The sequence below is a fragment of the Athene noctua genome, chromosome 1 (genome assembly GCF_965140245.1).
Source record: "Athene noctua chromosome 1, bAthNoc1.hap1.1, whole genome shotgun sequence".
Lineage (NCBI taxonomy): Eukaryota > Metazoa > Chordata > Aves > Strigiformes > Strigidae > Athene > Athene noctua.
Genome location: NC_134037.1, coordinates 177,480,770 through 177,608,277, shown reverse-complemented (window position 1 = coordinate 177,608,277; position 127,508 = coordinate 177,480,770). Strand labels below are relative to the sequence as shown.

General features: G+C 39.6%; 1 protein-coding gene across 1 annotated transcript; it reads left to right on the top strand.

Annotated features, from left to right (window-relative positions):
• The first annotated feature begins 10,069 nt into the window (after nt 1-10,069).
• On the top strand, nt 10,070-117,508 carry PHEX (phosphate regulating endopeptidase X-linked). Its single transcript, XM_074929758.1, has 22 exons — nt 10,070-10,181; nt 14,290-14,358; nt 16,813-16,974; nt 33,343-33,429; nt 34,503-34,729; nt 37,673-37,741; nt 41,158-41,274; nt 46,981-47,064; nt 47,369-47,514; nt 53,880-53,973; nt 58,216-58,344; nt 61,880-61,981; nt 81,410-81,487; nt 83,097-83,200; nt 89,042-89,100; nt 102,116-102,170; nt 105,352-105,419; nt 107,231-107,361; nt 110,371-110,436; nt 110,553-110,657; nt 112,413-112,489; nt 116,095-117,508. The coding sequence occupies exons 1-22, from the start codon at nt 10,070-10,072 to the stop codon at nt 116,195-116,197; spliced, it is 2,244 nt and encodes a 747-aa protein (XP_074785859.1). The 3' UTR covers nt 116,198-117,508.
• The last annotated feature ends 10,000 nt before the right edge of the window (nt 117,509-127,508 follow it).

Genomic DNA, 127,508 nt, shown 5'->3' with positions numbered 1-127,508 from the left:
CTCTGGTTTCTGAGGTTAGATTGAAAATTATTATAATGTCATTCAAGTTTTAAATGCGTTTTCTCACAAGGGGTTTGTTTTAAAGAATGTATGGATAGCACCCATTTCATGCAATGTGAACATCCTGGCTGTTGATCTACTTTGCTATGTTCTTTAAAAAGAAAGAAATATAAGACAAGGTGATTTCTTTCTTGTAGAAGTGCTTCTCGATACTGAACATGTATTACTCAGGGGAGCAAAAGAACATGGGCTAGGTCTGGATCATGCTTGTTCCTGGCTTCTCAGGATCTTAGCTGCCTCGTGGCAGCAGGTGAATAATTTTTTTTCTGTGAGGGCAGAAATTTGACCTTTCTTGAGCATTCAGTTGTGAACAAATGATACTCAAATACATCTCAACTTCAGACATGCTAAAATATGTTTTGTCCTGCCAATCAAAATACATTTTAATAGCTTTAAACGTTTTACAGTCCTTCCAGGTTCATGCAACAGGGGATGTGTTTCATTCAGTATTTTATGTAACTTAAAACAGTGCTTTATAGTTGCTTTCATCCCCATATATAGTGAAGAAAAATAGATGGTTAAAATAAAACTAGGAAGCCATAAATGACTTTATGAAATTAAGTTGAACACGCATGATTCCTCTTAAGAGCATGTTTTGCAAAGGCTGCACTGCCCTAAGAAAATGCAGTCGTGGCATCATAGTATGAAAGCTTAGACCAGACCTGTGTGTTTATCTGACCCAGAATGAAATGAGCTGTGTTTGCATCGTTCATGATAACCTGTTCTGATGCTCTAAAAGGTGTGAGTAGTGACTGTAAAGGGAATGAATTAACTCTAGCAAAGGTCAGCAGCTTGGTGGAAAGCTGGAACATGGCACTACATTTTCTCAGACTACTCTTCCAGAGTAAGATTTGGTAGCAGATAGAGTTAAGGAGGTACCAGTGTAAGACGAGCAGGTCTCAGGCTCTGGAAGATGTAAGAAGGACCTGTGGGGAAATGGCGGTCTTTTACTTAAATTAGTTGGTAGCCTGGACTACATAACCACATCCTGGCTGGCTACACCACAGCATGGGATCCTGATCATTTTGTTGCACCTAACACACTGCTATCCTCATCAAGGTCATATATCAGTGTTCTGTCCCTGGCCGCCCTGAACATGGATGCAGGTTGTACCCAGGTACATTTTGCATCCACATGCAGAGTCAAGCCATGTTTAGGAAGCCAGTTGGAAATTCTCCTGTGTGTTTTAGTCCAGATATAGCCTGGGTGCAAGTGCTTTCTCTCCAGGTTGGGAAGATGGAATATGCTCATACAGGTTCTTATTTTCTCTCATTAATTGCTGCTTCAAAGGCCGTAATACTCCTACTTCATTTTTGACAACTTACTGCCTGGCTGTGGAGTTTTGCTTAGGTAAAACAAATGCTATGAGTATGTTCTGGACAATCTTATTTCTGTTCATAGTCCTAATTGCAAGATACTTGCCATGACTAACACTTTTTATTAAAAGCACAGTCTTCATGGAAGTTTGACTTGAGTATCGTAAAATTGGATAATGAATCTCCCATTTCAGTCAACCAATTCAGCCAAGGAAGAGGCTGATCATATTTGCACTCATTTCAAAGAACTATGAGCAGAAATAGCATCAAATTGTTAAAGATCTGTGAATTCATCTGTGTCTTTTAGTGGACTAAGATTCTGTCATTTGCTTGAGAAGTGCATATTGAAGAAGCTAAGGAAACTTTTTCAGAAGAGTGTGATCCTTTCTGCAAGCTTTATAAATAAAGTATTTAGCGTTGATTAAAAAGATTTTCCTTCCCTGTAAGCATGCTTGATTATGACTATTTTTGTCATTTTTACTAGCTTTGCTAACAGTACTGCTAAGTTCTTAGCACAATTACTTCAGTATCTAAGAGTAGCTAGAGCCATACTGAGGCACTTTCATCAGAGAGTACCTAGTCCAGCTGCTTGTTCTCAGACTCTGCTGAAAATTTATCATAAGCAATACCACATAATGATTGAGCTTTTGGTATCTAAGAAGTAGTTTGGGTGCATTTGACACAAAGCTCAGTACTGAAGTTCTCATTCTGATGCTTGTTTTGCCTTTCATGTTTTCCTCAGGCGTAAATAAAGACAGCGGCAGTGTTATTGCCATTGACTTTTTCATTCTGCAGCCTCTCAGCAGCTGCAGACTCGCACCTTTCTTTGTCAGAGCTTCCCTTCAAATTTTCATTATTCTATTTAATCTTCTTTTGGCCTGTGATGGCTAAGAAGTCAAAGTCTCATGGATGTCTTCAGTAATGTACCATCCCTGAGTCTTTGGATCCCCTTATGAGCTGCAACCACCTTTTCTGATGCTATCTTAACTTTACTGCGAAGTTTCTATTCCATTTTTGCCTTTTACAGAGGTATGAGTGTTTTTCTTAGTCTGCTCAGAGCAGAAACAATGTTTGACTTTTTTGTTTAAGCCCCTTTCAGGTGTGTGCTCTCCTCATGTAAATTTTTTGCGATACTAGAAATTAAAACCACGTAATCCAGAACACCTACGTTCCTGCTTCAATGTATACAGATAAGTCACAAAAGAAGAAAATCGCTACAAGTTTTCCTTTGGTCCTAGATAAATCCTCTACCCAAGCTTTGAAATAAGCTGGAAGCTAGTATGCTCTTCATTTCAAATTTAGTGAAAATCTGAAGCACTGGCTTTGAGAAATATATATGAGTACAGTAAATAGTCCATGTGAGTGTCCACAGGTTTTACTTAAAGTTTTGGGTTGTTTTTAATCAGGTTTGGTTATAAATCTAAAAATGTAAGGCAGTGACAACTCTCTGTATGGTTTACAGACTTAGGTCAATAGAGGAACAACAAAGCTTTATTTTAAATCGAGATATTGGAAATATCATGGAAAGGGTGTCAGAGACATAGCCATTTGCTTTGTAAAGATAATTGTATCTAGTGCCTGTTTGGTCCTTGAGGATTTCTGTGACTTCAGGAAAACAAATGTTTGGTCTTGATGATCCTGTCTCATGGGGCCTCATGCTGTGTTTTCAACCTGATCTGACTCTGGCCTCCCCTTTCCCGGGACCTTGATAACCTAATGCATTTAAACCCTCCTGGGAGGCTGCTGTACATTATTACTAGACATGGGCATGATCACTGGGGTAGTGTCGACGGATAAAGCCCGGGTATCAAGAATAACACCAGTATGGTTTGCCAGCTTGATCCCATTTTATTAAGTACAGAGCATCTTATATGCTATTAAGGCGTGATCGCATACAGCTAAACAAGCTGTGATTGGTTCTAAGCGACTGTCCACACAATATAACTCATATTTCATTTGTACAACGCGAGAAGCACACACAAGAAGCACAAGCCTATGGACCTCCTACTCAATGTTTCAACTTCACTCCATATCTCTAGTTAAGGAATTTGCTAAACAATAGCTCTCTATGCAGTGGCAAGCCAGAGGGGAACATTGAACAGTAAGTTCTTTACACAGGGGCAGCTAGCAGAGAGTTACTCATGTCGGTATCAAGGACCAGGTGGCCGTTATCTACAAAAAACTTCTCCACAACTCCCCCTTTTTCTTTTTGAACAATCAGGACTTGGCTTGTCACCTTAGTGATGAATCGCTTGATACATGAAATGCTAATACCTATTATAAACATTGCAATCATAATATAAAAGCAAAATCGAATCAATTCCTGCAACAAGCTACCTAACCAAAGGGGAAGAGGGTAGCACCTAGACTGGGGCAAGAACAGACGGTGACTAGAAATACCTCCACTGAATGAGAAACACAAAATCTCATCATGGGCCATTTTATTTAGGACATCCTATTTAATATGGGATTTTTCTGGTTTTTATCTGTGTGCAAAGTTAATTATAATCTCATTTTGACATGAGGGAGAAGAAAAAGAATCTACTTGGGTAAAATACATTAAAATAAAGCTTCAGAAACACCCTCAGCTTGTTGTAGCGATACCCTGGTTGGGGTTTGGTTTTTTGTTTATTTTGGCCAGCCTGCTTTCCTCTGAAAACGGAAGTTATGCAGTTGTGCTTTCCCTTGCTTTGTACCCCCTCCCTCCTGCCCAGCCTTGCTCAGTAACCCTGGACCTTGTCAGCCAACTTCAACCAAATTTGACAGAGGGGCTTTGGGCTCAAAGATACTAAATGCTGACAGCTTTTTGTCCAGGTGAAAAGGTCTGTTATTTCTGATACAAAGGCTTCAGTGTGAGTATAGCACAGGAGAATTCGTTGTGCAGAGGAATGTGACCTAACAGCCCTCATGCAGGAAGAGCTTTCACCAGAGCTGGTACCTTATGGGACTGCTGAGCTCTACTGCCTTGGGTAGTGAAGCACTTGGAGGAATTTTTGCTCTGCTTTTTCATTTTTTTCACAGAAGTTAGCACAAGCAAGTGAGCAGATACGCTCTTGCAGTGCCAGGGTGCCCCCAGTTACCTTTCAGTGGCACCTTTGTGGAGCAATTGCTCTGCTCCTGGCTTCAGCTGTCTCTGAACTCTGTTGCTTCTGAAGATAGATTTGTGCTGCTGGAGACCCAACTGTGAGAGTAGGCGGGAGCTATTGCATTTGCAGACAGTTGTGCTTCTCTGAGAGATGGGAGGGCACAGTAGGGGGATCTCCTTGGTAGATGCTGAAAGCAGCCACATGCAGGTCTGGTGGCTTTCCTCTTTTGATTTCAGATGTTGGTGAATATATGTCTCGTTATATAAACACCTGAAAATTCATCCATGAGACGCAAACTCACTAGAAACCAAGCTTCCTTTCTTTCACTATTCATGTAAATAGTCTTTGACAGCTGTGAGCAAACATCTGCACAGAGTAAATTAAATGGGTAAAGCTCTGATACCCCTGGTGCAATATTTTGAAGAAAGATGTGTTCTGTCTATACCTCTGCAGCTACTGCTGTGGCCATTGGAAACGTCACATTTCCCAGTAATGTCTTTTTTTAGTTCCCAGTTCATATTCAAAAAGCAAAAAAATTGCTCCGAGTTACTCCATAGTATTTTATATATTTCTTAATCCCAAACTAACATGCCTTTCTACAATCCATGTCATCGTGTACACTGGACATGGACTTCAGGTTTAATCTATACAGTGGGATGATAGATGAGGAGTATGCACATGTGACAGCTGTATGTAAACATACTCTTGTTATAGTGTGAATGTGGAGTTTAGGAGAAGTAGTGTTTTGTTAACAATGATTTAATCTGCTTCTTGAAGAAAAATTGCCAGAAGACCTAAAGCAGTTCTTTCTGCTTGACAACATATGCATTGTTTCATTAAAGTGCATTTGCAAAAGGAGCTCTAAAAAAGCTTGCGAACTTGAGTGGTTTAACTTCAATCATCCCAGATGTTGGCTTTCACAGTGAGTTGCTATTTGAGTTAGATACAAGCACCTTTTGGTCAGAGAATGTTCCCTACAGCACGGACAAGTTTTTCTCGGAGTAGTGAGAATAGCTTAGCCTATGTGGAATTAAAAAAGAAAAAAAATTGATTTTGGGCATTAAGTGTTGGAGGACAAAGTTTTATGCTTTGCAGGGTGTTCTTTCCGCAGTTGCATTTATAGTTAGTGGAAAAGCTTGCCACCAACAGTGTTCAGAGCCCTGCAAGGCCTGTTGGCTCTGCATTGGCTCTTAATTAATGAGCCACATTCTCACAGCTGCACTGAGACCTTCCGTGATGTGGCTGTACCAGTGGAAAACAATGGAGTTATTTATTTCCAGCTGTATCTGTCACATGAATAAAGGACATGAATTTGTGCCAGAGTGTGGTTGCTGTTGGCTGCAGCACGGAAATTTGGGGGTGGGGTGGGGGGGTGTTGTAGCCAAGAGAGTATCGTTTATAAGATTCGGAGATCTGAAGACAAATGGTCAAGCTGTCTTCAAATGCAATGTGTTGTGTTTTTCTCAAGCACATTGTGTGTACGTAAAGCCCAGTTGGCCAATTCTGGCTGCAACAGCTGCATAGTTTGAAAAAACAGTTCAAGGCCCCATAGTGGAACACTTGAAATGAAATGGAATATGGCCTTTACTCTGACCTGCGCTAATTAATCTCTTTCAACAAAGCCACCATATACATCTGCTTTTCTACTGAATCCACAATGGTGGCTCTGCCTCCTACAATGTGGCAGTGGCTATATTCTTCCTTTTACTATGAGCTAAAAATGCTCAACAGGACATCATCAAGGCTGTGATGCTTTGATTGTGAACTGCTTCTGTCAAGCTTATCTCATTCCTCTAAGGTAACCTGTCAGTTGCCTCTCAGATAGGGCAAGTCTGTAATGTGCACGATGAGGACAGCATCTTCTCAGGAAATGTCTTCTGTAACTAATGTGTTAGTGTAACCTAATGTGTTTTACATGCATTATTTTGTTTTTTACACTTAAAACTGAATTGTTTATTCTGTCTGCATTAAAAGTATCAGTAATTGTTTTAATACATTTTGAAGATACCTAAATGGAAGAAAGACAAAATACTTTACAGTGCTCAGACTCATTGCAAGCAGGTCTTTCAGCAAGCTTAGGCTGAACGTGTGCTGACCTCAGGCTGTTTTGTTGTTCTGGACATTCAGTGACACCTATGGAACTGGTTTTGGCTGTTGCCAGTGAAAACTAGGCAAAATGTGGGGGCTTGTGTGTTTATTGAATAATCAAACCTCAAGAAATGGAAACTTCCTTGAACCAAACCATGTGGGGAGAAGCTGACAGTACTATTGATTTTAGCTCTGATCAAGCACTCTTGCCTGGCTCAGGCATAATGGATAAAAGTGAGAATTGTGTCTGCTTGCAAAAGAACAAGCTAATACGCATGTGCTTATATTCGCGAGAGTATGTTCATGTGCACGCACATACACTTAGATATGTAGACAGACTTTTTCTAGAAGCTTGTACACACTTGCTGTGGTTCAGCCCGGAGCATGTTCCAGAGGGTTTGCCAGCTCTTGTACATGGATTTGGGTGGAAATGTTTGTGCGTTGTCCTGGCATTGTTATAAGTGCCAGAATGATCCCATTGTTTGAGTGGAATCTTGGTCAGAGGCAATCCTGAATGATTGAAGAATGTTTTAAAGTGTGTTGCATTTAATTATTACTTTTTTCCCCCCTACGTCTGTTCAGTGTTTTATGAATGTTTAACAGAGTCTTTGCACAGCCTCATTAAGTGCCTTCTTGGGCTTTAGTAGCCAAGAGTGCTGTTAGCAGTTCCAGCAGTAAGCATGGCCATGTGTCGTGTACCTGCCAAAATGCTGCTGGACTTATGATGAGCAAGGCGACCAGCTCCTAGCACACTCATCAGAAATACGTATTAAATTCCACAAACGTCTGTTACTGATCAGCAGTATCAGAAGCTGATTCACATGTGCTCCATGCACCTTTTCAAATACTGCCAGAAATGGACTTTTGCAGCTGTTGCCTGCAGCTGTTTGTGTTTTAGCCCTAATTTCATAGTTCTGTACATGCTGGAGAAACCAAGATGAGTTACTGATTACAACCAGGCTCTACAGCCAGAGGGAAGGACACTTATACTATGCCACAATGTAAATAATCACACAATCCCAAACTTAGAGAAGTCATTCTGTTGCTGGCAGCAACAGATTTTCTTGCCAGAAGGATCTTGTGCTGCTTGGGGCTGAGTCCACAGGAGTCGGTCCTATAGTTGGAGCTTGCTGGTTCTTGTTGGGATATCTCCACATTCCCACTTGCCTTCTGTTTGGGAGAGGAGACTCTTGTCTAGCCTCTCCCTTTTATCTGCTTCCCTCTCTCCCTTTTCCCTCTTTCCCCCACAGTTTTCCTAAGGGAAATAACTGGTTGCTGCTTTGCACTGTTGAAATATGTTCTTGGTTTCTGGCCTGATGTTGTCCTTGAAAGTGATCATACCTTGAAAGCAAAATGCCGTTAGTGTAACACTTATAGAATGTGATATTGAGTACATGCTAGTACTTCTGTAGGGAACATAACTTTAAAATTACAAAGTATGGGGGAATTTGAGTAAGAATGTGATCATTTAATGTTGGTTGGGGCGATATGAAACTGATGAACAGTATGCATAGATCTAATAACTATTCAGCATTTGTACTGTCAGTGATTCAATACTGACATAGAGGGAAAACCATCAGGCAACCAATAACAAATACTTGTCAAAGAGTCTTTTTGAGATTTACTCAGCGTTCATACCATGGGCAAAGGTGATCACAGCATGTCCATGCATTTTTTATGTCAATACCCTGCCCTTATTGGCAATCGCTTTGAGACTCCTAGTGATTTCTAATACGAAGACTCAATAGCACCACCGTTGCTTAGAAATCTTCTCAAATCTGTATTGGTAACAGACTTCTGCTGGGGATTGTTTATAACCAGGAATCTGCTCACACTCAAGGAGTCATTTGTGCATAAATGGGAACTCTTGTACTGGGAGGTACATGGTCCTCCTGGTTTCATGGCATCATTTCCTTCTTCTTCCTCATCTGATGGATGTCAAAAATCATGGGTTAAATGTGGGACAGATAGGCATGTGAAAAGAAACAAATGTTATTTTCCTCTTTTGTACCAAGCAGAGATGAGAATGTCCTCCTGGAGCTTTCTGGCTAAGAGGGACAGGAATAAGAAATGAGGACATTTTGCTTGCAGGTCCCCAGCCAGGCTGTAGGAGGGGATTGAGGAGAGAGGGTTTCGGGACTTTCAAACTCTTAAGACCTCTGGATGGAGTGGGTTTTCCCTTTATACCCATCTGGCATCCAGGACAACTTGTGTGCAGGTGCTCACAGGGGAAAACCATTTAGTCTTCAGACTGCTAACTTTGTCATCACACACACTTTGTGACATATGCCTTTCTTCTCTCCAGTTACACTTTTTTTTTTTTTCAGGATGTGTGGGGGCCCAGATAAGAACTCATAAATCTGCATAGAGGTAACTCAGACACATAAACTGCTGTTGGGAGCATGAGCATGGAGCTGCCTCTTCCTGCATCCTTATATTTTTTGCATTAAAGTCCAGCTCTGGAGGAAGTGAGAGCTCCTCAGAGGACTGAATGTCACAGTCAGCTCAGAGAATTCACCCTGATATGATCAACTTTGTTACTTGATGAATGGGAAAACCTTGCCACCTGGTGAGAGGATTATCACGTCTAAGACAGAAACTGAGAAATCCATATAAATAAGGCTTTTTTAAAAAAAATTTTTTTTAGTCCCCACCAACTTGAAGTGCCAAATAGATACTTTCCACTAAGCTCATAGTAGTACTTGACTTGGAAGAATAGGATCATCTCCCAAGATTCACTGCGTATCAGCAAGAACTGAAATATCTTGCCTGAAAAAAATAATCTGCTTTCAAAGCAGCACTGTTCTGTAGGTTGTGCTGATTGTTGCTTTGAGCTGCATGACTGTGATTTTTGGCACACAGTGTCACATACCAAATTCCCAAAATAAAATGCTACATGATATTCTAAGAGCTCTTAGGAAGCTTTAAAAAGGGATTTGTCCGCTGAGTGGGTATCTCTTCTGGTGAAGCCAAATGATGCAGCAGGAATGGTTTAAGAGGAGGAAACTTAGTCAGCAGATAATTAGTCTTTTTAAATAAGCACAAGGAGAAAAAAGAAAACCTTCCATTAGTCTCGTATTTGTAAAAGTTGTCAGCAATCCTGCTTTGATTGTAAAGGGTTTACAGCTATATGTTTGAATAGCTAAAACATCTGTTCAGCAATGTTGTGAAATCCTTGTGTTCGGAGCGCCTGATAAGGGGGACTGCTGAGCGATTGGCTCATAAAGGCTCTACAGGCAGCAAGGGCTGTACATACAGTGGTCACCGCTTGCCTTTCCTCCTCCTGGTCAGAGGAAAACGTAGGAGACAGCTACTATTTTACGTGTGATTTTCCTTTGAGAGGGAGAGAGCAGGAAGTGCCTAGGAAATGGTTCATGACAGAAACCTGGAGTTGTAAATAGGAGAGAGGAGGAGGAGGAGAGCTCATGGGTGCAGTTTGTGAACAGTTGAAGTACTGATACCACAGCAGCAGAGGAAAACCAGACTTCTGCAAGAGTGAGCACATCCCAAGCCATCCCAATGGAAGGAGAGACAGTACCCGAAGCCAGGAGAGCACCCAGCAAAGCCACACGGATTGCCCTCGGCATCTTTGTGAGTGGCACTGTTGTGCTTGGCACTGCACTTTTCTTGGGTAAGTGAAAAGGTTGAGGTTAACCTGAATGCAACCCTCCCCAGCCTGTCTGCTTGGTGCCGGTGTTTGTGCTCCACAATGTCTTTTAGTGAAAATCTTCATCTCTTCTTCTTTTTCCCCTATTTTATATTCATCCTGAAATGGAAATGTGTCAGGAAAGGGATTTGTTGTGGGAGCACTAGACCTGGAAAATGCAACATGAGCTCATGCAACTTTTTGAATACTGAATTTAAATTTGGATACTCAGGTGAATGTGTTCTAACCAGAATTGCATTCTTATACAGAACGGGGAGAAATGGGTGAGATTATGCATATTAGTAATGCTGATTATGAACTCACAGATTGTGACTGATGTGGACTGATATTCTCTGCTTCCTGAAAATGAATCCGTAGTGCGCACATTTTATGGAATCTTTTGGGTTTTCCTTCATTTGGTTTTCATTTAGGGCTTGACATTCCTGTAGAAGGCTTCAGTAGTGCATATGCTTGCACATTTTTTAGATCTTTCTGTTCTTCTACGATGAATTACAAACTCATCTTTGCAAAAATCATAAAGTGCATCCAGGATGAAATAAAAATGTTTTGATCAGATTTATAAACTCTAACTAGACACAATAGAGCAGGAATTATTTTTTTCCCTCTCCAGAATTTGGTATAATCTGTAGATTGGTTTTGTTGGAATGTCACATGGAAGCATATGCCTACACCTATAAAATGATGCAAAGAAGTATAAATGTACCCAGAACCACCGAGGAGAGAAAACAGTGTTGTATCCTGTAAGAACTTGCAGACAGATCCTCTTTTGGAATAATTCAGCCCAACTTTTCAGTTCTTTAGACTAACACAGATTTTCCTGAACTGGAAGGAATTTAGCCTCTAAGCATATCTTGTGCTTCCCTCCAAACCTTAATGATCTTGTGATTTTGTCTGAAAGATCTGCTTCATTTCTAATCATAATAGAGAAAATTACACCACGTTTTCTATAGAATATTTAAAGCACCAGGCTCACACTCAGTGTTTTTCTGCTCTAGAGAAAATTCTAAAAACACTTGCAGGCAATAACTTTTGTGTATGTGAGTAATCCCACTCAATTCACCAAAACTCTTTATAAACATGAGAAGGAATGAATCTTCAACTTGTTAGTGCAAAATATTGTTTCTAGATGGAAAATAATGTTTTTCACTTAAATAATACAATATTAAACATCAGAGAGTAATGGACAGACTTTATTTATTTTTCTTTTTTTCTTTAGCACTAAATTGTTTGTTTATTGCTTTTAAAGCGCAATAGATGCTAACCACCGTAGTTGTCAGAGATAGAAGTGCCTAATCCGTAGACCAGCTGTGAAAATTCAAGCAAATATATTAATTCTTAGAGGTAGTTTTCTAAGTGTTCTGAGGCCTATTCTGTAGCCAGGGATACAGTGTCAAAATTTTCATTGGCATAACTGCTAAGAAAATAAAAATGCCGGCCTCGGGTCAACCAAAATGTTTTTAGGATTTTTTTGGAAAATGTCTGAGGTTTTCAACAAAAAAAATAAAGGAAAAAGTTAAATTGTTTTGCTCTAACACTTTGTCAATTCAATGTTTTTATGTTGTATTGTGACATTGTATTTTGTTTATAAGTTCAAGTTTAACTCTTTTTTAGTTTCGTTAAACTGAGAAAGGGAGACCATTATTTCTGATCCTGTGAAACATTTCAGGGATCTCAAGATGAGCTTTTCCCTTCAGTTTTTATTTAATTTGTGAAAGCTGCTGTTTCTGGTAGACGTGAAACAATTTCCCTTCAGTTTTCCAGCCTGAGGAATCTAGGAGAATCATGTATTTTTATTTACTGTTACTTGCTCATATCAGCTGTAGCCATACCGTGGCTTTCTGCAGGGAGCTACCAGGGGAGTCAATCACTTGGCATCATGTGTGGTCCTGCCTGTGGTTCTCTGGATGGTGGTGTGGGCTGTGGCAGGACAAGAGTCACCTCCTCCTTGGGAGCTGGGACCAAAGCAAAAGGTAGCAGATTGTTGTCCAGTTCCCTTGGGCATGCAGTCAGGCAGCTTTGAAAGTCAATTTGGTAGACTCTCCTCCTGACTTGGTAGCCCTTTGGCCTTCTTGAATTATAGGAACATCCACATCATTTGCATCTTCATATTCATATGTCTTTTTCCCTTTCAGATTTTTGGGGAGATTTTAATTACAGTTTATATTTGATTAAGAATCTGGAAACAGGCTTATGAGGGAAGAAGCTGGCACACTGAGTGTTACAAGCACAACTGTAGGTAATGATGTACTGGTTAGTTCTCTTAACAACAACAAAAAGGCAAGAGAACAAAACCAGGCAAAGTTTTTCAGTCAAAATTAGCTGTTAATTAAAAGGGAAATGTTACTGCCAAATAATTTTTTTTTCATTTGCTCTAATGATGAAGTTTTAAATGGAACAAAACCGGTTGAAATGGTATTTTGCTTTTGTTTGTACGTATCAAACCCACAAGTGCTACTTCAGATTCTTTACTGATTCTTTTTCATTCTCCCTCATTTTCCATCAAGTGCAAAAGAACTAAATGGTGTCTGGGATTTTCCCTCCTTTCTCTGCTTTGTTAAGACAAAAAAAAATGTAGCAAACTTTCAAGAGCGGGATGGGTTCTAAAAGGCAGGGAAAAGGTGAGACGGAGGGAGTGCAATGCTTAATTGATAGGCACATTATCCATTATTTTTATTTCATGTGACTCAAAATCATATTCTAGAGACCGCCACTTCTCTTTTTTCTACTGTTCTTCAATATTCCAATTACAATCTCCATATGTCTCAGAATCTTGTGTATTTCTTGGCTAATTTACAAACGTTACTCAAGTGTTGTGTTTCACCGAGTCCATGCAAGCTTTGGTAAAGTTGTACAGAAACAGTTTTACATTCTCAGTTTCTAAGAAAGTTTGAAATGCAGCCATTTCTGTTATTAATCCTCATTAAAGCTATGAGGTTGGAAGAGATGAAGCAGCTTTATTTTCAATTCTAGCTTTAGATTTTTTTATAGTAAAATTTTCCTGTGCTGAAATCCGTTTCACATTTTCCTATCCATTTTGAACAATATATAACTACAGGAGAAATTGCTTTATAACTATCAGCACTGGTAAAGCTATGATACCTTATTATATTCCACGGTTGGGTTTTTTGTTTGGTTGGTTTTATTTTTTATTTTTGCCATGGACTGAGTTATTAAGATAATGAATATAATGAGACGTTTCTTTATGTCTGCTGAGCACACCTACTGAGTCTTATTTCATCCACCTCTTGGGACTCTGCCATCCTCATCCCATGTATCAATTATCTGCATATTTGCTTCATGACAGCAGTGTTTGAAATTAGCAATTTCTATGCTTAAGTTTCAGTGGCAGCCGTAATACACATAAAAAGATGAGCAAAATTAACTGACAATTTCATAGTTCTTGTCAGCAAGGTTTTTGGAAGCAAATGCAATTACAATACTTTTGGGAGCCACTTTAGGCTGAAACTGCGTTGTGCCTTATAAACCACAGCTATCCCTGCACTGTTGCTCTCTGGCTTATTCCAGGATGGAATAACGGGACCCTGAGAGGGTCCCATCAGGGCTGGGTCATGCTGGTGGGTGCAAGGAGCTCAGTGCTGCAGCAGGAGGAGATCCAGCAGGGCAGCGCAAGCCCCACAGCTTGGGAGGAGCTGTGGAAACCTGGAAGAAGGTGTCTAGAGAGCCCCCTCTTGCATTGCCAGCTGTGAAAGGTGCATCTCTGGAGGGTGATACCAACAATGCTTAATTGTATGTATTGTGCTGTGCTCACTGTCAGTAAGACTGAAGACTTGTTACTCCAGGCACTGTGCAAATGTACACTGAGACAGCCCTTGCTCCGTGCTGCCTACGAGCAAAGACAGGGGAAAGAGAAAGCAGGCACAGGAGGGGAAAATTATTTCTTATGAGCTGCAGTATTTACTTAATATACTTTCTAACCGTTTTAAATCAATGTAGTCAGAGATGCATTAGGGCCAGAGCTTGCACTGACATTTGAATGATCGAGTACACAACATTTGGCGGCAATGGTCAAAATTCATTACAAATGATCTCACTATGGTTTTCCATTTTGCAGTTAGCCAAGGTCTTATAAAGTTTCATCCGAAACAACAGTACTGTTTGACCTCAGAATGCATTGAAGCGGGTAAGCAACAGTTTTATTCTCTCTATTATGTCATGATTATAGTATATTAAGGGGATATTTGTACTGTTTATTTTTTTTCCATTATAAATTTTACTCAGAAAGCTTCATTAATAATGGGGGAAAAGAAAACACCTAAACTTTTTTAGAAGTCACTGTTTAAATTTCTACAGATCTGTTTATTTTCTACAATTAAAATTCATGTTTTAAATTGTTTTAACCCTGTTTCACCCAGGTTAATTCAAAGTTTCCCATAGGGTTTATTTATTTTTTTAATAGGAAAGAAAATGTTGGGTGAGTTGACCTTGAGGTGTATTTTGTTATATCCTTCCCAGTAGTAAGTAAATGAACAAGTGATTTGTTAAGCAGAGAGATGCTTTAGGGCCAGACTTGCACAGACTTGCACAACTGTGGTGATTACAACTCAAAATCTGCAACTACTTCTGTATTGGCAGGCTCTTTTCCCCACGCAGATACATGTGGTAACCCTTACAGAGCTGGGACATCTATTAGTATTTAAAGCATGTAAAGGGACTGGACTTTGTAGGACCCGAGAGCTACACATTTTGCACTGCTCAGTTTTAACAGTTTTGCTCGCACTACATCAGTGAGTTTTATCACTGAGGGTAATGAGAGCAAAGATCAAACAATAGTTACCACATCTGGAAATCTGCCTCTAGAGCATTTTTATTTGAAACAAAATGGATATTGTGTGAACTTGTAAGATTATTTATTTCCATTCTGAACCATATTAAGCTGATACTGTGAGGTGTTTGACTTGTGTTTGAAATCCTGACAAATTCTGTGGGGCTCCTTAAATTGAAAAATTTGCTGATCTCAACATTACCAGGACATTTCTTGCCATTCTGCTTCTGCTCTGTGCTGCACTGACAGTGCTCATGGCCCCTTGGGGCACCACCCTTTGGAGCTGATTCTTGAACGTGTAAGGTGGGATAACTAATCAAAACACCAGCCCCACAAAACCACCACAACAACAAAAGTGTGGGGGCTTCAGCTTCAGAACAAAAAAAAGTCACTTAAGTTTGAATCTGAATTGGCTTTCTTCTCAAGTGCACAAAAAATAACACAGATTTTTTGGCAAACTCAGCAGAAGCTGGGATTTTGCAACTAGGCAAATTTGGACACCTGCATGACCTGACTTTTTATCTTGGAGTGCTCTGTGTAGTGACTACATAGGGTCTTGAGACCTGAACTCTGCCTTGCTGAACAGCTTTTCAGGAGTGATAGAAAATTGCCAAGGACCAAAATGTCTTCAATGTAGTCATTTTGTCATTATTCAGTTTCTAATGTGAAAGAGAGAATTACAGCTGAGACATCGGAGGAGTTACTCTTAAGTGGATGAAGAAGAGTTACTGGATGCTAGACGCAGTACCATAAATTCTGTAAAAGTTAGCAGATTTCCTGTTAGGATTTTTAATCAGTTATTTGGATAAGCCTCAAAGCATGTGGTCATTTAGCCACAAAATGTCCAGTATCCACATATTCCGTGTTACTCGACCCTTGTAGATTTATGCCATAATCACTATAATGCATGAAAAGCATAATGGTTTTAAACTAAAGGAGTGTAGATTTAGACTAGACATAAAGAAGAAATTTTTTACAATAAGGGTGGTAAAGCACTCAAACAGATTGCCTAGAGAGATGATAGATGCCCCCTCCCTGGAAACATTCAAGGCCAAGCTGAATGGGACTCTGAGCAACCTGATCTAGTTGAAGATGTTCCTTCTTGTTGCAGAGGGGTTGGATTAGATGACCTTTAAAGGTCCCTTCCTACCCAAACCATTATATGATTCTGTGATTAGATACTTAAAAGTTATTAAGTCTCTGGCTTGTCAGACTGATCTCTCTCTTACCAGTCTAACCTGCAATAGTAACTGGTGGGGATACAGTCGCAAAATGTGCTGATAATATTACAATTATCTTTTCCGATGAATGGTAGATCAGAACTTGATGTGTTTTCTTGTGCAGCTATTCAGATAAAGGTAAATAGTGCATAGTATTTGGGATGCTAATTACAATCTGCTTGATATATATTGCTACTGAATTCCTCGGGAAATTAATTCTATCATGGTGACAATGGAGAGTCTGTCATCAGGTGTCTTGTCTCCAGCAGTTCCTGTAGTGCTAGGTTCAGTGGTCATTGCTGTATGGCACTCAAGAACATTCATTGCAGATATTTTGTCTTTTTTTTTTGCTTCTCATGTAAGTACTGTTAAACACTAGAGAAACTGGGTGGTATTCTTGCTGTTCTTTAAAAAATGACAGAGATGAGGGCACACATCAGTCTTAGAACAGTAAGGCCTAACTTGCAAGTGAGGTCAGTATCACATTCCAGAGACTGGTAAATGATAATCATAATTTCTGGACTGTGGCCTCGTGTAATTCTCTGTTTAGGAAAAAGTGTTCCACAAAATCTATGTGCTGTCTTTTTTACAGCTGCTGGCATCCTAAGCAAGATAAATCAATCCGTAGATCCATGTGAGAACTTTTATCGATTTGCATGTGATGGCTGGATATATAATCACCCTATTCCTGAAGACATGTCAAACTATGGTGTTTATCCTTGGCTGCGACACAACGTGGACCTCAAACTAAAGGGTGAGTCATTTCTGAAAGTGTTTGGTTGGCTTGTCATGGTAGCTTGTTAATTGGATGTTTTTAAAATGAATAAAGACTCCAGTACTTCCTTCTGATCTTTGGATAATATCCAGCAACCTAACTTGATGTTCTCTTTTAAGTATATCTTTGTTTTTTTTAATTGAAAATAACATTGAGACATAGTGCATTATAACAGAAACAGAACCCGTGAGGAAGAATACCACTGCTGGAAACTCTACCAGTTAAGAATGGAGGGTCAAAAAGAAACTCCTTATACTAAAGGAAAAGGTGAGGGTATTTGAACACTTTTCCCCTTGCAGTAGATGGATAGACCAGAGTGCAGGAGCATAGCACGCACATTTAAGAATGCCCTGGATCCAGCCAAACATCAGTTTAACACAGCACTCTGTCTCTAACAGTGGCCAATAGCAGGAAAAGAATATAATAAGGCAAAACCAGAGTGATATTTTCCAGTATACTTACCTAGCTCTTGGCAGGAGGCATTTTACAGACTTCCGGAAATGGAGGTTGTTTGAGTATTGTGTTTCCTTCACGTTGCCTGTTCAGTTGCAATTGAAGTACCTGAGCTATCATCAGTGAAACAGAAGACTTCTTAAGAAAGTGTGTCTGGAGGAAAAAATAGCCCCGGGGTGGAAATGTGTAGGAAGGGAGGTATTTTAATCTGTGTGTGACTTTGCACTATACTCTGCAGCAAGGCCACCTCATCAGGAAGCTGTGCAGACCAAGTGGGGAGAAAGGGTGGTGATTATTGTTAGGTAGGAAAACCCTGCCAGATTAGAAGAATCTTCACTAAAAGCAAGTCATGAAAAGAAGGGAGATGTACAAGATTTATTATTGTTGGGGGTGTGCTTGAGCATTGCACACCTTGAGCATGTTATTGACCTATTAGTTGACATAAGAGCCTGCTTTGAACTCACCACAGAACAGAGGTCAGTTTTAGGATGTTGGGCTTAAATATCACATTTATTTTTCTCTTAGATTTTGTACATATGTGCATGTGTAGGCATCAAAGCCCTTCTCCACTTGCTTTCTTCAGTCATATTGTATTCAATTTTCGCATTGTCAAGTATTTTAAAAGCTGCATTTGGTTTCAGAATATGAATTTGGAATTTCAGCATAGGATACGATCTGATGACTGCTGTTTTAAGTATGCTGAAGATGTCACAACCAAAGGAAAAGAATATTGCCAGAGCCTGTTTTAAGTTATGCTTTGCATTCTAATTGTTCTGTTGCCAGAATTGGGCTGTATTAGATAACTGCACATCCTGCATGAACCACAGCCACAAAGAAGCCAGTCCTAATTGAATATAGAGTAGCAAGCTGTGACTCTCATCCTTAATTTCCTCTTTTTACACACCCTAATCAAGGACATGATGCTAAGCCACATTTTTATATGGTTTTCTTACTGCAGTCCCTTTAGAAGTTGGTAATCCACAGCTAGGAAAATGCAAGACAAAGAAAAAACCATCTAAGTGAGAAGTATTTGCTTAATGGAAACTCCATATCAAAAAAGGGTGTAATGAAGTGCCTGATAACTACTTCAATAGGAGGCCTAAACTGCTCCTTGGCATGGTACAGAGACAAAGATTTGAAATGTTGAGTGGTGTAGAGGAGTTGATTTAATATAACATTTGTCATCTCCTCATTAAATTTTTACTTAATAAACTTTCCAGAAGATATTATTGGCTATTAAAAAAAAGAAAGGAAAAAAAAAAAGAAGTGTTGAATGTCAGTGTTAGTAGCTGAAATAACAAGGTGTAACTTCAGCCTCTGTGTATTTTAACTTGAGTTACTGCAATAAATTAACTTGACACTGTGTTATTCATTTGTGGATGACCACAACCTTGCTATCAAAAGTTTTAGCAAGATGAAGAGCTCTTGCTTAGAGAAACATATCTATGACTGCCCAGACCTTGAAAGACAATATAATCTCTCCTTCCTAAAGAACTCTTATTGGAACTTTGTACTTCATTGTAAATGTCCCTGTTTGACACTCAGTCGATTAAAAAAGCCCCAGTCTTTTAAGAGCTGATTATTATGCAAGTTCTATGTTCTGAAATATTTGTCATATTAAAGAAAACTATTAATCTTAAAGTGATAACATGGCTTGCCAGAAAGTCACATTTTTCATATTTGATATTCTTTGATGGTGTGATACAGGCGGAAGACTTTATTCAGGCAATATATTAAAAAATTATGTTACTTAAAATAAATTATTTGAACATCTAATCTGTTTTCTGATCCCTGAATGTTCCTGAGCCTTAGGCAGAAAGGGAGTTTGGGTATGGCCTTGGTTACACAAGGGTATCTTCAATCTTCTGGAAGCTTCATTTTTTGTTCAGGGGAAATTTCTACAGCAGGAGATCTTCCAACTGATAATGGGTAGCCAGTATAAGAATTAGTTTTGCCTTACCAGAAAGTGGTAGTATAAAATGTCTAATGTAGTGAACCTTTTTTTTTTTTTTTTCTTTTTCTTTTTTGTTGAGATTGCAGACACACAAGAGCATACGGCTTTGCAGGTGTCAGCTTCAAGAAAGAGTAGAACATTTTCTGTATCAGTGAAGGTTTTTGGTGCTTTAATGGGGAATTCCAAAGACATGAATGCAATCGTTCAATGGAAAATAGCTGAGGACTACTGGGTGGTAGCTTTTTGGCCTGCATATCTGGTTGATTGAATGAACAGGACAAGAAACATTTATTTCAGGCTACTTCTAGATTTTCAAAACAATGTTATAGTTAAAAATCCTCATTTTTGTAAGATTTGGGTTTATAATGCTGTAGAAATAAATATGTGTGTGTGTGTGTTCATGTATAATGCTCCCATGGCTTTCTCTAGCTGCCTTAGGATGGATTCAAACTAAAATTATATCATTTCCCCTTTAATTTCTTTTCCATCCTTTGTTTGAGGGTCACTTGGGTTTCTTTATTTGCTCTCAGAGGAATCCACAAACCACATGTGTAACTCACTTTGATCTTCTAGCTATACAAAATGGGTAAAATCCTAGCCTGCTGAAAGCAGTGGTAGGTCTTTCCTTGGACATCAGCAACAGCAGGATTTCATGCACTGTGGAAGAATGTACAGAAGACAATTGTAGATAGCCAAAGATATGTCAAAAGCAGAGACTTGTGGTTTTGATTATGACCCCAATCCATGTAATGGACATCTAATATTTAGGTTAAAATTTCTGGGTTCCTTATAGAACTCTTCTGGGGAGGACTAAGGTGCTCCATCTTCCAGTTAACCATTCCTGGCTGGACAGACAGTCCCTGACTTTAAGCCAGCCTTTCTTTTGCAGATACACTGCAGACATGTTAAAAAGTGCCTTTTGCTGGTTAAGAACAAACACTTTTAGTGCCAATGGGCCTCTGAGGAAGCTCTTGGAGTCCTTCAAAATGGAAAAAATTGTTTGACTGTGGGACCTGCTGTATGTAAAAAAAGCTATGTCAAACTGCAACTGTTTCAGCCTTACGTCAGGTCAAGATTGCAATGTCTCTGTGAGTTAATAAATGTTTTTCACTTACCATAAATTTCCTACAAAGCTATTTGTGTTCCTGCTGAATTTTTCTATTTTGATTGGTGACCTTAATTAAGAGTTTAGGAGCACTATTGTCCTGCCATTGCAATGCAAGTGGCTTTTTGGGCATAATTCAGAACTGGAAGTCTGAGGCAAGTAAATCAGTGCCTATTACCTGTGGTGAATGTTGATCACGAACCAAGTGGTTTCTTTTCCTTTCGCTGAAGTCTGCAGAACAATGATATACAGCTGGGGTGTTGTGCTTTTTTTTTTTTTTTTTTTTTCCCAAGTTACCGTGCAGGAAGCAATAAATCAAAAAAACCCCAAACTACACAAACTTTCTTAAATCTCAGCACTGCAAAGGAGCTGATTTAAATTACATGAATAATTTGTGAACATGTCTTCCAGGCCTTTTAAATTTAATTTATGTCTGTGGAAACCAGTTTACAGATTAGGTCTATACTGATCCTGGCCCAGTGAGACACCTACTTCAAACTAATTTGCTGCACTAAGCTTTCTAGTGTGGCTATTTTCTGAATGTCAGTCAATTCAAAGTGAGGAATTTCCAATGTGGCAAAGAGAAAGAGATGGAGGCTTTTTAAGAGTATGTGGTGTGTGAGTTTTTAAAAAACACAAGACAGACAGCAAACAAAATGATTTGGCAGCATAGGCAACTTTTCCCAAGACAATCTGCAATAGTTTTCTTTACAAAATAAACTCTTTTTAAAGAAAAACCAGTAAGGTAAAAATATCTCAGTATGGAAATTTATACTATTTGACCATACAATAGTCCTTTCAGACAAATCCTAGAAGCTGGTGTTGAGCGGCTGCTATTGTGCACAGAGGACCCTTAGCCACAGATCTCTTTGGGGCTGGTTTCTCTACTCCCACACTTCAATATGTGTTCAGTTGGGACTCCTGGGATGACTTGAATGTGGTGATGAAATCTGTAATGTAGCTGCTGACACTCATCTCTAGGTTTCTGTATTAGCTGATCAGCCTTTTGTGATTTCTTCCTTCAGAGGTAGCTGCTTAAGAGCTGTCCTAAGTAAGAGGGAAAATACCAGTAGCAATTAGAAAAAAACACCTCAGAGGGTATTTCTGTTATTGCCTCCAGTATCTTGTTGGATAACTGCTCTTGGATAATAAGATAGCAGCAAATAACAACAGTGCTTAATGCTGTTTTGCTTGATCCTTTCTACTACAAATAGATCTCTTTTCAATGGTACAGACACTTTATTTCAGTGGTCCAGATCTTTCCTATAATGGCTTATTCATCTAAATGTAAGAAAAACCATAAGTGGCATGTCAGGTAAATCACTCGGCAACTAGTTAATAGTTAATAATAGTTAATTTTTGGTAATATGAAGTACCTGAGTCAAAGGTGGAAAAGTGAGGACTTTTTCCAGGCCTTCTGGCTTCTTGAAATGAAAGTTGTATTTGTAATGGGTGATTTTGGGAAACCATGAGTACAGAAAGGAGATAATTTTGGTTCCTAAATGAGGTTTTAAGGCAGCAGAGTTACTGAGCCACAGGATTCCCATGGCATCTCCTTGGTTGGGAGACCAGAGCGGCACCCTCCTGCGAGTCCTGTGCTGGCATGGGAGTGGGGCTTACCACATGCTGCCGTTCCACGTGCGGCACAGTATTGCCCTTGGATTTACAGCGAACCAGTGCTTTGGCTGTTGCCTCCAGAAGGATAATATGTTCATATCTGCAGATATTGAATTTCAAAATTACTATATGACTGTACTTTGGACTGGTAATTTTGCAGAAAGAGGATTTATACCTTGGAAGGCGTAGAATCCATGACATCTGATTTCCGATTTTCTGACTAACAAAAAAAAATCGAGAAGTACACACTGAAAGTATTAATATAATGGAATAAAGCTTAATGCTGTCATTTAGTATGGAGCTCCACCTGTATTATAACAATTGGGGACCTTGGAATCTTCTGGCTTAGATGCAGTTTAAACTCTTGTGCCTAATATAATGACATGTGTTATCCCCTATGGCATAATAGTGGGAGGCTAGAGGGTCTGGGTATGGAAGGGGAGAATATTGCTCAAAAGGTTAAGATTTATTATTGCAGTTAGATTTATGAACAGAGGATCTCACATCCCCATCAGATTAATTTTGGTTTTGTTACATTTAGTGTACAGTTATGTTAGTTGACTTTTGGAGGAACTTGTATGATGTGCTTATCTGTTCATATACAAAGTCAGCGAATTTACAAAGTGCTGAAACTGGAAACAAACAGCACTGTCATTTAGGAAATGTGTTGTGTATTAGGACACTGAGCAGCACTGGGAAGCATTTATGTAAGCACAGCTGTTTGAATGCCATTTCCGTAAGAACTTCCATATTGCCAAAATGGATATTCAAGAAAAGGATTGGGGTATTTCTTCTCAAGGGGTGAGGGGGAACCCTAAAACATCAGTATATTAGTTGGGTTTATTTGTGTAAATACAGCGTCCATTCATGAAATTGGTGTTTGGGAACATTTGTTTGATTTACTTGATTTCTCTTCCTTGCAAATTAGAACCTATATGAATTGATTAATTACTAAATCTTCATGAATTCCTGCAGACATGCATATTAATTACATCCTCATTAATGCAAAATTAATTAATAATGATTAAATGTTCTATTAGAATGTCAGAGGAATTAATAATGATGGACTGGTTACTTTCAAGAGTCACTTGTCTATCCATGGTGAGATGGACACTGCTGTCAAGGAACAGGCTGATGGACATTAATTGTATCAAATATGGAGCACGTTTGCCTGACTTGATTAATGGTGTGTTGATCATCATTAAATGCCTTGAAAAAAACCCAACAAAGCAAACAAGCCAACCAACCTCTCCCCTCAAACCCACAGAATAAAACAAGGGGTGGGGGAGACACAGTTTATCAAAACAAGGCAAGCTTAGATTAAGGCATCAGCTCCACAAAGACAATTCTGAGAAATGAGCTCCTGGAGCTGCAGAACAGTATTTCTTAAAAAAACCCCACGTAGTTAATGGTTTGAAAATATTGAAACTATTATATTTAAGGTATATCTGAGGCTGTGTAAGCCAATACAAGGTCTTCCAAAAGGTTCCAGTAGCCCCATTCATTGGTAACCTGGATGCTTCTGCTTCCAAAGAGGTGGGAATATACAATAGGGCAGGTGGTAGGACAATCTGAGTTGTGTCTAGTACTCTTCATTATTTCATATTCTTTTGTGAACAAGGAGTTTGCCCTTATGAAAGTTGCTTGGAGCGCTTATTTTGAGTCCTTATGTACTCCAGTAAGATGATTCTGGTGACCTGATTATTTACAATGGGGAATTGAGAGAAAAAAGGTAAGAAAGTAGTAGAAGGCTCATTAAGGAGGGAACACAAAATATGTGAAAGTGTAAATAATATATGCCTTGGTAAAATTTAAAAACTACATTATAAGCAACAGAAAAGTTTATTGACTTGCTATTCTATTTTATTTTAGACTCAAAGAGAAAAGCTTTATTTAGGCAAGAATAGTTTTAAGCATATGGAGAAAGATTTTTGCAAACCTTTGATGCTAGTTTGTTTTTCCATATATATATTTAGCAAACAGTAGAGAAATCTGGACCATAATGCATTAGAAATTTAAAATAGGTGTTTATAAAATACATTTAAATCATTTTTGTAGTGCATTAGGCTCTGACTTCTTCTCTTTGAGTCCTCTGAAACTGAGAAATGTTTACAGCCACCAAGAAAGTAGAGGAAGAGCCTTAATGTCAGTAAGGTGTTGTTATTTAAAAAAAATATTTAAATATAGTGGAGAGACAATTTTTCATTGTTTGTCTTTTTAGTTGTGAGGGAGTGAGAATTACATCTTTACACAGTTTATTTTCTTATTTTGGAATCCTGGAAATAAATTTTATTTAAAACCCAATCATCTGCAGCTCACTTCTTGTAAAGAGTCTGGTGGGGGATGAGGTCTCTAGACTGCTCATGTCAGACTGTGCACCAGACACCTGAACTAACAAGAAGCACTGCAGAAAAATTAGCAGAACTGATAGTTTACATAAATAGATAAATTTAGGTTAGTTCATATTTTAGGGAAGCCTCCAAAAAATTTTTTTTCTATCAATAGTTAATAGAAGAAATGGGTTGTACTGTACACTGAAGTTGCATAGCTGGAGAAATTATCGGAAGAACTTCTATTTTAAAGGAAGAAGGAATTTAATCAGGGCTTGAAATTATGTATTTGAAGTTGGCTTACACTGGTGACAGAAGAGAGCTGTAAGTAGGCTTCTGCGCTGTCCACTCTGGAGTTTATGGTGTTTTCCAGGCTGGCGAGAACTTGCTCTTCTCTTCTCCGGAGGCTTCCAGATGCAAAGCATCTCTGAAATGGAAGCTGGGCAGATGCATTACTGTGGGAGTTTGACCTGTGCTAATAAATCTGCTAAGAGAGATAAAGCTGTACTGAAACATTATATGTTGAGTCCTACAGCAGGAGATGTCTATATCTTTTTCAGAAGAGTGCTTTGAGAGTACAGATTTAACTCTAAGAATAATCTTGGCTTGACTATACATGTCTTGTTCCCAAGAGATATGTACAGCTTTGAAATATGTCAGTTAAGTCTGTCACTTCCTTTTAGAACACATATATATATATATATATATATATATATATACTCTTCACCCTCCCCTCTTTACTCCTCTCCAGCTATAGGGGTCAGTTTTCCAAACTGTCGAGAATATATATATATATATATATATATATATATATATGAGATTTTCTTATTTGATTTTGTAACCTGAGCTGTTTGTGTTGCAGTCTTGTAGCAAGACAGAGAAGTTACCATTGGTCAAGTGATCACAACAGTCTTGTGTATAATTTTAGATGCTGTGGCCAGTGCTTTTATTTTGAGGTAGAACATTGTGCCCCTCACAGACCTTCATCCATAAAACTTACCACCACCAGGTCTCCTTTGCCTAACTTGGGTCTCTGAAAAAACAGAATTGGAAACTGGATACTCTAAATGAACATCAGCTGACCCCAAACCGTTCTGAAGTAATCACTCCTGGAACATGTAAGCTTACATTACTGTAATTAAGACTACATTTGTCTAGCTGTGATTTCCGTAACAGCAGCATGGTTCTGAAGGTTTTTGGTGTGCCCTTTGGCATCCTGACCAAATCAGTGCTCCATGAACTGTATTGAACTTGACTTTTTAAATCCTCCCAAGTGCACTGGGAGTTTGAAGAAAAGACAGTGCCTTCATGACATGGTTAGAATACTTAGATACCCTTAGTGGCACAAGTGTACTTGGGTACTTGGGTTATGGTTGCTTTTCAGGAACTCTTTTGCCATAGCTCTTTAGTGTGAAGAAAATATGGGATTTAAGGGTTAGACATTCTTAACGAGGACTGGATTAGTCATAATTATCTTATGGCTCAGGAACTCAGGGAATTACGTTATCCACACAAGTGTTATGTGTTTTGTTTGCCAAACTCAAACCCAGGTTTGATTAGGTTTTTCTCTGCTTTTAAGCTGAAATTCCTCACAGGACATCCTTAAAACATCCTGCTGTTGGCATTAGATGATCTCCTGCAAATTTCCAAAACTGGATTTTGCTTCTTCACAGATGTAGCACATAATAGTGCTAACCTGGGAAGGAAAAAAAGCTTATGACTGATAGCTGGAGATGGATGAACAGCTTTTTAAATTATTTTTCTCATCAGTTTAGAAACCTGACCCCTATAGCTGTAGAGGAGCATAGAAGGGAAGGTGAAGAACAGAGTCTTTATTGCTCAAGAACTGGAAGAGAATTCCACCTTCTCTGCCATTAGGTATTTGCAAAGAAACTCCCTTTTCACAAGCAGAGTTCCTGGATGTTGGTCTAAGAAACTGAACCTCATAAGCACGCAATATGGAGCAGATATCTGTTTGCTAGCTACTGCTACCCAGACCAAAGGGAGAACATGCTGTTGTGTGAGGCTTTGATAGGGCCTTGCTGCAGACATAGTCAATGAGAGAGCATCTACTGCCTTTGGCCCAGTGAATGGGTAGGCATGGGTTTCTGAGAAGCTCTTGGGCTGCTCTCTGGTTCTGCTCCTGAAAACAATGCATTACAAGTTGCTTTCAGCTGTAGTACTGAGCATCATCTGAGCAATGCTGAGCAACTCCCACTGTCACTGACATTAGAGGGACTGACGGGCATTCATACTCTCTAAAGATCAAACTCTTTGAGTGTTTGGATCATGTTCAGCAAGCTTTATGCTCATAAAGGAGCACCGTTCCAATCAGTAGGTCTCTGACATGACTTAGATAAGGAGGAATTAATTCTCTGCAGCCCACTTTCTTTATCTGCAACAATGGCTAATGGCTGTATCTCCTTGGCCCCACATGTCTAAGAGTTCTTTGAGATCCTTATCCTAAATGTATAGAGTGCAGTGCCAGGAGTAACCATTAGATTATCTCCTATGACCTTTCTTGTGTCACAGACAATTACATTACCCATGTAATACAGCTCAATAGCTTGCACTGGGATAAGACATAATTCACATTGGTCTGAAGCTTATCTTCCAAAAAAAATCAAGTCTTGAAGATGTTAAGGGGCAGAGAAGCCACTATCTCCTCTCATTGCTTGGCTTCAGTGGTTAATCACTGTCACTGCTGAATTTGTCTTCATCTTCCAACTGTTGGCTTTCTTTGTGCCTTTTTTCAATAGGCTAAAGACCTCTTTGGCACCAAGCATTTTCTAATGGTGAAGTACTTTCATACTGTAATCCTGTCACCATTCCACTCTCTCTTGTGAGACAAATCGTGCTCCTTCACTGCATGGCTTTCGCCCCCACCCCTTCTATTTCTCAAGCCACTCCACCCAAAGAAACACCCAAGTGGTGTGATGTTTATCTGCACCCTGTCCATTTTAAAATATGGACAACTGAAGGGCAGGTATCGTTACAGTCTGTCTCACCAGCCTGTGTACAACAATAAGATCATCTCCCCACTTTGATACTTCTCTGTTTTTGCATCCAAAACACTGTTTGCCCTATCATTGCCCTGGAAGTTTATGGTGAATTGTATGCTTCTAGCTTTTCACTCCTCCAGGGTTACAACTTTCCAGGAAATAGGATGTCCCCTTGAGGTTCTTGTATGGCCTTTTTTTTGTTTAAAGTCCGAGCATATTCCCACTGGGATATTTGCACATGCAGTTGTTTTTCTTCAAGATACAAAGCATTTTAATGTATTTCAGATCAGATCATCAGCAGAAATCACTGTGCAAACACTTCAGTTTGCATTTTCCACATACAGCAAATGTTTGTAAAAGGATAAGGACAAAAATGAATGGAAAATGCTACTATCTTTACTAGCACAATATATTCTCTATATCTAGGGTTGGAAAGTGCAGAGAAAACTTACATTTATCTCTATAGAATAAAAAGTAAGCTTAGGCAATCGCATGGTGCCTCTCCAGGAACGCAACTCAACTGTGTATGTAGAAAACTAACTGATAGCATACAGAATATATACAGTCTGCAGATCAGGGCACTGATAAATTAAATCAACATTCTTAATCTAAATAAATGGTATGTGTGTTTCTTTTCCCTGCAAATCTGTCTGTAGAATCCCCTTTTCATGCACTTCAAGCCAGAAGAGGAAAAGGTACAGGATTTCTCAGTGCCAGAAATAAAATGCGGTGGTTGAAAACCAAAGGGAAGCTGTGTAAAACAGTAGGCTGGAAAATCAACAAGGGCTAGAAATGGAAAGTAAGATTAAAGGTAACACTTAGCCACAAGACTATCCTTAGCAGCTTCAGAATAGTATGCAGTTAAATAAACACCCACCCACCCTAGCAAAGCTTACTTTGTAGAGTGCCTTGCTCTCACTTTTAACAGCAGATGATTGCTATTTACTGCAGGGTAGTGAACCACAGGAAGCTGCCCTTTTTTAGCCCTCTTGTCCTGGAAAAGAACTGTCTGAAGGGATCTTAGTATAAACTTCCTACCTTCCCTCCCCAACCCCAGCTCCCCCCCCCCCCCCCCCCCCAATGTGGCTTTTTTTCCTTGGCTGTCTGTCTGAACATCTACAATTCAGACAACCGAGGATCATTCCTAGCTATGGAGTGTTTTTTGTTGGCTGTGCTGAGTCTTTGTGTTTTGAACAAGAGACGAGGAGAGCAATGATGCAAACCTACCTGATCTGGGTTGCCAGAAGTATAAAAACTTGTTTTGCAGTGGGAATCTCCTTGCCCCCAGCCCCTTGGTAGAAGAAAATGAATGATGAGGCAATCTGCAACCTCAGAAAGTTTAGGATATGAGAAACACCTTTAGCCAGTTTCTGACTGTGCAAGTTGTAGTTACTTAACAAGATGAGTTATATTATTTCAGCACTGAGGAGCAGAATTACCAATAGGTTTTGACACTTGCCATAACTAGGTTTTATGTGAAGGGAAACATAAACCTTCCATCTGGGCATCCTGTGCATATAGAAACATGGACAATGAGGTGCTAAGATCAGTAACACAGGCCAAGATTCCTTTTATGCTGAAGAGAATGACTTTGGAATTGATTTGAAAGTGAAGAAAGTAAAAGACATGACTGAAAAGAGCTGCTTTGCTAGAGCAGCCTTTCAAACATGTGCTTTATGTTTGGCTAGGGAAACATGATCACAGACTTTATATTCAAGGTGGTCTAAGCTAATCTAGTTCACTTTGCATGTTCTGGTGATTTTTGATTATGATATCCTGCTTTGCATTTGTGGCAGGCTAGTGTTATATGTCAGTAGCAGCAATAAATTCTTAAATTGTGGTTGCTGCTAATAATGATTTTGTGCTCTTTCAGAGGGTTGTAAATCATCTTAGATTGTGGGGTTCTTTTAATCTCTGCAGCTAGATTACTATTTCATCTCTAGCACTGTAATATTTAACTGGGAGCTAACAAATGAACTATTATTTCAAGGTTGGGGGTTTTTTAATATCATTGGAGTGCTGTGTATTTCCTAGTCTGGTCAAAGCCATTTGCTCCTAAAAATTCTTATTTAAAGATGAAGCTAAAAGATGCTGATTGACGCTGGATAAAATTTCTTTCACAGTCAGTGAATCTGGCGAAGGATATATTTTTTGGTCTGTTGAAGATGTCTATAGATTCAAGTTGAATTCAGTTAATGTTTGGAGTCCTAAAATGGAAGATTGCTTTAGGGAATTGGAGCTTTTCATTCTGAAACACGAAAACTGATTTAAAAGAAAAAAAAAAGAAAAAAGAAAAAAGCCTTGATAACAACAAACTCAGTGTCCTTTTCAGCGCTGAGTAAGCCGCTTTAGTCAAAATGCTGGTAACCCTGATCTCCCTAACTTGGCCACAGTTTTTAATTTCAGGTACTGGTCTTAAGAAAAGCCTACTAGACTGAACTTGTCAGTAGATTTGAATGAATACACGCAATCCCCTAGTGAGGGGTGAGAGCAGGGGCTTCAAAAGGCAGAGCAGGGAACTACACAGCAGGTCTATAGATATCTCATGAGGCTGAACATTAACTGATCTGTGGTGGTTTTTCTCTTCCTATCCCTTGGAAGACCTTATAGGTTTTGCTTTCATTCTGGTGTCCAAACAGAAAATACCTGAAGCCATAAATTTTTTTTCACAGTGGAAAGACTGTCCTCCCAGCCAGCTATAATTAAGAGTCAAATTTTTTCAGAGGGGCTGGATTTGCCCTCTGTGGGTCACTGGCTGGCATTTCCCTTAGTGTAGATGAGAGCCTGAAATGCTATGTTGCATGTCAAGAGATGGAACACTCACTGTTCAGAGAGTGCCTATCTGTGCTGGTGAGAGTACAGGATAGCACTGAGGCAGATCTGCTCCACTCATGGAAGTCCTTGGAGAGCAGAGAATCTGAGCTGCAGCCCTTCAAAACACAGCGCTGCAGAGCTCAGTGTGCACTGACCCACACAATTAGATATGCTCAGTGCAGGAGGGAGGCTGTCACAGCCTACTGTTATGGCCAGGCTACTCACAGTACCTGACATTGCTAATTTGAAGATAGCTTGATGTGTCTACATTGATTTCAATCACAGTAGTGACTTTCTTTCCATGGATACAGCAACCTGTAGATAGACTAATTGTTTACTCATATTTTTGATTAGTGTGTATCACTTCTTGCCTTTTATTGCTGCTCTTCTTTAAGAAGAATTTAAATATTCAAGGACATGTAAAGCCCACATGTATCTGTGAGTTAAATAAGAAGCAAGTTTCTAAACCTTGTATTTGGATTTTTGTACCAGCTAATACAGAAATCAAGTGGAGGTGACCAGTGCTCAAGGACTGAGCTTCTAAATCTTTCTGAAAGCTTGAGGTTAAGGCTGAGGAACCTCAGCCTAAAGAGTGCTCATGGATCACATCCCCTGTTTCAGTGTCCACAGGATTCAGCCATCTTATTAAGGCTTTCATGTTTGATCACTGGATTTTACATCATCAGAACCAGGAATTTTCTTCATAAACTAATTCTGAGCAAATTGACAGCATCTGTCCCACCTCATTCTTTGTAATAGGTGTTGTAACTTAGTTCTGTCTCACAGTGAGATGGTTTGATGGGAAAACACCAGGTCTGATTTTAACAAGAGTTTATGCAGGTGTATTCCTAGAGTTACTTTATTTTATTGGATCTCATCCTCTGTATCTCTCCTGAGCTTTAGCTGGGCTTTAGACATTGAATTTTATTAGCTTCAGAATTTCATGGTTGTGCAGCTCACTGCCAAGGAACAAAAGTTATTGCAATGGCTTTAATAGGAGTGGAATTTCATCCTTAGTATTATGGAGGTTTCATTTATAGTTTCTTTTAAAATGCCATTCTTAAAAATGAACAAGTCTGATTATTCTGCTAAGAACTGTGCACACTGAGGATATGTGTCAATGATTGGCATTATATTGTATTTAACAAGCTGAGAAATATTAACAGTTTGAGGATTTGAAGCCAAAGCTATTGGGAATCCTGTCCGGCAGTATTTTTAGAGAAAATCTTATCCATGACTAAAAGGTAATGATCTCAGTACATCTCTCAAGGATCCAATCAAATGAGTTGGGGTTTGTTTTGTTTTGCTTTTTAAGGAGAAAAGGGATTGGAGGGAGACAAGAAGTGGCATTTGCTCACTGCTAAGGTATTCTTTGACTAATAAACACTTTGAGGTCAGCAGTATGGTCCTCTGAGTGCTCACATGAGCACAGGCGAGGAATATCTGAGAGGTGAGGTGTGGCAGGTCCTTCAAGGTGCTAGGGAAATCCTGGGAAATAGACACCTTTGAATTGTACCTCCAGCAGTGGTCTCCTAATACTGAGTGGAGCAAACACAGACTGTTCTCAGCTATGGAATCTAGTGGTACCACCCAGCTGGACTTTTACCTCCCATGAGAGGTGACACTGGAGAGAGGACTCCGGTGAGCTGCTGGAAAGGGAAGGGGCTGGAGAGCAAGCAGCTGCCACCTGTTTGCAGGAGGGTGCTGCTTTTGAATGGCAGCACCACACCTCTTCAGTACTCTGCATCATCCCACCAGTACTGACAGAGAAGAATAACATTGGATTGACACCTGATGAAGAGATTTGGTTTTGCCATGACTGGTGTTATGAAGTCCCAATGGCCCCTGCTTTGGCATGCCACTGGGAATCTTGAGTTGCACTTTGTTCCCCCTTTTGTGTGGGGCATGTTTTTAGGCACAGCACTACGCAGGGCCAGTCTGCACTGTGCCTTTGCTCATGTGAAACCCAGAGCACTGGGGAGTAGAGTACAGAGAAAGCACTCTTGAATTTTTCAAGGTTTTTTATCTCTGGCCAAGCATAAAACTGGAGGGACTTGGGATGGTTCCAGCAAAGCCACAGTAACAGTAAGGTAATGCTGTACAGGACCTGTTTGGGTCTTACAAAACCAGGTGAGGTCTAACAGGGTTATCTAGCCCTGTTTCTGTGCTGTGCTCAAGTACTACCCTGCTCCTCTTGGCCGTGGAAGTGCTCGTGCTGTGCTGTACCTGAGTTAATAGATCTCACTGAAGCTAAGCTGCTTCTGCATTTAGCCACAGTATGTGTACCTGCAGCTGCACCATGGCTGATTTACAACTTGGATAGAATGGCTTGAGGCAGCTGAGAGTGGACTGCTGAGATTCAGGTGCACTTTTCATTCTATTTCACTTCCATAACATAATATGAGGAATGCAAGGAATGTAGAGAGATGACAGCTTAGAAAACGAGTTTGGAGGAGGTTGACACCTATAGTCTGAGGGAGGTATATACTGCAGCTTTTCAAATAGTAGTTGGACACTTGGCCTTCTGTGTCGTAAATTAACAAGACTGAGGTTGTGTGTGTTAGACAGACAGCAGGACAGTTCTTTGCTGCTTTCTTTCAGCAGCAGCAGAGCTGGCAAAAGTGAACACCAGCAGTCTTGCTCCTGGGATCCTGTCACCTCCTCCATTAGACCCCTATTTCACAGTGTACCAGCACCAGAGATTGAGGCACTTGAAAGAATTCCCGACTCCCTGCCCTGTGCGATGGTTCCCACCCTTGGCCCACAATTCCTGTCCCCTCAAGTTTGCTGAGGGTGGCAGTTTGTGAGGATGAGTAATAAGCTATATCTGTCAACTGGCTTAAATCAGTCGTCTTAAATATATATATATATATATATATATATATATATGTAATGTTCCTTCTCTGTTGGGGATCAAAAACGTACAATTATGTTTGTGTGACTGCTTAAGAAAATACATGTGGAAGCTCATCCTTAATTAAACAAATGCTGTGATTAAAGCAAATGCTAAGACAGGCAAACAGACAGTTCCTACGTTTTCCAATGTATTAAAAAAAATTTAATTTTTTTCAGCATTGCTTGAGAAACCTATCAGCAAAAGACGAGACAGTGAAGCTGTACAGAAGGCCAAGATCCTTTACGCATCCTGCATGAATGAGAGTAAGTGACCTGATTTGAGAGGGACACATATGCGTTACCTGTGTTTATAAAGGCAGGCTTCTTCGCTCTCTACTGAGCTCTGTGAAGCTTTGTGCAGAAACACAGATTTCGCAGATTTGGATTCAACTGAATGCAGAGGGTCTTCTACCCATTTGCTGAAGCTGGCTATTGAGATTAAGGTACAACAAGGCACAAGAAGTCAGTTTTACAGAGACCTCTGCTTGTCAGGGAACTGTGAAGGGATATTTATCTATGCAAAAAGATGTCAAAACCATGCCCTGGGGGTGTGGGGTTAGTGCCTGGGAAACCAGAAGAATACTGGTGAAATTCTCATTCTTGATGCTTTTCAAGAGCCTGTTGCTCAGCACCTTCTACCTTTCTCTAAATCCATTTGATCAAAACACTCCCATACAACTGGGTATAGACATTTCTGGACTTTCAGTTATCTGCAAGTCAAACAAGTTTGGGCAGGGAGCACTATAGCCACATCTGTGAAGTGCTTTTCCTGAGGTTGTAAATGTTGTTGTAAGGAGATGTACACTAGGCTGGGTGACATCACTACCTTTATGTAGCTGCACAGATGAAAGATGAGTTGGAAGGCAGTGGACTTTGTCCTTCAAAGTGCCCTTTGTCCTTCTGACTCTTTTAGACTTCATTTCCTGTGCAGTTTTCTTCCAGCACAGCCTGAGACTGTCAGCAATTGAGATGGCCTGTCCCACAGCCTTGGTGCCAAGACTCTGACCCCTCTAGTGTTGATTATGTACAATAACTCACTCTCAGAAACAGTGAAGTTTTTATGCTAGTTTCTAAACAAGGAATTTTTTTAATAATTGACTTAATTCCAGCCCTTTGCCCTTTTTGAAAGGCACTGATTTGTCTCTCTTGATGCAGATAAACTGGGTTGGATTCCTGTGCTTCTGTGCTCACAGGCAGAGCAGAGGCTTTGAGTTTCAGCTATTGTGTTTTGTCTTGCCTAGAAATCGATCAACGCCAATAAATCTTTGTGTCTCATGTGGCTGCTGCTGGATTTGAATTGCCTGGAATGTAATTGTTGTCACACTTTGACATTCCAGATAAAATTGAAAAAGCCGACGTGAAACCCCTGTTAAGTATACTGAGGCATTCACCTTTCCGCTGGCCTGTGCTGGAATCTAACATTGGAACTGAAGGCCTGTGGTCAGAAAGGAGGTTTAGCTTAGTCCAAGCCTTGGCAACGCTTCGTGGTCAATACAGTAACTCGGTCTTCATCCGTTTATACGTGGCTGCTGATGACAAAATCTCCAATCGATACATCCTGAAGGTAAAATATAGCATATCTAATAGGTTACTCTGCATAGTATTTTGTGATCTAATTCTTTTAAAAACATGTTTACATGCCAAATCTTTACACTTGATCATTGTTGCTATTATCTACTCACAGATATGCATAAGTGCCAATTTATGGGAACAAGCCACTAGGAACCACACACTATTGAAAAATATTTCTGTACAGGATATTTTCTCCTTTCAAATAGAAAAAAAAAAAAAAAAAAAGTAAAATATGTTCACAGTGGACCAATGTCCAGGGTCTATATGCATGAAAATGAGAAAGGTGGCTATCTAGTCCTGGGGTTGTTCTGGGTGCTGCTTATGACTCATCAGTTGCATGAAGAATACTTTTTGTCTGTGAAGATGCTACGGTGTATCCGTAGCAGATATTTTGAACTTAAGCTATTTTTCTTGAGATGAAACCACATTATCTTGTTCTTATACAACACCTTACAACACAGGTGTATCCGAAACACTTCTAAACCCGAAATGCAGAATTTACCTTTTTACTGAAATGCTATTACTTTTGGACCAAAGCATTAGCAGTTTGTTAACAGTGCATGGCATTACACAATTTAGATTAGTGAGAAAAAGACCCAAGAAATGTTGCCTCACTGTAGTCTGACAAAACTCCAGAGAGAATTGTATTACTGTGAGATGTCACCATGGAAAGACTGAGTATCTGGGCCAAATGTACTGTTGTTTAAGGAGAGATGAGTAGCCAGAGTAGAGCAGCCCTCCCCTGCTACAAGAAAGTAATTTATGAAGACAAGAGAGAAGGGACAAAGAAGAAAGTTAAGATGCCATTCATCACAGAAAAATAGGATCTATGATCCTGATGTTGCTAGCATCTTGGCTAGCTGTAGGAATGTAGCCAAGAATACATTGTTTTGGGGGATCAAACAACAGTTAACTGTGGTGGTACTGGAGTGGATGTCAGTTCTGAGTTCTTTAAAATACCTTTTGACTGAGGCATTTAACTGGTATAAAATTGAAGGGCAAATTTTCCCCATCTCTAGGACATTTTCCCGAATAGTCAACAACAGATCAACAGTTCACTCTATTAAATAAAGATGTAATTCTGCTAAGATGCTGTTCAGATCCTGTCAGGATTGGTTTGGCTAGAGGTTTGTTTAAAAGAACTGAAACAATAGAATCAGGAGAGATATTTAGATATATCCTGCCATAATATTTCAGTTCAAGTCACCTGTCAGCAAAGGACTGGGCAGTTATATCCTTATTGCTGGTCTCTTGGAAATGAATTATACTTAGCAGTATCTTCACTCAGTATGCTTAGGTATCTAAATAACTGAAGCACCACATGCTGTGAATAATATACTATACCATAGAGTATTCTGGTTTTGCTAATTTGATTAAGAACTTGATCTGCAGGATGCACAGGCCAGTATTCTACTTTGTGTTTTAACAAAATCCCAGGAGTATAGCTGTACCATGGAGTATTTCAATCTGCTTGTGAAAATGTCGCTATTGCAAAATTCTTTTTGTTCAGCATTGCAAAATCATGAATGGATCAGAAAAAAAGTAAAAACTCCAAATAAAACTTTGCTCAATGTTCAACATGATCTTTTGTTCTTGAGGGCTGAAGAAGTTGGTCAACTTTTTTGTTTGTTTCTCATGTTTGTGCTTTCTTGGTTTCAATGGGTTGTCAAATCTAACTCTTAAGCCAGGAAAATTTGGATGGGTATTTCATGTAACAGTCACATAATTGAAATAGACCAAATAATCTGAAGTTAACTATTACCAGGACACACATATGCAAAGCATAAGAGTATATTCTTTTTGTTTCAATATGCTGAAAAAAGAAGGTGATACTGTTTTTCAAAGAATCAGAGTTGTACTGAGTATCACAGATACTCTCCTTCTAGTGCATGATTTGGTTTATTTGCTTATGGTATATTTTAAAGGTTGAAAACATCAGCCAGTAGAGGAAAAGATGATATTTTTTAATTCATTTCAGATTCTAAGTTGTATTTATTTAGGTAATTTTTATAAATATAGAAAATGTGAAATATAAGTGGTGTAGGTTTTAGATTAAAAAAGACTTATGTGAAATTGTATGAATAAATACAATCTCTCTTCACTAGACTTATCTTAAAAAAAAAAGCACCAAAATAATAATTTTAGAACATAGAAACTGTTCATAGAATCAGTATCTTACTGAATTTGGAAGCTGGTTGAATTATGTTTTCAGCTTTGGCTTCCATACCCTAACCTAACCTCACCTCATTGAAGTGTTTTAGGAAATCTGAGTTTCCAGTACTAATTTTAATATATATGCTGCACTGAGTTTTGCCTGGTTAGGAATTTGAAACAGAGTGCAAATACTCCCATGTAGTAATTTCACTCAAAAGACTAAGTACAGATCTCAATGAACTTTCAGAACTGGATTAGAAATTACCTTTAAGACCTCATTCCAATATTAGGCTGACTGTAGACCAACAAATTTGATCCACGTTTAGATCAAAAAGATAAGTGAAAGTCAAAGATCCATCTGGACCTACCAGACATCTTTAGCTAATGTACTGGAGACATAACAATTTCCTGTGCATGCATGCAATCATTTCTGTGGCTGGTATCCAGCTGTTTGAGTACATCTGTTCAAAAAGCCAAATACAACACTCAGTGCCGGTCTAAGGTGAAGCTCAAAAGTGTGACCTCAATTTCAGTCAAAGAAGGGTAGTGATGCTTTCCAGATACACAACAGCTAATGGCTGTCAGCACAGTATAGCATTTTTCTGTTGTTTTGAAATCCTATGGAACTCAGGCTGGTGCAGTGTATTATGTATTAGATATTAATGCACATCTTCCATAATTGCCAGAAAAGCATGAACCCTTCCAAGGTTGCTTATAGGGCTACCTTTGAGTTCTGATTAATTTCCCTCTATTAAATGCTGCTTTTTGTTATTTTTAACAGCTTGACCAAGCAAGCCTCTCTCTTGCATCCCGAGAGGATTACCTAGAAAACACCACAGAAGCCAAATCCGTAAGTATTATTAACTGGAAATCAGAGTGACCATTTTTCACCTCAGTTTTTTTCATTGTGGCTTTTGATTTGTTGAGATCCAAACTGAGAAAGGGTTTTGGTTTGTTTAGATTTGGATTTTCCAGGATGTCTACTGGAAAACACCACTACAAACATCACTACCACAAACACTCTCGCAAATTTTCTCAAATTAAAATTTTTGTAAGATTTGGTATCCCCCCTGCTTTTCTTCTCCCTTGGAAGGGGCCTGTGCAGTTCGTTTTGTTCAGCCCCTCTGCTCAAGCAGGGTTGACCTCTGGAGTATACTACTAGTGACTGGCCTCCAACTGGACTTTGCGCTGCTGATCACAACCCTCTGGACCTGATCATTCAGCTCAGCCTTACCAGTGTAGACTGGAGCACAGTTGGCATTGAATGCCTTGGCCTTTTCAGTGTCCTTTGTCATCCTGCTCCATTTAGCAGCAGATTCATGTTCTCCCTAGTCTTTCTTTTGCTGTTATGTACTTGTAACTCCACACAGAATTCTAACTCCTGTTTGTTCCCTAAGCTGTGTGCAGTATGTAAAGGTATTTCCAAAGGACACTCACTCGGTCATGCTGATTCTTCAGTATGGCCTTGAGAGCTCCCGTATAAGGCTGTCCTTCAGGCACTTCCTTCTTTACATACCTAGCCTCAAAGGGGTTCCATTTCAGTTCTGTTGATTGTTACGTCCTCTCTTTTCCCATCACCCTGGGCCCTTGATTTGCCTACCTTATCCACACCTTCCTTAGTTGTTTCTTGAGGAATCACTCCCCCCTCCATTGTTTCTAGTTTAAAGTTCTCCTTACCACGTTGGCCAGTCTGTTTGCAGAGATACTCTTGCCCTATTTAGTTAAATGGATGCCATCTCTTCCAAGTAGCTGTGAACTCTCAGAGGGTCCCATGATCACAGAAACCAAGTCTCTGCTGCTGATGCCAGCTGAGCAACCAGACATTAACCTGCAAGATCCATCATGTCCTCCTGAGGCCCCTGCCCCTCACCAGCAAGATCAAGGAGAACCCCACCTGGGCCATAGCCTTGACCTCTGTCCCTATAGTCCTGTAGTCATGCTTGCTATTGATACAGGTCACCCCTGGCAATAGCATTGGTGCCTACCAGAAAAAGCAGCAGGGAATTGTAGTCAAAGGGCTGGATAAGCCTTGGAAGCCTCCTGAATGTGATAACTCAATTGAACAGCAAACTTCCCTACATGAAAAATCAGGTTGGCAGATGGGGACCTCCATCCCCTACAGTAGTGAGTCTCTTACCACTGTCACTTGCTTCTTCCTTCTAGTGGTCCTGAGGGGCTCTGGCTCAGCCACAGCGCTCCAACTGATAATGCTCCTGTGTCCTCATCGGCTACAATATCAGTGGAGTTCCAGCCTTCACTGTGATGGGAGTTTCCACCTTCCAATTTCATAGGCACAGGCTCCTCCCGCTCTTCTGCTGTAGCTGAAGGTCCAGGCTTTTGAAGCAGATCAACCAGAAAGATCTGGTTGATCTTTCTCATCCCCTCTGAGGCTGTGTTGTCTGCTGACCTCTCACAACTCTTTCACTTAGCAGCACAGCTGCTCAGCAACTGCACACCACCTGCATGCTAGAAGATCATGTGTCCCAGCCTTAGTAATAGGCCTTAGCCATCCCCTGCGTCCTGAGACTTGCAGAGCTGCATCCTTCCTTATGAAGCACCGTCTTGGTCCAAGAGTCCAATAACAAAGAGACAGTTATGCCAGCAGTGCCTGGGGATCGTGTCCTGTGGCGTGTGACCACCAACCGTATCTAAGGATGGGTATACCAGACAAAGTTTGCTGGCCTTTTCTTTGTGAACTGCTGCATCTGTTGACAGCCTCTGGGAGCTGTGCTCTGGGCCTAGCTCTTATGTAGTCCTCTCTCTGGCATGGGCTCAAAGGGTGCTCAACTTTCTCTGATCAGGTATCAGCTAGAAGAAAGGCTCTGGGCACTCTTTGATCAAGCACAGCTGCCAGAGTTAGCAGCTGCTGGAGATACCCTCACCTTAGCTTTTACCTGACCTGGTGGCAGTGGGAGCCCTTGTGTCCCTTGGGGTGGGGATTCAGGAGTTCCCAGATCATGAACAAAGTGCCCAGAAGCTCAAGAGCATCTCAACGAAGTCGAGCCCAGAAGCTATCATGTTTGCAAGCTGTCTCAGTCAGCTGCCCTCTGGGCCTGTCTCTTGGGCTCAATTAGGCCAGAAGGCTGAGCACATTTCAAGAGACACTGCAGGTTATTATCATCAAGTTGACCTGAATTAATTTAATAAAAGGAACAAGAGTTCCTCAACAGATTTCAAATATTCATTTCCTCTTTCCCTCCTGCTTTATAATTTCTCTGCCACAACTTAGTTTCTTGCTGCTTTTCTATGGACAGCAGTTGGGAAGCAATGATGTTTATCAAAAACTTTAATGTGTCAATATTTGATAAGGGCAGCACCCTTTTCCCCCTCACTCTAGAAGGCCTGTGGGCAGTATCCAGCACAAGCAGCCTAAAGCTCAAAGAAAACAACCCCTTGGGTTGTCATGGGGACAAGTCATTGCTGTTGATTAAGTTTTTATAGTTTTGCTTCCCTTTCGAGTTCCCTGAGAGGTTAGTACATTTTTTAGCCACATCTATCAAACTAGAGGATGTCAGGATACACATAATTCTATCTATGAAAAGATTAAAGGTGGAAATGCATTAGGATACGTTTTTGCTTTTATTGGACTGTGGGCTGGTAGGAGTTGATGAGGGGCAATCTGTTCCCTCCAACATCTCTGAAAGATTGTACTGGGGGAGAGGTAGCACAAAAAACATTACAGTATCATTACATACAGTGTATTTTGCTAACATTTGTGTATACACGGTAATAATAAAATGTGCTTTATTAGGATAGCTCAAGGAGAGCAGAGCAGAGCAGGTACGCATGTTGCAGTGTCATGGCAGGAATAGAGGAGAGCTCAGTGGAGCATCCCTTCATCCCTATTTTCTCAGCCACTAAGCTTGCACTTCTATACAAGTACTTCTTCAGTTCTACACTGATTACTGTATAAGTTGGCATAAAATATTGGTGTACACTCATACACATTGTCTAATCCCATTGTAAGAGCTCTATAAGTGTTGTCAGTCTAATCCAGAAGTGTCATTTGCATTTCCTGACATTTATACTCTGTGAACCACAGCAGGTATCTCTGTCCGTCATGTACATTATATTTACAGTATTATTTCTCCTTTCCTCCTTGATGACAGCAGGCATTCAAGGTAAGGAAAGCACAACTTTGGTTGCTAGGGCATGAAAGTACAAAGTATTAAACTCTTTGCTATAACTGGGCATTTCTGGTCTACTGCTACAGCTGTGCTCAAGAGCAAATCCACCACTCATTTCACTTGTTTTGTTTCTTTACAGTACCGAGATGCCTTTTTGCAGTTCATGGTTGATACAGCAGTGCTGCTGGGTGCAAACGCCTCACGAGCTGAATCTGATATGAAGTCCGTTCTAAGACTGGAAGTTAAAATAGCTGAGGTTGGTAATCTAATGTGGGATTGAGGCTAGCTTTTACAAAAAAGTGCAATCCTTTTTCAAAATGGAATGCCATTATATCAACAGTCTTAGCAATAGTGTTTTTTGGAAGCAGAAGGAAAGAAGCAGAAGCTGATGAAGAAAGGATGAATATTCCTCCTTTAGTTAATTGTTAAACTGATTATTTTATTCTCAGGGGAAAAAATCTTAGCCAAATACTCTTGATCCTTTAAAATGTTAATAAGTCGAACAGCCTTGCTAGAGATAAGACTGGGCACGGCATGCCAAAGTGCTCTTGAGGTCCTTTGTTCTGCCATCTCAGCAGAGGTAGGAGATGGAGATCCATGTGACAGCAAAGGTGCAAGGGTTATTGATGTGTTAGAAACCATGGAAGTACCTGAGAACAGTTATGTAGGAATTAGGGCTTCTCCCCATAAATAGGTGGTGGGATCAATAGCCCATCTGAAGTGCATCTACACCAATGCACAGGAAGCCATTCTGCAGCTGGAAAACTGTGATACAGTTGCAATCACAGAAACGTGATGGGATGACTCACATAACTGGGGTGCTGCAATGGATGACTATAAACTCTTCAGAAGGGATAGGCTCTGCTGATGGTGATAATAGGGTTGAATCTTTATGGTAAGAATCAGAGGGAAGGCTGACAAGACAGATACCATCGTGAGACTTTGTTATAGACCATCTAACAAGGCAAATGAAATATTTTATAAGCAGCTGGGAGAAATCTTACAACCACTATCCCTTGTTCTCATGGGGGACTTCAATTTACCAGATGTCCACTGGAAATACAATACAGTGGAGAGGAAACAGTTTAGGAGGTTCCTGGGGTGTGTGCAGAAGATAACATCCTGACACAACTGATAAGGGAGTCAACTAGAGAAGGCACCCCGCTGGACCTGTTGTTTGTGAACAGAGAGGGACTTGGAGGTGATGCGGTGGTTGGAGGCTGTCTTGGGCATAGTGATCATGAAATGATGGAGTTTTCAATTCTCAGAGAAGTAACGAGAGGGGGTCAGCAGACCTGCCACCTTGGACTTTCAAATGGCAGACTTTGGCCTTTTTAGGAGCCTGGTTGACAGAGTCCCTTGGGAGGCAGTCCTGAAGGGTGAAGGGGTCCAAGAAGCTTACATTCTTCAAGAAGAAAATCTTAAACTCATTGGAGCAGACCATCCCCATGTTCCAAAAGATGAACTGACAGGGAATAAGACTGGCCTGGCTGAACAGAGAGCTTTGGCTGGAACTCAGGAAAAAAAAAAAGGAGAGTTTATGACCTTTGGACGAAGGGGTAGGCAACTCAGGAGGACTACAAGGATGTCATGAGGTTATGCAGGGAGAAGAGTAGAAGGGTGAAAACCCAAGAGACAGTACAAAATGTTTCTATATATACATTAGCAACAAAAGGAGGGCCAAGGAGATTATCCATCCTTTATTAGATGCAGGGGGAAACATAGTGACAAAGGATGAGTAAAAGGCTGAGGTACTCAATGTCTTCTTTGCCTTAGTCTTTAATAGTAAGAACAATTGTTCTCTGGGTACCCAGCCCCCTGAGCTGGAAGGCAAGGATGGGAGTGGAATGAAGCCCCCATAATCCAAGGGGAAATGGTTAGCAACCTGCTATGCCACACAGACACACACAAGGCTATGGGACCAGATGGGGTCCACTGAGGCAGCTGACAGAATTGCTCACCAAGCCACTTTCCATCATTTATCAGCAGTCCTGGCTAACTGGGGAGGTCCCAGTTGACTGGAGGTTAGCAAATGTGATGCCCATTTACAAGAAGGGCCAAAAAGAGGATCTGGGGAACTACAGGCTTGTCAGTCTGACCTCAGTGCCAGAGAAGGTTATGGAGCAGATTGTCTTGTGTGCCATCACACAGCGTGTCCAGGACAACCAGGTGATTAGGCCCAGTCAGCATTGGTTTATGAAATACAGGTCCTGCTTGACTAACTTGATCTCCTTCTATGACAAAGTGACTCGCCTAGTGGATACGGGAACGGCTGTGCATGTTGTATACCTAGGCTTTAGTAAAGCCTTTGACACTGTTTCCAACAGCATTCTCCTGGAGAAACTGGCTGCTCATGGCTTGGATGGGTGTACTTTCTGGTGCATAAAAACCAGGCTGGATGGCTGGGCCCAAAGAATTGTGGTGAATGGAGTTAAATCCAGTTGGTGGCTGGCCCCAAGTGGTGTTCTCCAGGGCCAGTTCTGTTTAGTATCTTTATCAATGATCTGAACAAGAGGATCAAGTACAACCTCAGTAAGTTTGCAGATGACAGCAAGTTGGCTGGGAGTGTTGATCTACTTGAAGGTAGAAGGATCTGGACAGGCTGGGTTGATGGTCCAAGGCCAGCTGTACAAGATTTAACAAGGCTAAGTGCCAGGTCCTGCAGCTGGGTCACAACAATCCCATGCAGTGCTACAGGCTTGGGGAAGAGTGGCTGGAAAGCTGCCCAGTGGAAAAGAACTTGGGGGTGTTGGTTAACAGCTGGTTGAATATGAGTCAATAGTGTGCCCAGGTGGCCAATACTGTGGCCAATAGCATCCTGGCTTGTATCAGAAATAGTGTGGCCAGCAGGACTAGGGAAGTGATTGTCCCCCTGTACTCAGCACTGGTGAGGCTGCACCTCAAATACTGTGTTCAGTTTTGGGCCTCTCGCTACAAGAAAGATGATGAGGTGCTGGAGCACGTCCAAAGAAGGGCAAGAAAGCTGGTGAAGGGTCTAGAGCACAAGTCCTGTGAGGAGCGGCTGAGGTACCTGGGGTTGTTCTGGAGAAAAGGAGGCTCAAGGGAGTCCTTATCGCTCTCTACAACTCCCTGAAACGAGGTGGTAGAAAAGTGGGTGTTGGTCTCTTTTTCCCAGGTGATAGGACGAGAAGAAATGTCCTCAAGTTGCATTAGGGGAGGTTTAAATTGGATATTAAGAAAAATTCTTTACTGAAAGGATTGTCAGGCATTGAAACAGGCTGCCCAGGGAAGTGGTGGAATCCTTATCCTTGGAGGGATTTAAAAGACATGTAGATGAGGTGCTTAGGCCCATGGTTTAGTGTTGGACTTAGCAGTATCAGGTTTACGGTTGGACTCGATGATCTTAAGGGCTTTTTCCAACCTAAATGATTCTATAATTCTATGATTCTGTGATTCTATAATTTTGAGGTTGGGCAGAATCTGAGTCCCTGCTGTGCAGCTATGTTGAGAATACATTACTGTGTATTCAAGAAGCAGACCAGGCTGATTCTCTGAGGAACAGTCTAAGAGCAGTTCAGGACTGAGACGGGGTACTGGCGCTTGGTAGTGAGAGGGTGGTGGTTACAGTAGCACCACTGTTGTCTCCTCTCCCAGGATGCCCCATGAAAGTAGCTCAGGAGACAAGAAACTCTATGAGTTTTAATTTAGGGGACCAACTGAATTTAGTAAAGTTAAGCGGATTTAAATATGGTATTTGGTTCTGACTGATTTACTTGATGACATTTTTGCCCCCTTGTGTAGTTTAATTTATGCCTTAGGACTGTTGCAGGTTGAAGGAGCGTTTCTGCTTCCCTGTATCCCTGTTTCACTATGACTACTGTGGGAATCATGCTCCTAGGAGCTGAAAGTCCTCTATTGTTTCCACTTCTTCTGAAGCTAGAGAGAAGAATTAACCTCAGTGTTCAGAAACCAGCAAAAGTTAGGGCTACAAACTTGACACTAATTTGCAGAAGTGCCGTTTGAGCTGAGTATTTCTTCATATTGCCAAGGAAAGAAGATATCCTCTGTGAAATGCTGGGTCTCCTGTTAACAGAGAAACCTGTTGCACAGGACAGGTGATGCAGCATACGACTTCCCTGGGTTCTGCTGTTGCAGTCCACAGGAGGAGGGGGAGTGGTGCTTCTTAATGATGTCTGTGTGCAGAATTTAGGGCCATCTACAATAGTAGTAAATCAGTGTTTCCATCTCTCTGCTGAAAGAGATGAGATTTTGTCAAACCTCTAAATAAAGCCCAATATTCAGCTTCAGTTACCTAGCGTGGATGGACTAATGAGTAGGTAGGTCATTGTGACCTAATAGGCTTGAAAACCAGAAAAATGTTTCTTCTCTTTATTGGTGATGTGGTAAGAAGATGCATTGATACCTCTGGTAGCTCTAATGCTTTGCTTGATGAATGTCTTACAGGCCTTTAATCCACAAAGTATATAGGTGAAGTTGCCATATAAGATAACATGGATCATGTAACATCCCTCAGGATCAGTAATGCATACTGTTATGCAACAAGCCATACTTGCTCATGATTACCTAATTTCCCTTTAGTTTCATTAATCCTCCTAAAATATATCTAGATATTAGGCATAACTCCAGGGACATAGAGTGTTGCGTAATCTGTAACAGGCACAATGATTTCTGTAAACATCTTACTATGATTTCAAAGGAGATAGTAATTTTTGGTTTTTAGGCTTTTAATGCATCCTGTGTTCCACTGCATTTGTTTTAAGTGAACGTATATAATGGAGAACCTGTGTGCTCAGAAAGAGACAGCAATAATAAAGGGAAGATACTTAGATATAGGAAGGAGTGGCATGCTTTGAGAGAGCTTCTTGTGTACAAGAAAGATTTCAGTTAGGTTTTAATTACTGGAGGAAGGAGGAGAGTTTTGAGAGGCAGGGAGCATACGGGTTCAAGAAGAGTTTAAAAATTTGTCAGATAAATGAAGTTTGCAGAAAGGGAGAAGAAAGTAATTTTTTTTTTTTTTTTTTTTTCTGTGTAGCTTGAGCAATAGTAAAACCGCAGACACTTACTGGACAATTTTGGTTGGAGAACTACCAGCTGTCTGGTTAGTCTCGCATCAATCTCTGTCCTCTTCAAACTGTACAGTGTACAGCCTGTTGTATAGGATTTACCTTAGAGCAGGTCTGGAATTGCCATCGGGAATTCGTGTTTCTCTTGAACACTGAGAAAATTTTGAGATATATCTTGTACTTGGTTTGTTTTTTTATTATGAACCATACTGCCATCTTGGAATCTGAGTGTTCCTTGTCAGTTATAAAAGGACTTGCTTTATATTTAGGATTTCTTTTGCTATGTCCTTGGACTTTGACACTGCAGATGACCCTGAGGTCTGGCTTTTCTCGTGACCCAGATGAGAGGCCTTGTTGGAGAATGCTTTAGTTCATGTTTGGACTATATACCCAGGTTTCCTGATATGAAAATCAGGATGGTGGGGTAAAATGAGGAGAAACTTGTGTGTATCTGTCTCTTCCCTCAAATGGAATCAGGCCATAGCAAGAACTCGTTCAGATCCAAGAGATGAGATGTGCTTCCGACTTCCGTATCTCAGATTTGTCTTTTTAAACCATATAGTTTGGAGCTGGCTTCTACCTGACATGATGGGAGAAATAACTATTAATTGTCTAGGTGTGATTTTATCTCTTATGAATCAACATGCATTTCCTTAGTATAATCAGAGCTAAAACTGGTCTAATATCTTCAGAAAATACATGCAGCTTATTCAGTTCCCCTGTAACAAGTTAAACTGACAATGGACTGCTCCATTTCTTCTAGCTAAATGCCATCATCAGAAAGGGAAGTTAATGCCATGAATTCTTGGAAAACAGGTGGCAAGTTTTCTGCGCTGGGATTATGATGGACAGTAATGATATAAGAACAGGTCCCTGCAACATAATTCTTGTTTTAATGTGTTCTTTTTTCTCCCCAGATCATGATTCCATATGAGAATCGAACAAGTGAGGTGATGTACAATAAAATGAATATATCGGAGCTTAGTGCTATGATTCCACAGGTTAGTTGGGAATAACTGCAAAATTATTCTTTTAATGTCTGACCTACATAATAAAAATTGCCTTTAGTGTGCAGAGCAGCATGGTAAAGGAATGTCATCAGGAATGTGTGTACTCGATTACAATATATGTTTTTTTAAATACAGTTACAACTTCACTGAGCTGTGGAAATGTGTAGTGACAAAGTGCAATTGTTTCTAAATTTCTAATAAGTAAAGCTTTGAAGCCATTAGTCTCAAAGGTGAAATTTAATCAATCATCTCTCTTCATAATCTGCTTTAACCACCCTTCTTTTTGTCATTGCAGTTTGACTGGCTGGGATACATCAGGAAGGTGATTGACACCAGACTGTACCCTGAGCTCAAAGATATAGGTCCTTCAGAAAATGTGATTGTCCGTGTTCCCCAGTACTTCAAAGATTTATTCAGGATACTAGAAAATGAAAGGAAAAAGTAAGGATCCTATGATGGTTTCACCCACACTTACAAGGGGACATCAAATGCTGGGCTTTTCCTGGGTTGTTCAGGTGCTTCAGATATTCTTGGAATCGGGTCTCTAGGCAAAAGGTCTGTTTGGTTTTGTCTGAATGCGGATATAGATATTAACTTGTGTGTAGCAGGAGAATTTCCAGTTTCAACAACTTTCTTTTTTACAGAAGACATGGGTTGCAGTAAAACTGCTCTTTCCAGACACATTCAGCACCTCTTACTTTTATAGAGTCTTGTATCTTGTGAAGTCATTTACACCTGTAGAATATAGTGGTAAAGTGCAGATAGCTTAGATTAAATGTAGTAGATGTGCTTTGCACAGGGAAGCAAGATAGCTTTGGGCAGTGTGATGAATAAGTGTATGTGAAGATGACATCCCATTTCAAAACAACATTATTGATGACATCTAAGTGATTTCTGTGATAATTTGCTCTCTGCTGAGGCATAAAAATATTGTTAGGTTGTTGTCTCCAAAAATCATTCTTTGCTGATTGTACAGTATGGCCACAACAAAATTTACATTTCCAAAGAAAAGACTAATTCAGAAGCATTATTCTTATATTGTTGCTCTATGTCTTCAGTGACAGAATGCTTACATTAATTCACAGTACCTGTAAAAATAACACACGGATCGAACAATAAAAAAACTTAAGATGATTGCTCTGCCTACAGATCATCAGACATCCTTTCTTTATAAAATTCAAACAAATATCATTAGTGTGCCACTGATCTTGATGTACTGAAGAAGCCTTCTAAATTATTTAGATTGTCCATGCTTTGTATCTCAAAGTTAGTTATGTCAGTGGGGATAAAGTGGTGATATAGAGGATGCACGTGTAGCAAGACAACAGAGAATTAGTTATTCCCTGTGTACAAATACACTTACATGCAAATATATTCTGTAACTACAGAGTAAATAACTGGAGACTTTTTCCATTAGGGTCTTATTCAGGGAAAATCTGAGTATTCAAGAGGAGTTAAGCCAGCCTGTGTGTCATGGCAGAGGGAGGCGGGAGTAATGACCAGAAAGAATGGCAACATGTCTTCAACAAAGCTCAAGACCAGCTTCCTGATCCCCACAGGTCGGGAGGATGGGCAAAAGCAGTGTCTGATTGCCAGCATATTCATGCTACGTATCTTGTAGCTGATGATGGTTTAGGCATTTTCTGCTCAGTCTTACTCTTAAGAAATTTGCATCATAAAATGTTAGAAATGGCAAATAGTGCTCAACCCAAGCACATTTCAAATTCTTCTACATAAAATCCATCCAAACAGTCACTGCATGATACAAACATCATGTTTATCTATTAGACGATAATGTTCATTACTTAAAATGTCATAGTCTGCTCCAGGAGTAACCTTGTTATCTGACCTGAGAAAATTAGGAAATCATCTTAATGCAAACTCCTAACAGTGAGGTCTAACATTTTTCTGTAGGGTGAACTCTGAAAGCTTAACAAGGATATTCTCCTTTAGGTAATCTCATTTGTCATTCTCCATATGATATTTTAAAGGTTAAATTAATGCAAACAACATGAATGTTGTTTCTCACAATAAATATCTAGACCAATCAAATTCCTAGTGAAGCATTCCAAAATTTTAGATTTGCTTCAGTGATTAGAATGTGAACTAACTTCTCATCATTTCAGGAGATTCAGTATCATTAGGAGAAGCACGTGCTTTCACCAAGTTCATACTCTTTTCAGTTACAAACTTCCTATCTCTGAATGACACTTTTATTCCAATGCCTTGTGTATCCCCTTCCCAGGTGAGCACCCTGCTGGCATGGATGCTATTCAAAATTGCACAAAAAGATGCTTCATGCCCCAGTGATCTGGCAAAGTACTCCATGAAGTTTCTTTCAGGTGGAGGGAAGAATGGAGCAAAAAATAAGTCTGGCTGCAGAAACAGTTCTTGATAATGGAGGTGACAAGTTGAATGGACTCACAATCATCATATTAAAAATTGCTCCCTTGGAGAACCTGCTGAACAATCTTGAATTGTGAAATCATTCACGTGGCAATGTTACTAGAAAATAGCACATTGGCAGGGTGTAGAGTGAATTTAGTAGAATAAGACTGTTATTTACTATGCCCTGCTGCATATAATCCAGTTACTCTATGGAGCTTGAAATATGTGCAGCGGTGTGGTTTGGAGGTCTGTCTGAAATTCCCAAGCCAGGGCACTGCTGTGAGTCCAGCCCAGGAGCATGGTTCTCCGTAGCAAGCTGCCAAAGAAGCTGAGTAACTAGCTTGCAGAAATTTCCATCAGCCCTGGGCTAGCTAGCCTAAGTCATGTCAGGTGTTCCGTGCAGAAGTAAGTAACACCTTCTTCTTAAGAAGTCTTCAAGGATTCCTTCAGTTTTTTAGAGTACTGAGTTTATACCTATTACAGGAAGAAGAGATGTATGTTGAAAACATAGATGTAGCTATGTATAAGTGAGATAATGGCAGAGCTCCAATACAGCATCTGGGGCTGGGGGGAGATGGGACTGTGCTGGCACCAGTTAGGATCCCATTATATCCCTTCCCTGTCACCTGTGTGCTGGTGCTTTATGTGTAAGCCATAAATAGGATACAGTAAATTGTGTCCTTGTTGGATATGTTTGTAGCTGTTGAAGGAAGCAGCTTTATTGTTCCCATGAATGTCAAAATAAATGTTTCCTTTGCCCTACCTTACCCCAGCTTTGCAGTAAGGGACAATCAATAGAGAAGTACTTGAATTCCTGCAGCATATGAGGAATAGTCTTTAGAGAGGGATGAGGGTGCTAGATCTCCTTTCTGGTTTTAGCTTGCCTCTGAAAAATTAGAGAGGGAAGTTACAATAATCTGACTTGAACTAGTGCCTCTAGCAATCGAGGCAAAAGTTTTTCAGCACTCATAATTTGGTTCGTGACTCAATACATTTTTCCAACAGATCTCAAAATTTGTGAAAGGGATCTTTTTTGTAAAATGTCAATTAATTTGTCCATCTATGTCATATTAATCTGTCCTTTTTAATTGCCATGTCTGTTGATTAAAATATTACAAACTCACAGATTTTTACATGGGCAACCTACTTTATTCCCAGACAGGGTAGAAAGTTCTTTGGTATACATTCATAAGATGATATAATTTTAACTGTCCCAGCTAACAAGCTCTTTCCACTTCCTTTGCGAGTGTGTATCACAATAATGGTCATATTGGTTAAGAGCGAGCCTACTCTTCTTTCCATAACAGTCATCTTGAAGTTAAAATAAGGGACTAATAGGGAACCTTTCTGAAAGGTTGCAATAACAAAGAGCCTGGTCTCATCAAAAAAGCAGAGAGGATTTGTATGTTTTATTTGTGTGTTGGATTTTTGCTCCGTGTGAAGAGGTTAACTTCTTAGAGCCTCAGTGAACTTATTTGTGAAACTGGGGTGAAAATCACCCTAGGATATGCACTGAAGACATTTTATAAACAAAAAATGTCAGTTTTTAAACCAAATGAAGATGACCAATTGATCTAAAGTTTGTATAGTTAGCCAAAATGGTAAAATGATCATTCCCAAAACAGGTAAACAAATTGAGATAAAATATTATTTTGTTTTGTTTTGTAAAACAACTAGTTTTAGGATGTGTCAGCCTTCCTTCTCTTCCCAAATTAAAATAAACCTGAATTAATTGTGGGATATATCTTGAAATAGGAACAGGTTTTTTCATTACTTATGCCTGATACAAGGGTTTTTGAATTTCTGTTGATATTAGTGTCTTTGAATAAGTCACCTTGTCGAGACTCATCCTTTGCAAGTTTTAGTCATTCATTCGCTACGAGTTTGACAGAGGTTCCGCAACTCAAACATAAGGATGAACACTGCTGGATGAGAACAAGGACACAGATGGGAGAATTGATTTTTTTTTTGGTAGCAATTAAATACTGAAATGTAAGACATAATTGGTTTATGATAGTGGTCTATTTAGCTGAATTTTTTTACCTAAGTCTTTTGATTGAAATTAACTCTTTAAGCCTTTCAGTCTGTAGGACTTGCATAAATACTCTTTTAGATCCACAGAATGGTTACTTACAGTAGCATGAATGCTATTCGGCTCTGCTGAAATACCTGAGGTGGATATAATTGTGAGGCTTGTGGATTTCGAGTCATTTACAAAACCAATGAGAGCTGAGCACTTTTAGGGTGCTTCAGTTGTCATTGAGTGAGGAAATTCTCCATAGTCAGAAATGTATTAAGGGGCAAATCTATACATTCTGGTATTTCATAGGTTGGAATGAATTTTTAATGAGCCCAAGATTATCTCAAAATGGTTTGATCATCTAAGCAGAACTAACTGGTTTTGCTTTTGTAATAACATGTACTGTGTTATAAATGTACATTATTCATGCTAAAAAGCCTTTTCAGATAAGTGTTGAATACATATCTGATACAATTATTGTGGGGATTTATGTGTATGATATATCTGTATACTAAAAGAGGGAATGTGCCCAGTGTGAGAGATGAGGAGGAGTATAAAACACAGGATTTATAAACCACAACAATTGCTAACTCCCCCGTAGAAGTTGCCACTGGCCACACAGAGCAGTGAGTATGAAGTCTTTGAGGTGACAGTTGGCTTGAGGTTGCACCCTCAAGTTTTCCTCTGTGAAATGAGTTGACCATATTTCTGACCTGTAAGCATGTGCAGACTTAACTGATGGGTAAAACAGCCTTCGCCCAAGCTGTCACGGATGCACAACTGTGGTGCAGGTTCATGTGAGTATGCAGACTTGTGGCTAGCTTCAGTTCAGCTGGAGCAGCCTGCAGGGACAGCCAAATGCAGTGGCCCTGCAGAGCACCTGCCTTCACTGGCCGTTGGCTGCTGTGCTTGGCCATACTGGTCCCCAGTGCATGTCGCAGCCAGTCTGTGGGGAGTGCACAGCCACCCACCCGCTCTTCGGGTAGTGTTCCACTTGGATGTGTGCATGCTGCTGGGTTATCACGTGCTCAGTTACTAACAGACAATATGTAGCTATAGCTTGCCTTAAACCTCTTCATTCTCACCTCTTTATAACTTCCTCAGCTAGTGACCAAGAGTGTAAGCTTCCAGCAGCAACACATCTTGAGCTGGAGGCTTTGTTTGGGTGAACTGGAGCTTGCTTAGAGGCAAAACTGAAGTTATGGCTCAGGCAAATGATTCTATGACAATATGCCCACAAAGTTTATAACCTGTTATGATTCAGAGGAGGGGACAGTATGGGATGTGTCCTGAATGAAGCTAATGGAGTGACACTGTAGCAACAGCTATTCTGTTCCACACCTATGGCAATAAGAGATTTCAGAAATGAGGTTTTTAGAGATGAAGGAGTTGTTCAAATGGTCCATAACAGCATCTTTGGCTGCAAAGGAGCAATTTTCCTCCCCACTGAGAAGTCTGTGGCCTGCCCAAAAACCTTATGAATATCCCAGTGTAGAGCAAGCAACATTTGGATATCCATAGCTTTAGAGCAATTACTATCCTTGAAAAATATCATGTCAGCAAGATGAAAATAATATGTGTAGGACATTACTGGGCTTGTTCTGAGACTGAACTTGAATTGTGTATTTCACAGTGCACCTTTACCTCATACAGCCACTGCTGAGCATGGAGAGAGCTCAGTCTAGACTAGATAAATCCTCCAGTCAAATGCTTGAAATTTTAGAAAACAGGCATGGATGTCAGGTCTTCTGGGAATTTTAAACAAGTTCTTGCTGAATCTCTCAGTCTCAGTTCTTATGTGATTCTTGTTACTGAAACTTTTCTTTTTTAGTATTTCAATTATCCATCTGCAAACTAACAGTGGTAATACTTTAATAACTCTGTGTGTAGTAAGAACTTTTAAAAGCATATTGAAAACTTCTAATGAAAGATACAAATATGAGATAATGGTAGTATGTATGGGATGGACTGTTATCTATTCTGTTTCATAGTTATGATTTATGTGCCCTACTAATGAAGAGAGATAACATTCACTTTGATTTACAAAAGAAAAATCAGTTATTTTCTTATCTCGACAGAACTTTTATGACACAGTTCTTGCCACTTGTGTGGAAAATGAAAACTGCCTTTTGAAAATAGCATTGCCTAAAAATTACATACTAGGAAATTATAAATATCCCCTAGAAGATCTTTATCATAGTACAATTACATATTAACTGACTGCAATCATACAGATTGTTCTGTGTAATAGGGATTTATCAATTTGGTCATCACTCATTCATTTTCAAGGTGAAATTCCCACGATTCAGTTGAAATGTTTGTAGATATATTTCTGTGAGTGCTTTGTGGTACATCATACACGTTTAGATGTCTGATAAATATATGTCTGATTTAACAGGACTCTTGCCAACTACCTGGTGTGGAGGATGGTTTATTCAAGGTTATTTAACCTCAGTAGACGTTTTCAGTATCGGTGGCTGGAATTTTCCCGGGTAAGTTAGAGTTTTTATAGCATTTACAATGGTACAAGTGTTGACACTACTGGTTTCCCTTATAGTTGCTTATACCTTTGCAAAATGTGAAATGTATTCCATGCTGGATAAATTTCTTGAATAAACTTTTTTGTTGAAGACTTCTAAAACAATTAAGACATACATATTCTTGTATATGACACTAAGGAAAAACGTCTTTTAGATTAAGTTAAGGAGTTTTTGAGACCTCCCCGTTAAAAACCATAGTCTTCTAAATGCAGAATCTTGAGGTGGAAAGTTTCTGAGTTACGTGCCAGGGCTGTGACCTATGCTATTCTTTTTTTGGCCAAAATCTTACTGTTTATGCATCCATGAACATAGCTCTGGTAAACCAAAAGTCTAAGATTTCAGCTTTTCTAAGCTTGCTCAAACCTCTCTCATGCTCTAATGCCAGATTTACATGAGCTCTAACACATCCATACACTAGCTGCTTCCACAAAGAAGCTGGCCAGGTACCTTCCAGCTTGGGATTGCAGAAGCCCCAGAAGACATTAGTCATTGCCCCAGACTATGAAAGCAGAGCTAATTATCTATGAATAGGGGCACATATATTTGTGTATGTGTAAATTTGTGGAAAACACATATATTTGATTAAGTGATCCCTGAATAGAAAGACATCCTGATAATCCTGTGGGCAGTGTGAGGACTCTTTAAGCAAATCAAGGATGAAATGGAAACCGAAAAGTGCTTTGTCTTGTTTCCAAGCCACTTTAGTTTAGATGGTGAAATTTTTGTTTCTCATTATGAAAATTAGCGGCTTGGTGATATCATGACAACAGGAGGCTGGCATGATGCTGTCAGTTATGTGGTACAGGAGGTGTGGGTGCTCTCTCCATCTGGTGAGTCATGCTGGTGGCTAATTGAAGCACCCATAATATCTTTCCTTGAGTAGTACTGGGATAGTTCTGAGTTGATCACAAAACCAAAAATAAACTCCAATGGCCTGATAGAAACTACACAGGAAAGGCCGTCTTCTATACTTCTGAAATCATATTCAAATCAGTTTTGTTAAAGATGCCATTTTCTTCTTGCAAATATGTGAGAAACTGACTATCAGAACCACAGTGACAAGTTTGTAAGTGTGTCCCTTTCTGGGACATTCCTTGCTAGCCAGGTAAAATAGATTAATGCTGGCCATCAGCCAGTCTGCAGCATAATACTGAGTTACATTGAATTACATTTTGGCCACAAAAATTCCTGGAAGGAAACTTTAAACTTTGGATACTGTGCGTTTTGATATGGTAACTAGCTGCTGTCACTTCTCTGAGTATTTTTTCCAGCAGCCTGAGGAGAAATCTAATTCAAGTTGATTCGATGCTTGTTAACAATGTCATCAAAGCTTTCATGTTAGTGGTTGTGAAAACTTAAGAGCAGCACAGTAAGGGCAGTGAGTCAGCAGCTCATTCCCATTACCTGTCCCTGGGACCTGGAGATGGAGAATTAGTTAAATGCAGTAAACAGCAATAGCTAATAGTTAATAGCTAAAGTTAAGCTCAAGTAAACAGCTCAGGGGAACAGACTTCACAGGTCAGCAGAAAGGAAATGAGAAATGGAGTCCAAGGCAAAGGCTTTCCTGAACAGACTTCCAGTTAGAAGCTAGAGGACTAAAGGCACGCAGGTCCTTTGGGATCATAAACAGGACCCACCAACCTCTTGCCAGGTAAGTGAAGAAAACCCTGAATGACTGCTAAAATCACATGACCATGAGATGAATCAGTGACCCTTTGCTGTGCAAAGGATATCTTTTATTCATTCATTCATGAATTCAGTCAGCCTCACCCATCATAAGCATAGTATATTTTTCATCAGGTTTCTCATTTTCTGTTAGTGGTTTTTACATCCTACATGTAAAAATCTTGGCATCAAGACACTTAAACTCTTTGCAAAGAGAGGGAAAAAAGCTTCAAAAAACTTCAGGTTGAGAAATAGGACAAACCTGCTGACTCTGGAGAAAGTGCTTTGATTACCACATCAGCAACTGTCAGCAGCTTCTCTGCTGCAATGCTTTGAGTCCTAGCAAATGTGCAGTGGCACCTGGGGAAGAGATCAGTCAACTGTGTTCTGGAGCTCTGAATTGGCTGGGAGGGCTCGAAGCCTGCTATTTATAGTCACTGTTACTACCTGGAGTACTGTGTTTCAGAGCAGTGCATTAATATTAGGAGGACAATTTTGAGGGAGTTCTAGTTGGCTGTTGTAACATAAATATCAATAAACCAGCTGAGAGATATAATCTATTCCTCTCAGCTCTATTTTTATTGGTCTCACATCCTGTGCTGCTTTTCTGTCCTCCTTACTGTCAAGCCCCCCTCAAAATAATGATAATTATTATGTTGTAGTAATAATAATATGTCACAGTCTAAAAGCCATCTCTGTCTCCTGTTTCTGTGGCTGATGTGTAGTCAGAGCTTTTGGAAGGATTTTCAAGCTCTGATGACTAATGCCATGACTTCCCTTCTTCCTCTGCATCAAGAAAAAGCTCCAGTGTGGTTTTGCTTGAACCCTGGAGAGAATTTTTCTTCTTTTTTTATTTCTTTTGCTCTTTTTTTTTTTTTTTTTTTTTTGAGTTCTGTATTATATGTGAGGGTTGAAGAATTTCAAAAATTAGTTTATTTTCAAATTTGGCACTGTTTAGGAAACTATTACCTTATTATGTGTTGGTTTGCCTAATGTGGTTTTCTTATAGAAGCAGTGTTCTCTCTGTCATTGAAAATCTATTAGTGCACATACAGTATTAATAAAAAGCATTTGAAAATGCAATTCACTGGTGTATTTAAGTATGAGTCATTGATTAAGCTTAATTACAGACAATATGATGGAGAAAATCAATCTTTGAACTACCAAAATATCTGACCTTCAATAGCTGAGGGTTAAGGTACTCTGGAAATTTCCAATGAAATATTTTCCTATTGGAAAAAAAACAAATCCAACCCCTTCAGTTTTGCTAGAAATTCAATCTTGTGCTCAGAGGAGGAGAAGATGGAGAAAAGAAGAGGCACAGAAACTGCTAGATCCATGCTTAAGAGCCTTGTATAATTTGGGAGAGGCCAAAATCCTATGCAGCTTGACCTGGTCTGGTGTTGACTGTACTCAGCTGATAGGTGTTAACTACTGGACTGGGATTTTACTTGTTATCTGTGGAAAAGCTTAAGAAGTTCCTTAAGTAGAAAGGGGACTCTTTCTGCCTTGAAAACATTTTCTTATATCAGCACTGCTATTGCTTTCATGGACCCATCTTGTATTTTGTTGTGCATACTTTATTTTTAAAATGAACTTCTACCTTGATGAGAAAATGTAATGTTAACTTGGTAAACATCCACGGTAACAACATTCTTTCTGTGAGAAGCAGAAATCAAGGCAGCAATGTGCTTGAGCTCTCTTTTGCCTTGTTCATTGGTGCATTGACCATTCTTGACTATTTCTCTTTTGAAGCCCATGTGTAGCAGTGCAGAGACATCATCAGAGCCTGGAAGTGCCTATGTAACCACTGTTCCTTTAGTAAAATATGCAAACTCTTCTACCAGCAACCTTCTACCATAACATGGAGTGAGATATTTGGGGGACAAACACATTTTCAGTGTTCAGTGTTCTTGATGTTTCAAACGTGTTTTCTCCTGAAAATATTCTGTTTGGAAAGGGGACTGAAAGCAACAGTCTGTGGTAAGAGTAACCAGACAGGTAAAAGACAAAAAGGTAATACACACCTACTGATGTTAGCCATCATTAGTTAGCAGAGATCATGACAGTGGAGGGCCCTGTAGGAGGTGTTTCATAAGGACTGACCTAATGTTCATGAGGATGATCTCCCTAGACTTCTCACCTAGTCACCAGAGAGAGAGAAACATTTTTAGAGATACCTCAGAACAGGGATTTTCTAGAGGAAAGTGTCTCTCAACACAGAAAGACTACCAAGATTAATCTAAAATTGGCACTTGGGAATGCCTTCCCTTAATTGACCCTCTAAGTCTAAGCCTAGCCTAAGTCATTACTGTTATACTGTCTTTAAGTCTAAAATCTTACAGGTGTTTTGTGGAGTTCAGAAAATTTGTCATAGCACTCGATGAAAATGGAAATAACTGTAAAGTACCATTATTGTTTCTTTTTAGTAGCTATTTGACAAATATGCTTTAGACTGTACTGTATGTGGATGCAGACTTGTTCTTAAACAGTATGATATTATGATCTGCTACATGCACCTGCCAACAGGTGATCCACGGAACCACAACTTTGCTGCCTCAGTGGGATAAATGTGTGGACCTCGTTGAAAGTGCACTCCCTTATGTTGTGGGTAAGATGTTTGTGAATGCCCATTTTCAAGAAGACAAGAAAGAGATGGTGAGTCCTCAGAGATCTCTGTCTAGAAACTTAATTAATGGCTTCCTTCTCACAAGTTGCCTCTGATGTTACACCAAAGTTTAAAAAAAGACAAGATTCTTAAAAATGCTTTAAGTGAATTAAAAAAAAAAAAAAAGAAAGAAAAAAGACAAGGAGAAAATGGAAGAAATTTGAAGAAATGTCACCTTTCTGTCCATCTGGGCACTGCCCATTCTTTCCATCTGCAGCCCTTCAGACAAATATGCAGCCAGATCAAACAGGCTGAACACTGTTAAATTGCGTATAATAATCATGACAGACAGGATGTGCAAGAACAGAGAGAGGGGTATTGATGAGAAATGGTTTAGTATAGCTGGTGTAACTCATTATTGTGCAGTTTTTACTGACTAGTTGGAAGACTGATCAAGATTTTTCTGTTTTAAGGTGACCCTTTAAAGTTGACTGTGCTACACCAGTAGTCTAAGCAAGAAAAGTGTGACTGATGTCTGGCCCAAATTAAGGGAAGCTTAGAGCCATATAGTGAGACTTTGTGATTCAAATCTTTTTTGCTCATTTGCTCAGTGTTCTGAGCAGGAAAGTGTTCTTCCCTGCTGCAGAGTCTAGAGAATAGCTTTTAGCTGGATGTTCATCCTCATTCTAATCCTTCAAACATAGCTAAATTATCACTTCTCTTAATAACATATTCAAATTATTAATTACCCTTCACAGTAATTTATTACTTATTTTCAGTTCATATTTTTCTCATAAAGTTTTCCAGTATCTGCTTTCCCAGCCAATGATTTTCCAACAATAATCAGTTTTAAATTAACTAATGTAGTCACTGAGATCTCTATGCAGGAGAGGCACAACCATTTAGGAAACATGTGAAATAGCATCCTGTGCTGCAAGCGACAGCTCTCTGATAGTCCTGTACTGCCCTGGTTCAATAGCCTGAGTTTGTCTGTTTGACTTTATCTAGTTTGACTGTTTTCTCAGGGAAGGACTCCATTTTAGACAGACCAACACTCTGATTTGCCTTGTTGAAATCTTTATGACATGTGTTTCCCTCTCAGGTTCTGCATTTCTTTTGTTACTTGCCTTCAGCTGGAATTTCCATTCTGAGATCCAGATTTTCAGTTCTCTTCTCCTTGATCAAGTTTGTAATGTGCCATTTGACAGTTTAGTGTCAAAAATATTTCAGTATGACCTCTGCGCAGGATAAGTGGGAAGAGAAGGACTATAAAGATGTACACTTTATCGAGGAGACAGACACTTCTTCATGTTTGTGTATCTGAGGGAAAATTATAAGAAGGTGATATAGTTTTCTGTTGAAATGTGACCTAGTTAAAATATTTCTAAGCGTGTACATTCCTTTCAGACCAAATCTTAGAAAAACTATCAAGTCTGAAGTCACAGAAGCATTCATAGTAAGAAATTCATATAAAATTTAGAGTGTAAATCTTAAGATTAACACTTATGGTGAACTGCCCATGGAGTTAAAATTAGATATAGGTGAAATTTGTTGCAATCCATTTAAAAGTGTGCTTTTCCAGTTAATAATTTGTGATGTTATCATTTTTATTTCACAGGTTTTCAGTTATATTTCTCTTTCTTAACTAGTAAGAAAGCACTTGACAAAAGCACTCTTATTTGTACAGATTTTTTTATTTTTTTTTCTGGCTCATGGAATATATCTGTCTATGATAAGCAAATCCTGAATTATGGATAATATGGATTCTTTTTCCTCCTTGTTTTTTCACTGATGTTTCATACCTTAAATACTTCTCTCCTTTTATAAGGAAAGACATTATTTGTGTCTAAATATAGCCCTGTTTCTAACCCAGAGTGCCTGCAGTGTTTCTTACAGCTATGCCTGAGCAGTTTCAGTAATAACTTTGATAGCAGGAATAGGTTTTTCCCCCTGCCCCCTGCAGCTACAGCTGGTGCATAAAGCCTAAGTACACACCAGGGCCCAGCTGCAGAGCTTGAGTTTGAACTTGTAACCTCCAAATACAGGGAGTTCACCTCATTAGTGCACTAAGTTAATTGACTCAGTGTTCTGTCATCAATATCTTTAAGTTACCCTATTCCCTGGGATGCAGTTTACTGTGAATGTTGACTGTTTAGTCATATTTAATGCTAGACCTGTTCCAGTTGTCGCATATTGTCTCTAAAAAACAAGAAAATGTTTTTTGAAAAGGTTAGGAAAATTGAATAATCAAAGGAGCTTCACTGTGTTTTGTCTGGCTCCACCACAAATAAAGAACAATTCCAGATTAAAATATACACCTGATACATAAATCACAATTTAGCTAAAGGTAACGTTACTTTCCAGGGTTTAGTCCCCACTTTTAATGACATTTCAGAGTTACTAGATCTATAGAATAAAATTATATAAATCTCTGGTACTTGACATTTTCATTATTTTTAAATGTAACATAACTGATAACACAAAGATCCAGTAAGTCTTCATGTAATGATTATCTGTCATGTCTTGTGCTGACTCAACTCTGGTTTGGTCTGTGCTAAAGGACTCAAGCAATGGCTAGATCCCCTGAATTGCCTCATCTCACACTATTCTCGGTGGCTGTCATGAGGTTCATCAGTTGATATAAATAGAAACAGCTGATCGTGAACACCTTTCTGGTCTGTGCTGCCTGACAGATGCATAGGCATGAAGGCATTTCCACTCTTTAGACTGATATAATGTACTTTGTAACTTTGTAGCTATCAGATTTCTTGTTTTCTGTCATTTCAGAGTTTTCTTAGTGTATAGCCTCACTAAATGCTCCTATTATTATTTTTTTTTACTTGCTTGTGGCTTTGTATAGGTGTCTGAAGAAGCAGCCAAGCTTAAATGGTTGTGGGTTTTCCTAGCTTTTCACAGATGCAAGCTGTCATTTGTGGTTCAAGACCACAGAAGCAGTTAAGGCTGCTCAGTGTTGTAAGCCCGGGCCTCTATCCCTGCAGTAAGTAAAGGGTAGGAGTCCTTCACAAATAGAGCTAAATACAGGCTAAGTATTTGGATACTGCTTTGTATTTGGATCATGATACTGTCAGCCCAAATTCAGTCCTTTGGTGGTATTAATGAGGCATGTCCCAGTCTGACATAAACCAAACAAGGCCACAGATTCTTTCTCTGCAGAAAGGTTTTATTTGTGCAAATACCTTGCAGCTAGCTCCTTCTTCTGCATAGGCTAGTGCTCTAGAATCAAAGTGCCAATAATCTCCCCAAATCACTGCGAATCTCCCAGTATTTTTTATGATTTCAAGACAGATATCCTCACAATTGTGACATAAAAGGGTCAACAATGTACAGGTTATGTGGTACACCTGAAGGAAAAGAAAATGGAAAGAAACTTACTTTCAGAGGAAGCATCTGAGAACTGGAGAAAGAAGAAAAGAAAAAACAAGAAAAAATAGCAGATACTGTCTGGTTTGGAATCATTCATATAGTCTAACCAAATCCATCACTCCTGTATGCACCAAAACTTTTCTTATAATGATTGTGCCATGAGATATTTTACTGGGGAGGGGTCTGCTAAATGTTTTGCAGATGGAGGAATTGACTGAAGGAATTCGCTGGGCTTTTATTGACATGTTGGAAAAGGAAAATGACTGGATGGACTCTGAAACAAAAAGAAAAGCTTATGAGAAGGTAACAAATATAAATGTTGAATGGGTAAAATCCTTTTACAGTGAAGATTTGACCTGACTGAGAACAGAATGCCATGAAGTGTACTTGCAGTTTCAGTTACTTATCCATTGTTTTGTTTGTGAAGGGACATGTGCCACATTTATTTTTCTCGAAGTTGATGTGTCTGAGGTTCTGCTGCTTCTCTGCTGGAGTTATTTTTGTTACCTTGTTCTTCCTCCCTTGCCTCCATCTTTCCCCATCTGCCTCTGGGTGATGTAGACTGTGAGACTATTTCAGATTTGCCTGTACAGTGTCGTTTCTGGACAAGGTCTTCATCTTGTTTGGGATCTCAGGGGCACACAAACCTGAAAACAGAAAATGGTGTCTAAAATATCTGGACCAGCTGAGGGTATTCGGTGTGAAGATGAAGGATCCAGCCTAGAAGGGGATATGAGAACAGTCCAGGTCTCATACCTTCTCCACTATTGTGGTGGGAGGCCTATCTTGAAGGCTGTCTTCCAGGAGTGCAATAACCATCCCAGCTGAATACCCATCTCCCGATAGAATAATGCCAGTTATGAAGTGTTATGATCAAAGATGGCATTACTGGTCCTGATTACTTTCAGATGGAGTGGCAATAAAATGCAGGAGGTAAAAGTGAAGGCAGAAGGAAGTACTCATATCTCCCCTTTCACTCTATTCCCACATTTACAATGTGATAGGTAGAAGGGGAGCTTGTCCAAATACAGAGGTCTGCCCCCATAGCAGCAGCTGGAAGAGGCATAAACAAAGACAAATGGAAGACAATATGTAGGACTGTCTCCTCATTTGTTGAGGCAACAGGATATCAGTGAATTAGTAAATAGCCTCTTTGAATAAACTGACACACAAGTGCAGTTGAACTGTTCCTGCTCGCTGTGCTTGAATAAAAATAGTGGTGTTTTGATTTAAAAATAAACACAGACTTCAAAGTTTTTTGGTAATTCTGATGAAAAGGCTGTTGAGACACTTTATCACTGGAAAGTTTTAAATTCCATATACACCCCATTTACATTTTATACAACAGAGCTCTTCACAGATGTGCAAATGAAATAGAGCTGCATAAGTGCACCAATCAATTCTATAGCAAGAGAACAATAGCAAGATGCTATTTATTTCCTACTAACCTGATGGTAAATGGACTGCACTTATTACTTCTTACTGGCTGTTATGCTTGGTTTTTTACTAGAAATACCCTTAGAAATATAATGATCTGTAAGTGAGATATTTGAAAAAATTGATGTAAAATAAGAGCAGGAAGATTTTCTGATTATTTCCTTAACAGAGGTATTTCTATATACCTTTACAGGCATATGCAAGTCTGATGTTGATTTTTCTAGCAAACAATTTGCTTAACGATTTTGTTCAATATTTGCTACCTGCCTTTCGGTAGAGAAACAATACAAGCATTACTGCAGATTAATAAATTCCCTAAAAAGCTCTTCCTTTTCCAATTTAGGGAGAGTTTTGTTCAGAAGGTAGGTTAGCTCTTTTGTGGGTAGAGATGCCTGTTTCTCTCTCTTGACACATTTAGGAAGCTTATGGCACTTTGCTCCCAATTTAGGCAGGCATCTCATTTAAGTTTCTGGAGTTAATGGGGTGAGTCTGGGCCAAACAATGCATGACAAACTACATTCAAGCAGTACAATAAAAATAATACTACAAGCCCTAGTATTACAAATAGCAAATGGTTTAAATCCATTCTCACTGACTTGAACAACAATTTTATAGTTTACTGACACTTGTAAGACACAAGTGTTACATAATGACTTAGAAATTGCAGCAACAATTATGCAGTAGGACTTATGAATGTAAATTTAAGTTTAGATTCACAAGAACAGCTACTTGGCTAGAAGGGAACAGTCTGGAGAGACATTTTGGTAGATTTCCAGACATGGAGTTTGTGCATGTTTATTAAATACTATTTATTGCCAATGATATATATTGAATTTGTCCTGGGACATTTGGATGGGCATGTTTTTAATTCAAGAAATAGATTAATTATGTGTATGTTTAGATGATTCACTGGAGAATTTTAAGATTTATATTATAACAGAACCTTCAAAATCTGTTACTCTGTTCCAATTAAATCTCATGAGCCCAGCACACTATGCTGTCATTTTTTTAACACTTACACTTTAATAAAGCAGCACAGACAACAGAAATTTTGGAGTGGGGTTTGTTTGGTTGTTAAAAAAAGGAAATAATTAAATTACCCAGCATTACTTTATTGTCTAGATCCGTAAAAGTGACATTGCTTCATCCATAATTGTCACCCACATATGTTAGGATAGTGCAAGTGATGTGGATTTCACTATTTAGGAAGGAACTTGGTTTGTTTTTGAATTGAAGAGCAAGTTCTATCATCTTGGGTGTCTTCTCAAGTTTACTCTTCATTTCGGATCACTATCAAAATAGAGACTAGTGTTATGACAGAGCACAGGGATATGCTTCTTTCAGACACAGGCAGAAAGGATGCTCTGCTTTGATCTTCTGTATAGCTAAACAAGTATTTTACCCAATTATTGCTGGGCTGAGCCAATAACGCAACAGAAAACTGTTCTAGTTCTCTGTGGTTACTAACACTTCTGTGGAATTTTTTTATTAGGGTAGGATATTCTGCTTGGAAAGAAATTTCAGTTCTGTGTGAGCATCTTCTGCTTGTTTCTATTTCCAGAACAAAAGATGGCATGTGCTTCATTATTAATCTGATATCTTTCTATAATAAGCTCTCCTGCCTAGTGTATGAAAGGAAGATGGTGAATGTAGTTTTTCTGGATTTTAGTAAGACTTTTGATACTGTCCCTCACAGCATCCTTCTGGACAAGTTGTCCAACTATGGGATGAGCAGGTTGATGGTGCTCTGGATGAAGAACTGGCTGAACGTCAGGGCTCAAAGAGTTGTAGCGAATGGGGCTGCATCTGGCTGGTGACTAGTCACTAGCAGTGTTCCTCAGGGCTCGATTCTAGGGCCAGTTCTGTTCAATATTTCTATCAGTGATCTGGATTTAAGAGTCAAATGCACCATTAACAAATTTGCTGACAGTACTAAACTGGGAGGTGCTGTTAACTCTCTGAAGGGACAAGAGGCCTTGAAGAGGGATCTGTATGGGTTGGAGCATTGGGCAGTGATTAATGTGATGAAATTTAGCAAGTGCACATGCCAGATTCTGCACCTCGGATGGAGTAACACCGGGCACAAGTATAAACGGGGAGAGGAGTGGCTGGAGAGCAGCCCTGCAGGAAGGGTCTGTGGGTGCCGGGCGCCAGCAGGCTCAGTGTGCGTCAGCAGTGCCCTGGCAGCCACGAGGGCAAACTGCACCCGGGGCCCATCAGACGCAGCATAACCAGCCGGACAAAGGAGGTGATTATCCCGCTGCATTCAGGGTTGGTGTGGCCTCACCTTGAGGACTGTGTTCGGCTCTGGGCCCCACCATTTAAGAAGGATGTGAAGGTCCTTGAATGTGTCCAGAGGAGGGCAACAAAGCTGGTGAAAGGGCTGGAAGGCATGTCCTGTGCGGAGTGGCCAGGGACTTTGGGTTTGTCTGCTTTGGAGAAAAGAATCTGAGGGGTGACCTCATTGCTCTCTGCATCTTCCTGAGAAGGGGAAGTGGAGAGGGAGGTGCTGAGCTCTTCTTCCTGGGATCCAGTGACAGGATACATGGGAATGGTTCAAAGCTGCATCAGTCAGGGGAGGTTGGGACTGGACATTAGGAAACATTTCTTTATTGATATGGTGGTGAAACACTGGAACAGGCTTGCTGAAGAGGTGGTTGATGCCCCATGCCTGTCAGCAGTTAAAGTATTTATACAATACCCTTAAGGTTTTAACTTCTGGGCAGCCCTGCAGTGGTCAGGTAGTTGGAACAGATTATCGTTGTAGGTCCCTTCCAACTGAAATCTCCTCTCCCTCTCCCTTGCCTCGCCTCGCCTCTCCTTGCCTCCCCCTCCCCTGTTATTAGTTAGGTAAAGAATGTCTTCTTCTTTTATGTTTTTATCGGTAGCTGTCACATCGTCCCTTACAGCAATGCAGAGCAGAGCTCCTGCCTGAAGTTCTATGGCAGAACTGAGTGCTGCATGGAAATGGCAGTGATTCATATATTTTGCTTTTGCTCTGTATTTTTAATCTCATTACATTCTTGAATTCTTCAAATGCTCTGGAAAGAAAGAAACTGTAGAAACCTGGTGGGTTTTGTTTACTGGGCCTGCTCCATGTGATCCATATAATTTGCATTAGCCTTTCCTTTAACATCAGGCATATTTGGGTCATTAACAAAGTTTTTACTCATTTCCTGAGAAAATAATAATGTTGATGTGTGATTTGGATGTCTGGACTGCGAGCATGGAGAGCCTTCCTAGAAAAACTTCTCATCTTAGACTCTCTTCTGTTCCTTGTGGTGATTGTGTCTTTAGATGACAACACTGTAACGCAAATGACTTGGCAGGCTTTAAAGAGAATTAACTGCAAATCCTCTCTGTGATTTAGATACTGTTTTGTGTGTTTTCTGATGCCTGTTTTCTGACTGATGCTCACCTGTCTTGTGCACTTGTCTGAGGCCAAACTTGTATACCTTGCTGTCAGCCTGATGCTTTGCAATCAATGGGACCATCGACCTCTGAAGGACTTACAAAAGGCCCTCTGATAGAATCGATGCTTGAATTTTGCTTTAGGCAGCCTGTCAGCTCTATCTAATCACCGAAATATTTCTCTGTCTGTGACTCTCTTTGTGTCTGTTCTGTTGTTTTAAGTTACTCAGAGGGGACACTACTAATTTGATGAGCCCAAACCATATTAAAAGGATCAAATCAACTAGTCTGTGTGACATAGGGAACAATTATCTTGCAACCTCGATTTCTGAGAATCACCCTTTTAACCCTTATATACTTGGAGTTAAGGTTTGACATTCCCTCTGTAACAAAACAATGTAATGAGATAACATCTAATAATTTCCTTCTGTCCTCCCTCCATTCCTCTCTTTCTGTGATTGAAACATGGATTTAAACCAGACCGTCTGAAAGACAATCTTGCAAAGAAAGTTAACAGGGTTAGGTGACTCGGTCTGTCTTCTCGTGCAGTTCTCACCTAGCTCTCTGGATGGAGCTCATGCTGCTTCCAAAGAAGCTCTGAGTGGTAGAGAAGCGTTCGACTCTGTACTGTGACGCTGGTTTCTGCCCTGTCCTTCCTCCTCTGCTCTATTCAAGTCTTGCTTTATCGCTCTGTATTTGACTATGATCTGAAATTTGCTTAAACTGTTCCTGTTAACCACCCGAATTTTCAATGTAGATCTCTGATTTAAAAATAAAAAAAACACACCACACCGAAAAGTTCCTCCTCTTGCCTTTTCAACCTGTCTCTTTTGTAAGGATCATTAAATTTTGCCCTCATTTGAAGAACAGAAAATTATTTAAATGAGTGCATCTCCAAGGGTGTGTCTGGCAACAGTCTTCAAGTATGTGGTGTGTGAGTTACAGCAGCCGTGCAGAAAGATCCCTTGTTGTCTGCCTGGGCACTGGGTGAGCTCCTGGGCCACCATGCAGCCTCTGAGAAAGGTGGCAGATGAGGAGCAGAGCGGGTAGACAGAGGAGAGCCTTTTGTTTCCCTTACAATGAAGGTGCAGATTGCAGCCGGCTATGTCAGCCAAATGGTATTGACAGCTGCATTTTGTAACTGTTAGTCACAGGGAAAAGGGAGAACCCATAACTGAAACTCCATTAATGTGACTTGTGTGATTAGAACTTTCATCTTTAAAATAGTAATTAATTGCTGCTTCTCTTTCAAAGGATAATTCAGTGGAAGATCATCACTGAGACACAAAACTGTTCCTTTTCCTGGACAGGAGCAGTTATTTTATTAATCACTATTTTTCCTTCATGAAATGCCTTTTGTGCTTGGGTTTGACTGGAGTCTTGAAAATGAGACTTTTACACAAAAGCCTGTTTTCTGAAAGTTTTCAAATCTCCTATAAAATTGCCTGTATTGTAGGAAGTCATTTTTTTGCTTTGCAATACTATTTTTAAAGCATGGATGTTAAGCCAAAAAAAGCTTGTTTTTCCTCTAATAAGATTTTTCTGTAACATTATTAACCTCTTTAGGTCATGGAGCACAAATCCCAAGGTCACTGTGCAATCATTTTTTGCCTACTGAACTTGCCTGCTGCTTGGCTTTATTTCTCTCTAAGGAAGTCGTATACACATTTGTTTTCTTTGCATCTCTCTGAGCCTGAAGACGAAGGCAAGAGGACCACAGGAAAATATAAGGATAAGGACAGTGCCTGGCTATAGATGTCTCTCTTAGGCAGTGTTAGGTACCTTTGTTTAGCCTACAGGGTTTGTTCTACCGCTTCCCTAGATAACACAATGTAATTTAGGCCAATAGCCCTTAGGAAATCAAGAACCATCTGTACAAGCCCTGATTTAACAAAGTATAGGTACTTTAAATGAGGTAGGTGTCCATGGGTTATCCCACTGAAGCCATTTGCTTCTCAGCTGGAGTTTAACGGCCATATCCAGCCCTTCAGTCAATTAGCTGAGCCCCTGCCATCTTTCCCAGTTCTCTGTGGTCTCTCTCTTCATATTTGGGTGATTTCACTACAAACATGACAGCCATACTGCTTAGACCAGAGGTCCAATGTCTGGCTCAGACAGTGGCCAAACAGTAGCAGATGTTTAGAGACGAACATAAGGACAGGGCAAGCATAAAACGGTACATTCCCACTACCCTCTCCTGGCCTCTGACAATCTGCAGCTCAGTTGCTTCCTGAGCCAGAAGTGGTGTCTTTGTATTTATTCATATTTTTCTGCTGTCAGTTTGTTTAATGACTTTTTGAACCCATGACAATTTTTATCATCTGCAGCTTCCCAAGGCAATGAGTTCCACTGCCTCACTGTGCTCTGTGTGAGAAAACATCTCCTTTTGCTTGTCTGGAAAATGTCACCTTTGCCTCATGTGTTCTTGTAGTGGGGAAACCAGAGAATCATCATTGACTGTTCTTTCTTTGTGCCCAGTCTTGCTTCTGTATAACCCTGGCAGAGCAATACATCTAGGGAGTATGGAGCCTCCTGTATTTGTTCACATAGACTGTCCAGGGCATGCACTAGATACACTTCTGAAAAATAACTTTTCATTAAGGCATACCCAGGCAAGAAGACCAGACCCCAAAGCCTCAGGAGCTGAAATTAATCTTGCTTAATGCCATGCTAATTTTGCACAAAGATGACAAATCATCCAGTCTTGAGAGTTGTCACAGAGTGCTCTGCAAAAGTAAAAAATGCCTTTTGTGCCTTGTCGGGTCTGTAGATCCATCCTATGTAAAATAATGCAAAAACGTAACAGAAGAACCAGCCCTCAGTCTCAAGTGGGCTTTTTCTGGAATGAAGGCCAACACAAGGCTGGCAGAACAATACTTGGTAAAAAAGGTGGATGGAGTTTCAAAGCAAAGATCCCAAGACACTTTTTACAGGTTCTTTTAAGATGACTTTATATCTTTGTTTCAGGGATCTTGGAGAACTTCACAAAGTGTTAGGCTGCTTCAGAGCACTAACAGAAGCTTCCAGACTCACTTCAGAAGAACTAGGAAAAGAGGGAGAAATTTCCAAAGGCTCTGATTTTATTTAGGCAATTCATTCCTATTCAAAAGACTGCTGACTCCCAATTTTACTGGTTTTACTAGAAAGTTTGAAACAACCTTGTAATTTCTAAACTGTAAAGCTTACTTCTCCTTGGTGCCAATTGAACCTTGGTCACACTTTTCCTTTGTGGAAGTGAACTTTCTGAAATGAGGGTAGTCTCTGCATGCAAAAATTTAAGGTCCTGCCTGTATTGTAGCAGTTCAATTTCAGGAAGCAATGAGCAAGTCTCCTGATGAAGTTGAAGTATGCATTGGAATTCAGAAAAGGCAGAGTCACATTTTAACTCTTCTTACGTGTCTACAGTTCCCTTGGGCATTAAATACATCACCAGGATCATAAGATGGTGTAACTCATTGTTATCCTACCGTGTACATGGACATGTGAAGAGAAGGGACAACTCAATAGGAAGCAGGAAGGGAAATAGATGTAGAAATTAGATCAGAAATTATGTAGGAGATTTGAAAAGTTTGTTGTACTTACCTAGTCCGGGATTTGGTCAGGACTTCGAGGCTACCACTCTCACACCATTCCTGAGGTAGCTGTTTGGAAAATGCCAATGTTTAGAGTAACATTTTCTACTGTAAGATAAAGACAATGACAGATATTTTCCTTCTAGCATAGAAGTGTTCCACAGTCTCCTCTGAATAAAAATAGGTCTTCACTTTCCATCAGAATAACAACACTTTTTGTTTTGTGTTTTTTTTTTTTTTTTTTGTTGTTGTTTTTTGTTTTTTTTTAAAAAAAACCCTCAAGTGTTTATTTTTCATCACAAACTTTAATTTTTTAACCCAAGGAATAATCTCTCTTGAATCCCGAATTTAATTTGACCTTCGGAGGAGGACTGGGCTTTCCTGTTCACTAACCACAAGAGATGTTCTTCTCCAGTGACCAGAGCTGAAACTAATAGCCATAGCATGTTTGCTTATCTCATATCTCTGGGGTTAGATTGCTGCTGTCAGCTTCTCCCTTGTTATCTGGCTGCTGTTACTGCTCACTCAGTTGTGCAGGGATGTCAGTTCCATTAATAACCTGAGCACCGTGCAAACAGATAGTAGAAAACAGGTGAAGGGAGAGGAAATTGTATTTAACCCTGATCTCGCAGCTGTCATTTTTCAGACTCCACCACGACTCCATCAAGCCAGAATGGGTGTGTGACATCAAAACACTTGTGACAAATCTCATGCTTGAAATAGAAGGGAGACAGATGGGTGGACACACCTGCAGATGCTCAGAGACCAGGGTGAATCTGAAGATCTTGTGGCAGAAATGCAACATGAAAACATTGATATGCTAAAAGACAAGTTCATTCTTCCAAAAGGCAGGAAGTCCTCCACCACCCCTGGAAATCTTGGACTGTTTCAGCTTTAACTTTCATTTTCTTTGTTGTTTTACCAAGTAAAACTGCCTTCTGTAGAGGAACAGTTACAAAGACATTGGAGTTGGTTTCACATATTTGTTCGGGTCATTCGGGTTGACATAGCACTTAGAAGATATGGTGTAGTTGAGAATTGTCAGTGTGAGGTTAATGGTTGCACTGGATGATCTTCAAGGTCTTTTCCAACCTAGATGATTCTGTGATTCTGTAGTCCTCAGCTCAACAGTTACAGATACTGAGGTATGGGAGACCCATTCTCTGGCATTCCTTCTCTGTTTCCAATGAATGTGCATTTCTTGCCCATGGTGATCTCCATGTCTGTATATGTCCACCCGAGCCACTGAAAGCTGCCTGTTTGGTGGGAGCAGGCAGAAGCTCAACAAGGCAGGGCCATGGACTGGAACTCCAGTGTGGACCCTCATCTGGCACCGACCTGGCCAGGACCAGGAACCTTTAACTTGCCCAGGTTAACAAGTCACAGAGGCCTGCAGCAAAGCTGTGAAATGTTTAAATGCCTTCAGGTAGTGGTATTGCTGGAGTTTACTTTTAGAGGAGCTTTACTACAAGAAGGTTATTAGACTGAGGAATTTGCTCCAGTAGTGGCCCTTCAGAAGCCTGGATGATGTGCCTAAGAATAAAGGTTGCCTCAGCTGCCTTCCCTCCTTCGTGAGGGAGCTGTGAGGTGTCTTGTGCTCACTGTTCTGCGTAAGTGGTGAGTTCCATCAGTGTGAAAATAAATACATAGATATAAATTATTTAAAACCAAAAATATATAAAGATTTTTAATAGAGAGGGATTTGGTCTTGAGTAGAAAGTAGAGCATTTCCTGCATATGGCTTTTCTGTATTCTACAGCTTCTGTTTTTGTTGATGTATGTGTCTGCTTTCCCCCCATATATTATAAAGCATGGACAACTGATTGTCACATGTTTACTGGTACACTGTTGGTTGGGGTCCCTGTTCAAGCAAAAGGAATTTCTCCCCAGAGAGAAAACCTGCAAGTCCTGAGCTGAGTAATGCTTTTGTTCAGGTCTACAGTCCCTATTTCAGTTTTAGAGTAGTGTAAGAGTTAAGTCTCTGCCATGTCTGGTCTCAGCTGTATTTAGACTGGGTGTAACGCTCACTTGTGGCTAGAAATGAGGAAAAATTTTCATATTCTGTTTGTTAAATAAAAAAAAGTTGCTCTGCAACCTTTGCTTAAGCAAAGATAACCTTGAAAATGTTAAATGAATATAAACTGATGCAAGCAGAGGCTAAGGTCAGAAGCTGTCCCTCTCTGGAACAGGTTATTCAGAGTTTTGCATAAAGCTGCAAAAAGAAACGCCGTGGTAACTCATATCCTATACGTCTGTGATGGGGACAGAGAATCCTTGCCCTTTCCTGCTCCCTGGGTCTGCCCCTCTCTCAGCGGTCGGTGCCAGAGATCTCTTCAGCACACCAGGATTTTTGGGTTCTTGGGGACTTTTGTTTTGTCAGTGTAGTGTTTTTTGTTAAATCTGCTGTTTTTCCAGGGCTGAAACAAAAACAGCAGAAAAGATTTTGCAGCAGGGTGGGTGTGTTTCTAGCAAGTGGTGGCATGACAGTGGGAGTATGGGTCGACTGATGAGGAGCTCTGGTGGTGAGCAGTGAAATGAGTCCTGGAAGGAGTTTCTACATAATATTCCACATAATAATATCTGCAGCTCACTAATGTGCCAAAGACCAGTCAAAGGTGGCTTTTTCTTTGTGTCATTGCAAATCCTTAGGATTCTGGTGCAAAATTTGTTTGGTAAGGATATGTAATGTAATTTCAAAAGACAGATAATGAGATTTTTTTAATTAGGTGTGTGTGTTTGGTCATTTGGGTTTTTTTTAGTTTTGTTTTTCTGTTTTGAGAGACAGTTGTGTTGGAAAACATAGACCATTGCCTGAAAATAAAGGTATGAAGAGTTACAGTCTTCTAAAGTGCTAAGGATGTGTGCAAGCTTAACTCAGATGCAGGAGCTATTACAGCCCTGTAAAAGGCAGCTTAGCAACACATTCCATGGGGCATGTATATAACCAGCATGATACTAATGATGGTCTGTGCCTTCAGACCACAACCCTTGCTTCTGGCTTGTTTGAAGTGCAGCTGGAGGAGCTCATAGCTGTCCACCCACACCCCTATGTAGTCATGCCCTAAGTGATCCACAGGTGTGTAGAAGGAAATCCAGTGCAGAAATTCCCATGCTGGAGTGGACCTATTACTGCTGGTGTGGTGCCAAGATGCCAGAGCTGGACCTAGCACAGGCTGAGTCAGTTTGCATATCTGTGCACCATCCTTTCTTCTGCTCTGCAGGTGATCCCAGCTCCACTGAGAACCCAGAGACCATTAAAACTGACCGAGGAGCTTTGGACAGTAATGGTTAGGTGTTAAATACATCTTTTGCCAAGTACTCAGTTGTACTGGTCTGTTGTATAATGCATTTATGTATTTTGTAATCATGGATGAAGATACTTGCTTGTGTACCACAAAGAAATGTATTTAATTTACAGAGCTGTAGTTCCGTTCATGAAAGACAGCATTTATGTCTGTCATATATAATATTCTATATATAAAATAATGGAATCATGGTAATTGTCATACAGAGGTTACAAATGGAAAATGGTATTAAAATAAAAGGGACAAAAGAATTATTTTTCTTAGCAAAATTAAAGCAAATCTGGCAGTGGAACGAGTTTGGAACCAAGCTCATAGCAGAAAATATGAGTAGGTCTATTAGTTATACTGCTGCATTGAACTAAGGACTTATGCTTGTGAAAATATCACAGTGAATTTGTGCTTTTAAATAAGTAAAACTGTTTCACTTCTCTGTGATTTAGTTCAGTTCTACTGCTAAAAAAAATAAATATAGTGTGGGATTAGTTTAAACTGAAAATTTAATTCCAGTGAAATTATCATCACAGTGCTTGAACCAGTGACTGAATCTTTGTTTTCTAGAGAGTCAGGAACAAAAGTGATTTAGGACAGGAAAGTGATACTCTGACATACTTTACTGATTTTTCTGACTCTTCTGTGCATGACAGTCCTTCTAAACTTTTAGGTACTTGCAACATTGTGGTTTGTAATAATAATATTGTCTTGCTAGATGGCGGATATCAAGGCTAAATATAAAATCCCAAACAACAGTTTGCTTAGAAAATTTTGTGTCCCTTTCCCCCTTCATTTTGTAAGATGGTAATGCATGATATGGTATTTTTAAGTGTACTAGGTAATACTTTATTTTCAGGAAGTTTTCTTTGAGTGAGGCTTTGATTTCAAAAGATGATTCAGAGGAAGAGGTAACTAATGTAGCACATAACGTATTTGCTGTTCCTTCTCTGCTTTCCCACATTATGTGCTCCCAGCACTTGTCTTGTGCTAGTTCCAGCACTTGGTGGGTCTCTGTATAGTGAGTGATTCTGCTCACTGATCTGGCAGAAAATTAGCTGGGGGAAAAACTTGGATAGATTTCTGCTATGTTAGTGAGCTAAGCAGTCTTCCAGAAAGGTGTGACAAGGAGCTGGGGCAGCCTTTGGAGCCTGTGGGTGCAAGCAGCATGAGCAAAAGTATGGACAGAGATGGGAGGAGCAGGGAAGAAGAGCAAGGACTAGGACATTTTTTTCATTTGACAGCACAAAGCTGTTGAATGGACTCAACTACTTTTGAAACCACAGTGTGTATTTAACTGAAAACAATTTTATGTGTACTTGATGGATGTGATTATTCACGTAAGTCACTTGAAATTTTTTTTTTACCCCCGGCCTCAAGCTATTACAAGAATGGAACCGTAGCTATATTTTCCATCTTCATAATTTATTAATTTAGAACATTCAAAGCAATTATTGAAATATGAAGGAGACAGTTATGGTGCAGTGTGAGGTGGTGGTATGTGAATTATTATGAAATGAAACACTAGCTCTGAAAATCTTGAAAACTCTACACAGTTTGTATTGTTGTGATATAGGAACATAGTTGGTATTGTTGTGATATAGAGGAAAGGTAAAGCCAAACTTTAAAAATAAATAGTTTGATGATTAGCTATATTCTGGAGTATGGATTACAGCCAGTTCACTGCAGATCAAGTACTCTTAAAAATTATCATTTCAGGCCAAGTGTTCCTGTTTGAGTTGCTACTTCAGTTTTGATTGCACTTGATGATGTGCAAATCCCTGACATTTCATGTGTCCTCTGCATAGGAAATAATATACGTCATTAAGGTGGGCCCAGTCCATCTCCCCCTCACGTCAGTGGGTCACTTCCTACTGATATCTGTAGGATTGGGCTTTAGCCCTGTGATGGAACTTTTCTGTGTTTTATCAAGATCCATCACTCCATTTTCCTAGTTTTTCTATACATAGATAGATGCAGCGATATTTATGCAGCAGTTTTACCAGATGGCTCTTGAATCATCTGTTTTCAGTGAAAAATGAAAAGACCAGACATGTACATAAAGGCTGAATTAATCTTTGTAATTAAATGGAACATTACTTTGCCATGAATGATTTTAGCTTTCAGAATGTATTTCATGCTAATTTTTCAGTGAACTGTAATTGTATTAATTTTTTATATTTTTAGAAGCTTGAAAATGATCTTCACAAAATTATTGTGAGTCAAGTTGATATACAGAAGATATGTGACAGACTCATAAAACTTTGTTGGGGTGAGATATATGTTTTGTTTTGGTTTGGGTTTTTTTTACAGTAAGTACAATATGTCACTACTTGGTGTTGCTAGCAGGCCTACAAAAATATCCAAATCATGCTCTGATGGGCAAAAAATGCTCTCAGAAGGCTCACAGGCCAAGTTTGGTTGTCAAATGAGAATTTGACTAGACTGAAAACTGGGATGCTTTGTACCATTGAAACACATCTGTGTTCCCATGTTGGCAAGCTGTTAAATCAAGAGTGAAAGGATGTTTATTATTTTGTCTCTGTATTAAACTGGCTTGCAATGCTCTCATCGTGACAGAAAGACACACTAATGATAAAATCCCGACTGTGTTGAAGGCAGTGGGGAAACTTCAGCAGAGGAGGGGGTAGTCCCTCTTCTGCCTTGGAGCCTGATCTCTCTGTCTGCTGGTATAGAAAAGAGCTATCACGACCTACTCTAAAGCCTGCTGCTTCTCTGAGTCACCCCCTGCAAGAACCTCTTACTTTCAGCAGCAGGAGAGGAAGCCTGAGGCAATGAATTTTCTTAATTTACCCAACAGCCTAAGGTAGGCTAAGTATTTAACAATAGCTGGAGGAAATACCTCATCACCCCTTTTCTTCCTGTACACGTGGTTATTTAATATGCAAATTAGAGAAAGGAATTAAACGAGCCTTTAAACCATAAGAAGTTGTGCATGGTGTGCAATTACCACATGGTTGGTTCCTGTACATTTGTCACATTTCACTTGCTTTCCCTGTCTATGTGTGCATGCCTCCTGGAAGACTGGTCTCTTAAACATACTTTAAATCTTATCAGGGGGAAAATACTGACTTCATTATCAAAGAGCAAGCCAGTTGTAGAATTCTCCACTTTCTTGTGCTCTATGAATAAGGAGTATTCAAACTGTTGTTAAACATTACTCAAGTGAACTGATACAAGGAAATGATCACCTACTTTGCAACTTATTTACTTATAGCAATTTATGATTCCTGAATATTGCTTAATAATCCTGCTTGCCCTGACTGTTCTGTGGAAGCTTACCAAGGGCTACTGTGTTCATCAAAACAAAGCAGTTTTCTGTGGAAACTTACCAAGAATCACTATGTTCACCAAAAATAAGAGACATGTCCTTGGAAAGCAGATGGGTTCTAGCAAGTTTAGTCTTTGTAATGGATGGGTAGCCATATATCAGCGGTAGAAATTAATAGACTGGTGCTTTTAGATAAGATAGAGTTGGTAAACCAGCAGGAACCACTCTTGTTATTCAAAGAAATGGGCTAAGAGAATCTATGCATGCTCCAAGGAAAAGTACAATGTGAAGAAGTCTGTGACCCTTCCTCCAAAGACACCCAAAGACAACCACCAGGAGGCAATGTGCAGGTGCAAAGAGAACATAAACTGCTGACATCAGCATTTCAAACTAACCCAGCCTTACTTATGCATATCTATATTTCTATTATGTAATCCACTGAATATGTATAAGTTTTTGGTAAGATGCACTGTTGGTGTGCAAGCTTTGCGGAGAAATCCCCTTCCACCCCGGTGCTGGAGTAAGCATACCTGCTTTATAACTCTGAGTTGTGGAGTCTTTTTCCACAAATCAGAACAGAAAAGATAGCCAAGAAAACAGGAGACTTCCAAGATGCGAATTTAGAAACCTACTTTCTAACTTGTCTGTTGTGTAAATAAACTGGACTGTGTGTTGTGCTCAGCTGAACAGGCTTGGACCTGATGCAAAGCCCCTGTGAGGAATCCCAGTTTAAGGGATTCCTAAGGACTTCTGTGTTCTCTCACGGGTTTTGCTTTGGCTATAGAAAACAGTCCCCTCTACCAGAAGCCACATGTCCTTCACTGTCAGCATCAGGAAACTTACTGGTGTGCCACAGCCTTCTGGCCTGCCACCTGCACTTCCAGTCCTAAGTGCCTGTGTGGGCTGTATGGGCCTGGTGCTCATCCCAGGCTGGAATCAGAATGTTGGGGGCAGCCCTTCAAAAAGAGATACACTCTTGGTCTTTCACATCAAACAAGTTTAGTCCTCTGTTTCTCCCACACCAGTATGTGCTACATAGTGGAGATAAGGTGTCCCTAGGCCACTAGCTCAGTAGGATCTTAGGGGAGCATGGTACACCTCTAAATTTTTGGCTGCATTGTAGATACCATTAGGACCAGTTTGAGACACATTCTTTTTCTGGCAGAACCTATATAGCAAGACATGGATTGCATGTGACAACATTCTACCAGTTTGTTCTCCATCAGCTCTTGCTCTAGATGTTCTCAAAAAGGCTCCTAAAGGATGTTGTTCATTTGTGATTTTTGATAGTCTAGAAGATTTGTAATGGTATTTATGTACTTACATTTTCTAATAGCGCTTGGGGTGTAGTAACAATGTGTGTACTTACCTGAATTTTTATCCTTATCCTACATGACTGGTGGAACATTTAAGAAGGCATCAGAATTACAGTGCTAATAAGGTCTACTTTAGAGTTTAGTCAGTATAGAATATACAGTTGTCTGTCTTATTTGCTCAGACTGCTAAACCACACGTATTGTGGTAAGAACTTCTAAGCAACAAATGCAATAAAATAACATTTTCCCCTTTTATATATATAGATATTTCTATCACAAAATACAGTCAGCTTTAGCCATTGATAAAACATCAAAGTACTAGGACCGGCATTACCTTCTGAGTTTACTTTCAAAAATGTCTTTGAGACAAACTCTGTTATTTACTAGGGTTTTATATAGCCTTTGTAAAAAAAAATCTTAGAAATGTTTGACCATTTTTTCATCATGCTTGGAAAATCTTAATTTCATGACATCAGTTGTGAAAGTCACAAAGCAAGAGTATGCGTGACCTGACAAGTGAGCCCAGTTCTCCTGAGGTAGTCTGGTTGGGAGAATTCCTTCCATCTTTCTTGGTAATGCAGCAGGGCCATGACAAGAGTAAAGGATTTAAGTGTCACTAAGATAAAAAAATAATGTTAAATATTAATTAGATGATTATTTATTATATATTGTGATTATATATGATATTTGGGTCAAGCTATGTCAAACCTGCTATTAAGGAGCCTGGAGAAATCATCCTCACCCTTAGAGATGTTTGGTTAAAGAGTGGGGTCTAAAATGGCCAAAACCTGGCAGTTCCAAGCTGCTGCTCTCAGTGGGCTGCTGTGGAAGAAGAGACTGAGATGGATGTGGAAGATAGTCCACAAAGACCCCAAAATGTCTATGAGGTGAAGTGGAGATGGACATATTGTGGTTACAACCAGAGAACTAGCACCATGAGTTTGAGGGCAGGGCCCATCTCTACTTCTTTGAGCAAGTAAGCTCTGCTGGATCTAGGCTGGCTTCATAGTCTTCTGCATTTACAGCCAGTGAGGTGTGAATTTATTTGCTTTTATTTGAAGGACAGTCTAGAAACTGTGCTTTTAAAGGATATAATATAGCTCAAAATAAAAAATTTTCTTTGATGTGCCAAAACAAGATAAACAATTTTTGATCCACATTGTACTGACTAAATCATTAGTGAAATGACATTGTACTGACACAGTTAATCCTTACTTTTTCTTTAAAAGCCACTGTTGATTTTCTGCAAGTTGCACTATAAATTGTGTTTAAAGGGTTTACTTTTCATCATATAAGTTAGTTTTAAAATTGATCAGTTAATCAAAATACTAAGGGGCTCAGTTAAGTAGATTCAACACAGAGGCTACTCTAAGTGATTCACATGGGTACTCTGGAACACATGCAGAGCATTCAAGATTCACCAAACTTGTTTAAGCAGCTGACTTAGTAAAAAATAAAACTGATGAGTTTTGCTCTTTGCTTTCTCGAGACTAGTTTCAACTAGGATTAAATCACTGGAAATGGAAAAGGAAATTTTCCAGCTCCTTTCAAAGTTCAGTTAGCTGGACCTGACACCACCATCAGGAAAAAACATAGACACTCTTGATTATATAAAAGCTAGCAGATGAATTGTGCTCCCCCTGATGCTTTTCATCCCCCCCCAGGCATTTAAAATATCTTGAAAGGGTGCTCTACCTTCTGGAAAACTGAGAAAACATTCTGTTGAGATGTAATTTGTCTCATATTATATTTCCTGTTCAGCATTTGTCTTCCATTGATTTTTTTATCACTAGGGATATTTGCATGACAATGGGATCTTTCTTGCTTAAGAGATCATCTGCTCCTGCTGCTAATTTCCTACCTGAAGTTGTAATCTTCTGTTTGTGACATCTTAATTATCTCAACCACAATTAATTGTGATGCCACAAATTGAGGATTATGACTTTGGGTTGGAAATGAGATTGAGAAATTGAAGGAGTTTGAAGAAGCGAAGAGGCCTTTCTTCTTGAAAAATAAAAGTGGAGACAAAATAATTTTGGTTAAACAGGAGGCAGTCCTCCACCAGCTTCCTTTTTACAGCCCTGGAACAGGTATTTCTAATTCTTGGTGTCACAGGAGGCCCTATTGTATTGAGACATTTAGGAGGAGGAAGAGGGCATTGTGGAGGAAGGGGAATCTTCCCTTGGACAGTCTCCCCCTGCAGCAAGAGGCAAATAGAAGTCAGTGAACCCCAGAAAGATCCAGGCTTTGCTCACAGAGAGCAGAATGCAGGGCTGGTATGGCTGCAGTTGGTGTAAAGGCCAATCCATTTATTGTACTTCATATCTTGCAATATTCATTTGAGTTTATACATCTGATTTTGAAGAACAAATTTCCAGAAGAGCATTTTTTGAGGAGTGGGGGGAATTCCAAAGACTTAAGGAAAAATTACATTCAGCATCCTGAAAATATACGAAGTGAAAGCTTTGTGCTCCCTAGTCCACCATGGCTTTTATTTATTCTATGGACTTGTCATATTTCACTTGTTGCTATGTCGCCTTCTGCTTTTTTTTTTTTTTTTGGAAATGTGTTGCTTCCACAGAGATTCTGGGTGGCCTGGTGACCTGCTCATGTTTTTGTGAGGACATTGCTAAGGCTGTTTATATACTCACACCATGATTTACGAAGTGGGAATACTCATCTACATCTACTAACCTTCACACCAGAGTGTTTACACAGATTGTACATAAACAGTGGGACCCAATCATGACTAAGAGAGGAAAAACCCCAAAGTTAATGAAAATTGAAGTGTCTTATTTTAACACCTTTACTGACATTAGGGAAAAGGTAAAGACTGCAAAGTAGAGGGATTGAAAGTGGAGAACAAAACAAAGATTAGCCCTGTGGTTTTAGGGAAGTATTGTGTCCTTCAGAAAAATGAGCACCCATCCTCAGGTGTAAATGGAAGTGACACTCAGTGTCACTTGCTGGGACCCAGGCTGATCCATATCTGTGTATCAGATCTATTTTAACAGTTAGATGTGTACCAGCTACTGAACCATAGCAGAACGGGCCGTTTCTTGACATCGTTTGGAAAGCATTGTTAAAAAAGGCGTTTGACCATCTGATTAACACAAAAACTGGTAGGGAAATCAGCTGTTAAGATTTTGCACTCAGACACATTGCTGTAAGTCTGCAAAAGCTCTGCAGGCAACAACAGACCCACTGTGATAATCTGACAACAGAACCTGGACCCTGAACATTTGCGGCACCAAGTTAACCTTGTAGGCAAGTTGGTTTGAAGTTAAACTAGGATATCTTCAGGGAAGCATAATAATACAAAGTTGAAATAGAATGGGGGAAAAAAGCACCATATACTGAGAAATGGTTGTGTCTGCCAACACCTCTTTTTTTTTTTTTCTTTTTCAAAGGCAAAAGCAGTTATGGCAAAAGTGGGTTACCCTCAGTTTATAATGAATGACACATATATTAATGAAGACATCAAAACAGTAAGTGTCAGACTTGCAGCTTTCTTCTTTTACATATTGCAGCCATTCTTTACTCTGTTTCACTGCTGTCTAAAATCAAAGCTCCTCTTTTTTTTTGGCATGCATCTGGAGTTCTGCTTGTCCAGTTATTTTTAGACATTGAATTAAGTACGCTAGCTCTCATGTCTAAATTGTCAGTGCCAGTGTGCCTAAGGAAGATGACCATGAGGCCTGCTGGGAGTACAATGTGCCTAGGTGCAAAGAACCTTCCTGCTATTAAGCATTTTAAAGGTGAAGCATTTGGTTATAAAAATGAAACTAACCAAAAGCATTTCTCCTCAAAGTAATGGTCTTCAGAAATACTAGTGCATTTTCCCTCAGAATATGACAACTTACGATGCCCTGTATAGGCTCTCATCACCTCTCCAGGCTATGAATTTTATTTATGATTGTTGCTTATAATCATGCCTAGAGGTGCTAACCAATGTATAGGCCTACTGTGTTGGCTGCTGGGCAAGGATACTGTGGGGGGACTTCTTCCTGACCCAGTATCTGTTCAGCCTAACTAAGCAGGAAGGCAGATGATGAAGAATAATATATTTTCCAAAGAGGTAACGGTGGCATGCATGTGATGAATTGCATTACTGAAAGTCACAGGCAAAGTAGAATCACAAATCCAATCATGAACCGGTAAAATACAACAATGATCGTCATCTTTACCAGAGAACACGAACAAACACTAAACAGAGGCATAATTTATTGAGAAAACTTTGAAGAACCAACTCTACCAGCCTAGTCCTTGTTCCTGGAAGACGTAGGGTGAGATGGTCCTGTGAAGACAGTGTAAGGAGACAGAAGGTGTGACCAACTTGATTACTCAGTTTATGAAATTATTTGCCAGATAAGTGCTAAATCTAGCAAAAAGCACTTGTTAATCATGGTTGCAAAACCATAGTTTACTTCTGACATGCAACTTCTTCACAAGGCCTAGGATTGCTTGAAACTGGTGGCAGGGATATTATCACCTGGATTTATAAACTATTAATATCCCTTTTTTATGGATGGTTAGTTGTGTGTGTGTTTGGAGGGGGTTATTATTAGATTTGTAGGCTTATGGAAGCATGGACCCCTATGTCTGTAAATATTTAATGCCAGAAAACAGTAAGAAAACAGTGGCAGAACCCTCCAAAGTTGGAGGATGAAGTATTTGTAATAAAATGCAAAAGAAACTGAAAAGGGGGGCTTTGTTACATTTTTGAAAGTGGTTTTAAAATGCACTTTAAAAAATAAAAATAGACCTATTTCCTTCTGGGAAAAGGGCTGTCTTAATAACAGTCATAGAAATGTGCAGTCTGTAATTCACCATTGGGTACTTCTGATTTCCTCAGCTCCTCTCTGCTCAGGGAAGAGCTTTTCCAAAGCTCTGGTCCCTCATGTAGATCCATCCAGCCACTGGTTTTTAACCAAGCTCACAAAATATTCTTCCTATCAAGTGTAAAAATTTTACTTTGTTTGATAATGGCAAAAAAATTAGGTGATTATCTTGTATAACATAAAAGTTCTGATTGTTTTATGTCAGCTTCTGTTTCCTTGGACATGCTTTAAAAATGTCTGTCCTTTATCTATGCAGCTGAAGTTTACAGAAAGTGACTATTTTGGCAATGTGTTGCAAACTCGCAAATACGCAGCCCAATCTGATTTCTACTGGCTTAGAAAAGAAGTTCCAAAAACAGAGTGAGTAGACAAAAGGCAAATTTACATAATCTTCTATTTTAATTTATATGATTTAATTTATCTAATTCATGTTTTAATAGAATTATATGCACAGCTACATATTATGAAAGCCTATGGGTAAACTCTCCCACTTATTCAGAAACTCCTGTGGATATTTTTTTTTGGTAAATTCTAGGTATCCCTGTTCTGATGCACAGTAGTTATATGCTTGCAGCTTAAACTTAATTTAATGAAAAAAAGGGTAATTGAATCTCAATTAAAAATGGATTATGTCTCTTGGTCACAGTTAGAATTTGGAACGGTACGGCAGGGATTTATAAAATAAATTTTCTAAGAATGGAACCATTAGCAAGAGATAATGTTATTATTAGTAAGAGCAATCAGCATTGTTAGTTACCTGCTGTTGATAGCAATGATATGGAATAAAACATAATTTAATTTACATCTGTTATTTTTATTTATTTGTAAACACGAGAGTGCAGATTGTGTCACATACTGTCATAAAATACATGAGAGAATCAGTCTCTTTTCTTACTGGTGGGTAATCAAATCCTTAAAATGCAAATTAAAACCTAAACAGAACTTAATTAGTCTAATCATGCTACTTAAAAATTACTCTTTCTACACAGAGACTTCGAAATTGGTGCGGCTGCTTAGCTCTTGTGGTGGTATTTCCTTAGGGCCCCAGAAATTCCTACTCAAACTGAACCATATCTTGTTTTGGGGATGGCTCTGTGTTGTCTGTGAGGCAGGTAGAGGGTGTCAGCAGGACAGGCACAGGCTATTCTGAGTTAAAGTGTTGTAATTTGGCACCGTATTTTTGAGGAGTGTTTATAGCTTGATTTTAATTGCAGAGTTTACCTTCTCATCACACCTTTCTCTGACATTGCAATGGTTAATCCTAGGGTATGATTTTACAGGCTTTCCTGCAGCCCTGGGTGCCAGGGCTAGATCATAACACTGCGTTCTTTTCAGACCAACAGTTTCCATGAGAGCAGTGAAACACTTGCCTCTCTATAACAAAAGTGATCAACAACCTCCCACTCATGAACTGCATTAGGGCAGCACTAACTCAGACCACGTAGATTCTTGGCACGGCGGGAAATCTCTCCTGTAAAGAAATTAACTGGCAGGTGATCTCTGACTATACACCTCAAGGGCTGTTATCTGAGAACTGTCTCATGAATGTGCTTTATAAATAAAGGTTTTAACCAGTTACCCACTACAAGATTGAACACATTCTCATGTTTTGCTTTACGATTTTATTTCAAGGGCTACTTAACAGCATCCCCCTCATCGCTTTTGTCTTGCTGCTCTTGTCATTCATAGGGGCACATTCTGGCCTGGGAGATCCCAGTCTGATTTTTGATCTATTTCCTTTGTCAGCACAGCTATATGCTCTGCCTACTGCTGGGGGTAATCCCCACCTGAGACCTCAGTCATTATTATTCCTGCTGGGAGATTATTCTGCCTTTGCACCTGCTCAGTGATGGAAAAGAGCTCTGAAAGTGCTGTCACACTGTCTACTTTTGCTGTCTGCTGAGGGGTACCAAGGCACACAGAGTCATTGCCACGTCCAGTAATTTTTAAAAAATGTATTATAATAAACCAATAGCTCCCACCCACCAGTCTGAGGCACATCAAATCTGGCCTGAAAAATATCAGCACTTGCCACATTTTAACTATTGGACTCTACTGGTTTGTGATGCTTTCAGTTCTCTTTTTTCTTTCTTTCTTTTATTTTTCTGGTTTTGGTTTTTTTTTAAGCTTTTATATTTCATAGAACTCTACAGATCTTTGGTCTACACTGAAGCTTGGCACACAGTTAATAGAGAATTACCCTTGGGGTTTTGTTTCTGTTTGCTTCATTTCTTCTTTTCTCTAGTTCAGTACATTTTAGCACAGTATTTCTATTTAGAGGTAGATATTATGATCCAAGCTGTGGACTGAGAAAGATCAATAATAAAACGAATGCTTAAAGAAATATGTTACCAGCTAGTAAAGTAATATTACATGTAAAAGGTAAACCACTATATTCATTTAGCAGACAGTACAGATTTCTCAGCAATATTATTTCAAACTGTACTCACTTTCCTCAGCATAGTCAACTAAATGGAAAATCAAAATGATGGTTCACTCAAAGCACCAGGGGAACTCCATCGGGGGACAGACAGAGGAGCTGGGAGACACAAGACAAAGGAGTTTGATAAAGCAAGGGGGAGTGTGGATATCAGAGCAGAAATAAGTTATTCTGGAAATTCAATGGTTTTGTAATCAAAAAAGAGGAAAAAACTCCCCCCAAGAAGGAGTAATTATCAAAATTCTTTGTTCTCTGTTCTGCTTCCTCCCTCCCTAGCAGTTATCTGCCTTAGAGGAAAAAGGAGCATGTAGGAAGTCAGGCAAGGCAATGCTCAGGGCACAGATGGGGGGATGTACCCGCCCTGACTGGTACCAAGAAGCTGTGACATGGCATCTGGGCACCAGAGCTGCCTGCTCTGCCAGTCCCTGGGACCAGGCTCCCCTGCGGGCACCGCAGCTGTGGGAAGTGCAACTTGCTGTCTCAACACCCTTTTCAGACGCTAGCTGCACTCCTAACAGCTGGCTGCAGAGATGGCTGTCGCCTTCACAACTGGCTCTATCAAACCAGAGAAAAAGTGCTCAGGTATAAGGAGAGAGATGTACGAAAGAGATTTGTGGCAGGAGCTGAGGAACATGATGCACAAAGCAGCCCAGGCTGGATCAAGAGGACTGGATGGAGGAGGTAAGGCTGGAAGGGGTGAGTGTTGGAGGAAAGGGACCAGGCATGAAGGCAATTATAATAACCCAGGTGAGATACAACTAGAGCAGAGAGAGGTGAAAGGCAATGCATGGGGAAGTGATGGCCATGTGGAAAGGAGAGATAAAAGAGAATCAGGGGTTTAAGGGTGTTTGCTTATCTATCCATGGAGTCATATACCTTCATACACACAAATATACATACATGTGTATGTGTATATAAACACATACCCACATCTTTTTAACAGTGATTAAATCCATCCTTCTTAACACCAATAACTTGCAAATAGCAAAGCATCAGAGGACTACTTGGGCATACCACTTCATTATTATTAATCTTTCTCCTTTGAAGTCAGGATATCCCCTCTGCGTATTTTAGACCTGGCCAAATCTTTCTTCACTTCACAACTTTCAGTGCTGGAGATGTAGGCATCTAGTACCCTGTAAGAAGACACAGAGGAGGTGTACTATGAGAAGATTCCTGGGTCTCCTCCAGGACCTATTTCAGTTTCTTGACCACACACTATTGCTTGTAAGCCCTGGCTCTTGGTTTGCTGCAAGGGATGGCTGCTCTAAGAGGTTCTGGGTTGGTTGCCCTTAAGGACAGTGTTAAAACTCTTTATGCCAAAAGGGAAAAGCAGGCATGAAAAACACTGGGCAGGTTGTTGCCTGTTGATGAGATGCTGCTGGAGAGCTCCAGGAGATGGCAGCCTGGCCTGGGAGGCTAATCCTCTGTTTCTACATGGAAAAATGTATAAAACAGACTAACGATGAGAAGAGGAAATACATTTTTGAAAGTCACCTTGAAGATTGTCTCCACTTTAGAAGTTTTTCTTTATAGTCCTTTCTTGGGAAGAAATTTTCCAGATTCAAGCTTCTCTAGCAACTTTGTACAACCTTTCTCTTTTAACCAGCCTAAGTGTGTTACACATTCAAAAGTTAATTTTCTTTGTTAATGTGATTTTTTATAAAAAGAAATCTTACTTGGACATTGAACACCGAATTCTGCTTCACCTGAGTTATTTCTTCTACTCAGAAAGTAGAGAGAACAAATTGGAAATTCAGTTTGTGCTTTACAGAGAATCAAATAAATTGATAAGCTTTTGCCTGTATTGTAAATGTTCCTGGTCACCCCTCTTAATGACTAGCAATGTAGCACACTATACTCCTAACTCAAGAGGGAAGTTATTGCAGAGAAAACAGTAGCCTAAAGAAACACAAACCTAAGAGACTATCTACCCCACCTACAGGCAGAGGTGGAAGTCACAGCTACATGTCTTTGTTCAAACTTACAGTAAAATCTGAATTAAAGTGTTGAATGTTTCAGATGGGTCCCTTTCAGGTGTGTCTCTCCCTGTCAAAAAAGTGACAGAGTCCTCCAGAGCGACTGCTAAGCCTGAAGAACATGTCTCACCATGCAAATGACTGGCTTTCATCCTTCAAAACAGCTGATGCCTGCTGTGAACAAACATGAAATTGAAATGTAGTTAATTAAGCCCCCTATTTTTTTTCTTTATCCTCTCACCATAAGCATTCTTTCTTCAATTTTCCATTATCTCACTACATTACCTCTAACATTTAATCTCTTTATTATAGAGGAAACAGAAAACACACCAGAAAACAACCTCCCACTGCTCCTCCCCTTCAGAATCTCCTAGTAAACAAAACAGGGAGAGTTATCTGTGGCAATTAGAGCCTATAATGCGATGGATGGTTAAGATATTTACATGACATCACCCTTTGCTTTCATTAGTTAGTTTTTCTAGTTGCTGCACTGTAAAATAAGCTGCTCAGCTTTGAAGAGAGAAGCAGATAAATTTATTAATAAAAGACAGAATGCTGCCATTCTAAAACTCTTCCCTTTGTTGCATGGCTTACATGAAGACATCAGCTACCAGAAAAACAGTCAGAATCCGCAGATAACTCATTCATTTGATGGCGCTATTGTAAAGTGCAAATTGCGTACGTAAATGTCACTGACATCACATATTTTGCATGTTCTGATAGATCTTCCTTTGCCTTACTCTTTGTTTTGCAGCTCCCACCTCTTCTCTTTGAAATAAACTTTCCAAAGCATTGCATTCATTTGGCTTTACAAAACTTCTGAGTAGGGCATTGCTAAAGACATTGGGATGTTCCTGTTTGGACATTTACTAGAGCTGCTTCTAATTTATTATGAATTAACCACTAATGCGCATAATCTTTTCCTTTTATCTCAGTTCTTCCTTATAAAATCATAAAGTGAAATCTTGGACTTGCTGATATCAGAGTTTCATCTGAGGGGATTTGGATCTTGCTGAAGCCGGTTGAGATTTTCCACTCATATGGGTGAAACCACTGTCAATATAGATGACCTTAGGCTAAAGATACTTGTAAATCCTATTTGCTGTTCAAATCTAGGTTTCCCTCTAGTATGTATGAGAAACCTAACTATGAGAAGAAATGCTAATATTCTTTTTGAAACTTGTTTTACCTTAAAAGACGTCTCTTTGCTTATAAGCACAACGATGGCCATGTTCATTGTATAGGGTAAAGAACGTGAAGCTGTTTATTTTGAATTTCCCAGAAATCATCTGCCCCTGTTGCTGGCATCATCCTAATTGTTCAAGTAGTTGTTCAGCAAAGCATCTGAAACCACTTCACTTGTTTTAAATGCTCTCCTCTCATTTGAAGAGGGAGTTTCTCCACACATGTTGAAAGACACTTAAGAGATTTCACATCTTCTATCAGTGTTACAGCCTCTGTGAACTTCAGTTCTTCAGCATGACAGACCTCACAAGCAAAACAGTCACTTAATAATAAAACAGATTAGGTAATAGGAAGTTTAACAATTGCTCCTGTTGAACATTCATTGATTGTGTGTACTTAAAATAGAGCCATTAAACAATAGATTTCAGGGTCCTAGAAAGTGTAGGTAGCATGTGCTGAAATGGAGAAATACTGAAACTTTAATGTATCCTAGGTATTTGACATTTTTGCTTCCTTCCACTGAGTTCACTTTCTATCTTTGCTTTTTCATAAAGTTGTGTAAGTGTACTGACACGATTTCTTTTGCTCTTACTACAGGTGGTTTACAAGCCCAACTACTGTAAATGCTTTTTATAGTGCATCTACGAACCAGATCAGTGAGTATCTGACTTCTGAGCCTCCTTTTAAAGTGCCTGTTTGGGAAATGTATGTATCAAGCTTCAGATAATACCTGTAGGGTTTGTGTGTTTGTGACTGAAAATCAGAAGCTCAAATCTGGTAATTCAGCTGTGAGACATCTTAAGTGAGAGGGTAGTTCTGGAAAACCAAGGGGTCCTGCAAATTTGAATTACTGTTGCTTAACGAGTTACCCCATGTCATCTGAGTTGCAGTGACCACTTGTGTTTGTACTCTTTCCATTGCAAATGTTAGCTTAAATCACTTTTATTAAATCTTTATGTTTTTCTTCTGTTTTCTGTAGCAAAAACCTGTATACACATACCTTCATAAATATATACTATTTAAGTGATAACAACTCAGTCCTCTAGTATTAATAAATATGTGGCAATAAATGTAACTAGAGGAGACTGTGATATAGACCGGAAAACCTAATAAGTAGTGTCCAGACTATTTATTCAATACCTTCAAGGACAAGGAGTGGTATCTGTAGTTAAGTTAAAATTCTTACCTGTATAGTTTCATGAAATTATCTTCTATGTACAGGACAACCTGTTTTATGCTAACTTTAGTTACTGGTTATTTTTAGAGAGCATAAATCCTGGTTTGGAAGCATATGAGGTGAAAGAGCTGAGTTTTTCAAAGATGTGTATGGATTTGGATGTTCATTCCCATTTGCTTTAATGGGACTTTGCACGCCAAATTTCTAACCAGCTTTAAAAGTCTATAATGGTATTTCTGTGTACAACAGCGTTATCTTTACCCTGACACTTCTCTTTGCTCTTATTAGCTTTGCAAGTTAAATCAGTCTTCTTCTGTGCCATCAGGGTCTGGAAGGCAGCTGCCATAACCTCTGTGGTCTCAGTCCCCAAGGACAGGCATGTCAAAGATCACTGGGTGACTCCCGCTTTTTCTCCTGAATCTCTTTTGGTCGCAGCAAGTAGTTTTTGAAAGGCACAAAATGAATGTGTCACCTGAAGAGGTTACAGCAGAGGACTGACAATCTGGGTCTGCTGGTATCTGCTCCTACTGATTTCTGTAAACAGTTTTTGCCTTCAAACGCACACTTAAATTCTTTTGTGTTTAGGTGAGCTCATTTGTAAAGTGTGTGTGATAATTAGGCAGTTCTTTTGGTTAAAATTAGTTTTAGGCCTAGACAACTCTATCTTAATTAGAGGGCTGCCACCATTAAGCAGACACATTTTTGTCGATCATCTGAGGGAGCACTTGAGGCAGACTTCTCTGGGCTGATCAGAGCTCTGGAATACCTGCGAAGCATGGCAGCTGTTATTCCTGCTGAACTAAGCACTGGCCACCACTGCTGGTGCAGAGGTATTGTGTGGATGGAGAGGAAGTCCGGCTAGCACAAAATGAGAACCATCTCTGTTATGTCTTCTTTCTTATTGGGTTGTTTCAAGCTTCAGCAGCATTCAGTGCTCAGCCTCTCTTCCATCATACCTTAGAGAAAGCTGTAATGAGAGACTGGAGTCATTTAAGCTAAATTTCACACTCACTGTGTCTAAAGGTGTCATGAAGCAGAGAGCTGTCAAACGTAAGCAATCAGTCATGAGCGTAGAGGCAATTGTATTTTCTGTCATAACTACTGACCTTCTTGTACTGCTGGCATCTGATCTTGAAGTTTGGGTAGTGCTGCTCACTGTCTTTTTAGGACTCTTCCTAAGAAGAAAAGGATTTAGGTGGCTCTCTCTGAACAAAACTCTCTCTTACCTGAGAGGGAGGTACAAATGTAATCATGCCTAAAAATGATGTGCAGTAGGAGGGAAGGTTCAAAGAAAGGCACAGTACAGTCTTCCACTTCTGGCTGGTGTGATTTGCAGGGGGAGAGGGCCCATGAGATGTGGGAGGAACATGCTCAGGTCTGAAGTTGCTGATAAATATTTGACACGTCACTACTGAGTTCCCATTAATGCCAATGGGAAAGCACTGCACTATGGGACACTGAAGATTGTGAACCTATGCGTACTCATATTGCATGATGTATCATCTGGGCAAATTTCCACACCCAGAAGTTGGAGCTTTGCAGCATGTTTTCAGTAGTAATCCGTACAAAGCTCTGTAGGGGCTGGTGATATGCTACAAAAACTGTGATATTTTTAAAGGCTTAGTTAAACACAGAAAAAAAGATCTACAAATGAGAGTTGTTCGAGAATAAGAAATAAGCATGAACTCTAGCACATTAAATATAAAGTTGTGATATATCAAGCCCACAAAGATTTTGAGGATTATCTTTCTAAGAACATAAGAACTAATGATAAAACTTTTTTTTTTTTTAAATACACTGAAATAAGAGAGTCTTTAAGACATAAAAATAAGATAATACTTTGCATTGGAAGAGTTTGGGAAGTTCTTATCCTGAGACTTTTTCTTATGGGAGGTAAGTCCCAGGAAGTGTTTCAAATTTAGTGTCAATAGAAGGTACTTTGGAAGAAATTCATAGAATAAACTGTAACAAATATAAGGGCCAGATAATATTCTCCCAGGTATTTCAAAGAAACTTAGACAAGAAATTGCCAAACAACCAGCTTTGATGTATAGCTTATCACTTATAGTGGCTTTAGCACAGGAAGAATAGATGTGGCAACTGTCAAATCTTTTTTTTCTGTTGCATTTAAGGTGATGAAATAATTTGGTATGAGGTGAATCCCTTTACATTCTAGACGGTCCTCGGAGATTAGGGGGGCTAGGGGCAGCTGGAATTATCTCTTAGTAGGTATGCCAGTTAGGGCCGAAACTATAGGCCTGACCCGGATGCACGAACAGCCCATATGCTGTAGGTCTGGATGCATTCAAGAGAAGCACTCAGGTTCACGAATAGTACAGGGCCGTAACTATAGGTCTGACCCAGCTGCAGGAATGGCCCATATGCTGTAGGTCCAGTTGCATTCAAGAGAAGCAGTCAGATTCATGAATAGTATGGTCTATTTTTATGCAACATCTACAGATTCTTTAAGATTGTACAGACTGCATCGCAGGGTGGCTATATAGCACAACACAAAAGAAAAATGATTGCAATCACACACACTTAGTTCCCGGGTAAACACTCGGCGTAGCCGAGGGAAATCTTACCAAAAGGCAACTCTTCTGGGGGCGTGGAGAGAGCACAAACCCGTCAATCTGTCCCTCCAATTTGGTGTTGGATTATCGTCCCTCCAATGTGGGTATTAACTCAGGGTAGTATTTATCTTGTGTGAGTGGGTGGGACTGTAGTCAAGCCATTATCTTTTGAGTAACGATAAAGTACATTCCTTGGTGCGAGGGGAACAGCTGGTTTTTGTGGGAAAAAGAGGGAGGATGAGAAAGAAGGCCGGCTGGCTACCGTAAAATCATCCCTTGGAAGAAAGAGGTAGAGCAGGAGATAAATCTGTCCTTGAGAAAAGAGAAAGAATAGGACCACACAGCCTACACCTCACTTCACATTCCTCCTGGCACCATGGCAAACACAAATCACTGGACCTCCATCCTGTCCTGTATTCTGGGCACTCTATGTCAAGGAAATATGTGTTTTATAGATTTCTCATTGTTTAGCTTTTCTCACACTTCCAACACCTAACATTTTCAAAACAGAATCCAGAGGGATCTGCATAAAAAGTCATTCTAACCCCTATATGAAGGAAACAATATGAATGAATAAGAGAGAGTGAATATGATATAATGGGGAAGAGTCAATGTGACTTTTTTTTTTGCTTTTTCTTTTAGAAAAAAAAATCATGCTTTCTTAGTCTATTAGAGTTTTTTGAAATTCAGAAAGCAAGTAAGTATGCTTGATATGCTATGTTTATTTCCATAGAACACTTCTGATGAGATTCTTTCCCAGTGCTATTAACTGGAAGTTGTCATGGGACAAGAAAGAGGGTCCTTTCATAAATTAATGGCTGATTAGAGATAAGAAGAGTCAGTAGGAACAAATTACTTGCTTTCGGAATAGTTACAGGGTATGTTAGGACGATCTGTGCTGGTCACTATTTTAGCAGATGATCTGTAAAAGAGGGTGTTCTATTCTGTATGAAAGAACAGACAAACTCAGCCCAGGAGGCCAGGTCCCTCTGCTAGTGATTGCTAGAAGGTAGAACAATACACATCTACTACTGATTACTGCTGGAAATAAGAGAATGAACCAGATAGGCTCTTTCATTTGCTTGAGTGCCCCTGCTCTTCAGTGAGCAAACTGGATTTTAGTGTGTTCAAGGCCCATCTATTTTTGCTCTTGGTAAATGAGTTTACTAAGAAGGAGAATTTGAGAAATGAGAATTTTAAAATGCATAATAGAGATTGTTTCTGGAAAGCAGCTTCTACATTAACTGGAAAATACTTTGTGCCAAAGTTGATTCTGAAAATTAAGATCATTCAGTTTGGAAATGGAAATGTACTGTGTGATGTTATCAGCATAACCACAGCAACTCCAAACTTGATTAGTCACTAAAGGCTTAGTGGAAGAATTTAGAGAAAAAGCAACATCAGTGCCTCGAACCAACCATGGATTCTGAAAAGAAGCTATCATTAAATACCTGCAGAAGTGGAGGAGAAAATGGAGGTCCTGATCTTTTCTGAACTTTAAGAAGATGCTTTTTCTTTCTGTGCTCAGAGCACAGGGAGGTCTCTGACACACTCCTGTTGGAAGGATTGCAAATTCTTATGTCTCTGTAGTCTGTAACACTGATGTAAGCATTACACAAGAAATCACTGCAATCTCCATACAAGTCCATGCAATCTTCATACATGGGTAAGCTGTTAGTGTTTTTAACTTGACTACTCAATTACTTGAAAGAAATGGTCTTTTTTCACTAAAAGTGAAAATTAATAGAGAGTAGAAACTAGATTTAGAAAATTATTAGATTTGGAAGAATACAGCAAAACTTGCATATGCATTAGATGGTAACAAAATTTGCTATACTTTAGTGCAAACATCCTTATGTTTTCTGTTGCATCATTTCATTTGCGTTACTAAACTATTGATAACTTGAATGGCCAACAATTCTCTTAATATCTCCAATGGAGGAATATGGTAGATGTATCAAGGTAAGATGTGCTGCAAAAAAACAGTGTTAAAAATGTGATACATATAATTTATCTTATTATTGTACAAGTTTATTCCTGATGTTCTCTTTACATGAGTTCTATTTATTTATTTCCTCTTTTTCCATAATTCAAAGTGTCTTAGATTAATAATTATTAATGTTTATAATGGTTATTAATGCTTTTTCAAGCTTAGTTTGGATAATTTTTCAATTTCCTTTGCATTTGCTGGTCAATTTCCCCTCAATTAGAGGTACTTAACAGGGACAACAGGTATATGTCATTGCCTTTATATTCTAAAAAGCGTGTAAGTACTCTTCATATAATCTAAGCATCATGAATACTATCTTATTATTTATCATCACTGGAACACAAAAACCCTTTCCAAAAGGTTCTGTTTATTTTAATGAGCTCTAGAGCAGTCAACAAATCATAGACTCATAGGATGGTTTGTGTTGGAGGGGACCTTAAAGATCATCTAATTCCAACCCCCCTGCCATGGGCAGGGACACCTTCTAGTAGACCAGATTGCTCAAAGCCCCGTCCAGCCTGGCCTTGAACACTGCCAGGGAGGGGGCAGCCACAGCTTCTCTGGGCAACCTGTTCCTGTGTCACCACCTTCACAGTAAGGAGTTTCTTCCTTATATCTAATCTAAATCTTCTGTCTTTAAGTTTAAAGCCATTGCCCCTCATCCTATTACTACATGCCCTTGTAAAACATTCCTGTCCCCTTTATTTTAGGCCCCCTTTAGGTACTGTAAGGCTGCTATAGGGTCTCCCCAAAGCCGTCTTTTCTCTCAGCTGAACAACCCCAACTCTCTCAGCCTGTCTTTATAAGGGAGGTGCTCCATCCCTCTGATCATCTTCATGGCCTCCTCTGGACTCTTCTGACAGGTCCATGTCCTTCTTATGTTGAGGGCCCCAGAGCTGAATGGTGGGGTGTCACAAGAGTAGAGTAGAGGGGGACAATCACCTCCCTCAACCTGCTGGTCACACTGCTTTGGATGCAACCCAGGATACAGTTGGCTTTCTGGGCTTCAAGCATACATTACTGGGTCATGTTGAGCTTCTCATCAACCAACACCCTCAAGCCCTTCTCCTCAGGGCTGCTCTCAATCCACTCATCACCCAGCCTGTATTTATGCTGAAAATAGATACAAGTGGTACAATAGATACAAGTAATGATCGACGCATGCTAGCACGCTTCTATGTGAGAAAAGGTTTTTTTCATTACAGTGCTAAAATATTGGCCCTTGAATGTGTTAAGGATAGAAGGGAACTGCTCATTAGACATCTGGTGTATTTAACTTCTTTTCCAAGTGTAAATATGTATGCCACTAGAATATATCAAAAAAAGTAATGTTTGTGGATTGTGAACAGTAATAAAAGGGAAATTTACAGTGAACTGAGGCAAATATAACAACACATTCATGAGGTATAAGCTTGAATAGATGTATTCGATAATTAACTACTGTTGATATTATCTCTGTAAGTTTATACCCGTGCTCCTTCTAAGTAATTTGTGCTTGTAGTGTAGTTCTCTAAAGTCAAGAGGCCTCTTTAGAGAATGGCTTCATTACATGTTACAGGAAGAAGATATAATCTAAAACAGAATTTTAAAATTACATTCAAATTAGCATCCATAGAGAAAACCAGAGATGATAGCTCGTGTTAGCCAATAAGTATCATCTTTATAGAAAGCAGCATGCAGATATTGATGCTGGCAGTTTGCTGATGCTGAGTTGCAAGGGAGAACTCTTGTCTTGTGAGGAGCCAAAACTACACACAGTGGCAGCAAACTGCACACAGTGCTTTAACCAGGGGAGGACAGGGGGACTGCGCTTAGGGGCACTTTCTCTTCCCTTAAGAACTAGACTAATTGGAAGGCTATTGATGAAGTAGTTTCAAGTGCACCATTAGTTTCCAGGAGGTTAATGAACATAAGAGATTTAGACTGAACACTTTTTGAGACCTGTTATTAAGTAAGCTTTAAGTGTTCTTCTGTGAGCCCTCATTTTCAGTTTTCTCTATTTACTAATGACCAGTATTGTCTTTTATTTAATTACAGTCACAGGTGAGATAATGTATGATCCTTACATCCATTATTTCTTCTTCCTAAAATTCTTATCTATACAAGTATAAAATAGGAGAACATTTTCTTTGTTCTTTGGTTGCGTTTTTTTTGTGTTTTGTTTTGTTTTCTGGGGAATCTAGTGAGTTTGTTCCTTTAGAAAATAAAGATTAAAGTTTCATGTAAAAACAGGCATTTTCACAGGTTTCCTAGTCCCTTAGTAGACAGTTTTCCTTGGCCCCCACAAACCATCTCATGTTTCTCCCTGTGTTGCCCCACTGGGATTGGGAAATGCTGGGTTCTCTCTTTTTCATAGGCAGCAAAGAACCTCTTATCAGGTGAAGCAGAAACTGAGCCAAGAATTGAACCAGAGGTTGCTGAGTCCTATGATTTAAGTCTACCACTTCTCTTTATCTGTTAATGAATTTATTTAGTACTCCTTGGACAGTTAAGCTTTGTATTCATGCTTAACATGGAACAGTTACTGTGTCTTATACAATTTTTATTTTCTGTCCTCTTTGCATGCAGTATAAAACTTGAAATTAAGTGTAGGATTCAAGTGTGTGTAATGAGAGAGAATTTGACCCTAATCATCTACATATAGGTGCTCAAAGGTGTCTGGGATGCTCTACAGCATCCGATATATTTCTACATGTCTGTCATCTCAAAAGGCACTGGAAAGAGATTCAGTTGTTGAAATGGAAGTCTGTGGAACCATTTTAAACAAATGTATCCTGTCTTTGTACTGTTTTTAGGTAACTAACCAATACCTTAGTTGTCTTCATTTTTAATTCCTAATGTGAATTCAATATCCTTTGTTTATTGACCAGCAGTTAGTCTTCCGGTTGTACCTTATCCCCTTAAAACTCTCCATCTGAATTCAAGTGTATTCAAGTGACACTTGAAATACAAGTTAAAGCTTTTAAACATATCTGAGAATTTATAGTACAGCAATTGACAGAGTACCTTGTATATCACACAATTTAGCATAGCTGTCTCCCATATCCGTTATTTACATACTGGATTCACTAGCCTGCCAGAAGTTGCTTTAAACAAGCTAACTAATTATTGGAAATTGTAAATGCACTGACTTCGAATAAGACTTTGCTAGATCTTGTCCTACTCAGTTAAAAATATCATTCAATATAACTGAATAATGTAATTTGACTATAGAATTTGAAGTATTTAGATTTGAACTCCAAATTTGCTCATGATTTGGCCAGCCTTCCCATGTGTTTTTAGTATACTTCATCCATTAGTTTGCATCCTTTCAGTGAACTATCAGATGAAATGTGATTGGCTGTGTTTCCTCAGTGAAATAACTGAGCGTCAGGGCGTTCATCTGCAAAATGTGTATAATAATACCATGAAGGTATTACCTGGTAAATGGATTCATTAATGGCAGTAAAGCCCCTGTAAAATTGGACAAAAAGAAGTTTCAAATCTGAAATACATTCTAACAAGCTTTATAGGACCTTGCTGCAGAGAGGGGCTGAATAATGACATAATAGATAAAATGAAGCTAGAAACCTTCGGTTAAATTAAAAGTAGTCCTGTGCAGGTAAAGAGTGCTGTCAGAGCTTCAAGATCAGCATAAATTCAGAGTGAAATATTTGAAGTAAGCCAGATGTACTCCACTGCTTGAAATGCCCCTGCGTTCCAGAGCAGTAAGATAAGAGGAAAGTTCAGCAAAGGATTTCTGACCGAGGGTCCAGACACAGGAGTTAGGAAAGCCGAAGTCTACCTGGAGATGAATCTGGAAAGGGATATGAAGGGCAACAAGAAATGTTTCTGCAAGTGTAGCAGCAGCAGAAGAAAGTCTAGGGGAAAATGTGGTCCCACTGCTTAATGGGAGCAAGAGACCTGGTGATAAATGACACGGGAAAGCCCAAGGTACTCGATACCTTCATTGTCTCAGTCTTTACTAGTAAGACTGGCTTTCAGGAACCCCAGGACCTTGAGACGAGAGGGGAAGTCTGGAAGGAGACTTACCCTCAATGGAGGAGAATGTTAGGGAATATTTAAGCAGATTGGGCAGACCCAAGTCCATCGGGTCTGACAGGGTGCTGTCCAACAGCTCTGACAAGTGCTGAAGGAACTGGCTGATGTCATTGTGAGGACACTTGATTATCTTTGAAAAGTTGTGGTGTCTGAGGGAGGTTTCTGAGAACTGGAAGAAAGCAAATGTCACTGCTATCTTCGAGAAGGAAGATACAGGGAACTACAAGCTGGTCTGCCTCACATCAGTCCCTGTGTACATGATGGAGTAAATCCTGGAAACAGTTTTCTTGACCAGCCTTCTACAGTGAGATTACTAGCTTGGTGGATGAGGGGAGAGCCATGAATGTAATTCATCTTGACTTTAGCATGACTTCCAGCATTGTCTCCCCTAACACTCTCAAATACAAACTGATTAAGTAGTCTAGAGAAATGGATAGTCAGGTGGAGAGAAAACATTTTGAACTGCTGGGGCTTAAAGGTATGAAGTCCAGAACATCTGGACTGTTGCAGTTGGTTGCACAAAGTCCATCTGGAGGACAATCTAGCCTGACTGTCCCACCTTGCCACCTGTAAGATGCACGAATGCAGGGTATCAGTGCTGTCTGTAACAGCTCAAACTCAGCTATCCACAGACCTCCAGTGCTCTTGTGGTATGTGATACCAGTGCCTATCTCAGAATAATGCTGCAGTCCTATGACATTGCTCCAAACATAGGTAGGTTGTAAGAAGGTAGGCGAGTCAGAAGTCCAGGTCCTACATATGGCAGATAGGTTTGTGTGAGGTCTGTAGTAAGACAACACAATTTTCTTTCTGTGCACTGTTGGTGAGTAATGGCCTTGAGTGTGGGCTTCGAGCCTGCATTACAAAAAAGTGTACGGGGAGTCTTTCAGCCTGTATCCTTCTTCTGGGGCTGTGTAGAGGGAGAAAGCATGCAAAGATGCACTACAGGCTAAATTTATGGTGAAGTATCAGCTTAAAGTACTTTCCCAGTGCCTGTATCCATTCCTTAAGATGTGAAATCCTCTGAAGTCTGGCTGACTTACTCCTCCAGATCAGTCCTTTGCTTGCTTGAACTCCAGTGGCATATAAATAATCCCGTTAGTATTTATTGCTTCTATAGCCTACTATGAGTTCTCTGAGTTTTGTCATTAATTCCTTTAACATATAATATGCCAAGCAAGCATGAAACAGACTTCACAAGGGAGTTACCTAAATTGAGGAGTTCAAAACAACACAAAATAAGAAACTGTTAGGTGATCTATCTCATGTTATAATTTCAAGGAGATTCTAGATCTAGGACATTATTATCCCTGTTTCCTTCAAGGATGATCTGGTTGCTGCTTGCCTGAGGGAGACATTGCATACAGAGGGATGCCCTGTGTTGCCAACTCTGAATCTGTTCCTTTTAGGGCTGCAATCTAGTTGACAAGCACCCCTCCTCATTTAGTGCTACTAATCTCTGGAGAATAGGACACTCTTACTTTACTAGGTGCCCAAGGATCACTTTCAAAACTAGATACTTTTTTTCTTAAAAAAGAAAAAATATCCTATTGTGGGTAACACATTGCAGTTCCTTGAGTTCTTAAAAAGTGTGTATTACATTCTAGTAGCTTCTGACTCTGCTTTGGCCCGAAAATGCTTCCTAAGCTTCTTTTAGTGCAATCAAACTACAAAGGTGTTTCACACAGCTGCCCTGAAGTAGAAACCACTCCTTCAAGCAGTTCTATGCTCAGGCATGTCTTAACTAAAATGGACCCTGATTTTGAGTAAAATAATTATCAATCTGTTGTACGGATTCAGGATTGGATCTTCTTCCCCTTCATTCATGTGACGTTCAGTGAAGACTTTATCTCATGGCTTAACCCACATCTGACTGTGTTTCAGCAATGTCCTGTGAAGACACCTTTAGATTATATTTCTTAGATGGATGAGCCTAAGTGAAGGTTTGCACATAGTTTACTGTAAATAATGTATATTACCTCTATCTGGCACACAGACAAGTGCAAATTCACTACACAATCCTATACCTGGACAAAATAGTTACATTTCCTTACAAGAGCTTAATAGCTTCTTAGTGTGAGGTGCACAATATTGTGTGATTCCCAAACATGATTTGTGGGGTGACTGTGCTACCTTGGTTCATACCATCTTCAGTATGGGCTCATTTGTTTGTTTTGGTCACCATTCCTCTCATCTGCTGTTGGGGGAGAGGATCATCCAGGATTAGCAGACCCTAATGATTCCTTCATTAAATGGTCTCCTTGGCATGACCAAAAACCTTTCTTGAGGTTCAATATTTGGAAGGAACCAGGCAATGTAGTTCAGACTAGATTTCCAGCTCTTAACACCAGCTCTCAACTTAGTATAGTAACAAGCAATTTTAATCAGGTTGCATGACTGTACCATTATTGTTAGATGTTTAAAAACATACATAGTAAATACTCTTCTGTGTGTTCTGGGAGGCAAAGAGAGTTATATCAGGAAAGCTTTGTCCTTGATGTTGGTACAATTGTGTTCTGTAGCACTGGAAAAGCAAATGATAACATGCTTGAGACAACAAAACAGCATCTTGAGAAATAAGTTTGAAAAACACACTTTTTGTAAGCTAATTGCAAATAGGTAGTCAAGACAACCAGGGAGAAGCAGCTGAAAAAGGCAGATGGGCAGGCCAGGAGGACACACCACTTGCCACTTCATTTGACATGAATTACACTCAGCATATTGTCTTTAATGCCTTTGTAAGGAAAGGACAAAAATCTTGCCTGACAATTTATCTCAGATAAAGAAATCCATGTCCTGTCTGTCAACAAAAAACTGAATAGGGTTAGAATCCAGTGATTGTGGTTTTTGTTTTGAACTGAGTGGCCAGGTGATTTCTTGAAGAGATATCCATAAGCTGAAGCAGAGGTTTCTAGGAAAGCAAGCAAATGATCTGAGGAAACTGGTTCTTCCTTGATAAGTCGATGTCCCTGTGGGGTAACCTTCAAAGTAGGTGTATGCCTGTGCTTTATAGTTGGGAATTCCTGACATGATACAGCAAATTCCACATCTGGGCCTGGTAGGATGATGCTTTTCACCAGCAATCAAAAACTTTGACCATGGGTGTCTGTTTTATTCAGCAGTTCTTTGGGCTGTTAAACTGTTACCATGCTCAGCTCCACTGTCTACAGAATCCTGGCACTGAAATGTCATCCAGGAATTAGAAATAGACCTGTGACTTTGAATTTGAGGAGCAATTTTGGTTCCTATGTACAACATCACTAGATCGTTACTTACAAGAGTGTCTCTACTGACAGGTTTTTGGTGACTTGTTAGCCTACCAGAAGCAGCCAGGTAATTCCTGTAGCTAGACTGATTTTATAGCCTTAATAATTTACAGGTCTTCTTTACTGAAGTGCCTAAGTTCTTTGATTTTCATAGACTATATAGAACTAGGCTTACATTTCATCACTTTCATATGTCTCTTGCTGCACTGAAGCCTCACTAAGCTAACATCTTCTCAATTTTTGTTGCATTTTACTTATATATTGTCTATTGGTCTGTCAAAACATCTGAGGGCAATCTTGTAAGTAATTTTCTTCACAGGAAACACTAGGTGTTTTTTCACAGCTACACATGCACTTGCACACACAGACCTGTGTGTAGCCGTGGAACAAAATAAAGTTCTTGCAGAGCAGCATCTTGTTGCCATTGTGATCCTGAAGGAGAGGGGACTGCTGCTTCTCAGGGATCCTCTCTACTGCCTTCTGTAACTACCACCTGAGGGAAAGCTCCTCTAGCAAAACCTTCTGAACCTAAACAAAAAAAGTAATGAAATCCAAGCTCTCTTCGGGCTGTTATTCAGCTGTACTGAACTAGGGACCTCACTATTACTGGTTTTGCTATTGCAGGATTCCCAGCAGGAGAACTGCAAAAGCCTTTCTTTTGGGGAAGAGAGTATCCTAGGTAAGTATTGCACCAGGGAATCTCATACACCTGGAAATGAGGAATGACAGGGAAATACACATAGGCAAAGAAGAGGGAATGGAGAAGATGGCCACGCCGCTGAAGATGACCAACAGATAGTGCACAGGAATACTGTGTTGTCCTTCTGTAGGGACAGCTTGGCCCTTGGGTTGTGTGGTCTTCCCTGCTGTGTCCTGCTTTTACTATTGAAAAAACAGACTTTGAAAACTGCTGCTTTCTGCAATAACTTTTCTCACCCTTGGGAGCTGTATGTGTTGCTGTTGTCTTAAACTGATGATTGATTTCTCACAGGAATTGCTAATTAAGTGCACCCAAGTGGAAGTGTTTCAATGCTACAGCATGCAGATGTAGCAGTGTGCACATGGCAGGTATTAAAAGGAATTGTAAATCAGGTAACTAACCCTTCCTGAACAGAAGTGAATACCCTGAGAAGCCATTTATTATCAGTTTATTGTTCACTTTCTACTTATACCTAAGATTAACAGTGGGCCTTCACCTGTGCTTGTTGAGGTGCCTGAGATTATCTGCATGTATAAGATTGCCTGAGCAGGCCCATGTGCTACTGTAGCTGAGGAAGAGTAATTAATTATAGGTCACACATATTTAATATTGAGAAATCACTGCTTTCGTGCAGTTCAATAACTTTCTATTTTAGGGCAGGATAAGATCATGAAAAGTTTCTGATGGCAGTTTCTGAAAGTTATTTTACAGTTATATATAAAGCCAGTTACTGGTGAAACATATCCTTAATAAATTTTGTTAAAAAAAAACCCCACAACTTTTCAAAGATCTTAGATTTGCCATCTTCAAATCTGGAAGTGTCCTTGTAAACAGGAAATTTGCCAGTATATGTAGAGACACATTCAATTTAGGAACATATGAATTTGCATTCAAAGAGAATTCTTATGAGCCAGGTGACTTTCTAAGTGGTAATTGGGGATAGAAGAAAGTCCTTTCTTGTTAAGTTGAAATTATTTTCTGCTGTGGTTATTGCAGACCTGTTTCAGGCTTTGCTTTCTGAAGAGATTTCTCTGTACCTTGACCTTCTGCCATAGCGATAAAATTGTGATTCTTTCAAAGAATTATACTTTGCTCATTTCTCTTCTTTAAAGGTTACCTTAGCTTAAATTGGTTTTGCTTGAGTAAGTATCAAAATGAAATTTAGTAAACAAATGTAGCTGTTTTATATCAGACAACAGATTGCTTTTGTCCTTGAAATATTCTGGAACTGTTTTCTGTCTGCTTAAAAGAAACAGTACATGGCACTGGAAGAGAAGAATCATCAAAATGTCATCAGCACTTGCTGGAAAACTGATTTAGCAAATATTTAACATTTAGTGGCATTTTAGTGTCCAGTTCCAGCATGACAACTATAAAACAGTTGCATCTATTTGCATAAAGGAAAGCTACGTTACCACTTTACATCTCAGTACATGAAATAAAAAACCAATTCAAATGCCGTCATTCATACTTATGAGTCTTCAGTGCCAGATATATTAAAATAGAGCCTTCAAATGAGTTGGTAGCTTCCTTACAGTCCTCTGAACCTCCCCAGTCCCAGAAAATTCCCCTTTAATGAGGCACCTGTATGACTTCACCTAATCCCCTCCATCTCTGTCCAGCTGTGCCCCAGAAGGGAAGAGCATGAACAAAATGTTGTTTTGGCGGAAATGTTTTTGAGCTGGAAAAAAATACTGAAGGCAGTTCACAGAAGCAAAGGCCAAAATTCATACCCAACTTCACCCCACCTTTTGGAGATGAGGAAAACCCTAGGAGTGGTTGGTCACCAGCCTGTTCTTTGTCCCTGCCACTCATGGTGACCAAAAACCTTAGAGGAAAAATAATATGTATTTAGTAATAGGGTTTATTCATTTTTCTTGACCTCTTTACATGTTTTGTGCCATGTTTTTCATGCAAAAGATCCTGTATAACCAGTTTACTTCAGATGCGGAAAACAAGTCTAATATAGTACATTTAGTATGGGTAATTATCACTGTGTGCTATACAAGTTTACAAATTTGTCGCACAAAAGAATGACATTTCCATTGCTGAAATGTATAATTTTAACCAGCATTTTTTAGTGAAGGTTTGCAGTAGTACTTGGAGAAAAAAAAAAAAACCAACCAACAACAGTAGGGATGATTTTATCACATGCAAATTAACTTTTGGGAAAGAAAAAATCGAAGTGAAGAATTGTCATGGGAGCAGGAGGAATTAAATGATACAATACTTTTTGGGCATTACTGAGATAAGCAATTAGTGTGCTATGGATCATTAGGTCCAGTAATAACATGTTACTTCAAAACCCTCTGCCTTTCTCCCATTTCAATACCATATTAGAAATACTATAAGCTATTTTGAAGTATGGCATCTCAATAACTGAAATAATTAAAACCACAAAGAACAACTTAACAAATGAAAGATGCATTTAGTAGATCAGCTTCCCTCCATAACATCCACTACATTTGATATAAAAAAGCCCTGAATGTTTTCCTCTTTCATCCCTGTTTTTCCCATATGCATGTTTATTTGCATATAACAAGGAAAATATAATTAATTGTCAATCAGAAATACATTTTTTTTTTTCCTATTCTGTTTCTCCAGTGCATTAGATCTGACTGGAGATCATATTCCTGGGCAGGTGCAAGCAAATTGTATGACCTCTCTTTTGACCACTGAAGGGAGGTCTGGTTAATGCTTTACAAACTAGAGTCAGTCATTTGCAAGTCTGTTTATTGCACACCAGTGAAGAATGATTGGAGCTGGCAAACTCATTGCAGCTTTTGATCTATTCTTTTTTCATGATGACATTAAGGGAATAATTTCACCTATCATTTTGTCCCGTTCTCAGTTAGACTATATACAATGCAGTCAGATGAAGGAGCCATTTTATAGCTCATGATACTAATAAGGGATTTGGTTAAAAGAGTGGACAGTGACAATGCATTTTAAATTTTTAAATTAAAGGTCGCTTTTAAACAAGTATGAGTTTAACATTCAGGCTTTCAACAGCTTTAAGTCAAAATTGTGCAGGGATGATTTTTTAAAACCATTCCCTACCATTTTAAATAGATAAAGATTTTTCCTGAGGTCTTCTGTCCTTTAATGTTCATGGGTGTGGACACTTTCTGAAGAAACTGCTTCTTTGTGTTACATACAGGTCATTAAGTTATGGTGCCATAGGAGTCATTGTTGGCCACGAGTTTACTCATGGATTTGATAGCAATGGTGAGTGTCTATATGTTGATTAATTAGAAAGATGACTTGTGTATACTTTAGTTTTTTTATTGTTTTGGTTTTTAACAATGCTGGAATCTGAAAAAAAATATGAGGTATTTAAACATTTATTTACATAAAACCTTGTTTTTCTGAAACAGATTTTGTTTGGTAAGGAATGGCACAAGTTTAACACTTTCTGTTTGTTTGGATTGATAACTAAATTAGCAACAGATTGAGGAATTCCTAACTGGGGGGAGTGGGAAGTGCAAAGGCATAACTTCTGATTGATAAAAATTACTTCCAAGAAAATTTTTAATTTCAGTTTTTACTTTTTCAAAAGGCAATTATGTACAAACATTAAAATACAACACTGGAACAAAAGTGGAACAGGAAATGTACTGCAAACTATTAAAAAAAAAAAAAAAAAAAAAAGAAAGAAAGAAAAAAGAAAGAAGAAATGGTCTGAAAGTGTCAAACCAACTGTCCTGAAAAACTAGGTGGAGTGGGGCATTGCTACCATCTAACTTTGACTGTTTCAGTAAAGTGCTTTTTAAAATCAAGCTCCTGAGAGAGAGAGGTGAAGGGAGAAACATGAACTTCCTCTCCAGGGAGCAATTCTGAGTGCTTGACTGACATCCCACTCTGTTTAGAAAAACCTCTTTCCACTGAAAATACAGTGAGTGTAAGGAAAAGCAGGCATCTAGCTCACTGATAAGTAAAGTCAGGTTGCTTATGTTGTGTTACTTTGAATACCTTTTAAAAAATTAAAGGAAAACCTTGTATCATGTTGGCAGTGCTCTATAACATTTTGTGTCTACACTCTGGAATGGAGAAATGTTTCTTCACAAACTCCCATCTCATTTGTAGGAGGCTATTCTCCATCATGTCTCCAGCCAGTCAGAGAGGAACCTAGGATCTGATTCCCTAAACAGACCGCTACCTCTTTCCTAGGGTCTTACCTTCCAAATATAGAAATAAATACATCTCTAGGGTATTTGTGATCTTCAACAAGACAACACACAGGGAAAAAAAATAAAGAAATAAAAAGATGAAAGAATACATCTTCAGTACTTGGTATCATGTCTTCTGGTTGCTCCCTACCTCTCTTTCCTGCAGTCATAGCGAAGAATCAACTCACAGAAAAAGATGGTGTCTACATGGGCAGCTAAACCTGTTCTCCAAAAAAGTCCTAACATGTCTTGTGTCTCATTGGCTGGACAAATAATGGAGATCAGATACTCTCCTAACAAATTACATAGAGCAGGGACCTGAGGCTGAATCTTCTATGAGCCATTGCTGTAACCATCAGCCTGGAGAATGGGATGTATGTATTCCCCTTGCTTACATGAATAGGGTTCAGATGTTCTGGTTTTGCTCCAAGGTAAGAAATGGAAACTTCAGAAGTTTCCATGAAATGGATTTTTTCTCGTCAAATGTATAATTAATTAATAATAAATTAGTTATCATCAGGTTTGCAGAATCAAAAACATATGGGCTGAGAATGAAAAATACTCACAATTACACTTAAAAGAAAGCTGATATGCTTCTTACACTCTGTAATTATAAAATGTAATATAGAACTCATTAGTCATTACTGTTTTTTTCTGAAAATGGAAATTATGACAATAAATAGAATGCCAGCTCTTCACCACTGACTTGAGTGGGGTCAAGATTTTGCTCACTAATCTTACCCATTTTGTACACACACTTGCATGAATACAGTCACTTCTTATTTCTTTGCAGGTGATAGATTCCAAAACTGGAAATGTGTGAGGTTTTCTCCTACAAAAAACATTTGGTTTCTTTCTTCCTTTTTTAAGGTCGGAAATATGACAAAAATGGAAATTTAGACCCTTGGTGGACAACTGACTCTGAAGAAAGATTTAAAGAGAAAACAAAATGCATGATTAATCAATACAGCAATTACTACTGGAAGAGAGCCGGCTTACATGTATGTAAAACACCAGTGATTGAAAGCAATGATACATTAGGAGTTTTGGTGGGGGGGTTTTTTGTGAATTATCTTTTTATGAATCCCATCATATTGGGATATTAGACTACCAACTTCATTTCTCACAACAAATCACTTTCTTGAAATGAATAATTGTGATAAAAATTGTCTGTCAGATTTGATTAGTCCATTCAAATACCACTACCCACACCCTGGTGACAGGGTTAAGCCATTTGTCCCCATCACATTGTTTGGGAATCAGGGGAAGAAGATGAAGCCACTCAGCAGGGTTGGTCTAATTACTGTGAGGATGTTAAATGTCTTCCGAAGATGAGGTCCATAATGAAAACTGAGCAGTCACTCTTTTTAAAAAGAATATAATAGCATGTTTTATAGATTCCTTTAGAAATTCGACCTGTTGTTTATTACATCTATAAAATGGATGCATAAACCCTACTTTATTTCAGATTCAGCTTTTGCTATTTCTTCCATGTGTACATGCAGACCCAAATTGTATCACAAATGAAGGGAGATGATAGCAGCAGTTCACAGAAAATGTCTGAGAAAGAAAGTATAAGGGAATGGTTTCTGTTTCATTGTCTGTCAGAGCTATGGGCTTCCCTGAAAATGTGCACATTATATGTGTCCAAAATGAAAGATAAATAGGATAAATCCCAGATCTCCAGAAATCAATAGCTAAAAATCCAGTCATGTTGCCTGGGACATGATTTTAATCTTAATTTTCAAGATGAAACGCATAGCCTACTACCCTAATCAATTCTACCACCTCTAGTTACATTTTAGAATCAGAAATACAATTATGCCTTTGTTTTTAGGACTAGAGATGACACATTGAATACTTATCCATAATTTTAACACTTAACTCAGACTGCTTGTATTAGTCTCAGAGATAACAAAACCATCTCGTTGTCCATTCTGAAGTCCAACAACTCAGATTTGAAGCACTTCATATAAGCTAATTAACAAATAAAAATTCTCAGGCTCCTTGCTGAATATCTGTAGGACAAAAACTGTCAATAGAAAAATGCCCCTTAAAGAAGGTCATTAAAACCTTCCCCAAGGATGTGACTGGGCCATTCCCATGCTCCTGCCATTGTCTTGGCCACTCCTTTACCTTCTCTGTCTCTCTTGAGATAGGATAGATCTGAATTTCCCCTCCATTGTAGCTACTGCCTTTGAAGTTCAATGATGGGCTTACTAGATAGATCCTGTTACCCACAACCTTCTCATCCACAGGTCTTTTTCCTCTTTTTTTCTGTGGGAAGGATTTTTTAGATTATAGAAGGAGAATCTTCATATTTTCTGCCATATTTTATAGCTTCTGTATAAAGAGCTGTATATGCAAAGAGCTTTTTTTTTTTTCCCCTGTCATTTGCATCAATATTCTGCAGCTTTTTTAACCCTGTGTGAATATTTTTCATGGATCAAGAAACCTATTTACTCTTCTTCTTTCTCATCTGGTTTACAATAAAAATGTCTCCAGAAAAGAATTGGAATGAAAGAAAAAATGAATATAGAAATACCTTCAGAGTGCAGTCATCACATAAAGTCATCTGATCAAATAAAGGGCTTATCATGGTCCCCGAGCCCTGTCACGAACTGTCTGCACACAGTAGTCTCAGATAGCTGACCCAGAGCTGCTTGAGATCAGCAGAAAGACTTCTTCCACTTATTAAAATGACCTGTGGCCCAAGTGCCACTGCTAGTTTACTCTCATCTTATGCTCTAAATCAGTCTACTTCACAAGTCCGCTGAAAGAAAAATGTATGAGTACGTAGGCCAGAAAAAAAGGCAGCTGGTGTGTGTGCATGTTCCCAGTGTCCCAGCACCTTTTCTTCTAAGAACCTTTTTCCCACCTCTATCTCCAGCCTCCTGAGGGGAGGGAAGCCTGGCAGGAAAGGAGTGCACTTTCCTCTACTGCTCCCATTTCTCCTTTATTACATCGTTGGGTGTAACATTGGTCCCAAGGCATCGAGCAAGATGCCTTGAGTCCAATCTGGGTGCTCATCTGCCATGAGCGGTGGGACTCTACACACGTGCCTGGGTATCCCCTAGGTCCTTTTACCTCTTCTCCCCCATTTTCCCCTCTTTTACTATCCTGAAATTAAGGTGAGTCCCGATGGAAACGCCCCTATACTCGTCTCTGTGGCATGGGAAAGCCTGTTGTTGGCAGGCCGGCATTGACCTTCAGAGTTCTGCTCAGAACTGTGTTCAATTACCTTACTTATTTGAGGCATAGTGGAGAGCAAAACTGCTTAATTACAAATACAGTTTGGTAACACTAAGACCTTAGTAGGCTGGGTGGTCAGAGATAATGCTGCATTTGCAGAAATAAGGATTTCTTCATAACGATATTGCACTTGGTAATACTAGGAGACTGGCTTTTTTACAAAGTTTAGATAGCACTGCTTCTCATAATATATTCTTGTTGCTATTGCTCTTGCTCTTGGAATCAATACTGGGGAAAAGCAATGTGAATCTCCTTTGTAGATATTTTTAGAGCACTAAATATGATATCAATTTCAATTCTGTCACTGACAGTTATTTTTAATTACACTGGTTTATGTTATGACATAAAAGTCATTTTATTATCCCAGTAGTATATTAAGAGTTACACAGAGAAACAAATATAACCTTTTAGATAAAAGTTTAAGAAAGGGGCTACTGGATCTCACATGTAACCAGATAAAAGCAGTCTTCAGGGGAAAATTATGGATGCTCAGATCAAAGATCAAAGACTGGACTCTTGAGTGCATTTTATCTACTAATTTTGTGCTAGAGAGACCTAGGACCAGAGCCAGGATAACTCATCACAGCAGATTGTTTACTGACAGTTTTCACATCAAAACTCAGTTTTTCAACCAGAGATATGATGTTTGAAATTGGCTGAGATCTTTCTCACCTTGTTTTATTTTTTGCTGTGTTTCTTGAAGTTGATCAAGAAGTTCAGAAACGGGTCAAATGAATTATATTCTTTCATTCTGCCAGGTGAAAGGCAAGAGGACTTTGGCAGAAAACATTGCAGATAATGGAGGTTTGCGAGAGGCTTTCAGGGTAAGTGTATGAAAAATATCTGAAACTTAGTATTATTTAAAAAAAAAAAAAGAAAAGAAACAGGTGTGGTTAGTCTCCATGTTGCTGAAAGGCACTTAATATCTCTATTTTATCAGGCATACAGGAGATGGATTACAGAAAAGAGGGGAGGAGAAGAAGAGCCTTTACTGCCAGGCCTTGAGTTCACACACAACCAGCTTTTCTTTCTGAGCTATGCCCATGTGAGTAGTACAAATATGTTTCAAGTCTTCATCTATTAACCTGCACAACATACAGTGCAGAGATGAGACTGCTTTGTTTAAACAACCTACACCAGCCAAACCCAGACTTTTCAGGGAATAAGCAGAGACTTCTTCTCCCAGGACTATTATTTCTTTTCTCTTTTTGTCCTATACATAGTGCCAGAACTGCTTAAATTATTCTTGGTTTTGCACAGTGCTGTCACAGCAGCTTTCTTTCCTCTTGGTGCTTCCCTCCACTGAAAGGGTCTTCTTGCATGTATTGCTTTCCTTAACCTCTTTCCATTTTAGCTTCCCAGATTTCTGGTGCTTGCAGTATGCAGCAGTTTCTGACTGTTTCCACCAAAAACTCCTGTTGCAGATGTACCACCACCAAGGAAACTGAGCAGCAGTGAAGAAAATCTTAGTTTATTTTTTTCCATCTTTGTTTGTTGTACGCTAAATATGCTGCAGCAAAACTTTAATAGGGATGTGAGTTTTTTAGAAAAACATGTAGAACAAGGGAGAGAGTCAGAAACTATTTATCTGTTAAAAGAGTTGGGACAATCTCCCTGTATGAAAAGTAAAAGCTGGTCTATAAAACTTTGCCCACCAGTTGAAGGAATGAATCATCTAAAACTGAAGAAACAGGACCCAATGCAACATATGCAGCCAACCCTGACTGAAAATCATTTCTCTGCCGAAAGTCAGTGTAACAGTGTATGGGTTTATGGCCATTTCATTTTGTCATTATTGACCAATGAAAAGACTCCATTTCAGTTGTTTATGCTGAGTTGAGTTTCACACTGTGTCAGTTTTTCTCCAAGAAATCTTTGAAGCCATAAGGAAGATCTAAGAGTCTTAGAGGACCACTGCAGGAATCGTAAGTCCAGTTGACCCTCTGAGGGGAGGCACATACACAGTGAGAGCAGTGTATGCCAGGTACCCCTGAGCTCAACCTATTTCCACAGAACTCAAGACACTTAACAGACTCATTCAAACTGCCAGGGCTGTCTTCAGCCAGACAAAATTGCACTGAAGTCCGCATATCCTATGGGCAGTCTAGCTTAAAGGATTTTGTTGATGGGAAACATTCAACACAGGGGTTTAGGTAAGGTAGGGGCTGCTTAAATAAGATTTTTCATGCAATGGATACAGCATAAGAGGGATTATTCAGTTGTACAAATATTCCCTCTACCCTGTTTTTAGGTCAATTACAATTGGGTCAAGTATCATATCAGGAATAGTGAATTGGGGACCACTGATGGAAACTTGAAAAATGTGTAATTTCAAAAGAGACTGACATTCCAACATGGAAAAAATATGTTGGGTAATATAGCTGCAATTCTAGAGATGATAAGTATCATTATGTGTACCTTTTATACACATTACATAGCTTTTGAGACCAAGAAGTATGCTTGGTAATTATTAAGGTGTGAGATGCTGCAGCACAAGCTGAAAAGCAAGCTACCATTATAGAGAGCTTCAGAAGAAGAACTAGTAAAGTGGCTATGACTAGATGATGGGAATGAGTGGGTGGAGAATAACTGTGGGTGGAGACTGAATCCATTAAGGGATTTGAAAAACAAAGAATATACCAACAGAAACCTGCAAGTTAGCAAAGGTGAAATAAAATAGGAGTTTGTGGTGTCTCCATTTTGTGAATTCTGCATCTTAAGAACAGTGACATTATATTCTGATTTACTTACAGAGTCATCCCAGATAACATGCCTATTTCTGCTTTTTATCTTTTATTAGGTAAGATGCAACTCCTTTAGACCAGAATCTGCAAGAGAACAAATATATATTGGAGCTCACAGCCCTCCTCAGTTCAGGTAGTGCAAATAATGTATTTACTGAATATACTTACAGAATCAGTCACTGCAGCACACAAGTGCAGAAATTTAGCATGTTAAGAGGGGTCTAAGAGCAATCACAGAATTGGCCTGTGCTCTTGGCTTAGATTGAAATTGAACTGTTTTTATTAGCTTATCTTTCACTATTACAAATGCTCTTCTGTATAAATGAGGGGCTTGCATCTACCTTCAAAAGCAGTTGAACCAGAACATACTCTGACCCCTGTGATGTCCTGTAATCATGGCCTGAGTATCTAAAATGTCTCCTCTATCACTTTTTTTTTTCCTATACAATTCTAGTTCAGAAAACAGAGAATATTAGGAGGATCCTTGATTTAATCTGCCTGAGTTCATGAAAATCTTTAAAGTGAATACCTTGAATTATATTGATAATGCAAAGCAAAACATGCCCTGTAAGTTCAGTTCAAGATTAAACTCTTCAGTTGGCCTTTGAGAGACCTTTTGCTTGAAGGAGCTGTGGTAGTCCACCCATAAGAGAGTGTCTGTGCCTTTGCCCAAAAGACCTCCCACAGGATCCCATAACCACAGACACCCACAAATGCCAAGAAGGAGAGGCTGGGAAAGGGAGAAGCATTAAAGACTACATAAGATTTAGGAAGCTAGAACTTATTTCTCTGTTTCTTCACAGAGTTTGTGTGACCAAGAGCAAGTTATTTCTGTCAGTTGCATTTACTTAACTAAGTATTGTGTTTGCCCTCAGTCAAGTGCTACATCACCTCTGTATTTGGGGGAAGGATATTAACTCCACAAGGTGATTCATAATGGAGGTGTCTCTAATACACTGGATTAGTTGACTTCTGGACATCCCTACTGCTTTCTGTTGATTAAAGAGGGAGCTGAGATCCCGCCTTCTCCATGGCTAAATTTAAGCGATATGAGCCCCCTTTGCCTTAGTTCTCTCTTGGTAAAGTAAAAATAGCAACACTATCTACACAGGGGAGCTGTGAGATTGCTTCACAGGTACTCCAACATACTCCCTAGACACAGTCACACCAAAGCTGAAGATACAAACATGGCATGCATAACATGCCTTGGGATACTTATAACCAGAATGGGCTATGAGATAATGAAACTCGAAACATGATGACACATATGTAGTATAAGCTAGTATTGCAGATGTGTGTGCTTGGTATTGGTAGGCTTCTATACTCTGCATTGAAACCTGCACTACTGTACCTTTACAATAGCTGTTACACCATCTAGCTAGGGTAAAACTAGTGCAGTATGAAAATCTGCATGCCTTTTAACAATTGAAAATACATCATGACAATGGGGACAGGAGTATCAGGCTGATCTTCAGTCTGCAAAGTAGTATTTCTTTATAATTCCTACCCTTGTTAAAATTTTTGTAAAATAGCCATCTCTTGCCTTTTGAAGTCCTCAGATTTAATTGCCTCTATGTATATTTATATATTCTGAATCATTACATAGCTACATTTCCATTAGATGGTACATATATAGAGAAGCCTGGGGATAGAGCATTCATGAGGAAAATTCATGAAGGAATTGAGCTAAGAAAGAAAATTCCAGAGAAGATTAGATTAATCTGTGGTTTATAAAATACAGACAAAACATTTTTTAAGGTTTTTTTTTGTTTTCTTTTTCTGTGAGACACTCAGAACAGGCTTCTGTTTCAGACCTGAAGAGAAACTGTGGTGTTGTTTCTTCTTGCAAATATCAACTGGGCTAACAAATTATATAATCTATTTCTCCCAGCTTTGCTTCACTTATGTCCCAAGACCATTATAACAACTAATTTCAACATTGACAGCTCTTGCTATCCAAAAGCCCAAACAGCCATTTTAAAATGATAAAAAGTACCTATAAAAGATGATAGAAATGAACAACACATATCCTGAGCACAGGTGTGTGCATCTGAGCTAGTCACCCCAGGTTCTCTTCATAGTCAGAAAAGAACAGGCATTTTGAAAGTATAGATATAGATCATCCCTCTGTAAGTAATAAATTTAGATTACTTAGACCAAGCAAGTACATCTTTCTATTGATTTCCAAGGGAGCCCAGGGTGACCTGTTCAGCGGAAGATGTCTCCATTGTAGTTCAGTGGGATGAAATCCAGGCAGCCCACTCTGATTCCACAGTTAATGTGTGTCAGTGTCAAACTGTGGATAGACAAGTCACATGCCCAGACATATAAAACTCTTTTGCTGGGTAGATGCTGGATTTATTTAATTGGCAGATTTTCAGTATTAATATGTGTCTTCACTATTTTTGAACACTGGTTTCACACTGAAATCCCTGGCAGGCAGAACTCCCACCAAGTCCAGCAGCAGTTCTGCACAACCAGCTCTTGTTATTCCAGTCCCTGAATATGTATTTACAATGCTTTTACAGTAAAGTTCTATACTTTATTTGAAACCTAATCTCATTTTGTAATTCTCCCTACAAAACTGACCTTTAGACATTTTTATGCCAGTCAGTGCAAATTTTCTTACTCACAGAAAGTCTAATCAATGTAATAAGAATGTTTTCTACCATGCTGAGCTATGCTGAGAAGTTGATTGTCTGCAATGGAGAAAAATGCCTTTCCACTGCATAACAAAAGAAAGAGAGTGAAAGAAGCATACAATTAATATCTCAGTAGATATTTTTCTGCTTTTAACTCAGGGTGCTGTTTACTTTAATACCATTGCAAATTTCAGGTTAGTAAATTCCAAGATGTTTAAAACCTTAGGAAAAATTAGCAAACAATGCAATCCCAATCTAGCAATGGTAAAATAATAATTTATGACAGCATGAAATAGTACAGACAGGAAAGCAGGAACCAAGGATGACTGCATACAAAACCTATGCCTGAAGGTGCCAGTCTGGGATGCAGACATGTTGTCTAACTTGTGTGAGGCAGGGATGTGCTGCTCTTTCATTATCACACCATCTGTGGTGGAAGCAAGAGAGCTTGGGAGCTGGTCAGGGCAGAAGCCTCAGAAAATATATTTCCAACATACCAGAGGAGTTGCAATGCTCACAGATGCAAGGCTGAGCTGGCCGATAAGAGAGGTCCTGCCTGCACCCCCAGCTTCAGGCTGCAAAGTCCCAGAGAGCCAACATGTCTCTGTGTGTGTACAAGAGTGGGCAAAGGGCTTTGTTACAAGGATCTGGATGGCATGAGCCAAATCAAACCACTTTCAGCACAACGACAATGTGTGTTTACCTACCTACTGGACTGCAGTATTTTGTCAGGTGCTGGAAGGATTCCTCCATGTAAAGCTACTGCTGATATCCCACCTCTGCTGTCAAGGGTCAGATTAGAAAATTGTTCTAAATGGCATAGTATCCACAAAATGCATTTGTTTTTTGTTGAGTTTCTAGGAAAGTAAGATGCTTCTCAAAGCACTGAATGAAACAAGAGTGTCTTTGCATTAATTTTAACTAGGAGTGATTCTCCTGAACATTTTGGTTCTATTTGTGGAAAAATGACATGGAAAGCCTGAAAATTCAACCTGAAGTGAACACACTGAAACACTTGCAGGCCTGTAGTGTTTAACAGAAGACAAACTGCATGTCATAGAATCACAAAATCGGTTGATCACTTTTCTCTTTGCAGAGTTATCGGTGCCATGAGCAACTTTGAAGAGTTTCGTAAAGCTTTCAATTGCCCAACAAATACAACGATGAACCGAGGGGCAGAATCCTGCAGGCTGTGGTAGATGTCTCTTCCAGGTCTTCTGTCAAGAGGGGTCTGCAATGTGAACCGCTGCACCTGAGCAAAAGAGTTTCAGAATAACTTTCTGCAATCTGAAGAGGTGTTACTTCAGATGCATCTCCTTGTCCATGCTGATGACCTGCATGGATTTAATTACTCTCTATTCAGAGCTTAGAAACATTCAGAATAGAAGAGGATAGGTTTTCTTTAATAATAACAAAAAAGGAACTCCTTTTATCCATAAAACTACTGCTCATCTACAGTTGTTAATGGATAACTGCCATTATCAATTCTAATTTCTGATTTACAGTTGAGCAAGAGGTAAATGCTAAAATCCAGTTTTAATCTATTGCTCTTCAGGGGTGCTATGGAGAATGCTTCTACACAAAATTTATTCTTTCTGGATGAAGAAATTCACAAGACCTGCTATAAAGCCAGCTCTGATTCACTGTGTGACACAGCATTTTCATAACTTAAATTGTCACTGCCCAGCATACCATAAATGGTGTGACATGACGTAAAGACACTAGATTTCATATAAATTTGGTTTAATATGTCATATTAGTGACTCAGGTTTTGGAACAGTTCCAGACTAAGAAAGCACTTCATGTTTTCCATCTGCTAGGGCTAAACAGAAAGGATACTTGTCAGATCATGGCCTCTTCTAATTTTAGAACAGCTTGTGATAAAAATCAATGTATGGTGAAAATCAGAGGCTTTCAGAGGGAATTCCCAGCACCATGATACTCAGGAATATTACAGCACTTATTCCTGTTTACAGTGTAGGCACTTTTTTCCCCAAGGGGTGATTTTTTTACCTTGTGCTGAAGGTAACTTCACCTACATTTAATTTTAAATCTGAAATATTATACCAGTTTTAATTTAGGGATTTCTTAGTGTCTGGGTCTTACAGAGGAGTGTGAGTAGTGTGCATGTTTGTTCTCATGTTCTGGACAGGGCAGGGTGACTTGTGATTTTAAGGAAATAAGAATATGTGACTGAAAAACAGGATACCAGTACTATTTGACTTCTCTGGATAAAAAGAACAATTCAGGAGTAGAGAACATTTAAATACAATATACATGCAGGCCAGTTGAGTTTTTAATCTGATTTCTAACAATATTCATAAACCCCATATTTGATTGCAGCAGAAAAACTTTAACACATAACTGTACTAAGGGGGAAAAAACAAAGCAGCCCCTTCTTCCCCAGCAGAAAAAAACATACTTAATTGGTATTTATTTATGCCTTGTGCATTAATTCATTTTTACATGGTGGAATTGTCTCAAATGGAGAGAGAGTTTCTTTAGACTGATTTAATTACTGCAAATCTATATATGTCTCTGTGTATATACTTTTATATATATATATATATATATATACAAAAATGTATAAATTCTTCTATTTGCTTAGATTTCATTTTATCAGTATAAAAATATTAGTAAGATAAACTTTTTTACACGGATTGGTCAAATATTGTTCAACAGTCAAGGTGGAGAAAGGTTCAACTGAAGCCAAGTTTTTGCAAATGGGGTTAGTTTCCTATGTTTCTTTATAAAGAAAGGGAACATCATGGAAACATAAATTATGGAAGGAGACTGGCCCTCAAGCTACATTCCAGAGAGAAGAAATCAGACACTTCTGAACTCAAGACACTGTTGCCACTTCTTAGAAGTAAAATACGTTTTGAGGCCAGGACTTCCTTTTTTCATTTTTTTCCCCGAAAAATTCAGCTTTCTTAAGAGGAAAAACACTTGTTCTTCTTTCAAGCCAGCTCTATTCCTGAGTTTATGAATTACAGTTTGTCATCTGAATTGCCACTATTAAATTATTTTCCTGGAGATATTTTTCACATAAACTGTGATGGCAATATTTTCATAAAAACTTTCATCAAACAAGCAGATATGGGTCTTGAGCAAAGTGATACTGTTTGCCTATGAATGGGAAAGTTCCTTAGCAAATCGAGTACTGTACTGAATTAATTCCTGTGCTCACATGAGCACTGACATGACTTGATGTTGACTGCTTTGGATCCGCAGCACAAAGTTCAGAGGTGACATCCTGGCCCCATTAAAGGTAGTACCAATACGGTCGTTGTCCTCAAACAAGTCAGGACATCAGCTCGCTTATCTAAACTCTTTAAATTAGTGGGATATGCAAAGCTGGTTTCACAACAGTCAGCTTTAAGTTTTTTAATTTTGTCTCTCAGATCAGAGATGCATTTGCAAGAGCTCCTTTCTCATGGCTGTTTTCCAGTAGGATGGATTCTGTCATTTTGTGGTTTATGGGGTTGTTTCTCTGTACTGGATAGTGATTTCTTCTAAAATGCCTGATGTTTGCTGCCTTAAATGTCACTCTTGCTGCTTCTTGCTAAGCTCAGGTCTTTCATGTTTAATATCAAGGATTTTTGAACTGTGAGATGCATATCCCAAACAGCACAGGAACCACTGAAAAACTGTTTCATCCTTTCTAGGGCATCTCCTGCAGCAAGCAGTGGGTCAGGTCCTGGGCTGGGGGGATATCGGGGAGCTGGAGGGTTTGGGGGCAATGTACTAAGAGGGAGGAAGAGAGGGCATGACCAAATTTTGTATCCTGATTTTAGGAGTTGAGAGGGGGCGTACACAGTGCCAGGAAAGCCAGAAGTCCTTGCTGCTGACTGGCACATTCTCTGGTAGTAGCCCAGTTTGGGGAATCTTTGCTATTGACTCAGGTTTTCAGTGCCTTGGGCTTAGGTCTTGCATATTCCCATGGGAGGATCCTGGCCAGCCTCACCTGCCTGCTTTTTACCTCAATTCAAACAGCTGATGATGCAATTTACAGTTTACTTGAAATCAGCTATTTAGGTACCAGTTGGAAAGCAAAGCAGAAGGTGATTAAACACATTCCTAAACTCGGTCACCAAAGATATCCAAAACATAATGACAGTTTGTGAGGGCTCTTCCCCCTTGCCTCTGTTTTATCAGACTCCCTGGACCTGCTGTGTTTTCACATGATGCTAGCAATGTCTTGCTGTGTTGCTATCAAGCTCACTTATTATGTCTACACAAACAGATCCTTCATCATATATATTCTCCTAGGGCTTTTAAATTGTGATTTTTCTTGTCAATCATATTGTGAAATGCTTCTACCTGTTGGCTCCACAATCTTCTTGTCTTCCAGTGATCAGGAAGGAAAGGATCACCTATGAATGAAACATTTTTACCTTTGTAAATTTGAAGAGATATTTTTCTACTGTGTAGACATAAAGAAAAACCCTTTACTTCTGTCCCGTATCCCTTTCTTTAGGTCCTGAAAATATGTAAACCTCCTATCCTATCCTATCCTATCCTATCCTATCCTATCCTATCCTATCCCATCCCTTGTTTTTCTGGCCCAACCCTGAAAATGCTAAAACACCACCTTATACACTGAGTATTTCTGCTGATCACTTTGTGAAAAAGTTAGCTTTGCACACAAGTAGCTCTCTGAAAAGGTGGCTGTGTCATTCACCTGTGTAATCTGCTTAGGTACATAAATGATGTTCAAGCTGGGTCTGGATGCTGAAGGACCAAAAAACCCAGCTGCATTATAAAACTCTGCCTCGTGCCTTGTGCAAGGAGACTTCAGCATTCTTTAGGTAGGAACACTATCATGACACTAAATGTTTGAATTATTTATATAATAATCTGGTGGTTTTACATGTAACTTTTCATTGAATATTATTCAACAAATTACAGGCTTAGTAGTATATCTCACAGCAATGTTATATATATATATATATATATATATATATATACATATATATCTCTCTATCTCCAAAGAAATATTAAAAGCCTGGCAATTCAAGATGCAGAACTATAGTGATTTAAAAGGGTTTTTGTGTTAATGTCTTTTTAATCTTTTTTTTCATTTTGCTAATCAGTCTATTGTCCTTTCTAATTTTTCTTCTTGCATAATACATTTGTGTTAGGCAATAAGAGCCAAAGTGATGAAGAATTTTCCTATGCTCGCATAGTGATGCAAAAGCTGCTTGGCCTGTCACTGTCTAACTCTACAAATGTAATATATAGTCTTTGTAAAATGTAATAAAGAGCATAATGGCATGGCCCCAGGTTCTCAAGGCTACCATTCCTTCTTGACAGGCTAAGAAGGACCTCCTCTCTCAGAAGAGTTGTCTAGCCATCTTCAGACAGAGTTTATTAAGCTGCACATGCCACCACTATTCTGCTGGAGGCAATTAACCATAGGATGTGCTACTGTGGTTGAGAGCTGGATTCTGCAGAAATTGCAGAAAGGCAGGTGGCAGAGCTGTCCCAATCAGAAGCCATGGTCTTACACATTACCAGCTTTGTTCTTCTGGGCTTAGTGCCCTGTTTCTTGGGCTCTGACCAGTTCCCTGACACTGCTTGAGTGCCTATAAGCAGAGGTGCTGGCTCACCTCAAGGCAACATGAAGCTCATGAGCAGTAAGGAGCCATTGTACCTGGTGGGGATGATGGCTGAAGATGGCCTTGCCGCAATTTTTGAATGATGCTCTGTGATGACACAGCCTCTCAAAGCCTGTAGCTTTGTGCAGGCAACTCTCCACATTGGGTAGGCAGGGAGATTTTGTCTTTGAAAGCCTATATCAGCTGTCACCTACTTTACAATGCAGCCTTACCAACATTTATACATGCAAAAGCAAAGGCTTGAGTGGAGGAAGATGAATGAACAAAGCACAGGTAGGGATGGGAGCATGAAACCAGCCTCAGCATGAGGGAAATGTTTTGCTTAAATCTCATGGGGTTTGCTGAGCCTGCCTGCATCTTGGAAAGATGCTTTAACAATGGCTATAGATTGCCCTGAGGAATTCAGGGTTTATCTGCTACAACAAGAGCCTGCTTCACTAATCAGACAATTTAATCCCATTTAAAATACGATATATATTAAAAAAAATGAAATAAAGATTCCTGAGGGATTCTCCAACACAGCATTATGTTTTATTAAATGTAACATCAAAGTTAGAAGTTACTGAGAATCAAGATAATGCATTACACTAATTTGTGATCAAAGAAAAACATGTGATGATACAATTTTAATCATCCACAAGGACCACAGCTTCACGTACGAGGTTAGACACATACACAAATGCATACAGTAACTGCAGGTGTGGACTTAGATGGAGATTTTTAAAAATGTCTCTAAAATTTTATCACATCCATATCAACTGTTCGAACTGGTGGAAATTTGGCCTGTTTAACAAAGCTTGGGGGAAGGCTTTAAAAGGGATTTTGAAACTTTTTCGATCACAAAGTTCATTTAACATACTAGCACTGCTGTGTACATTGTTTAATATGGATGATACATACTTCCCTTCTGAAATGTGCGTAGCAGAGATTTCAGTACAGAAATCTGAACAAATACATTGTCACATCCTCTTACTTCAATACTCTGAAAGTATTTGGGTAAAACCAAGAAAAAAAAATTATCTTCTCAAATACAACAATTAAGAAAACTTGAATATATGCCATGATATGCAATTTAAAAAAAAATGTTCTTGTAGAAGATGCAGTTGCCAAACTGGGACAGAAGAAAGGTTCACAAACTTGCCAGATCACTTCTGCTGGGAGAAAAAACCTGAGCGCAGGAGATCTGTCTGCCTTTGTAACTCACTGGAGGGTGTGTGGGTGTTAACACTCGGCCCTCTGTGGTCCCGTGTGCACCATGCGGGCTCAGAGGTCACCCCATTAGCCAGGGGGCTATCTACCTTTTCTAGGGTGTCCAGAGCCCCCAAAAAGGCTGTGTCTGCAATTTTGTCACTGACTTCTAGTTTTATGCACCTTTTTTGTTATTTTCCCTCAAGCACACAAACAGCCATATGAATCAACCAATCTCCATATTGTGGCATTTTAAAGAAAAAAAATGGTGCCTTTATAGGTCCATGCTGCAAAACAATGCAGCGCCACTGAATCTTAAAAACACCTGCATGTTTTGTGAAATAAGGCTGCTCTTAATCAGACACTGCATATGCATTCATGTCATTCTAGAACAGAGTTTCAGTGGTTCGCACTGAAGAGAGGAAAGAATGACCTCTGAATAGGATGATAAAGAGAAATTAGAAATTCTTTTCTTTAGTGTTGTAAATCATTAAAAAAATTTACAAAGCATTAGTACACGTAGTGATATAAAAGATAATATATATCTATGGACACAGCACAGGAAGTCTGTAAGTCTTGCTATGTAAGTGTGTATAAAAATGTCAGAAATATGAATTATTTTTTAAAAAAACAGAGTCTCAGGGTAAAACTCTGACCTTACTGACTTCATTGGGTGATTAATGTCTGTGGGACCAGCACTTTACTCCATCTGGATAACTGCACATAGACTTCAGTGATTTAAAACTATTTGGGACACGTTTTCTTGTAGCCAGAAAAAATTTCTAGCCTTTGGAATTTTCAAAAGCTGTCCTGTCCTCTTTCATTTGCATAGGACTGACTCTGTTTACTCTTATCTAGCAGCTATTGCATTTTCATCTTTTTAAACACTTTAAGAGTTACTTTATCACTGTTTCAGAATTGCAAAGTAGTTTTTTCAACTTCACTTTCCCAGATGAGGCTCTTTAACCATTAAACACAGTATGTCCTATCAAACTAAATGTAGGTTTATTTATGCCATGAGGAGACAGAAAACTTTTATATTAATCGAGTGACAGGGAAACCTGGTGGTGCCCATGACAGGGACAGTGCCAGCTGGGATGTGGGGTGTCTGGGGGGGAGGTGGGTGGTCCACCGCAGGCAGGAAAAGCTGCTCTGAAAGAAGGCACTGAGTGCTTGCCCAGTGCACCTTGCACTACATCCATGACATCTAAATAGTACTGCCTAGCAAAACAAAGACATCTGTTGTCCCAACTAAGAAATTAAAGTAAATTTATTTTCAAAATCAAAAAGGTGGGAAAACTCGAGGCATCATACTGACTGAGGCCAGTAATAAAAGTATCTGCATCTTGCTTGTGCACACTCCACAGTATTACAGCCATGGGCATCAGCAGAACTGCCTCTGCTTGCAGGTGCAACTTTCCCTTAGTGTTGAGGTGTTGCAAAAGGCTGAATGGGCTGAGTGAGGAACAAAATGCCCCACCACAGGGAGAGCAGTACAGGAGGCAAGAAACAGGGCACCCCTCCTGCTGCCCAGACAGGAGTCACCAGTGGCTCCAGCACCAGTTCCCACTTGCAATGCACCTCCTCCCAGAGTCAAGTTTAACACCATTTGGTTAAACCTCCTGCTTCCTTAGGGAAGCCTGCCTGTGAAAAACAAATTGAATGGGGAGAAGAAAGGGTCTTGGCCCAGAGAGATCTGTCTTAGAAGCTGGGGACATCTTGGTTCACACGAGCACCGGTGCAAGAGCTGGTGCAAGCACAGATGTGTGACCTAACCAGCTGCCAGGGCACAGGTGTTTCTCCTCCCTCCCCGCCATTTCAGAGCCAGGTGCCTGGCCTGTCACCGTCAGCTCGCCTGCAGTGGCGGCACCTGCCCCACTGGAGCCGGGCCCTGTCAGCAGACACGGGGTGCGCAGCCTGCATACATGTAATGTGCACACGTGCAGCATGTGTGCATGCAGTGTGCAGCATGCATACGTGTAGTGTGCCTCCAGGCTGTCCACCAGCTTCTCCTCATCCCTTCTCCCCCCTGCAGATAGGCAGGACAAAGCCAAGCAGGATTGGGAAGGAAGCAGTGTGGCTAATCTGCTGGAAGGCGCAGCTTGCACAGCAGCAGAGAGCAGCACTACCTGGTCCCACCCTGAGACAGTTGTGGAAAGGTGTCAGGTCATTTTAGAGGAACATTTTTCCTCCTAGCCTGGGTTGAAGTAAAATGTCATGTCTGACTTCAGCTTAATAATTATTATTTTAGCTCTTCAGCAAGTGATAGAAGGGCAAAATACAGAGCCTTCCTTTACTGAAGACTTTTCATTATTTCAGATGGGTTTTCCTCTGTTCTGCAGTCAGTTCGGCAACAGCCAGCAGTTCAGACCAGCTAGCACAGTACTCCTTGCAAGAACAACATGTGTTGAGGCAATCACTATGTCTGTATTCAGCATGCTTATTTGGCTTTGTTTTAATAAATCCAGTAATAGGCTTTCAGAGGCAATGAAGGGAAAAGAATAATTTGAAAACAAAGCTGTTGAAAAGAATACAATGCACATGCAGTAGAGAAGAGTGTGATTTTGGAGGTCTATGCAGCTGTTTTATTTCTTTAGAGAATTTTAATCAACTTGATTACACAGGGTAGCAAAGGGATTTTTAAAACAGTGCGGAGATAATCAGCCAGAAAGGAAAATAAAGGGGTGTTTTCCCTCTCTGTATCCCTCAGTTTTATTTTCTCCCTTTCATATGATTTTACAAATAAAAATGCCATAGTAACTCATTTTAATTAAAAAACTATTCATGCTGGGTTTTTGCTAGAGGACCAATTTCAGTATTTGCCCATTATATCATTTAATCAAAGATATCCTAAATGTTTTCAAGATTGCCATGGCTGCACCAATCCGATTGCCATCAGTGTAATGTCTTTCCCAGTGGATTAGAAAAAACCTGTACTTGGGCAGTAGCCCATCCTTTCAAGTGGGATTAGCAGCTCTACTTCAATCTTCTGCTAAATTTCAGGGTGTGATGTTCTTGTCTTGCTCCTCATGTATTTACTGTCACTGCTGCAAAGCAACTCTTCAGTGCCATCTTTTGAGCTGGGCTGTACAGCCACAGCAAAGGGAAGGACTGTGGAGCTGTGCTGCTGTGAAAGGCTTCCTCTCTGCATCATCAGGAGCAATTGGTGACTGATTAAACCTGGGGGTGACCATACACCATTCCTTAAAAGAGAAAAGGTGCGTGAGAATTTACCACTTGTCACTCCTAAAGGCTTTTAGATGTATTTGTCCAAGATCCTGCTCCTACCTACACCCTCTTCCTGATAGTAGGCATATCAGGGCCCAAAAGCAAAGCCCCAGCAGCATTTTCACTGTCTCAGCAGCCACCTTTTGCATATCCCACCTGGAGGTCTCAGGCTTGGCTCCTCTCCTACTCTCCAGGCCTGCATTGTGCATTACCCTGCCACCACTGTCGGCTCACACAACACCTCTCGCAGACCACCTGCAACAGGACCTTTCACCACAGTGCAAACACAGGATGACCTCCTCGTTGTGTACCAGATGGCCTTCAGGCACACCTCTGTGAGCAGAGGATCACAGAAACCTTGAGAGATGTAGGACTTCATGTGCTACCTTGGGCTGCCCAGGTCCAGCCTTGGTCTCTCCCTGCTTTTACAGGTGGAGGTGTATAGACCATAAACACAGAGAAATTGGTGCCTTCTGTCTGGAATCCAGAGCTATCCCTGTACATAACATTTTTGCTCAGTTTGTGTTAGATGGGGAACTGTAGTTCGAAGTTTAGCATCATCTAAATACTTGTTCCCTAATTTATTTTCTGCTTTCCTAGGTTACCCTGTGTTCAGCTGGAAGTGAGGGGGTTTGTTCTCAGCAGGACTCATCTCTCTCTTACCTGCTTCCCAAGCATTTGTGCTTGTCACAGAAAATGGTCTCTTCTAGGAGGTCTAAATGATCCAACTCTGATGGGAAGTTGAGCATTCATTTTAAAAGATTTCAAATTTAAGTGTATCTATTAAAAAAAAAAATCACTAGGGGGAATTAGAGAGAGAAGTGGCATTTGCTAATGGATCTAATTGGATGTTAGTCTCAAATCCGTTCCTTTGTTCAACTACAAAGTATGGCCTTTGTGGAGGAATTAATGTGGAAAATTCTGTGGCCTGTCTCATTCAGATGCTTAGACTAGATATTCATAATGGTCCCTCATGGCCTTAAAATCAATGAACCAAAGAATAATTCCTGTTGTGCCTTTTCTTATACTTTGGGGAATCATTTTATTTATGAAATTCTATGCGTCTGAAAAATTGCACTTTTTTTCTCCTACAGAGAAAAACATTTCTGCTAAAATGACTTGCAGCCAGATATTTTTAGACAATTAGGTGGTTTTTTCTAGCCCTTCCCCAGTGTTAGAACTTTTCAGAGCCCACCTTTTAGTGCACTGGTGTTAGCAATGTTATTCAGGTGTTTACATTACCAAAAGCACAGGCAGTCCCAAAGAGGAAAGCTTAACTTGGGCAGGGGCAACGTACATGAGCATGGTGACTACAAACATACTGTTCATTTTCTGCCAACCGTCATGCCACAGCCTGGTCACTGTCAGAAGATATGGCAGGACCAAAGCACCTAATTTCTAACCAGCTGTCAGGACAGGGGGTTGCATGAGGGATGTTTTAGCTGGAGAGAGATATGATTTCGTGTATGAAGATACAGACTTACAAAATTCCTGATCTGGGTTTGATGTCTGCTGTGGAAAACTTTCATTTTAAGGCGTTTCCAGATCAGTTTGTTGGACAGGTGTTGTATCACGCAACAGCACAGGATACAAAGACAGATTGGGTGGAATTGAAGGTGACAGGTCTCTGTAGAGGTCCTTCTCTTGGGGTGAATGAGTGAAATATCCTTGGTGTCAAGAGTGCAATGGGATAGGCCCCAAATGAAAGAACAGAAATACTGAATGTCTCCTCATCAAAGTCAACTTGCCCAGGAGTTCAAAGGGCATTTGAAGAGTACCCAAGACTTGCTTGGTTCTGCTTGTGCAAAATGTGGATATCACCAATGACTGCAACTATTTTAGAAGGAACATTTAGCTCAGACAATAGCTGTGTTTGATATATGTGATTTTAAAAATAATTTTCAGATAATTCTGGCAGGAATTAGCTATGATTATGTAGTACAGGAGACGGAAGAGCCTTGCTCTCCATGTCAGGATGACACACAGATGGTACAATTTTAAGTGTGGTACAAGAGAGCTCATGAGTTTTTAAAAGCAAAGGTTTAAAAACTGTTCTTACAAGCTGGACAGAAAAAGAGAGGGTTAAGAAAGCAGGTCCTGGATAGTATTTCAGACAAAATATTCAGCAAGAATACAGGAATAACTAAAATAAACCCCTGACAAAAGCTTTTTCATTTGCCAGTCAAAGCTCCCAGGCCTTGGCTTAAGTGTCAACCAAGTGACAACCTCAGGCTGGAAAGTCACTTGAAAAAAACCCAGGAGTTCAGGCAGCACCTCCTTTGATAGGCATTGTTTTCTCTTCTTGCCACTTTCACACTTGATGTAGTTAATGAGAAAATGTCACAAATATCTGGTAGTGTAGACAGTGAATGTATTGAACCCCCTATGAGCTACAGCGTAGTTCACACAAAATATGAAGATTAATGTCTGGCAGCAAACTAGAATCTTTCAAGGAAAGATCAAGAACACCTTT

Excerpts from the sequence above, each read along its gene's own strand:
- PHEX (XM_074929758.1), top strand. The coding sequence starts at position 10,070 with ATGGAAGGAGAGACAGTACCCGAAGCCAGGAGAGCACCCAGCAAAGCC. Across the intron at positions 34,730-37,672 it reads CCAATCGATACATCCTGAAG|CTTGACCAAGCAAGCCTCTC; the intron begins GTAAAATATAGC and ends TATTTTTAACAG. Across the intron at positions 58,345-61,879 it reads AAGAAGACAAGAAAGAGATG|ATGGAGGAATTGACTGAAGG; the intron begins GTGAGTCCTCAG and ends AATGTTTTGCAG.